The 144,179-nt window shown below is 39.6% G+C and overlaps 6 protein-coding genes across 8 annotated transcripts in view; 2 read left to right on the top strand and 4 right to left on the bottom strand.

Moving 5' to 3' along the window:
- The window catches only part of LOC131219378 (protein CHLORORESPIRATORY REDUCTION 7, chloroplastic), a 9,431-nt gene extending 7,857 nt beyond the window's left edge, over window positions 1-1,574 (bottom strand). Inside the window, exon 1 of the mRNA XM_058214480.1 lies at window positions 1,427-1,574. Coding sequence (XP_058070463.1) covers window positions 1,427-1,547 — 121 coding nt within the window. The 5' untranslated portion in view covers window positions 1,548-1,574. The remainder of the gene's footprint in view (window positions 1-1,426) is intronic.
- Window positions 1,575-3,337: 1,763 nt separating this feature from the next.
- Window positions 3,338-12,263, bottom strand: LOC131219376 (uncharacterized). The gene is made up of 7 exons (XM_058214478.1): window positions 12,135-12,263; window positions 5,108-5,263; window positions 4,798-5,036; window positions 4,485-4,694; window positions 4,310-4,402; window positions 4,119-4,226; window positions 3,338-4,033 (listed from the first exon to the last, which is right to left on the bottom strand). The coding sequence occupies exons 2-7, from the start codon at window positions 5,244-5,246 to the stop codon at window positions 3,530-3,532; spliced, it is 1,293 nt and encodes a 430-aa protein (XP_058070461.1). The 5' UTR covers window positions 5,247-5,263; window positions 12,135-12,263; the 3' UTR covers window positions 3,338-3,529.
- A 12,858-nt stretch (window positions 12,264-25,121) lies between these two features.
- Window positions 25,122-68,792, top strand: LOC131219374 (DExH-box ATP-dependent RNA helicase DExH9). 3 transcript variants are annotated; one of them, XR_009158150.1, is made up of 15 exons: window positions 25,122-25,603; window positions 33,455-33,655; window positions 33,736-33,954; window positions 45,401-45,739; window positions 46,794-46,893; window positions 56,487-56,602; window positions 58,654-58,904; window positions 60,348-60,471; window positions 60,573-60,855; window positions 61,003-61,157; window positions 62,043-62,192; window positions 62,268-62,500; window positions 64,960-65,224; window positions 67,552-67,886; window positions 68,299-68,792. XR_009158150.1 is itself a non-coding variant. In XM_058214476.1 (14 exons), exons 1-14 carry the CDS (start codon window positions 25,319-25,321, stop codon window positions 67,828-67,830), a joined length of 3,000 nt encoding a protein of 999 aa, XP_058070459.1. In that variant the 5' UTR covers window positions 25,123-25,318; the 3' UTR covers window positions 67,831-68,792. The 3 variants fall into 3 exon arrangements, 1 of the variants encoding a protein (XP_058070459.1); XR_009158149.1 differs by having other exon boundaries at window positions 25,123-25,603; window positions 67,552-68,238; window positions 68,330-68,792; XM_058214476.1 differs by having other exon boundaries at window positions 25,123-25,603; window positions 67,552-68,792.
- A 3,950-nt stretch (window positions 68,793-72,742) lies between these two features.
- Window positions 72,743-80,638, top strand: LOC131219375 (replication protein A 70 kDa DNA-binding subunit B). Its single transcript, XM_058214477.1, has 12 exons — window positions 72,743-72,934; window positions 74,550-74,696; window positions 74,795-74,950; window positions 75,708-75,885; window positions 76,028-76,301; window positions 76,428-76,530; window positions 77,917-78,041; window positions 78,462-78,540; window positions 78,623-78,770; window positions 79,255-79,415; window positions 79,495-79,615; window positions 80,279-80,638. Exons 1-12 carry the CDS (start codon window positions 72,795-72,797, stop codon window positions 80,468-80,470), a joined length of 1,824 nt encoding a protein of 607 aa, XP_058070460.1. The 5' UTR covers window positions 72,743-72,794; the 3' UTR covers window positions 80,471-80,638.
- A 3,386-nt stretch (window positions 80,639-84,024) lies between these two features.
- Window positions 84,025-98,092, bottom strand: LOC131219377 (glycerophosphodiester phosphodiesterase GDPD6). Its single transcript, XM_058214479.1, has 8 exons — window positions 98,030-98,092; window positions 94,464-94,651; window positions 91,430-91,613; window positions 89,725-89,799; window positions 88,389-88,498; window positions 87,436-87,654; window positions 86,053-86,208; window positions 84,025-84,363 (listed from the first exon to the last, which is right to left on the bottom strand). The coding sequence occupies exons 1-8, from the start codon at window positions 98,040-98,042 to the stop codon at window positions 84,118-84,120; spliced, it is 1,191 nt and encodes a 396-aa protein (XP_058070462.1). The 5' UTR covers window positions 98,043-98,092; the 3' UTR covers window positions 84,025-84,117.
- A 13,903-nt stretch (window positions 98,093-111,995) lies between these two features.
- LOC131219380 (mitochondrial import receptor subunit TOM5 homolog) lies at window positions 111,996-124,088 on the bottom strand. Its single transcript, XM_058214481.1, has 2 exons — window positions 123,952-124,088; window positions 111,996-112,269 (listed from the first exon to the last, which is right to left on the bottom strand). The coding sequence occupies exons 1-2, from the start codon at window positions 124,036-124,038 to the stop codon at window positions 112,192-112,194; spliced, it is 165 nt and encodes a 54-aa protein (XP_058070464.1). The 5' UTR covers window positions 124,039-124,088; the 3' UTR covers window positions 111,996-112,191.
- Window positions 124,089-144,179: the final 20,091 nt, after the last annotated feature.

Here is a 144,179-nt window from a genome sequence, read left to right on the forward strand (position 1 = left end):
ATTTCGAATTTATTAGGAATTATTTCTGCTTTTATCCCTCGTGGATTCAAGGAAGTTCTGTGAGGAGTCCAGAGAGCTTTGTGGATTTAGAGTAGTTGTTCCCTGAGGAAGACGGTGATCGACCTCATCGCATCCCTTCTTGCGCCACTTTTCTTCACAATGTTATCATTTCCACAACAATTTCTCATCTTCTTCACAAGCAGCCCAAATATCCGGAGAACCCAGTTCAGGCAGACAAAAAAGGGCCATCTACTGCGAAAACCCAAATTGTGACATTTAGCACTATTTTCATAGATGGGAATCTACTATTTAGACTCACCCTTTTACTCACATGCACGTACCCATTTCTCTTTCGGGAATCAAAATAGTACACTTATATATCATTTCAAATCCTAGAAGAGAGAGTTGGGTGGATGCAATCAATCAGGATGCAGGTTGTTCATAGCCAACCCAAAATATCTAGAGAACCCAATTCACTATAGACAGAAAATAAGCCATACATGGATTGAAAATCGATCCCGGTGCTCTGTATCAGTCGCCACCAAAACCGGACCATATCGCCCATTTTGAGACCATATGGAGGCGACATGTACCATGGAACCCCAAATTGTAACATTTACCTCCCATCCACAGATGAAAGCTACTATTTAGACCCACCCTTTTGATTTGCATGCACCCATTTTCCTTCTTTTTTTTTTTGGGAATTGAAATACTGCACTTTTGTACCATTTCAATCAAGGCACATATTCTTCACAACTCACAAAATCAAGAGACCCAATTGAATATGGATCGAAAAGGAGCTATGTGTACCATGGAAACTCAAATTTGTAGTATTTTACATCTCTTTTCGTAGAGGGGAACTGCTATTTAGACCCACTCCTTTGACTTGCACACACCCATTTTCTCCATTTTGGGAATTGAAATGGCAGACTGTGGAACAATTCCAATTTCCAAAATGGTACATGGGTGCATGAAAAGCAATCTGGGTGGATGTAGATATCAATTCCCTTCATAAATTACACCAACAACTCCCTTTTTCTCCTCTCCTTTTCTTCTTCAAATACTAATTTTTATTTTAATCTCTTCTTTTTTTTTGTAATTTTATGATAAGAAAAACCAAAAAAAAAAAAACCTAAAATTGTTCTCTAGGAGATGTAGGGAATATGTCAGGAATATAGCCGTTGGATCTAGGATCATGTTCGGCGATCCAAACCGTTGATCTGGCAAGATACGCAACCCATGGTAGGTGCCTCGAAAATCTTCAAAATTTCGATCAATGCAAAAGAGTTAATGATCCAAGGGTTGAAGTGTTTCAATCAGTTTCCTTTCTTTGGGTGTTGCCATCGACTGTAAGGCCTATCATATGAACGGTTTGGATCATTGAAAAATGACCCAGATCTTTAGCAAACTTCTTTAAATCACTTACATTGGAAGCTTTGAATTCCGTAGTTGAGTAGCTGCTGCTTCACAGCTCCTTCCATTAAATCACGTATTTTCTCTTCTTCTTTTTTGTTGCGCCAAAATTCGTTTGGTGGAGGTGAGAGCATTATCTTTCTATATAGAGAAAACCTCCAGTACAGCCAATTGAACCATAAGTAACTGTCCACTCACAGATACCCTCCAAATTTTCATATGTCTGAAAAATCTAACCTGTCCAATGGGTTGTCTGCATCTTGAGGATCATCCTATACGAGAATCAACCACGTTCAGGGCCATGATTGTATTTTATTGTATATCAACGTATAGAAATTGTTTTCTTTGGTATGTCCCACTTGATGAGTGCATAGGAAAGATGTTTGCATAATGTGATCCTTATATTGGGTAAAATGTATTGGAAAGATTGGATTTTTAATAGGGATGAAAGGTTAGAAGTTATTTGCTGGGTGGACCATAAGCTATGCTCCAATGGGTTAGACTTTGGGAATTCTCTTCCATGTCTACGTATTGCATTGCATGTGGGACAAAGCTAGAGTGATAGTTCACTGGCAGCTTTTTAGATTGTGGTGACCAATCAATCTTCAAAGTAGCCACGTCCACTTGAATCCTAATCGTCGAAGTTGTGAGACTGTTCGTGGATGGAGTTCATCTCCCCAAATTCGCATTGATCGGACAATTCTAACCTTTCATTTGGTGGCAGCAAATGGATGGCCAGAAATAAAATGGCCACACTCATTGGTGGGAAATGGGTCGTTAAATAATCTGATCAGGGCCGTAATTTGGACAGTCTTTGTTGCCATACATGTGTACGGTGGATGATCACACAGCTTTAAAATGGTGGTGAACTATCACCGTAGTCTACAGCTAGCATGTGTAAATAGAAACCGAGATGAACGAGCGTACCATGCCCGCTAGTAGCCTTTTTCATTTTCAAGTTCCGGCGTCGGATCCACCGTACAAGTAAATCTGAACCGTCTAAAATTCAGGAACCAAAGTGAATTGGATACAAGTCGAAACTCACACATTGAAGGTAACGGCCCAGATTTCGAGTACCCGGCGTTCAATGGGCGAGGCTCGTATCTGCATAATCAGAACTTTCAATAGGCCCGGCCAAAAATATACATATAATCTAATTTTTAGTGGCAAACACAAAAATTAGTAGCAAGACTAACTCATACACATTGGATACAGATCTAAATCCGGGCCAAGACTAACCTCAGGCCTAGCTAACATATATACATAATCTAATTTTTAGTGGCAAACACAACCACATTTGTATCTTCGAAGTAAACTATCCATTCCAATCAATTATTATTAATCCTAATAAGGCTCTCCCATTTGGAGTTTTAAACAACTAAACGTAAAACGATGAATTTAATTAACGAAATAAATCATGTTCAATAAAATTCAAAGAATCAAATAATATTTTAATACATGATATAAAATTATAAATAATAATCATGATTGGTCCAAAGCGCATCCTCGTGTTTTTTAGCTAATGGCTAGTTCTCGATCACATTTGTATAGTTTTATGTCAATACAGAGTAAGTTGGCCAAGTCTAATGAGAAGTATTAACATGATTCTTGGCATCGATTTAAAATAAAGCAACAAGCAATCATGTAATAATATAAATGCAAAATATGAATGATATGCAATTGAATGACAGCGTGAGTGCATCTAGTGGGAATCTGTCCACTTACTTGAGTTGCAAACTCATTAACTTGCATCTGACCCTTAGCAAGCTTATATCAGTTCGGTATGCATGGGCAAGGCCCACATCTACTCCTTGAGTAAGCTTCCACCAATATGGCGAGAATGCAATAACAATTCTACTAAGTATACCATTCAGAGAGATACCGCAAAAGTTCAACACATATTGTGCATGCAATGATGGATGCATAGTCATAACAAAAGCAGTTGTGAATCATATATTGTATATATCATTCTGATTCTCATATTTGAATCAACAGGGTCCCATACTATCTAATAACATCAGTATATCGCCCATTTCATGTCCAATTAGTAAATCAACATATAAGTTACATCAACACAGTAACTTAGGTCATTGACTATCACTACAAGAAATAGGACTCACCGACGATTTTTTTTTCGTCGGTAAAGAGGACTTTTACCTGCGAATTTTTTTTTTGAATTACTTTTACGTAAAGGCGGAGGTGGTGGGGCATCAAATGAAGGCGGAGGTGGTGAGGCATCAATGGGTAAGCGTGCAGCGAAAGACTGAAACATCTCCGCCATCTGTCGCTCATGCTCCACCCGCATCACCTCAATCCTCCTCTCATGCTCCTCCCTCTGCCTCTCCTGCTCCTCCCTCTGCCTCTCCAACTGCTCTCTGATGTCATCGACGACGACCTGTAGCTGTTGAACCTCTCTCTCTGCGATATCAGCTCGGCGTACAGCGCTCTTGCCAACGACGGATTGGCTGGAGGCAGCTCTAGCAGGTGCCATGAGCTTGGCACCATGGCCAAACCCACGCACATATCCAGAACGGGTGCCAAGTACCTCACTCAGGATTTCTGGCTCACTCCGCTGAGTACCATCAGGAGTGGGCTGACTGCGTAAGGTGTCCATCGTCGCCTGTAATGAAAACATATGAATTTTCATAACAAATGACATTATTATAATTCAATGCAATTCAATTTTACAATGTAAAAATTTTTACCCAATTCTCGTTGGCTCTAGGATGTACCCAAGATCCTGTCGCCTGCCGACAGTGAGTCCCTTTGTAGAGGTCTACTGGTCCAGGCTCCTGGCCGGTGATAGAATCTCGCTGCGCAATCGAAAAGACAATAGAGTTAATATAAATGCATGGAAAGAATATATCCAACTTAATAATCCCCAGTAATTTCTTACCATGTCGTGACGAAGTTGTAAAAATGACTTTGAACCAGCAACGTGGTTCACTTCCAGCTTTCCCCTGTTGTCAGAATTTATTTTGCTCCTCTTCTGAACACATTATTCATAATACATTATTATTAATTGCGAATTTAATTGTTAACTTAAGATATCGTAAATATATAAATATTACCTGAAAAGAATCAGACGAAAATCTGTCACAGAGTATCCGCCAGTCGTCATGAGTCATGTGCGGTGGTGCAGACAGTACGCCCTCCTCGTGACTCATGCACCGCTTGTACCGCTGATGTAAGTAACTGCGGTACTCCCTAAACCGCTCCTTAACCATGTCGTCGACGGCATGGGAAATATACGGAATACTCAAATCCAAGACAAATTTATCCTGCAATTTTGTAAATAATAGATTAAGGCAATAAATTTATTAAGAAAATAACTTAACTGTAAATGAACTTTTGCAAATTAAATTTTAATTTACTAAAATTTACCTGAAGGCGCTGACGAATAAGCTGTCGCACATCATCCGTCACATCTGCCCAACGAGGGGTGGTGGGGGGGATCAGAGATCGACATAAGACACCGACCTCCGACGTAAACAACCTGGCATTGTCCCCAACAGGTCTAATGCAGTCCTGTGGAAACTCTACCATCACCCTACCCTCACGCGTAAGTCGCTCTAAAAGTAACCCACGCGTGGGTCCACGTCCTCGTCGACTGGTCGACGATGCTATTGCAAAAAAAATATATAAGTCTAAACATAAACAGAAGTCATTAAAATAAATGTATATCTAGACTTACAAGCAGTGCCCAGTGTATGCGCAACTGAGAGATCAGACGCCTGCGATGCAACATGTGACGGCGATGCTGTCTCCGTCGCATCACGGGTAGAAGGGGTAGATCCAGTGCGCGAACGACGTGATCTCCTACTTGGTGCCATCACTGAATATGTGCAAGCTACAAACTTATAAATTTAAACAATGTCAATACAAGTAGAATATACTAAAACATTATACAAATAGTGTTGATGGTAGAATGCATTTGTGCTTATGCGTAGAGAGATGATTAAAATATGATTAGACCATTACACTATAATGCAAACAGAATATAATAAAATTGTAAACTTTAATCTATAACCTTTGAAAATTCCATTACACATTATCATTCTATATTAAATACACATATTTCGTTGTAATACGAAACAACTTTGAGATAAACTATCCGAAGTAGTCCCTGCGTAAGTTATCGTACACTTCACACAGCTTGACATATACTTCTGCATCATACGATAACTTACACAGGGAGTACTTCGAATAGTTGATCCGAAGTTGTTTCGTATTACAATGAAATACATGTATTTAATATAAAATGACAATGTATAATGGAATTTCCAAATTTTATTAGAATGTTTACGGTTTTATTATATTCTGCTTGCATTATAGTGTAATGGTCTAATCATATTTTAATCATCTCTTTATGCATAAGCACAAATTCATTCTACCATCAACACTACTTGTATAATGTTTTAGTATATTCCACTTGCAGCTGGAGAGATGATTAAAATATGATTAGACCATTACACTATAATGCAAACAAAATATAATAAAACCGTAAACATTCTAGTAAAATTTAAAAATTCCATTACATATTATCATTTTATATTAAATACATGTATTTCATTGTAATACGAAACACCTTCGGATTAATTATCCGAAGTACTCCCTATGTAAGTTATCGTACGCTGCAGAAGTATATGTCAAGTTGCGTGAAGCACTCGACATTACTACAGCCAACATGCCAGTCACACCCCGGATAAAGTGGACGTTGCGCATCCCTCAACATATCGAACGATTTATTACTCCAACGATTCATTGTCTTCAAATGAAGTAACCTTATAAAAAAATTCAACTTGGAGAAGTTCTCACCCCCCGGATAAAGTGGACGTTGCGCATCCCTCAACAACCTACTAAACTTTTCTTATTCGACAACACCCATAGGAGGAATATCTTGGCTACTACTTGTCGCTGCAAAATCAATATCCGCAATTGTTCCCCTGAACACATCCCCTATGATATCTTGCATTTCGTCAACATCTCCATCCACGTCATCCGGCACAATTGGGTCAGCAAAGACTTCAATGGCCTCAACTTCTTGATGGATATCTTCACCGTGATGGATTCACCAAGTATAACCTTAGTCAATCCCAACTATGAACAAATTGTCTTCTACTTTGTCTAAAGTCTTATAAATCATGTTTTTGCATTTTCGACGTGGACACCTAATCCTAATCCCTAAATCTGCCCAATTTCACGCAAATTCCATGAACTCTTGAACCCCTTGTTTATACTTTGGGTCAAACCTGTTCTTAGCTCGCATCCAACTCTTATCCATCGCTACAATGAAAAGACTAGAGTCAGTTTACGAAAATAGGTTTAAGATTAGGCTAGGATTATAGGTTTATGATTAGAAAATGGACAGCTTCATCAGGTTATAGGTTAAGGTTTAGGTTTAGGTTATAGGCTTTGGGATTTGAGAATAGGTTTAGGTTATAGGTATAGGTTTAGGTTAATGTTGTAGGTTATAGGTTTATGTTAATGTTGTAGGTTATAGGTTTAGGTTATAAGTTTAGGTTTAGGTTTATGTTATAGGTTATATGTTATAGGTTATAACTTTAGGGAATTGAGAATATGTTAAAGTTTAGGTTTAGGAAATCGGGTTCGGGTTCAGGATCGGGTTTAGGATCGGGTTTTCAAGTTTAGGTTTAGGTTAGGGAGTTGAGATTAGGATTAGGTGCAGGTTTAGGTTTAGGGATTTGATTAGGTGCAGGTTTAGGTTTAGGGATTTGAGAATGCATTTAGGTTTTAGGTTTAGGTTTAAGTTAAGGTTATAGGTTTAGGTTTAGGTTATAAGTGTAGGTTATAGGTATAGGTTTAGGTTAGGTTATGGGTTAAGGTTTAGGTTATAAGTTTAGGTTATAGGTTATAGGTTATAGGTTAAGGTTTAGGTTTAGGTAAAGGTTATAGGTTTAGGTTTAGGTTATTATAGGTTTAGGTTTAGGTTTAGGTTAGGTTATAGGTTAAGGTTTAGGTTATAAGTTTAGGTTATAGGTTATAGGTTAAAGTTTAGGTTATAGGTTTATGTTAAGGTTAAGGTTACAGTTTGTAGGTTATAGGTTTAGGTTTAAGTTTAGGTTAAGGTTTAGGTTATAAGTTTATGTTTGGGTTTAGGTGTAGGTTTAAGTTAAGTGAATTAAGTTTAGGTTATAGGTTTAGGTTTAGGGATTCAAATTCAGGTTCGAGATCAGGTTTAGGTTTGGGTTTTCAAGTTTAGGTTTAAGTTTAGGTTAGAGAGTTGAGATTAGGATTAGGTGTAGGTTTAGGTTTAGGGATTTGAGAATACGTTTAGGTTTTAGGTTTAGGTTTAGGTTTTAAGTTATAAGTTATAGGTTTCGGTTATAGGTTATAGGTTTAGGTTTAGGTTTAGGTTATAGGTAATAGTTTTAGGTTATAGGTTTAGGTTTAGGTTAATGGTATAAGTTATAGGTTTAGGTTAAGGTTATAGGTTTAGGTTTAGTTTTAGGTTATAGATTATGGGAATTTAGGGTTTAGGGTTTAGGTTTAGGTTATAGGTAATATTGTTCATAGGAAATAGACAACTTCATCATAGTTATAACAGCGGTTCCAACCTTCCAGGGACCCTCGCTCAACATCCGGATAACTCCGACCCACATCCGAGTCTGCTTCATCAATTCTGAGCTAATACATAAACACGACCCTGTCCAAATGGCCACGCCACTCCAATGTTGTACATAGGAAATGGACAACTTCATCATGATCATAACAGCGGTTCCCACCTTACAAGGACCCCCGCTTAACATCCGAATAGCTCCGACGCACATCCGGGTCTCCTCCATCAATTCTAAGCCAATACAATTAAATCCTAAATTAGTTACCCATTCAAGGTTGGATAGATTATAATACTTTTATATTCTCATTTAAACGTCCACGCCGAAAATCTGACAGCATCTCCCCATCCCTCTCCAAATAAATTGATCTTACGTTACATTCCGATACCAAATATCTAAAACAATGTAAAGATATTTGGCATTGGATACGAAACGGAAGAAACATATCCAGAGAGAAACGAGGAGATGGACCACGGATCAAGCATGAACATTTAAATAGACTATATGAAAGCATACTATCAATCTAACTTTGAACTGTCCAAAATGGGACAATTTGAACGATTTCTATGCCACCAAAAACACACAATATCTATGTATGGCCACATAGCAATCCTCAAACGGGTAACTAATTATCTAACTTACAAATCACAATTATAAGTCACAACTATAAACTAACTAATCAGAATAATAGTTTAAGACAAAAAAATGTAATATACAAGCTCATTAAGGTTTGCAGGGACAATTTTAGGCAACAGAAGGCAAAGGAACAATATACACATTTTATCTTCATACTGAGAACAGAAATACAATGCTAAGTAAGCAAACATTTCTAACAAACTTTTACGTGAAAGAAAAGCTCTAGAATGTAATGTGTTAAAGTCAAATAAAAGACTTCAATTGATATTTTTTTTATCCCGGTACTTTGATGGGCGTAGGACAACTTTTGCTGAAGCAAGCCTTACACAGGCCTTGTCCATAATACTGGTAGATATCATTTTGTAAGATGAATTAAGTGCTAGTACTTAGGATGAGGTCCCTTAGTTAATGTTATTTGCCAATGATCAAGCAATGAGAATAGAGAGGGGTTCATACTAAATAGGAGGTTTGGTGGATAGGTATCTATAAGTTTAAAAATTGATAGAATTGGGACAAACTACTTGTAGGACAACTATAGTGGTAATAGTCGTGGATATGGGTCTTCTAGAAAATTGATGGCCATGGGTTTTGTGAAAGTGATAATGATCTTGGCTCTTTTATTCAAAAAGATTAAGATATATCAATCAAACTTGTGTTTTTTTTTTTTACAAGAAAGCTATTAGAACAGTTTGCTCTATATGTGCTAAGTGTTGGGCAATTAAGTAGAAATATGAAAAAAGATTGAAGGTGGCACACATGATGATGCTAGATGAGTGTGTGAGAAGGACTAGAAGGATATTCTAAGAATGAGGCGATTCAAAGTAAACTAGGATCAATCTCTCTCAAAATAATAATAATAATAATAATAATAACAAAAAGAGAACTATGATCAATTCTTATTGGAGATAAAATGATGGAAAATTGACTGAGATGTTTTGGCTGTGTGCTAAGAAAGTCGAGAGTAGCCTTGAGTAGAAAGGTTGATTAGGGTTGAAGGGCCTAAAAAAGAGAATGAGAGAAAGACCTTAAAGGACTTGCCTACACGTCATGAGAAGGGATTTGAAGGCCTTTTGCTTATCGAAGATAGCACTTTGGGAATTTTTTTACTGAACATTACAATTTGTAAAATTGATCCCAAATACCTTGGACAAGGCTATGATAATGGTGATACAATGACAATGATAATGAATGTGAATCTCTATAATATTTTTCTTTCGAGATCATCTAGTGTATATTTGGAAGAGTACATAGATCACTATAGTTTTAACTAATCCAAACCCTTTATATAGTTGGCCGTTTTAGTGATCTAACCATTAAGGCCCACGTTCAACAATCCGAAAAATCAATGTTTTACAGCCCTTGTTGGCCACATAAATATATATATATATAGTCATAAAAGTTTATACAAATATCCACCAATATGTACATGACTCTCATAAAAATTTTAAATATTTTTGAGTAACAACCTTATTGTGTTTGATAAAGGATACTAAAATGGTCCAGATTTTCAATCAACAATGTAAACAAATTGTCAAAATTTAGAAATCCTTACCCCGGACCTTAAAATTTGGGGAAAACATTCTTATAGGCCTAAAGATAAGTCTAGTAAATTTAAGATTAAATTTTCCCTCTTTAAAAAAAAAATCGCTAAGTATGGGCTTATGATCTTATAAGAAAGAATTTTAAATTTAGTATATATATATAATGAGTGGAGGAATTTGGCGGAGTGCATGGATCACTATAGTTTTGATTGATTCAAACCCTTTATATAGTTGGTCGTTTTAGTGATCTAAAAATTAAGGCCCATGTTCAAGAATCCAAGAAATTGATGTTTTACAGCCCTTGTTGGCTGCCACATGAATTTTTTTTATTTTTTTTTTGAGTGGAGGAATTTGGCCAAAGAATACTTCGACTTACGCTTGAATGTGGTCCTTTTAGATTGGTGAACTATCAATTCATGGTTGTCACATGGAAAAAAAATATTATGAGTGGAGGAATTTGGCCAAAGAATACTTTGACCTTTTTGGAAGACTTAGTGCATGGGGCATCAATACTATATGCCCTTTCGAGGTGATCCATACCTTTTCTTATGACTAGCCCCATATTCATTGATCCAACCTATTGATATAGTTGGGTTGATCCAAACAATTCATGTGATTAGGTCCTTATCCAATGTCCCAAAACACTCATGTTTGGGATTATGTTTAGTGACTCAAACCCTCACATGATTCATGATGTTTTCCTTGAAAACGAATTGAAATTCAAAGGCCAATGTTTTAGCAATCCAATAGGTTGTTTACCAATCTTTTCACGGTTGAATGTGATCTTTTTAGGAATGGTGAACTATCAATTCATGGTTGCTTACCATACAATTGGGATTTTTCCTCTTTGGCCGACTTGGTACATGGGTCATCCAAAGTTTGCTCGTTTTCAATCATCCTAACGTTTCAGATGGCTGATGACACAGTAATCCAAATCTTTGGTTGAATTGGCCAATATTCCATAATCCCAACCGCTCATTGAAATTGGTCCTTACTAAGTGGTTTAGGATTATTGCGCTTGCTGTGAGTAGTTCATGCAAAACTCCTAAAACTTTCAATAACTTTGGTTTAAGAATGAGAAGTAGAAGAAACCTTTAAACCTGACGTTTTAAAATTTGGGGCTAGTTTAGGTCGGTCGAAATCAAAAGTAGCTGACCCATAATTTTAATGAGTCGATACTAGCAAAAATGATGCAGATATTTATCAAAGTTTCAGCAAGAATCCATTTTAAAGAATTTATATTTCTCGCAGCAGGAACATAAAATAAAAAACCCATGTAGTAAAAACTCAAGAAATGCTGCAAAGTTCAGAGCTTTCAGCAAAAACCCAATTTAAAAAATCTACTTTTATTGCAAGAGGAGAGAATATCAAAATGGTGTGTGCTACTGGAAAAGCTGTGGGCCCACCATGATGTATGTGTTTTATCCACACAGGCCATCCAAGCCCAAAACTGAGGCAGACCACACCATAGGAAACAGTGCTGATTGAATGCCCACCATTAAAAGCTTATCGAGGCTACAGGAGTTTTGGATCAAGTTGATATTTGTGTTTTCCCTTCATCCAGGTCTGTGTGACTAATCAACAGGCTGGATGGCAAACGAACATTACAGTGGGCCTTAGGAAGTTTTTAATGGTCAGCGTTCAATCGCTACTGTCTCCTGTGGTGTGGTCTACCTGAGATTTTTATATCACTATTTTGGGGCTCATGCCCTAAGGTGAGCTGGTAAAATGGATGCACGGCATGGATAAAACATATGCATCATGGTGGGCCCACAGATTTTCCAGTAGCAGACGTCTGGATCTCCCTCAACGTGATGGAGGGAGGAAGAGAGAGAGGGAGAGAGAGACAGAGAGAGAGGGAGGGAGAGGGTGCGAGAGAGACAGACAGACAGAGAGAGAGGGAGAGGGTGCGAGAGAGAGAGAGAGAGAGAGAGAGAGAGAGAGAGAGAGGGTGCGAATCGCATACCTTCCGATGCGAAATCTGAGAAACAAAAGCCTCTGAAACGAGCAGCCGATAGAAACGGAATCTCGCCCGAAATGGAGATCGGGTTTTGGGGTTTCTTGATTCCAAAAATGAGAGCAAGAGATGGGTGGGGGGGGGGGGGGGGGTGAATGAGAGCGAGAATCGGGTTTTAGGGTTTCTTGAATCCGAAAAAATGAGAGCGCGAGGGGGAAATGGAATTCGAAAGAGGGTTTCAGAAATCCTTCTTCGAAAATGAATTTTGCTTTTCAAATCCGCACAATGTGCGTTTTACGTCGTTTATATGACACGGACGGGTTTCGCCAGTGATGCGGGTCGGTGCTCTGTGGGCCCCACTATGATGTATGTGTTATATCCACATCGTCCATCCATTCTGAGATATCATTTTAAGTAATGAGCCAAAGAATGAGGGAGATAAAAATCTGTAGTGGACCCCACCGTAGAAAACAGCGGGGAGAGTGATTCCCACCGTTGAAACTATCCTGAGGCCCATTGTAATGTTTGTTATTTGAAATCTCCACAGCGGGGAGAGTTGTGTGAGCCCCACCATGATGCCTGTTAAACATCTACCCCATCAGTCAGATGCACCATGGTGGGCCCAGGATTAAAAATCAAGTCAAACCTGTGACTTGTGGGGGCCACACCACATACAAAAGTTGAGAGGGGTGACCCTCTATTAAAACATTCATAATTATTTTTTGAGCCCACCGAAATGTGGTTCACAAATCCAGCCCATTCATTATGTGTGTGCCACTTGGATGAGAGGTCATACCAGTTTTAGACACAAGTGCTTTTATATGTTTTAGGCATGTCTTAATATGATTTTAGATGGTATAGCTCATCGAAGTTCCGTATACGGCTGATTTTTAGAATATCCCATAATTTAAAAGGTACCCATCAAATGCACAGTGTTGATGTTTGACATGCATCATGGTGGGGCCCACACAGCTTGACCTCATGGGGAGTCCTCATGAGCTCGACCGTATAGAACATTTTCCATATATATTATATTATAATATATATATATATGTGGGAAAAGGTATTATACGATCGACCATATGTTACCTTCCATACGGTTGAGAGTTGGCAACACACAAGCAGTCGAATGTTGAAAATTCTAACCCAACGGTAAGATTTTAGAGGATAAGTGGAGAAACAAAATCGATAAAATTGATAAACCGATTTTAAAGTATTTCCTGCAAAAGCCTTTAGCGTGAAATAGTGCAGTGGAATCCGGGGTGGGGGGGGGCATACCATGGGATTTTTTGAGAAATCCACCCCGTCCATCCGTTTTTCCATATCATTTAAGGGGTTGAGCCTAAAATTGAACCAAATCCAAGTCTCAAGTTGATCATATCACAGGAAACAATGGGAATAATGATTTCAACCATTGAAATCATGTTAGGCCCCACATTGATGTTTATTTGTCATCCAATCTATTCATAAGATCATACAGACATGGATGAAGAGAAAAAACAAATAAAAGCTTGATCCAAAACTTTCGTGGGCCCCAATGATTTTTTTAACAATAGATGTTCAATTCTATTGTTTCATGTGGTGTGGTCCATTTGAACATTTTCTATGATTAATTATTGGGCTCAAGCCCTAAAATCATATGGAAAAATGGATGGAAGGAGTGGATCAGATACATAAATCATGGTGGACTTCACAGTGTCTACTCAGTACGCTAAGGGTAGTGAGTTACTCCGCAATCTGCTTCCGTCGAACAGGGGCGCGGATTAGATAATGACACGCTGAGTAGCGAGACTCATTACTGGAGTTACATCACCAAGTTCTGTGGGCCCCATTATAATGTGTGTTTTGCATCCACTCCTTCCATCCACTTGGAGAGATCATTTTAGGGCAATATCCAAAGAACGAGTTAAATCCAAAGCTCCAGTGGACCCCAGCATAGAAAACAGTGGGACTGTGACGCCCACTATTAAAAACTTCTAAATGCCACAGAAGTTTTAGATCAAGCTGATATTTGTGTTTTCCCTTATTTCATGTCCTTTTTAACTTTTAAACTAGTTGGATTTCAAATAAACATTATGGTGGGCCTTAGGATAGTTTCAATTGTGGGAATCACTCTCCCCACTGTTTTCTGTGGTGGGGTCCATTACAGATTTTTATCCACCTCACTATTTTGCTCATGCCATAAAATGATATCTCAAATAGATGGACGGTGTGGATACAACACATACATCATATTGGGGCCTACAAAACTTAGTAACGTCACTTTAGCAAAGGAATCGCTGCTCAACCTTTCGGTATCTAACCCGCGTCCGTCAAACCCGCTTGTTCCAGAAATGGATTGGCTACTCCCTACCACCGGAAGCCAATTGCGTAGTGAGTGCAAATTGCGTGCTTAGCGTACTGAGTAAACTCTGTGGGGTCCATTGTGATTTATTTATTATATCCACTTTGTCCATTCATTTTACCAAATAATTTCAGGGGTATAGCCTAAAAATGAAATATATAAAATGTTTAAATGGACCACACAAAAAAAAAATAGTTGAATTGAACGTCTACAGTTGAAATTTCTTGGGGGCCACAGAAGTTTTGGATCAAGCTTATATATTTTTTCCCCATTCATCTGTCTGTATAATCTTATGAATAGGTTGGATGAAAATTAAACATCACTGTGGGGCCTAGTAAGGTTTCAACGATGGACATCATTATCTCTGTTGCTTCCTGTAATATGGTCCACTTGATTTTGGATATGCTTCAATTTTCGTCTCAACCCCTTAAATTAGATGGAAAAACAAATGGACGGTGTGGATAGATCACATACATTCAAGGTGGGCCCAAGTAACTCAGTACGCAATCTGATTTCCCTGCCACCCGCCAATGGCGGGTGGTCAGTGCTCCGTGGGCCCCACAGTGATGTATGTGTTTCATTCATGCCGTTCATCTATTTTTCTAGATCATTTTCAAGTATGAGACCAAAAATAAGGTATATCCCAATCTCAAGTGGACCACATTACAGAAAATGGTGTTGATTGAACGTCGACCATTAAAAACTTTTTGGGATCCGAAATAGTTTTGGATCAAGATGATATTTGTTTTTTCACCTCATCTATGTCTGTATGAGCTAATTAACATATTGGATGTCAAATAAATAGTATAGTGGGCCTTAGGAGGATCTTAATGGTGGACATACAATCACTATTGTGTTTCCCATGGTGTGGTCCACCTGAGATCTATATCCCATTCATTTGTTGGATAAAGCCACGACATGATATGTAAAAATGAATAAACGACGTGGATGAAACACATATATTATGGTGGGGCCCGTAGTGTATCGACCATCACCACCCGGCTAGTGGCAAGGGAATAGCTAGTTTGTTACCGCCCGTTCCACACCGAGGCAAAAGAAAGAGTATAGGGATTGCGTCCTACCCGGTAATCTGTTTGGCAGGGCTCTATAAGGCCCAATGTGATGTAATTGTTTTATCCACATTGTTAAATGCTTTTCTCATATTATTTTAAGTTATGATCCTAAAAATGAAGCAGGTCCACAGCTCCAATGGACCACACCAAATGAAGCTGCAATGATAATGACACCCACAATTGAAACCTTTTTAAGGGTCACCGTGATGTTTTTTTTACCATCCAACCTATTCAAAAGGTCATGTAGACGTGGATGAAGTGAAAACACAAATATCAGATTGATTCGAAAATTCTTCATCTCCTAAGAAGTTTTTAAGGGTGAATGTTCAATCCTCAACTTGTGGTCCACTTGATCCCTGGACCTGACTCATTTTTTGGATCATAACTTAGAAAGATATGAGAAAAATGGATGGACGGAGTGGATTTCTCAAAAAACCCCACGGTAAGCCCTATCTAGGTTTCTAGGGCAGGACCTTCATGCGGAGGCTTTTCGTGGGAAATATACGTGAGAGAGAGAGAGCCGATTTCACCGATTTTGTTTCTCCACTCACCTATAAAATCTCACCTTTCTCCCTACAAAATCTCACCGTTCCTTTAAAACTTTTGCCATCCGACTGCTAGCATAGTGCCAGCTCTCGACCGTATGGAAGGTAACATACGGTCGAGTGTATAGGACATTTTCCCTATATATATAATATTTAAAAAAATATAAAAACCTATTTCCGCCGTTGATACCTTCCTTGGGCCCACAGTAATGTTTATTTCCCATCCAAAATGTTCATAATATCAAAAAGACACGTGAAAACATACATCATGGTGGCGCCCAAAAATGAGAGGTATATAAATATCAGGTGGACCACACTACATGAAAACAACAGTGATTGGATATCCATCATTAAAATCCTCGTAAGGCCCAGTGTACCGTTTATTTGGCATCTAGTCTGTTTATTAGGTCACATAGGCCTAGATGAAAACAAAAATCATCTCGATCTAAAACTTTTATGGCCCCCCAAAATGTTTTAAATGGTTGCGCTCATTCAACATTGTTTCCTACAATGTGGTCTATTTGAGATTGGGATATGTCTCATTTTTGGTCTCATGGCATAAGATGATCTTTAAAAATAGATGGATGGCATGGATTAAACACAAACATCATGATGTGGCCCACAGAGCACCGACCACCAGCCATTGGATGGTGTCAGGGGGAGTAGCCAATTTGTTCCCCCTATTTGTGATGTGGTCCATTTAATCTCTGGATATGATTCATTTTTTGGATAATTCTCTAAAATGATCTCAAAGAATGGATGAACGTTGTGGGTTGATCCCAAATTTATAGATAAATCCAAAACTCAAGTGTACCATGCCACGCGAAATAGTGTGGACTAATGATTTCCACCGTTGATATATACTTTTCTTAGGCCCACAGTAATGTTCATTTGACATCCAACATGTTCAGAATATCAAAAAGACATGAATGAAGAGAAAACACAAATATCAGCTTGATCTAAAACTTTTATTAATGTTATTTTTAATGGTGGACATTTAATACCCACTTTGTCGGGACTCTTTTTTATCCATCTTGGCTTTGAAAGTGTCCACGACCCATGATCCATTCGGTCTATCAGACAATAAATCATATTTTCACCATGTATCTTAAATTTCATTCAAATATAATAGTTAAGTAGATCACATCACAGTGAAAAGTGTGAAATCACATATAAAACATTTTAATTCACATTTTTGCACACATGAACATTTGAATACAATTGATTTCAGGAAACTCAATCTTCGCTTTGTCTAGGATCGGATGAATAGATTGGATTGCGTGTATATAGTAAGGTGATCCTACACACAATTAAGAAGATTTTAACAGATTTGTGATCTCATTTTTTCCCACTGTGTAGAGAATCGGAACGTTGGATCCCTCTGATTTTTAATTCTCGATATAAATACATGGCGGGCCACCTTATAGACGAGTTAGATCTTATCCATATGAATCCATCCTGAACAAACCAGCAAATGTCACGTGTTCATCCATACGAAAGTAACGCTGGAAAATTTTGTATATTTAATTACTATTGATTGATCCATCATCAGCGAATGCAGGCTTTTTAAGCGAGCGGATTATATGTTGCCTCACTCTCATCCAACATGATGTCATCCTGACTGTGGGGCCCATATTGATAAATGTATTTTGTATCCACGTCGTCCATCCGTGTTTTCAGCTCATTAATTATAGAGCTAGATCTCAAAACTAAAGCATATCCAAATCTCAAGTGGACCACATCACAGGAAAAGTGGGAATTTGAATCAAGCTGATATCTTCATTTTTCCTTCATCAACATCTTTTTGTCCTTATTAACAGGTTGGATGAAAAACAAACATCATTGCAGGCCCTAGTAAGGTTTCAACTGTGAACATTGTTATTCCCACAGTTTTCTGTTGCGTCGTCTATTACAAGCTTGGATATACTTCATTTTTTTCATTTAACCTAAAACGAGCTGAAAAAATAGATGAACGATATCAATTAAACACATAAATTAAATTGGGCTACAAATTATCCATACGTGTGGTGAGAAAGGAAACATTAACCATTGAAATCTTCCCGCGGATCACCATGATGTTTTATTATAAAATATTTCAAAAAAAAATTTAAAATACAAATTCTGAATTTATTTATTTTTAAATCTCAAAAAATTTCTCTTATTTTAATTTTTTTCGGATATTTTTTTTTCCAAAGCATCATTTTGTTTTCAAAATTTTTCTTAAACATTGTTAAAATTTTTGAACTTCTCAATATTATTTTTCATGTGATATTACAAATCATTTAAATATTACTGTTTAATTATATATAAAAAAATTCCACTCATATAATATAAAAACAATATATATAGAAAAACAAAGGATTATTACCGATGGTTTTTTATCATCGGTAAAAACCATTAGCGACGGTTTTCAGCCGTCGGGGAAAAAAAATTCATATTAATTTTTAGCGACAGAAGTAATCATCAATAAAAACACTTCTACTCGGTAAAAGTGAGTTTTCAGATGAGGCAGGAGTTTTTGGTCCATGGCGGGAACCTTTTCCCGATGGTTTTAGTTCATCGGGAAAACACTTACCGACGAAGATAAGTTTTGTCGCTAAAAACATTGTACCAGATTTTTGCTGAAGATTTATGTTTGTCGGGAAAATAGTTTTACCTACGAAATAAATTTTTCATTGATAAAAGTAAATTTTTTAATTCTTTTTTTCAAAAAATCAAAACAACCATTGCCGACAAACATTTTCGTCGATAAAAAGGGCTCAGTAAAAGTAAATTTTTCGATTTGTTTTACAAAAATTCAAAACAACCATTATCGACAAAAATTTTCGTCAGTAAAAAGGGTTTTTACCTATGAAATTAAAAATTCGTCGGTAAAAGTACATTTTTCGATTTTTTTTTTTCAATAATTCAAAACAGCCATTACCAATGAAAATTTTCGTTGGTAAAGATGGCTTTTACCTAAGAAATTTTAATTTCATTGGTAAAAGTAAATTTTTACCGACGAAAGTAATTTTCGTCGGTAAGAGTCCTTTTTACCGACGAAAAAAAATTCGTCGGTAAGTCCTATTTCTTGTAGTGATAGTCAATGACCTGAGTTATTGTGTTGATGTAACTTATATGTTGATTTACTAATTGGACATGAAATGGGCGATATACTAATGTTATTAGATAGTATGGGACCCTGTTGATTCAAATATGAGAATCAGAATGATATATACAATACATGATTCACAACTGGTTTTGTTATGACTATGCATCCATCATTGCATGCACAATACGTGTTGAACTTTTGAGGTATCTCTCTGAATGGTATACTTGGTAGAATTGTTACCGCGTTCTCGCTATATTGGTGGAAACCTACTCAAGGAGTAGATGTAGGACTTGCCCATGCATATCGAACTGGTATAAGCCTGCCAAGGGTCGGATGCGAGTTAATGAGTTTGCAACTCAAGTAAGTGAACGGATTCCCACTAGATGCACTCATGCTGTCATTTAATTGCATATCATTCATATTTTGCATTTATATTATTACATGATTGCTTGTTGCTTTATTTTAAGTTGATGCAAATAACCATGTTAAGACTTTTCATTAGACCTGGTCAACTTACTCTGTATTGATGTAAAACCATGCAAATGTGATCGAGAACGAGCCATTAGCTAAAAAACATGAGGACATAGTTGAGCCAGAAAATAACCCATGAGACACACAGTCCTGCATGACAGCTTTGGACCAATCATGATTATTATTTATAATTTCATATCATGTATTAAAATATTATTTGATTATTTGAATTTTATTGAACATGATTTATTTTGTTAATGAGTTTACAACTCAAGTAAGTGGACGGATTCCCACTAGATGCACTCACGCTGTCATTTAATTGCATATCATTTATATTTTGCATTTATATTATTACATGATTGCTTGTTGCTTTATTTTAAGTTGATGCAAATAACCATGTTAAGACTTTTCATTAGACTTGGCCAACTTACTCTGTATTGATGTAAAACCATGCAAATGTGATCGAGAACGAGCCATTAACTAAAAAACATGAGGACATAGTTGAGCTAGAAAATAACCCATGAGACACACAGTCCTGCATGACAGCTTTGGACCAATCATGATTATTATTTATAATTTCATATCATGTATTAAAATATTATTTGATTATTTGAATTTTATTGAACATGATTTATTTTGTTAATTAAATTCATCGTTTTACGTTTAGTTGTTTAAAACCCCGAATGGGAGAGCCTTATTAGGATTAATAATAATTGATTGGAATAGATAGTTTACTTCGAAGATACAAATGTGGTTGTGTTTGCCAATAAAAATTAGATTACATGTATATGTTGGCTAGGCCTAAGGTTAGTCTTGGCCTGGATTTAGAACTCTTTCGGGCCGGGCTATTGAAAATTCTGATTTTGCAGATACAAGCCTCACCCATTGAACGCCGGGTACTCGAAATCTGGGCCGTTACCTTCAATGAGTGTGAGTTTCGACTTGTATCCAATTCACTTTAGTTCCTGAATTTTAGACCGTTCAGATTTACACGTACAGTGGATCCGACGCCGGAACTTAAACAGAAAAAGAAAAAGGCTATTAACGGGCATGGTACGCTCATGCCCTAGTGGACTAATTTGATTGACCTGGGAGAACTCCAGAACAACCGACATTGGGTGTAAGCATTCCTTGTAGTCCAACTACCATTGGTTGTCTGTGTTCAGCCCGGGTCGATCGAACAAACCTAGGGTGACCAACTTAACTCGGGCCATCCCTTGATTTTGACGATTTACTGACTAACCCAACATCGTAAGTAATTATAAACACCGTCGGGGATTAACAATTCATCAGGGAATCACAGCAATATTTCATATAAAGCTTAAATTTAACAACATAATCACCTAAGCATTTCTTCGAACATGCGAGCATCGATAACATAATACTAACACTCAGGCTTTCCATCGAACACATGAGCATTAATAAAACCACACATTTACCTAAGCATTTCATCAAACACGTGAGCATCAATGGAATAACACATTTAATCACTCGAGCATTTTATCAAACACGGGGCATACATAAACAAGCAATAGCACACTTTGCGATCAAATCAAAATGTGAACATATTACTACACCAACCTATTTATAAATAACAGAATCATTAATGGAGACCACTCAAGGGTTGATAAATGGTAATCTATGAATAATGGTTCACACCTTTAAGAAAGAATCTCCGATTTTAAGCTCATGGGATTAGGGATCTGGGAGGAAATAATCAATTCCTAAATCTAAATCAATAGAACACCATTGACGACTAGAAATCTACACTAAGTTGCTTAATTGAAGGGTAAGATACAATTCTTACCTCCGATTCTTGGCATTGGTGGATTTGACGAAGGTTTGGTAGTAGCAAAATGTTTTATTGAATAAATACCAACCCTACAAGTATCAATATTTCCTTCACACACACACTCACTCTCTTCTCCTTCGCTCAAGCTAGGGCTTGAAATTCGTGTGAGAGAAGGCGATGTCTACATAAGTGCCTTGTATTGTGTCAGAAGTGGTGCAAATAGCCCTAAGGGCTAGGTTTTCATTATAACAGCCATATGGGATGGTGTTTCTAACCTTTGGGGCTACTATAGGGTGTAGGAGTTGACACCCACCGTAGGATAGTTGACTCTAATGATGATCCACGCATGGACACGGTCGGCCAACCATTTGGATGCACCGATCGGCGGGTATGATCGTAAGTTAGTTTGACGGTCATTGCTGGTTGATCAGGGCCACAGTTATACTGATTTGTATATGAATTAATATAGACTATTGTCCTAAATTTGGTAGCGATCTAACGACCTAAATGCCACAACTTGGGCAAAGATCGAATACCTACAAATCACTTAAGTTTCTAATTAATTTCAGGAACATTCAAACATCTCATGCACTGACCTTGAGAGTCCAAGTTGAACAATTTAAGATGCGACCTCGTCTCGATGTCCCGCGATGGACGTCAAGTCCACTAAGATGAACGTTTTTCTATAGTCTCGGGTTTAGTGACCAACTAACGAGCGGTCTATAACTTATTCAGATAATCAGGACATTTTCAAAATAAATTGGGTATCGAGATTTCTTGTGTATAATGATTAGAGTTTAGATTGACTAAGTTCATAGTTTAGCCTATTCGAAATTAGCAAAAAAAGATGATTCGATCATAACCACCATAAATCGCTAGTTCTTAAGTTAAAAGGATAATTGTGTCATTTTGGTTTGTTAATTAAGATTCAGCCCCTATTAGTCTCGGCTTTTGAGAGGTCTTTATTTATTTGCGGTTGTCATGAATAGTCAGTGTCAGGTCGATTAGATTTGGGCTATATATGAACAAATCACAATGCTAAACTCAATGTTTAAGTGATCGGGCGGATTCATTGGCTTCATACGGTTGATTAATAAGATTTGCGTGATTCTTTACCGATACCACCTGCATATAGGCTCACCTCGAGCGTCAAGGGTCAGTTAGTGACAACGTGAGTTAATTATAATAAAAATTTTCAAGGGTTTTTGCAAATCTAAAATAGCGAAAATCCAGAATGTTACAGGTTTTTATATCTCTCAAATGAACAAGAATGTATAGATAAATAAAATAAGGCTAAACAATACCAATTATATTGATATTTAAACGTATGCCTCATTACAATCAACATGGTAGCAATCAACTAGAGAAACAAACAAGAAAGAAAGAAAAATAAATACCTGATATGTTATGTGACCAGATTGTTATGATCGACCAAATTGGAACTTAATCGATCATGATCTTATAACTTAAGGTTGAAGATATTTAGTTTACAACTAAGGTATTGTAGCGGGAGCCGTTATGTAGTAGATATCTATGTAATAACCGGGCTACGTTGAACTGGGGAAAGATAAATGCAAAAATAGATAGATGTGTTTGACGTGGAGTTTTAAGGTATTCTTTGTGTGCTCCTTTTATAGCTTGTCCAAGCGATGAAACCCTCACTGGGTTTCCATGTTGCTTTTTGATCTTTTACGCTCACGTCGCAATTAGGGGTGTACATTGAGTCGAGCTGAGCCAGCTTGACTCGGCTCGGCTCCATCCTTAAGCCTGACTAGCCAACTCAACTCGGTTCGGTCAGCAGCTCGGATCAGTTTGAGCCAAGATCGAGCTGAATTTGTCTATGCAACGTTTTCACAAACACTTGGATTGCACCTTCAAAATCCCACTGTATGGGAAATAGTAGCAATGGTTTTTAAAGTATTTTATCAAACACCTTCTAAGCAACATAAAAACCAATAAAAAAAGGGTATTTATTTCATGTACATACCTTCCTTGCCATCGGCCACACTTTGTTGAGTCATTTCATCAAACACTTGGTGAGCAACATCAATATCAAAGAAACTGAGTCACAGAACTGGTTCGATCCGAGTTCTATTCGAGCTGGATTCGATCCGAGTCGAGTTGAGTTGGGGCCAACTCGAACTCGGCTCAAACTCATTTTCGAGCTTCAAAAATCAGCTCGACTTGGCTCGAACTCATCTTCGAACTGAGTTGAATCGAGCTTTTTTGAGTTGAGCTAACCGAGCTAGCTCGATTCGTGTACACCCCTAGTCGCAATTTTAGATCTGGAGATCTCCTTAATTGATCAAGAAATGTCGGCTTACAATGGGAAGAAAAGGCTCTAGCTAGATTTGAACGTGTTGGCTTCGCAGATATTTTTGTCATAGTTGATTCTTCACGGATATGTTTGTGGCCTATTAAAGATCAAGCTTGAGAATATCAAGATTCATCTAAGGAAGACAACCGTGCCTAACATGTAATATCACCATATGGTGGTTGTTTTCTATTGGACCTGTCAGAGCGTTAATGAAACTACGGGCGCTAATTGGGTACCACCCCCATTAGGTTCATGCTAGAGACGGATGATCCTATCATGTGGGGTTAGAGGTGTACGCGAACCGAGCTAGCCCGGTTAGCTCGCTTGACTCGACTCGAAAAAGCTCGATTCGACTCAGTTCGAAGCTGAGTTCGAGCCGAGTCGAGCTGATTTTTTGAGCTCAAAAATGAGTTCAAGCTAGCCCCAGATCGACTTGACTTGGATCGAATCCAGCTCGAATCGAACTCGGATCAAACCAATTCGGTGACTTGGTTACTTTGATATTGATGTTGCTCACCAAGTGTTTGATAAAATGACTCAACGAAGTATGGTTGGTGGCAAGGAAGGTATATATATGAAATAAATACTAATTTTTCTTGGTTTTTATGTTGCTTAGAAGGTGTTTAATAAAATACCTTAAAAACCACAGCTGCTATTACCCACACAGTGAGATTTTGAAGGTGCAGCCCAGGTGATTGAGGAAATGCTGCACAGGCAAACTCAGATCGTTCTTGGCTCGAACTCAGCTTGAACTGGTCTGAGCCACTGACTAAACCAAGCTGAGCTGGCCAGCCAAGCTCGAGGACCGAGCTGAGCCGAGTTTGAGCTGAGGTAAGCTAGTGGCTGAGCCTAAGTCGAGCTGAGGCCTACTCGACTCCATTTGGCTAGAGGTACACCGCTATGCGGGGCCACCATGATGTATGTGTTTTATTTAATCCGTCCATCCATTTTTGAAAGATCATTTTGGGTATGTGCCTAGAAAGGAGGTAAATCGAAGGTTCAAATGGACCACAACACGGGAAGCAATGGTGACAATGATCCACACCACAACACGGGAAGCAATGGTGACAATGATCCACACCGTTGAAACCTTACTAGTGCCCACCGTGATGTTTATTCCCATCCAACCTATTCATAAGGTCACATAGACCCGGACGAAGGGAATACAGTACTATCAGCTTGATCCAAAACTTCTGTGGTCCCCGGGTGGTTTTCAGTGGCAGGCATTCATTCCCCGCTATTTCACATGGTGTGGTCCACTCGAGCCTTGGATCTGCCTCCTTTTCGAGCAGAAGACCAAGCATCGCTTCCGGCAAGGGCGAGAGCTCAGATCTCGCACAGGCGGTACCATATTAGCACGTGCGTAGCGTGTCACGCGTGTGGAATTCAGTTGAATCCGCGCGAAAATACGAATTCCCGTTGCGGAATTAGGCCTCTCTCTCTCTCCGAAACTATAGAAATTAGGGTTTTGGAAGTACTCTCTCTCTGTCTCACAGAAACGTTAGAAATTAGGGTTTTTGGGGTTTTGGGATTAGGCTCTCTCTCTATCTCTATCCTGCAATGGAGTCTCTGAAGAGGAAAACCTTAGAAAATCACTCTTCTCCAGAATCCCATTCTCCACACAAGCTTCAGAAAGAGAACAACGGCTCGTCAATCCGCACCAGCGATGAGCCCGTTGCTTGCCTGCACGACGTCTCTTATCCGGACAGGTACGTCCCACGCCCGAAATCTGCTGTGAAAATCAACGGCCCAGATGCATCACGGCCTGCGAAGGAATTCGAGTTCGAGCTTGACCCGTTCCAGTCTGAATCCATAAAGTGCCTTGATAATGGTGAATCTGTCATGGTAACTGTCGATCTTCCACAACTCCAATTACTTCTTCTTCTTCTTCTTCTTCTCGTGTTTGGTTCTATCCAGATCTTATTGGGAAACTATCAGGCTATTATTGGGGCTATCGAGGTATTTTGAAAATATTGGGATATTATTGGTTAAGGGCTATCGAGGTACTTTGAAAATATTGGGATATTATTGGTTAAGTATCATTTCCTGAAAAAACCGTTAGAATATCACTATGTTTTCAAAATTTCGGAGGTACTTGAATTTTAAGGGGTGCCCAATGAGGTGGGATAGCAAAGGTGTCTCCAAGGATTCCCTTCGAAGAGTGTAGTTGGAGGTTATTGGAGACCAGGGCAGTTGGTACATTACATGTAGGAATTGGTCTCCGCCACTTTGCAGGACTGAACTTTGACAGCAGTTCCAAGGGTAACCCAGGTCTGGCTGGTATCGGGGATGTCATTGGAGATAATCATGGAGAATTCCACAATGTTTTTGCTGGCCATACTAATAGGGAACCATGGCATGCACATTGCATTTGGCAGGTGAAGCCCACCTGAGTTTTAAATCATGCTCCCCTCCCCTTTTTTCTAGTGAGGTTCACTTGGTGAACATGTTGGATGGAACCTAAACACCATGGAGGGCCCACACAACCATAAGATCTCCTCTCCTTGTTGTTCCCTGTCGTGTAGCCCACCTGAGTTGTTGATTAGTTAAATCTTGGACCGCATGGCCTAACAAGTGGATCACCTAATGAATGGAGTGGATGTGTCACACAGCACTGGGCCCACATATTTCATGTTTTATGTGTTAGCCACACTGGTAGAAAGTGGACCGATAAAAGGATGGATTACATACCTCTTAGTATCCTCATCTTCACGTTTGTTTAGGTTGCTAGATAGACTTAAGACCATTATATGTAGATTTGGAGAGTTTTTGAGATAAGTTGGCCGTTAGATAACCGTTGAATAAGAGGGATATTGGTTTAATATAGTTGTGCATTACTGTAAGCTAGTGTTCGAAGTATTGGTATCGCTACGAGTTTCGTTGGTCAGGGATATGAAAACAATATCGATATCGCCGATAATCGGAAATGCAGGGAAACATGGGGAAAATGGTAGAATTTTTTAGTAAACCTTCATGAAATATTAAAATACACATTTAGGAATTAAAAAAATTGCAAAAAGAATCCACGCATAATAAGTTTCCATTTTAATAGGGTCTAAAAGCACGTGTTGTCATGAGAAACTAGTTTAACCATCCCATCCATCCCATCTATACATCCAACCATCCACTAGCCATCCAATCTTCCATCCAAACATCCATCAATATTTCAAAAATATTGACAACATGATATTTCGCCGAGAAATCATCAACCACTAGACAGGAAATGAAGGACCGTGGTCTCAATATTGCCAATATTCCGATAACAATAATATTGCAACATGATCGATATTATCGTTGACAATTTGAACACCGCATATAACCATGTGCTCATAAAAAATTAAAATAGAAAATTTTTTATAAGCAAAATTTCGGTGATATTATCGAAATATCACTGATACACTGGTCATACAAGTGACACCTAGAATTCACACAGTCGAAAATATTGGCAAAATCAATACATTGGCAATACTTAGTGATACATCGCCATGCTTGGAAATTTTGAGACCACCGGTGTTATTGGTATCGTCGAGCTAGAGATACAGATTATATTGGGGATACTTTGAACAATGCTGTAACTTCCTGGTGGTGTGATAGAGAGGGTGAGAGGAAGAAAGTAAAAAATTCCCCAAAACCAATTTCTCTTAAGGTCTGTTTGGATTTGCTGAAATGAAAATTAGAGAAACGATGTTTCCAAGAAATCCCATTTCAATTGATTGTTTTTATCAATTTTTGGAAACATCTTTTCCACTTTCTTGAATTTTCATGGAAATTAGCCCTTTTCGTTTCCAATTTCCATGCGCTCACTTAAGAGATGGTATTTCCCCAAAATGAAGGATATAAAGGAAACATGCTAATAAAGGAGTTTCCCTCTTGATGGATTTGCAAGCTGCACATGCACACGTGATTGTAGCCACCAATCGTTGCCCCTTTTCCCATAGAATGTAAACCATATCTGCCCACCCGCCCCCCAAGGGCCACAAGTTGAGATTAGAGCTGGGCAACCGGTCGAATCCAATCCGACCCGAACCGATGGCCATGATCAGGTTGGATCGAGTAGGTAGCCAATCCGAACCAATCCGGGATCCGATCCGATCTGCACAACGTTCATTCAACACTATTTCCTGTAATGTTGTCCACATGAGATTTGGATATACTCATTTTTGGTTTAATACCATAGAATGATCTAGAAAAATAAATGGACGGCATGAATGAAATAAATATATCATGGTGGGGTCCACAGAGCACCGACCACAGCCATTGGCTGGTGGCAGGGGGATTAGCCAATCCGTCCTCTCAGAGCTCATGGCTCAAGGTGCATCGAGCACCGAGCTCTGACACAAGAAAAGGGAAGCGGATTGCGAGTGAGTAACTCACTACGCTTAACGTATTGAGTAAACCCACCATGATATATGTATTTTATTCGTTCCGTCCATCCATTTTATCAGATAATTTTATGGCTTAAGCCAAAAAATGAAGCATATCCAATGTTCGAATGGACCACACCATAGGAAACAGTTGAATTCAACTTTTACCGTTAAAAATTTCTTAGGGGCCACAAAAGTTTTGGATCAAGCCTATATTTGTGTTTTCCATTCATCCATGTTTGTATGATCTTATGAACAGGTTGGATGACAAATAAACATCACTGTTGGGCCTACCATGGTTTCAACGGTGGAAATCATTATCCCCACTATTTCCTGTGGTATGATCCACTTGATCTTTGGATATGCTTTAATTTTGGGTTGAACCCCTTAAATTAGATGGAAAAAACAGATGGATGGAGTGGATAGACCACATATATTCTAGGTGGGCCCAACCGAGTTTACTTAGTATGATAAGAGTGTACTGAGTAACTTACTATGCAATCCGATTTCTAAGAAAAGAAAGAAGATAATAAAGGAAGTGGATTGACGGGTGTACCACGCACCAGGCCAGCTGGTGCATTGACGTCAGTAGGTTCTGTGGGTCCCATCATGAGGTATGTGTTATATCCAAACTGTCCATCCATTTGGCGAGCTCATCTTAAGGCTTGAGCCGAAAAATAAGATAGATCTAAAGATCGAGTGGACCACACTGCAAAAAGTAGGTTGAACGTCTACCATTGAAACTCTTTTAGGGATCACAAAAGTTTCGGATCAATATGAAATTTATTTTTCCTCTTCATCCATGTAGTTGTGATCTTATTAACAGATTGGATGGAAAATAAATGTTATGGTGGGCCCTACGAATTTTTTAATGGTGAGAATCATATATTTTTTTATTTTTTTTAAATTTTTCAAAAAAATAAAAAAATAAAACAGAAGACTCGATCCGAACCGTACCCAACTTGATCCAACTCGGTTTCCCTGACCGAGTCGGACTTGGTTCGGGTCAGGCCAGCAGTGTAACGGATCGGATCAAGTCAAATGACCCGGACTCTGTCCCGGATTGAATCGAGTTCGGGTTAGTTCATTGAAGATTTTGGACCGAGTCGAGTTCGACCCAATCCAGTCCGACTCTACTCGATGCCCACCTCTAGTTGAGATGTTATGATTGTCCTCCCAATGAGATTTTTTGGACATAGTCCATCCATGGTGGGGCCAAGCAAAAATATTCCCCACTCGTCAAAAATGAAATCCTACAGTGGAGGATCCTATGCTCCTTGTAACAATGAATTTGGAGTTGTTGCCTTTGTGGGTCTCTTTAGTAGTGGCTTATAACATGCTCACCTTTACAAGTGACCACCTATAAGCTAATGTTTGAGGCACCGAGTTTGCATCGCTAAAACATCTTTCCCTTAGCTCACTTGCATGGAAAAGTTATCCAATGTTCGTGACCGTTCATGTAAGAGTTTCCAATGTGGATCAATCATGCCCTAAGGTAATTCAATCCAAACCTTTTAATTGTCAACTTGCTAATGGAACATTTAAAAACTATTAGTCAACGTTGGACATTTGTGGAGAAACATCCATCTATTACACAACTGTTGTTGTTTGGTGAGGGAGATATTATGAGAGTGACTGGATGATGATGACCACTGAATGATGGGCCTCATTTTTACGTTTTTTTTTTATTAAAAAAAATATTTTAAAATTTAAATGAGAGGTGCCACCTTTTTACATATGTTTAACTATGTTAAAAAGGCTACGCATGCTAGGTGGCATGTGTGAGGTGGGCCTTTTAACAAGATGGGCCGATATAGGAATGTAAATGATGAAAACCGGCCTTGGATCACAGATGCAATTTAGGCCAACATCTACCAAATCATTTAATTTTTCTATGAAAAATATCTTAGCCAGACCAGAAAATTGAAAATTATAACCAATTTCTAGGCCAAACTTTTCCTGTGAAGACAAGCAGCAAAAGTACCATTTCTTTTCCACCCATTTCTTGAAAATATTGTTTCCAAGCAATCACTGCTCTCTCTCTCTCTCTCTCTCTCTCTCTCTCCAATGAATCCAAACAGGTCCTTGGTGTATTTAAGATTGGAATGGCTGATCTATAAATATATTAAATGAAACCCGTTCCTACACGAGCTTACCTACGTGGCAGTGCCCTCTTCTTTTCTTTATATTTTTCTTATTTTGAGTTTTTATTTTTTATTTTTTTCATTATTCACTTTTGCCAATGAGTCATGCTGAGTGGTAATCGTACATAATTGCAAGGTGAATGTTTTCATGCACAACACTACTAATTCTTGAGATCTGAGGGGCCCACCGTTTTCTATGTGTAATCCACTGTCTATCGGTCCAGTTTCTTTTCTATTATGCCATGGGGTAAAAAATTTGTCAGATCAACAACTCAGGTGTTCCACAACACATGGAACAATGGGAAGAGGATGCTGAGCATAAGCTTGTGTGTGGGGCCCTCGTAAGTTGGGCTGTTTTTATTTTTTTCTATGTACGATGAACGTAATGTGCCTCATTTGATGGACGGACCGCACACGCCATAATGGTGGGTCCCACAAGGCTCAGTTCTTATACATGATGTGCTACAGGCTTACAATAGGTGTGGCGCATGGCACACGATGCATATCCTACAGCGTGCGTGTGTACCCCATGTGTCGTGCCGGATCCCTTATAGTTCAAATGATGCGGAGGTCCATGCTCTCTCGCAAGGTATGGGTGAGCTCCATCGGTTGTGCACTCCTACGATCATTGAAGGGGATGTGGCTAATGTCATCTGGAGGCACAATCTTCAGATGTATGACTGTAGGGTCTCTCCTATTGGGTGGATGAAATTGGGGAGATGAAGAGGACTGTCTTTGCATCCATCACTCTTGCTAGTAGGGATGTAAATGATGTTGCGGATGATTTGACTAAGAAGGTGATGCATGACGTGAGACTAGGCTAAAATGATGTCATGAGATTAATTAATGGATTATCATATCAATGAGAAACACAAAAAATATATAATCTACCTCAGATATAAAAGGTACTCAAGTAAGCAACTATGTTTAGATTCAAGACCTAACTACAATCCTGCAATACGGATCCTCAAAATTATAGATCAAAGAGAAATAGGCCCAATGGAAGATGGGACTTCCATTTATAGCATAGGGATTGATCTACATTCAGGGGGAGTCACATATGTCCATCAAGGGTTAAGTATTCTAGGTTTGGATTAATTGAGAATTAGGTTAAGGGTTTGGGATTGGGGATTTTGGGTTTTTAGAATTGGAGATTTAGGAACTTGGGGTTTGAAAGTTAGGAAAATAGGAGGGAATGGGAGTGAGGAATCATTGTTCACGGCACTGTTCACATCACTATTCACAGGTTGGGGAAAAGAGAAGTTGTAGGTTTAGGTTAGGTTTTGATGTGGTATGGATTGGGTTTTGGTGAGGATGAGAATCGATAATGAATATTGTGGAGATGGGTTGAGAAAAGTGGAAAATAAAAGGTAATATGAAAGAAATAGAAATAGAGAGAAGAAAACTCATCTGGATTAAGATTAACGGCTTCACACCATGGCATCACACCGTTCCAATCATAGGAAATTGCAAGGAGAAAAACTCTACTAGAGAAATCTCATTCATAATAATCATAGCATCCTTAAATTAGGGCTCCCATAACCCTTAAATAGTCTCAACTTGAGACTTTTACAAAAAGACGTCTCTCAATAAGGAAAAATCCCGAGTACCTCATACTTTTAAGCCAAAATAAGACAATCCTCTAACTCTCTAACAAGTATAAAATAACTCCTAGCTAAGGTGACAAACGTGGCTCCACGTGTAAAACGTATCTCCATGCTCCCAATAAGTAGCCCACATGCATCTCCCCAATGTAGGGTCTTTAATGATATTGATGCACCAAATATGCATGTAGGGTCTTCCACGCACCTACGATCCAGAGCCGGGCTGATGCAGGATAATTAACCACTTACTCTAAAAGCTCGAACTGTTAAACTATGGCGAATTAATCCCTTTATCTCATAGCCCAGGCCCTACATCTCATAGGTTAGGACCTCAGCCGAACCCCCCTCGTGGGCTCATGGGCCCCAAATCACATGGGTCGCCCACCCCGAGTGTGTCCCTGTATCCCACGGGGCTACCCCACTCGAGCCCGGTGTGAAATGGCCCTGCATTAATCAACCCCAGTGAGGAGTCTCGAACATGAGACCTCCCCCGTGGGCCCTAAATCACATGGGTCACCCTCCCCGAGTGTGTCCTCGCATCCCATAGGCTACCCCATTTGAGCCCGGTGTGAAATGTCCTTGCATTAATTACCCCTGGTGAGGAGTCTCGAACACTAGACCTCCCGCTTTGATACCAATTTGATGCAGGACAATTAACCACTTGCTTTAAAAGCTCGAACTATTAGAGTATGGCGAATTAATCCCTTTATCTCATATCCCAGGCCCCACATCTCATGGGTTAGGACCTCGGCCGAACCCCCCTCGTGGGCTCGTGGGCCCCAAATCACATGGGCCGCCCACCTTGAGCGTGTCCCCACATCCCACGGGCTACCCCACTCGAGCCCGGTGTGAAATGCCCCTGCATTAATCACCCCCGGTGAGGAGTCTCGAACACGAGACCTCCCCTGTGGGCCCCAAATCACATGGGTCACCCACCCCGAGTGTGTCCCCGCATCCCACGGGCTACCCCACTCGAGGCCGTTGTGAAATGCCCCTGCATTACGGGCTCCACGTGATGATCATCTAGCCATTGAAAAACCGGGGTGTGGGTCACAGCTCGTGTTCTCCTTTGATATACTCGATATGGTGCTTGGACGTCCTCATGAAAAGAGTTCTTGTTTCCAAAGGCTTTTGGTTGGAAACTCCCTCCCTCTTTTATAATTTTTCTTTACACTCAATCTATACTCATCGCCCAACACTCTGCCCTTATTGCATAGCTGGTCGAATAGCTTTCTTATAAAAATACTCTCTAAGTTCCATAGGCATGTGGCAATCACACGAGATTCCAGAGGCACATCTCCATTTCATCCACCCAGCTCTATTTCTATTGGAAACATATTCATGAATATTCCCATCCTTTTGAATAGCTGGCATTGATGGTAGTGTTCTTTTTCAAATTATTTGTTGTGCGTTTCAATAATTGGGACATGGCTATGATGATGTTGATGTTTTTTCTTCTTCTTTGTATGGTTCAACATAGTGTTTTGCCTTTGAGCTGGCTATGGTTGCACAAGTTACTTCATATGCCATGCATTTTATTTATGCTGCAACCTAACATGTTCCTTTATTAACTTTTTTTTATAGGTATCAGCCCATACATCAGCAGGAAAGACCGTTGTAGCACTATATGCTATTGCCATGTCATTGCGAGACAAGCAACGGGTGATCTACACATCTCCAATCAAGGCTCTCAGCAACCAAAAATATAGAGAATTCAAAGAAGAGTTCTCAGATGTCGGTCTGATGACGGGAGATGTAACTATTGAGCCCAATGCTTCATGCTTGGTAGGGTTAGAGGTTCATTTGATGCCATTTAAAATAAATTAGTTTGTGAGAAATTTTCTGATGTTATGAACAAATTTCAGGTCATGACAACAGAAATTTGGCGTAGTATGCAATACAAAGGATCCGAAATTATGCGGGAGGTTGCTTGGATTATATTCGATGAGGTACATTACATGCGTGACAGGGAAAGAGGTGTGGTTTGGGAAGAAAGCATTGTTATGGCTCCAAAGAACTCACGTTTTGTATTCCTCTCGGCTACAGTGCCCAATGCCAAGGAGTTTGCAGATTGGGTGGCCAAGGTTTTTCCCTTGTTTGATACTTGATTTTCAGTTTCTTTTATATATTCTTTTTGAGTCTTTTTTTTTTTTTGTTTTGTTTTTGAAAAGTGATGAAGTATTATAGAAACGAGGGAAGGAATACAGAAAAAGGGGAGATGACCCGCTGAGATAGCGGGCCAAAACACCTAAGAAAACGAAAACGAAAGCAAATTACAACAGCTGCTAAGTTGCACTAGGGATGTCCATTCCACAATAAGAAAATGAATTCTTTTGATAAGATGACCAACATCATGACATTCCCCTTTAAAACATCTCCCGTTGTGCTCTTCCCAGACCGCCCACCAAACAGCCTCTAGAGCCATTCTCCAAACAATATTTTTCTGCTTACCAAAATCTGCTCCATGCCAGGCAAAAAGCAGACTATCAGAAGAGAGAGGGTGGACCCAAGAAATGTTGAACCAAGAGAAAACCATGGACCAGATCTAATGGATTAACGGGCAGTGGATGAAGAGATGATTCACTGACTCAGCCTCAGCCATGCTACAGAGGCAGATGTTGGGGATACACATACCTCTTTTCCTTAAATTGTCTACTGTCAACACCTTCTTGATGCTAACCAGCCAACTAAACACCACAAACTTTGGGGGAAGTCTGCATTTCCACAGATGCTTATACTTGGAATCTGCCAAACCGAAGAATTGATGTGTATTTGGTTGTATAGAGATTTGACCGAGAATATGCCCTTTTTGTCGTGAAGCCATATAGGACTGTCTGGAACCTGCTGATCTAGAGAACTGTTGTTGAGAAGGGATAACAGATCCGCGAGCTGATTAATTTCATAATCATGGAGGTTTCTGCGACAAGGAATATTCCACACATGCGTAGATCCGGAGGCCGAGAAGCAATCTGCCACCAAAATACCTCGGTTTGAAGCCAGCCGATAGATGAACGGAAACACTTCTTTAAGAGGGGAATCACCAATCCAAATATCATTCCAAAAGGATATATTCTTACCATTGCCAACCGAGAAACGAATCCCATTTAGAACAGCCTGTTTCATTTCTAGCACACCCTTCCATAACGCTGAGGCTTTATAAGCTGTTGAATCTTTAGTCCACCACCCTCCAACTGAATAACCATATTTACATTTAACCAAGGAATTCCACAGGGAACCAGATTCAGGCCCGAGTCTCCAGGTCCATTTGCCGAGAAGAGCCCTGTTCATCAACTTCTGGTCTTTGACACCAGCGCCACCATCACGAGTCCATAAACACACCGTTTTCCAATTGACCAGATGGAAGTTCTTCTTATCACCCTGACCATGCCAAAGAAAGTCCCATCTTAGGCTTTCGAGCTTGTCCAAGATGGGCTTTGGGCATCATTTGAATAGTGATATATAGTATAGAGGCAAGCTGGATAGGACCGCTTTGATCATGGTAAGCCGACCCCCTATAGATAAGTACTTACATTTCCAAGAGGCTAGATGCTTCTCAAATCTATGTATGACTTTATCCCACATGAATTTTTATTTATTTATATTATTTATTATTTATTTTTATTTTTAAGATAACGATTATATTAGAGAGAGAAGGAAACAAACAAAACAGGCCTGCTAAGATAGCAGAACCGAGCAACCTAGAAGCCTAAGAAAGCAAGATTATAATCTTTTACACCCAGAACATTCACCACCCATTCAATAATCAATTTTTTAGCAAAAGATCCCACTGATTTAGCTGAGGACTGAGAGTTGTTAAGGCATCTTTCATTCCTTTCTTTCTAAACCGCCCACCAAGTAGCAAGAATCGCCATTCTCCAGATGCGGGTTTTAACTTTACCCAACTTGGTACCTTGCCACGCTACTAGCAAAGCCGGAGCAGAGTTAGGGAGACGGCCGCTGACGTTAAAGGAAGAGAAGAGATCCCACCAAATCTGGGTGATAAAGGGACAGTGGACCAAAAGATGATCGATAGTATCCTCGCTTCGCATACAACAGAGGCAGATGTTGACTAATTGCATCCCTCTCTTCCTGAGATTATCGATCGTAAGGATCCGGTTCCTAGCTGCCAGCCATCCAAAGCAGATGATTTTTGGGGGAGCATCATATTTCCAAATGAAAGGGCAGATCATTGCTGAAGAGGTGTAATTGGAGGCGAGAACAGAGTAGAACGATTTAACCGAAAAGATGCCAGACTTATTTCGATTCCAGATCATAGAATCGGAGGTAGATTGGTCCAAGTTCACATTAGATAGGCAATGAAGCAGCTCCACATAGTCGTCCACCTCCCGATCATGCAAATTCCTGAAGCAAGTAACATCCCAAACTCCTCCAATAATTGTGTGGGAGAAGAAGCTAGCAATCATACTCTCTTTTTCCACAGCAATTCGATAAATAACAGGAAATCTTTCTTGTAGGGTGCAATCTCCCATCCATTTATCTTCCTAGAATCTAATTCTTGTTCCATTTCCCACAACAAGATCTATATTGCTAATCACTAACGTTTTAAGACGAAGCATGCCTTTCCAAATATGGGAAACCCTACACAAAGAGTTGTCCTTAGTCCACCATCCACTAGGGGACGACCCATATTTGCCTTTAACGATGGTGCTCCACAGCGCCTCAGGTTCCTTTCCTAGCCTCCAGGTCCACTTCCCCAAAAGAGTCGAATTCATGATCTTTAGATTCTTAATATTAGTGCCCCCACTCCGAAAATGACTGCACACTTCCTTCCAATCCATAAGATGAAGCTCGTTATGGTTCTCCTTAACATTCCAGAGAAAATTACGTCTGAGATGATCAATATGTTCCAAAACTGAAGCTGGGCATCTGTAGAGGGACATGAAATAAACTGGAAGGTTGGACAACGTAGCTTTTATGAGGGTGATCCTGCCTCCAATCGATAGGTAGCGGCATTGCCAAGTAGCAAGCTTCTTTTGAAATCTATCGATGATTTTATCCCACATCGCTACCGGAGGAGGCCCAACAGCGAGAGGGAGACCAACGAAGAAAGTGGGAAACGAGGCGACCGAACAACCAAGAATAACAATAAAGTCGGCGAGATCCTGATCAGAGCCATTCACACCATACACTTTGGACTTGGCCATGTTTATTTTCAAGCCCGACACTGCCTCAAAGCACCTTAAAGTCGTGTGTAAGTTGTCGACAGAATCTGCATCGGCTTCAATCATGATGAGATATCGTTAGCGAATTGGATGTGAGAGATAGGGAGGGTCACGCCAGGAATCGATATACCTCTAAACATGCCTGCATTCTGCCCTCTATCGATCATTTGAGACAAAGCCTCACCAATGAGGAGGAAGAGGAGGGGGGGATAGGGGATCACCTTGGCGTAGGCCTCTCGATCCATGAAACAAGCCTTTGGGAGCACCATTTAGAAGGATAGAATAATGAGCGGACTCAACACACGATCTGATCCATCTTCTCCATCTGTCTCTGAAACCCATACGACGAAGCATATATTGCAGAAACTGCCAGTCAACGTGGTCATAGGCCTTCTCAATATCCAATTTACAGAATATGAAATTCCTTTCAGATCTATGACAGGAGTGAAGGCATTCATTGGCAATCAGCGCACCATCAATAATCCGTCTCCCTTTAACAAAAACATTCTGGTTATTAGATATAATCCTTCCCATGACTGTCGAGAGCCTAGAAGACAGAACTTCAGCCAGGATTTTGTAAGGGGCTCCAATCAATTTTGGAGGTTTACCCACAGAGAGTGGAAGGCCAACAAACGTAGTGGGGAGGGATTCCATTGAGTAGTTGAAGATGGCTGCGAACTCAGCGATCTCCTCCTCTTCCATGTTTACGCCAAAGATAGTGAACTTAGCTAGATTGACTAGGCCCGACACCTCCTCGAAACGGTGAATTATGGTATGGAGGTTGCTTGCCTTATCGAGATTGACTTTGCAGAAGAGAAGAGTATCATCCGCGTATTGACTATGAGAGATGGGAGGCATGCCACTGATATGGCAGCCTCCAATAATACCACCATCTAAACCTTTTTGCAACATCTTGGAAAAGGCTTCTCCCACTATTAAGAAAAGAAAAGGAGACAGAGGGTCTCCCTGATGGAGACCCCTAGAGTTGGCAAAATATCCTTTGGGGGAACCGTTGAGGAGAACCAAAAAGGATGTTGTCCCCACGCATTCCTTGATCCAACCGCACCATTTAGCGCCGAAGCCCATCTTTTGTAACATATATTGAAGAAATTCCTAGTCTACATGATCGTAGGCCTTCTCGATGTCAAGCTTGCATAAGATACTTTTCGACTTGTCTTTGTTGATGGAGTCGAAACATTCGAAGGCAATTAGGGCACTGTCGATGATTTGTTTGCCTGGAATAAAGGCACTTTGATTATTTGAGATAATTTTCCCCATCACCCCTCTTAAACGATTAACAAGGACTTTTGCCAGAATTTTATAAGGCCCTCCTAATAAACTGATTGGTCTGAAATCCTTCGAGGCTGCGGCTCTTGGAGTTTTTGGAATTAGAGTAATGAAGGTCGCACCCAGCTCCTTAGACAGGCAACTTCTATCATGAAACTCAGAGATAAAAGCCATAATGTCACCCTGTAACTCTTCCCAGAAGGAATGGAAGAAGGATATTGGGAACCCATTTGGGCCTTGGGCTTTGTTGCCTGATAAGGAGCAGATCGCCTCCTTAACCTTGGCAACTGAGATCTGAGCTTCGAGACCGTTGGCTTCTTCTACTGAGATTTGGGCGAAATGGAGATTATCAAGCTTTGGTCTGGACCATTCTTCTTTGCGAAGAAGATTCCTGAAGTACCCTATAGCTTCTGTTGAAATTTGATCATGATTTTCAATTCGGACCCCATTGACTTCTAAGGCTATGATTTTATTTATCCTTACTCGCACATTTGCAATATTGTGGAAGAATTTCGTATCCTTATCTCCTTCTGCAACCCAGGAGTTCCGCGATTTCTGCTTCCAGGAAATCTCATCTTCAATAATTCTGGAGGAGGAACTATGAATAAGATTGGTCCACTGAATCCAATCTTCAACTGACATTGGAGCATCTTTAGTTGCTAAGTCAGAGGCTAGAATCTCTTCCAGAATAGCCGAAGTGTTCATATGCCTTTTACAGAGAACCGCTTTCTTCCACTCATTGATCCTACCCTTCAGAAGCTCGAGTTTCTTAAATAATCTGAAACCGGCAAAACCTTCGAGTGAGAAATCCTTCCACCAATCCGAAACGATTTGATGAAAACCCTCGATCTTATGCCAGGAAATATCGAATTTAAATGGTTTAGGACCCCAGTTATCCTCCAACGAACTGAGAATAAGAGGACTATGATCTGACGTGGGCCTAGGAAGCAGAGATTGGGAAATGAGAGGAAACACTTCTAACCAATCTGAAGAGACGAGGAATCTGTCCAATCTCGCACAAATTGGGTTGGCCCTATCATTCGACCAAGTGTATTTGGCTCCAGTAAGGGGGAGATCAATCAAAGCCTGATCATTGATCCATTGCGAGAACCGTCTCATCTCCGGAGAGACTTTTCCCCCACTTGATTTTTCCTCTGCGTAATGAATTATGTTGAAATCCTTGTCGATACACCACGGACCGTTGAAAATTGTCCTGACTTGGTTGAGCTCCTCCCAGAATTCGGATCTTCTGTTTGCTTGATTGGGACCATACACAGAAGTAAAAGGCACAAGAAGTTGGAACTGACATCTTTTAGAAGAATCGAGATAGTGAACTTACCCACCCAACTAAGAACAATAGACCAGACTACGGAATTCCACGCCATCACGACCCCTCCCGAACTGCCGGTTGCATTCAAGGCCACCCATTTCGCGTCTTTCATCTTCCAGAGAGAGCACATCAGAGTGTCGCTGAAATTGGCTACCTTGGTTTCCTGCATACATATGATGTCGGCTTTACTTCTGTAACATATATCTTAGATGATGCTACGCTTCCGACTTGAACCCACCCCTCGCACGTTCCATGATAATATAATCATTAAGGAACAGATCTTCCCCTTCGGCCCACATTGGCCGTACCCAGGTCGATCCTGGAATTAGAGCTAGGATCCAATCTAAGACCTTGCAATTCTCTGTTAGAATTGAGCTTGAGACAACTGTTTCTTGGAGAGGTGGACAGAGATATAGGACGGCCCCGCATCTCTATACAGTGGAATAAGGCGATAAAATCCTTCGAGTTATCGCCAAAAGAGAGCCCGATAGACCTTCCTATGTGACTCAGCGCATCTCTGATCCATCTCTTCTTTTGAATATTTTTTGCTATCTGAATTTTGTAGTTGGCCAGATCTTGATTGACGATTCTATTTCCTTCCATATCCACTATAGGACTGCCTACCCTCACTTGTGACTGTACAGCTTCAATAATGCCTTCGCCGGTTTCTTCTTGAAATAACAAGGCTAGGGTCTGATCCGCTTCTAAGAAAGAACAAGATCGAGGAGAGAGAATGTTCGAGAAATCAGACCTCACGAAGGAAACCGGGGATGACGCAGAGCTTATGTCGTCCTAGTTCGAGATGAGAGGCGGAAGCTGGATGGAAGAGGGATTTCCTGCGGAGTCATATTGAGATAGGTTTAGATTTAACTGACCTTCGTCCGAGGCTGCTTTTTCAGGCTCAAAAAGAGGTTCAGGACTGAAGAGACCCGGCTGAACCTCTCTATTCACGACACGACACTGGTCCAGGCCTACGACTTTACACCTGTCCAAAGCTGGCACTTGCCACGTAGCTGACTCGAGATGCGTAAGAGCTTCTCAACCCGAACGACAGGTCAGGGGCGGTGAGGCTACAGTAGATGAAGGACGCGTGGCTGCTTCTTGGGAGCTCGATTCAATCTCGTGAGTACATGTGGCAGAGGCGTGCTCTAGAAAGGCTACTGGATAGCGACTTGATATCTTAGGCAGCGGAATCATCTCAGAGACGGGCGATCTCGGACACGTGTCTAACACGTAGGAGCTTTCTGCGGTATCGGTCACGTGTCTAACACGCGATAGCGGATGCGTGTCTAACATGCAAGGGCTAGCTGCAATATCGTGCTGCCACTTATCGACTTCGTATGCTGGCGGGACTGAAGGATTGAGACTGGTGAAGTCCGATGATCTAAGTGACTTCGAAGATGGTAGCTCGCAGAGGTTCGGAGATCCGGAGGATCTTTGAGGATGTGCTCCTTCATCCCTACCGCCCGCAGGAGCGGGTTGAAGGGGAGATGGGTCCCTCTCTCTACTTTTCCAGATGTCACTACATCTGGCAATAACGGAGTTAGAAGGTTCTTGTTGAATCGGTAGAAACAAGGTTCTATCATTTGCAACAATTTTGATGGAGGCGGGCAATGGAGCCCCTTTTTTCCTTCTAATGCGTAGTCTGATAACCCCCATCTCTTCTCTCGATTTAGTTTTGGAGTCTATCTCGATCAGATCTCCCAAACGGGAGGATATTAGCAAGAAGAACTCTTTGTTCCATAGCTCTAAAGGGATTGACCAGACCAAGAGCCATACCTCCTCGAATCCGAATGCTGAGAACTGATCCCAACGCACGATTTTTTGCACCAGACCATCCGAATGAAGAGCGCCTGCCATTAAAAGGAAATCCGAGTTAAAACCCAGAGTCATCGTGACCCAAAGTTCATTGAAACCTATAGGTTTAAGATAGTAAGCATCTGCTGCTAGCCCGCCGGTTTCCTCTAACCAGGTTCTAACCGCTGTAATGGAATATCCTTCTTTGGTAAAGACCACCACTGTGTCCTTCAAGCCCTTCCTATATTTGTCTAGCGAGTCTTGATGAATATGAATAATGTCCGCCTCAGCAGATTCCGTCTTCTTCGTCTCTGTTCCTTCCTTCTATGGCTAGGTTGGGCATGCAGATCACTATCCTTGTGACAAATGTTGGTGTTTTGTCTTGAGTTTTGGAGGACCTCCTTAAAGGAGATAGAACCCACCACATTGTTTGAAAGGAATTTCGACTACTGCTGTCGATGCGAAACTCCCCGATGCTGCGTTTGGGAGATTTGGCAATCCTGACCTATGCGTTTGCGTTTGAGTTCTGGGCCATATCTTGCCTTCTGAACTAGCATTTGTTCCCACCAAAACTTTCACCATTAAGGATTTCAATCGCCCTGGGGAGTACTTTCATCGAACCCATTCTTACCAACGCAAAACCACGAAGATCCCCATTTGCTTTGTTTCTGGGGATCACGACGTCCATCACTTCTCTAGCTTTGTCAAAGACTCTTGAAAAGTTGATGGGTCGCCATCCTTCTGGGAACCCCTTTACGTAAAGAGTAGGATAGCTCGCCACATCATTCTTCTTGGTTAGGGACTTGGGAGCTCGTTCCTTTCTACTGGTTACCCGAGGCCAATTTCTATCATCTGCTTCTTCTGCTATTATTTCTCCTTCTTCTGCAACTTGCGGCTCAGCAAGTGATAGATTGGTAGGTCCTTCAAACCTATCTTTTGAAGGAAACACCCTTTGCTCACTTGCACCATCGCTTGATCTGACCCTCGCCGTGCTCGAAATCATCTCGCCGTCAAAATCATCTCGCCGTATCGCCATCTTCAAATACCTGAAAATGACTGCTCATAGTCCAGAACACATTTCATAGGCTACCATGCAAAAATCAGGCTTAGATGATCCAACCCATTGCTGATTGTCTTTTAATAAAAAGCGTGGGTAAAGAGAACATTTGTTAGTTTTCTTGGCTATTTACCACATGGAAATGCAAATATTTGGACTAATTAACCACTTGCTCTAAAAGCTTGAACTGTTAGAGCATGACAAATTAATTCCTTTATCTCATAGCCTAGGCCCCAAGTCCATGGGTTAGGTCCTCAGCTGAACCTTCCTCGTGAGCCCAAAATCCATGGGTTCCGCCTAACACGAGCCACCCGCCTCACACGGCCCCCAAATCCATGGGTTCTGCGGGCCACCCACCCCGAGTGTGCCCTGCATCCCACAGGCCACCCCACTCGAGGTAGTTAGGCGCCGGGCCCGAGGGTGATGGGACTACTTCCTGAAAGATCGTTTCGTTTCGGCCGGCAGGAGGGCCCCTGATCTATCAATAGAGGATGGCACTCAGGCTGTGTGGCAGTTACAAACTCCCCACATGCGAAGACCGTACGGTCTGCGCATGGTGCTAAGCAGAATGCAACTTAGCTACCTGAAGCAGCTATTGCTCGAGTACCTACATGATAGCATTCGCTCAGCAAAGGAAAGAGCTTTGCTGACGCTTCCTACCCACTCTACATCCGATTGCAAAACTACTAAAACCTCTTCCTTCCCAGCGGTCGTCTTTCGATCCCCCGGTCGCGACAGTTTTTTTTTTTTTTTGAAGAATATGGTAGAACCTATAAATTTGGGAACGGATCGACAAGTAATTGAACACTTCATGACATGATTTGCTACTTTGGAAGTACCAACACTAGTGAAAGCAGCGAAGGCAGCACCACATGTAGAAGTAGAGGCAACCCCCCCACCTATGCAAGCATCATTCCTTCCAGTTCGTACTCGGTGTGAAAATGCCCTCGCATTAATCACTCCCGGTGAGGAGTCTCGAACACGAGACCTTTCGCTCTCATACCAATTTGATGTAGGACAATTAACCACTTGCTTTAAAAGCTTGAACTGTTAGAGCAGGGCGAATTAATACCTTTAACTCATAGCCCAGGCCCCAAGTCCATGGGTTAGGTCCTCGGCCGAACCCTCCTCATGAGCTCCAAATCCATGGGTTCCGCCCCCTTGTGGGCCCCAAATCCATGGGTTCCGCCTAACACGAGCCACCTGCCTCACACGGCTCCCAAATCCATGGGTTCTGCGGGCCACCTACCCCGAGTGTGCCCCTGCATCCCACAGGCCACCCCACTTGAGCCCGGTGTGAAAATGCCCCCGCATTAGGTTATGCACTGATGGTCAAGGTGGGTGAAAGTCAACCACCACATAATGTTAAGAGTTCCCATGCATCGAAAGGTCCAACGATCAAACTCTTTCAACGGCTCAGTCCCAGTCCATGATGCAAGCCATCTCAAATTTTCTAGCATTTAGATCCCAACTTGCCTAGAGAAAGCAATATTAGTTTGTGTTTACCATTGACAAAAGCAAGCCATTGGGCGATTCTTCTGTGGGGTCAGATGAATATTGGTTTATTGGTCGATTGGTGAATCATAGATAACTCTGCCCCCAACAGTTCTATAACATGTATCCATATTAAGGTAATGTGAGTAGCGTTTGGCTAATTTTACCCCCTTGTGGGGAGGTGCTTGAAAGAGTAGTATTTAGTGTTGTCATTTGCAATCACATAACGAATTATGTGATGGCATATTTGAAATTGGCCACTGAAATCACATATGCCGTGATGGCATATGCAATCCAGGGTGTATGTGGTGGCATAGTTTTGTACGCGAAAAGTATGTGATGGCTTATGTGCTTGTGCAATGGCGTATACCCTATGCGATGGCATACTTGATGCTTCCCAAGGTTGTGACTTGTGACTTGTAACTTGTAAGTTTAGCTGTTTGCAACTTGTAAGCTGTAACTTGTATTATATTATGTTATGTATACATCAACTCATCAAGATTCAAGTTATCAATAAAATTTCGATATTTGTAGTTTTAAATAATTAATTCTCTCTTAGTGTAACTTGTTGAATGTTTTGTTATATTATATAATATAACTTATAGATGGTCTAATAGTCAAACTACAATGAAATAGGTATAAAAAAAAAAAAACCCAACCCAATCACTTGTAATTAGACAGTTTTTCTTAATTTTTTAAGATTTTTTTTTACGATTTTCCCCATTTTTTCAATTTGTTTTAAAAAGGCCATCAGCCTGAGCGATCACCTATGCAATTATGCGATGGCATAAGTGATCAACCCAGGCTGATGGTTTATGCGATTGTATGTGATTTGACAACATTAGTAGTGTTGGGTTGTGGCTGGCTTGTCAACTGAGGGGTATTTGTCTTTTGAAGTCATTGATGCAAGTAGCCCGCTCCAATTTCTCTTCTTCTCTGCCTGTAGCATGCACGTAAGCATAGAATTGGGAAACCATGCAACAAAGGCTACATGGGGCCCACCGTGATGATTGTGTAACATCCACACAGTGCATCTGTTGTGCCACTCATGTTGGTCCATGGGCCAACATCACCGGAAAAAAGTGGGGATAGGTTGCCCAATGTTGGATGACGGCTGTGGACTTCTGTCTTTCTCTCTCTACATGTAGCTTGCACGTGGGTATATCTGCATTCTTTCTCTCCGGCTCTCTCTCCCCCGCTGTCTGTCTCCCACATGTGTTGCATGTGCCATACCCCCTAGTTGAATACATGCACTAGTGACTGTTGATGTCATTATACAAGAAGTTGCACGCCTTATGATCGATTAGTAATTAAAATCTGATTAATGGATAAACCAATGCTTCGTTAGTATAAAAGTATTAATATTTTCATCCAATATGCAGGTTCACCAGCAGCCCTGCCATATTGTTTATACCGATTATCGACCTACGCCACTTCAGCATTATATTTTTCCTTCAGGAGGAGATGGTCTATACTTGGTGGTGGATGAAAATGGAATATTTCGGGAGGATAGCTTTCAGAAGTCTTTGAATGCACTTGTTCCGGCTGGTGAAGGAGACAAAAAGCGGGAGAACGGAAAGTGGCAAAAAGGATTATTTGCTGGTAAATCGGGTGAAGAGAGTGATATCTTCAAGATGGTGAAAATGATAATTCAGCGACAATATGATCCAGTGATACTTTTCAGCTTTAGCAAAAGGGAATGTGAATTTCTTGCAATGCAGGTATAGTTTCTTTTGATGTTCAAAATATTTGGTAATCTGGTTTTGAAGTCACATAACCTAGAAGGAACCATGGCATTTAATGCTTTTCTTTGATTTCAAGGAAGCTTTTGTTGATTGTCTAAATCTAAAAACTGAGAGTTGTACATCTTTTTATCTGTAAGCTAACATTTCTTGGCAGAAATATGGCTACCCAACCCAAAAAGGAAAAAAAATCCTCAGCTTGTTCCCTGGGAAACCATGGAAGGATCTGAGCCCCATAGCGAACTTACAATTCTTCCCCTAACCCTGGAAATGTATCCTACATTGAATTAAAATTTGTTACAAAAAGTTCTATTGACGTCTTCTTTCCAAATTGTCCAAAGACTGGCAATAATTGCTAGGCACCAAAGCTCCCTTCTTCATTTCCCCCAACAGATCCCTTGCCACGTCTGGAAGAATTCCTAAATCTGCACTGGCATCACCAAATCTTACTCTGAAGTACCTCTAAATAGCCTCAATGAAGAAATAAGTGATCAACCCTTTCCTCGTTGAGTAGGTACCGAATACAATCATTGGGAATCACCATATGTCTTCTCCTTAGGTTATTGATGGTAACGACCTTGTCCTTAATGCTAACTAACTAAACGGTGTTGCCCTCAGAGGACCCAAGGTAATGCTATATATGAGCCCTTAGACCCATATGTGGACTCATGATTTTTCTTTTCTTTTGGCCTGTTTGGCTTGAATAAAGTCAGTATCTTTCTTTTCTTTTCATTTCTTTTTATTTGAAGATTTATTCAGTATCTTTCAAGAAAAAAAAAGACCTTATAATATCCTGATTAGATGCGTACTCTCTGTGACATTCTTGGCACCTCTATTCTTTTTTGGGGTGACTGCGAAACATGAAGAGCTACTGCATCTGTCGAGTCTTTTTTTCTTCTGATGCCTTGCATATTATCACAGAGACATTAGCTTTTATTTTAAAGAATTTTTCTTTCTGTTGATTGCTAAGAAATTTGCTTGGCTTCGATCGTTTCTGGCTGTTGAGGATGATGATCTTCTCTTCGCAATGCAGATGGCAAAGATGGATCTAAATGACGACGATGAAAAAGTTAACATAGAAAGTATCTTTTGGAGTGCAATGGATCTCCTCTCAGATGATGACAAGAAGCTCCCTCAGGCAAGACCCATTTTCCTTATTCACTATTGATATTTACATTCTAGTGGTGATGATATGCCATGATTTGCTTCTTGCTGCTGTTCTGAGTATTGAATTCAGAAGTGGTACTTGTCAAATTGCTCCTTTGTCTAGTGGTTGCTCTTCTCTGTGTGGTCCATTTGCAGCCATTTTCATTTTCATAGGCTTAAGCCTTGTCGTCAGTTGCAAATATGTTTGATCAAGGTTCGTATGATTGGGACATGTTGGTGAAGTGTTTTTCATTTGGGATCAATTAAGCTTAATTTTATTTTTCAATAAATTATGAGGCCCCTCATAGTCAGCTGTCTAAATGTATACTGTGCTTTTTTAAAAGGTCACTTAAATTTATTGAAAGAAAGAAGGAAAAAGACAAAAAGGCAAATGGCCAAGACTTCCAAAGGGGGTGACTATGAATCATCTCAATACAAGGCCTAGGCCAAGCTCCACCAAACCTCAAAAAAGATCCTTGGAAAGCCCACAAGAGAATTGATCTCCCCTGTTCAACTTACAATTCTACCCTGAACCCTCCCAAAAGTGTTATTACTTGAGGAAGCTCTATTTTTAAAAAATGGGCAATTCAAAATTCATTAACAAAAAGAAGAAAAGAAGCTCTATTTTTTAAAATGGGCAATTCAAAATTTAATGGAACATTCATCATGTGGGGCCCCACCTCCAATATGGCTTGTTCATCATGTGGGCCTACCTTTGATGTCAACTGTCCATCAGGTGGGGCCCACTTGATGTCGACTGCCCATCACGTGGGGCCACACTTTGATGTGGGCCATCCATCATGTGGGGCTCACCTTTGATGTGAACCGTGCATTATGTAGGCCCACCTTGATGTGGACCATTCATCATGTGGGGCCCCACCTTCAAGTGGGAGAGATTGCAAAGATGTTTTAAAGGGGGGGGGGGGGCGCAATTTTGGTATGTTTGAAAATACTTAAAAGCCCTAAACCTCCACCTGCTTAAGCTAGTTAAGTTAGAAAAAAGGTTCTCTCCATTACTTAAAATTTAAGAGTTTATTTGCTACTTTCTAAAAAATTAAGATGTAAAATTAGCGCATCTTTGATTGCGCTAATTCCTAAGAAAGTAGGTGCAAATGCTCTTTCTGATGTCTGATTTAGTAGTTTGATAGGTAGTACTTACAAAATCATTGCTCTAGTTTTGACAGGTAGATTACATAAAGTAACTAGCATGGTAATTTCTTTGACGAGGACATCCGAGCACCATTCAGAGTGTACCAGAGCAAGAGGAGAGCTTTGGCCCAATTTCCAGCATCTCTATGGTTGGATGATCACTCTACGGGCCCCAGATCGAGTACATAGCCATATTGGAAGACCCCAGATGCATGTTTATGTTATCTTTGAAGGCCCCACATTGGGAAGATGCATGTGAGTTGCATATCGGAGCTTATTGGACACATCTAAACTGTTGGATTAAGTGAACGCTTTCGTCGTATTGTTGTCCCATCTTGGCCGTGGACATCATGGGACATTAGTTTAGACATCATGAGACATTAGTTATTCTATTTATTATGTTGGCCGTTTTATGTTTAAATTGATTTAGGGGATATTTTGGATATTTTAGAATAATAAAGATGTTTATTTATTTTTATATTTTTATATTTTTATTTTTGTAAAAACACCTAAAATAATCTATGAAGGGTTGGGTTGTGTGGGGATCCAGGAATGGGCTTGGGTCATACCAAATATAGTTGAAGAATTATTATGGGCATGGCATGACGGAGGAGCGGGAAAAGACTGCAATTGTTTTAGCGGTTGCTTATTTTTGCAGTCTTATGGGTTGTGTGAGGATTCAGGAATGGGTGTTGTTTCCGGAATGCGGAAGCAGGGGTGAATGTAGCGATTTCTAATGTTGCAAGGCTTGTCAAGGAATGGGTAGTTTATGTTAAGGCAACCCCGACTGCTTTTCCCCTCTAGCTGTTCGCTTTCTCCTGTCCCTTCGGGTGTTGTATTCTTTCTCGCTCTGTGAGTCTTCTCAATAAATTTCTGTTCTCTCTCAAAAAAAAATAATAATAATCTATAAAGGGGTGGGCATGTGAACCCTAGAGTATTGTTGTGCATTGAACGGATGATGCAGGATGTGAAATTTTAAACATGATATGCGAGATTCCTGGCTTTAGATCATACTAGTTCAAAACAATCACACAAAATTCCACATCCCACATAAAGTCAAGCACTCAATCAAGGGGAATCTATGCGGGTCCAGGCCTACACATGCTAGGGCTGAATCAATTAAAATTATAGATCAAACAATACTCAAAGAAGAGTAGATTCCGCCACACATGCACAGGAATAATTTCTCCAATCCAAGGTATTCACAATTTCAATTCGGGAAATCCTAGGGTTGAAAAAAGGGCAAAGAAATTGGGAGTTTAAGACAATCTAGGGCTGGGGTTAGGGAAATCAGGTAAGAGAGGAGAGAGTGAACCTGAAGACTGCCTGCGCGTGTGGACAGCAGGCCACGCGTGCATTGAGGGCAGTCCGCACGTGCGTGGGGCCCACGAACCCAAAAACCCCCTCCTTGGGGCTGGTTGGCTAAGGTTGGACTACAAACCCCCCAAGTTTCGGTCTGATCCAATGTACGATTCGTGCGTGGTGCTCCGCCGAAGTTTCAGCCCTCCTTCAGGGCTAGATTCCAGAAATCTGCTATAGAGAAGGAACGGATGCAAAATAACGATGGATTTGCAGGTAGAATGACTGTAGGAGAAGAGGAATATGGATGGTAGAAGGTGGAGCGAATCGGGATGGGTGTGGCTTCACACCGCGGTAGTTAGCCCTTCGAAGAAGGGAGGGTTTCACACGCAATTGGATTTTCACAACTCGGAGAGGAGCGAAAAAACGCAGAAATTTTATTCAATCATCAATGAGGAAAAAGGCTACAAGGCGTGCCTATTTATAATAAAATCCTATACCCCAAAACTCACACCATGTGCGTAACCTATTACTTAGAGATGGAGTAACCACAATTAACAACTAATTAAACTAATCTAAACCGTCCATGATGTTCCTAATAACAATAATAACCAAAACTCAAAGTACTAGATCGTTTGGAATAGTGGGCCACGATCATGAGAACCCATGGTGGGGATTCACATGACGATCGGGTCCACTCCAAGGAACCAAAACGCAGTCTTCTAACTAGGGGGTTCTCCCTGGACGTCGTCATCGATTCAGATCGATGGCGGGGCCCTCTTCCTCCTTGCGTACGTACCGGGGGGGGGGGGGCATGTGCGCAAGATGTCCCCGTCAATGGAATTTCTCTCTTTTGCCTTTTAGCAACAAGAAAACCTTAAGTGAATGGAGATAATGTGAAGCTGTGGAGTGATTCCACTTATCATACTCTCTTATTCTCTTCTTTTTCAGGGTATTATCTTCCTTTTCTTTTCTTCTCTCTCTAATTCTCTCAATCTCTCTCTATTTCTTTCTCTTATTTTATTTTCCTTTGTCTTCTTTAAAACCATGCTCCACTCAAACCCTAATCCACCGAAACCTCCTCAACCCAATTAAGCCCTAACCCATCCAACCCCAACCTAACCTACCTCGACCCAAACCCGTGTTTGTATGGTCATATAGACACATGTGTACAGTTGTTCGTACGGACGCCCCCTTGTTCCGTGGTCCTCTTGTTTCATCTCCCTCATTCTCCTTTATCCCTTGTCCTTTACTTCAAAACCCTAAATCCTTAAATTCCTAAACCTAAATCCCCAAATTCCTAAACCTAAATCCTCAAATTCCTAAACCCTAAACCCTAATTCCTGAAATCTAAACCCAAAACCTAAACCTAGTTTAGCTAAAACTCTAAACTAAGTGAATCCCTTTGAATTAAGGATAATCCCTATGCTAGATGGAAGTTCTACCTTCCATAGGTCCTAATGGATTCATATTTTGTTAGAATTGCATTGCAAGATTGTTTACGACTTTGAATTGGAATACGCTTTGTTACGTGGATTCCTTAACTTTGTGATAGAGTAGTTCTATTTTGTGTTTTGATTGCTTTAATTAATCCGTTATTTAGTTTCAACACACCATTCTAGGTCAGACCATCCGTCCTGTATCATTCTCATTAGAGCACTTTTGTTCTGGGAAGATGCATTTTGGATGGTCCATTGATGACAGAGTTAAGAGATACTCTATAAACAAACAATCACCCAGGATTTCTCTTTAAGGTAGATCTGGAAAGAGCTTGTGATTGCATTGATTGGGAATTCTTCTTGTTTCTAATAAAGCGCGTGGGATTTGGGGATAGATGGGGCAAGGTCGGGAAGTGGTTGTGGTCAGTGATTTTATTTGTAGTGTTTTGGGCTATTTGGTTGGAAAGGAACAAGTGCATATTTCAAGGGAAAATGTCATCCATTCAGAATATCCTCAAAAGAATTAGCACTATGTTTTTAGACTAGACTAGGGCTAATCAGAAGACAAAGGGTTCTTTCCAAGGCTGTGCTATTACAAAATTGGGAGGAAATATTGTATCCAAGTAAAATGGAGGGTCTTAGCCTAAGTGTGTCTATGTTGGGAGAGTCCTAAGTGTTTTAAGGATTTTCTGTGTTCTCTGGTCTCAGGCAGTGCTTGTTTTGTTGCATTTTAGTTTTCCTTGCTTGAATAAAATCACATTACCTATAAAAAAAACCAGCTTCCAACAATAGTGCTTTCACTATGTTCGAACCATTAGAGCTGACTAGGCCTGTAAAGGACACGAGAACATTCCTGGTCCAACAACACCAACGGGACCTAGTTACCAAAGGAACACCTGTCAAGATTGATTTCAAAGCTTCCCATCGGGCAGATCTATCTATTGCTAGTAACTTAAATATCGAAAGTATCGATTGATAGACTCAATACCATTGATATTGCATGTGGCTGATATGATACACGGGAGGTTATTAAATTCCTGTGTATCAAAAAAAAATATCACAATGTATGGATGATATAGATATGTTACAATATTTTGCTAAAACCCTTCATAAAATTATCCCTCTTCATTGATGTATGCGATACATTGTGATATTCTCCCACCAGAAATTTGAAAAAAAAAATCACAAGAAATCGAACAAAAATCCATTTTTCTCTCAAATTTGTTTGCATACTTGTATCGTATGATTTATGAATTACATGAACCCATTTTCGATATGGTTGCATTGATTCTATCAAACAATGCATAGTTTAGGACCATGTACAAAGGAAACTTGTTACGTAGACTTGTTTTTGTCATCTTTTTTCTTTTTGCAAGATGATGACATGTTATTGAATAGAGTGAGGAACTCTTATGAGATCTTTCAAAAAAAAGAAAAGAAAAAGAAAAAAGAAGGCAGTTATAGAGATCTTTCAAAAAAAGAAAAAAAAGGAAAAAAAGAAGGCAGTTATGTAGGATATAACCTTTTGTATCCTACCATAAGCTTGTTGGACTTGCTTGACCCTTTCACATTTCGGATGGTTGTGGAGTAATCTAGTTTGGGTGGTGTTGGGATTCCTTTGTGTTGGGGCCATGTAGTATGAGTTATGCTATGAGAAGATTTTCAGTATGTCAGTTTTCTGGAAAGTTTGAGCGAGTATATTTCATTATGGATTAGCAATGTGTTGGTTGTATTTCAATCTGGTACTTAAAAATCTCTTCTTTTTGAGCTTAAGAGTTGACTAGTCGATTGGACGTGACATGGTTTCTGTTGGCCACACCTGAAGTGGTCTTTCATGGATAGTTGATGTTCGACCGAACATTGTTGGCAGAAGTTCATCAGAGTCAGACTAAGACTTCTAAAAAATGATGATTTTTGTTCTTTGCAGCCTTTATGAACAAAACATCTGCAAACACACTAACCCTAACATTGTTGAATTTGAGGATCTTCATTTGTCTGAATCAGCACCAATGTTTTTAAAGTATTGTCCGAAACCGATTTGTACTGCCTGATATATGCCAGGTATTTTCATGAACAATACAGCCCATATTGGCCTGAAACAGCCCGATACAGGGCAATCGGGGTGATACCAACCTGTATTGGTGGTGAATGATATGATACACTGAAGCCCATTTTTAAACCATGGTCGGCACCATGTGAAATACATTCCATTCCCTGCTCTTGAAGCCTAACTAACATTGTAGAGTTCCAATATGTCTTGTGAACCATCTTACCATTCTTTGGCATTCAAACAACTTATCTAGAATATTGTATCAGAAAGATTTCAAAATTTTCCTGACTTTTTCTCTTCAATCAGAGTTCCATTCTCACATTTGGTTCTCATTCTCTATCAGAGTTTCAGTTCTTGTGTATGGTGCCCATTATGCATATTGCTTGGTAATATAGCTTGCAAGTTACACGCATTATGTTCTAGAAACAATTGTGCCACAACATATTCCCCTTGTATTAGTGAGATGTTAGAGGTGCAACTGAAATCTCTTAGCAACAAAACCAATTGATTTTACACAGTTCACTCTCCTGCTTCAAATTCTCCATTGTGAAAGATGAATTTATTGCTTGGATGATAGCAGGCTATTGGTCCTTTTGTCAATACTTATCTTTTCATTAATATAACAATTTGTGAGTTCTAGCACTGAATCTTCCTTGCAAAAAATTCCTATTAAATCTTTGAAGGAAAGTGGTAAGGGCTTGGCAGCTCTGTTTAGGCTAAGAAGGTGGACTAACTGACATCTCTTGCCAACAAAATCAATTGATTTTACACAAGAGTTCATGCTACTTGCTTCAAATTCTCCACTGTGAAGGATGAATTTATCTATTGTATGATATACGGGCTTTTTTTGTCCTTTTGTCAATACATGCTTTTTTCATTAATATCTGACAATTTGTGAATTCTAGCACTGAATCTTTCTTGCAAAAAACTCCTTTTGAATCATCCAAGAAAAGTGGCAATTGCTTGACAACTGACTGAAAAACCAAACTAAGGATCCGTTCAGGCCAAGAATTTGATCTCTTTCAGGAGAAAATGTTGAATTAGCTTTTTTGTTCTCCTCATGGAAAGGTGGATTTGCGATATTATACAGGCTCTACCTAAGGAAATCCTATCCAATAAATAGAAGAGTGCTAATGATGCAGGACGGAATGATCTAACTTGATATGATGCCATGAAATTAAAAGACAGATTAACTAGAGTAATGGAACCACAGAATAAAGTTAATTTACCATAAATCCCGAAATTTCAGATTCATGTAAGCCTATGACAGTCCCGCAATTCGAATCTCATAAAAATCTTATTAACCAGGACCTATGGGAGAGAGAACCCCCATCATAGCATTGTGTTAAATCTGAATTCAATGGAAATCATGTGCATTGTATGAGTTTTGACATGTTGGGGTGGTTTATAGGCTAGGGGATGTGGGAAATGGGTTTGGGGTATCTAGGTGATGCAGGACAACTAACCACTTGCTCTAAAAGTTTGAACTGATAGAGTGTGGCGAATCAATCCCTTTATCTAATAGCCCAGGCCCCACATCCCAGGGGTTAGGTAATTGGCCGAACTCCCCTCGTGGGCCCACATCACATGGGTTCTACCTCACATGAGCCATTCGCGTCACACGGGCCGCCCATTCCGAGTGTGCCCCTGCATCCCACAGGCTACCCCACTTGAGCCCGGTGTGAAAATGCTCCTGCATTAATCACCCTCGGTAAGGAATCTCGAACATGAGACCTCCCGCTCTAATACCACTTTGATGTAGGACAACTAACCACTTGCTCTAAAAGCTCAAATTGATAGAGCATGGTGAATCAATTCCTTTATCTCATAGCCCAAGCCCCACATCACATGGGTTAGATCATCGGCCGAACCCCCCTCGTGTGGCCCACATCACATGGGCTCCGCCTCACATGAGCCACCTGCATCACACGGGTGGGGCCCACCTCACACGAGCCACCCGCCTCACACGGGCCGCCCACCCTGAGTGTGCCCCTGCATCTCACAGTTAGCCCACTCGAGCTCGGTGTGAAAACACTCCTGCATTACTAGGCTTAGAGGAATTAAAGTTGAAAATTATGGTTGAGGTTTTGGGAGGTTTTTGGGTTGGGATTTCAGATTTTGGGTCAAGGGTTTTAGGACTAAGGGTTTATAGAATTGGGAATATGGGTTTCAGGTTGTGGGAATTAGGATTTATAATTTGGACAAGGGATTTTCAGATTTTGGGGATTTGGCTTTGGAAAAAGTGGAGATTTTGGAAATTAGGTATGTTGGGCTTTGATAATCAAGGGGTGGAGAATTAGGATTTTGTGGATTAGGATTTGGGATTTGAGAGTCTCAAGTTAGGGTTTTAGGGATTTAGGGTTTTGAGAACTAGGTTTGGATGGAATAGGGGTTGTGGAAAGAAGAAGAATGGAGGTTTAAAAGAAGATGAAAGAAGGAAAAAAAGAGAAGAAGAAGAAGAGATGAAGAAGGAAGAAAAGAAGAAGATGAAAGAAGATAATATCTTATTGAGAGGAGAGAAAAGTAGAAAAGATAACTAGGGAATCGCTTCCCGTGGTTTCACACCACCAGTCCAATCACATGATTTTTTATTTTTATTTTTGCTCAATATCAAAATAAAACTAGAGAAATCCCTTTCATTCATAAACTGCATATTGGCTAGGGTGGGGACGTCTAACCCTTTATAGTTTCAGAAAAGACCTTTTATAAAAAAGTGCTCTTAGATAAGATTCTCAATATAAAGATGCTTAATAAATTAAAAGTTGTTCATAACTCTCTAATCTCAACACAAATATGAGCCATAAAAAAAATAACGAAACATATAAACAAACTAAACAATTAAACTATTTCATGACCCATGGGGCACGTTCAAGATGTCTGATGATGATGATCCAATCGTTAGAATGGTTCATGGTCAAAATCTAGCGGACCGATCATCATGTCCTCTCGATCCAATGGTCCGATGTGTCCATAAAGCTCCTATACAACTTAACGTGCATCTTCCCAGTGCGGGGTCTTCAAAGATGCACGGACATGCATGTGGGGTCTTTCAACATGGCTAGGAATGTGAATTGGGCCAAGTGTGCCCCATCTAATGGTTTCTAGCCATAAGAAGACTGGCTCAACCCTCCTCTGGTATGGTGCTCGGATGTCCTCATCAGGTGACCTTTGATTTGAGGATAAGGGCAATGGACAATATTGTCTCCTTCTCCATTTTTAAGTATATTAAAATATAGACAATGTTCCTTTTTTTGTTTTTAAAAAGGCGTTTTCTAGTTAGCTCTTGAAGTGGGAGTCCATTCCCTCTAATTCAGTTTTCTTGGTATGCTTACATTTATTTTATTTTATTATTATTATTATTTTTTCTTTCTAAGAGATGAAAGTACGGTGTTTCTATTCTCAGTAGAGAACTCTGAGGTGTATGAGATTTGATCATAGAACTTGGGTTGGGTAGCATGGTGTTGAAATATTGTTCATTATACCGATAAAAGATGTTTATGATATCCCATTTGAGAATTTTGTTCCATTTACATGTTTAACTTCATTCTTGTTCATCATTATTTGGTTTTCCTGTGGACCACACTGGTGTCTATAGCTGTGAGCTCACTTCCATTATATCTCATGTATTGATATTTTGATAAACCACAGGTGTCAAATATGTTACCCTTGTTGAGACGTGGGATAGGTGTCCACCACTCTGGCCTGCTTCCTATTTTGAAGGAAGTGATCGAGATACTCTTTCAAGAAGGTCTCATCAAGGTTGGCTACAAACACTGTTTTATCTTTTTTTGTGTTAGTGCTAATGGTTCATACGGAAATTGAATTTACTGATTAGTGGTGTCTCTATCATTTCATTTACCTAAGCAATCCTAATTTGTCATCCAATCCCTTTAGCATGCCATCATCATATGGACTGCATACTTATTCCTCGAGTGTCTCATCACATCTCAAGGTTGGCCACAAACAATGTTTATTTTATTTTTATTGTTAGTGCTAATGGTTCCTTGTGGAAATTGAGTTTTACTGTTAGTGATGTCTCCATCGTATCATTTAACCTAATCAAATCCTAATTTGTCATCCAATTCTTTTAGCATGCCATCATCATATGGACTTATCCTCATTCCTTGAGAGTCTTATCACAGATTCACAATAGCTAAGGAACTTGGACATTTGAATAAGACACATTCTTTACCTTCACATTTAAAATGAGAGACCTTTCTGTGGTGTCTTTTTGATGTCTCTCCCATTTATTATGTCACTTTCGGACTAGGAGTTGTGTCCTTATGGTTCTCACTGTTGGTGGTCAGAGTGATGTGTTTCTTCTTTAACACGGTATTCTCACCTGAAGCGAGGTGTTACTCGATGTGATACAGCCGTACAGGATGGATGATACCCCTCAGCTTGGATTGTGTTGCAACTGGTTGCTATCCACTTGCATTGTTCCTATGCTTGTAATGCGATCTGATACACTTCATCCACACTGTTGATTCTAAGCACTGTTTCCTGCTGGTTATATAGTTTAAGCCCTCAACGATATTGTGCTACCTGCTGCACTTCAATTTCCACCAAATTACATCACGCTGCCAGGCTCAGACCATAGTACTTTTGAATGTTCACTTCGACGGCCAGATTTTCTTTCACAGATCCAAAGGATATTTGAACTAGTTGAGCAGATAACCCAAGGACAGGAATCTCTGTTTCATCCCAGCCTTCATTTATTACCTAGTCTGTGCAGTAGATGCCACGCTACTAAGTGACACCAGTTCAGGTCTGGTCCCTTTAGTTTCCCACTACAAAATGCAGCTTGACATCCTTGGATATCTGGAACTATGTGAAATAATTTTCTGTCAATCTCAGCCAGTCGTGGAAAGTATTGTGTTCTAGGTTCCTTGCGTAATCATCAATCTCTAGCTTAACACACTTGGGTCTTCTGCAAGAGGAGTTTGGGTTACTGCATTGTAATTAGGATAATCATGATAGGTGCCATGGGTGCTCGTGGTCCCCAACATGGGTATTGTGATTGCTGATACTGTAAATTAGTCCTCTGCTCATATCCATAATTCATATCACAGCTGCCTGAAGTTTGAAACCAAGTTGCCTAGGGAAGTTATTCCCAACTCCATACATCATATAGAAGAAGTCAGTTCCTTTTCAAGATCCCACCTCCACTTTTCTCCTTCGTCAACCTCAAATTACACCTATTCAAGCACTCCATTAGGCTTATAAATTCCTTAATTTCTTCATCATACAGAGCCTTATTGAATCATACACCCACACTAACTGATCTCCATTTAGATGGGGTTGGCTTTACTAGTCCTGTTTTGCAATCCCAAAGGCTTATCTGTGGTAAGTGCACAAGCCTTTGTATGCTTTTTCACCACCTAAATCCTAGTCCGATTAGGTCTTCCTCTCATTCACTTTTTGTGCCCTTCAACTTTAATCATGTTCCCTCCTTATTAGAGCTTGCTCATCTTTACTGCACCACATGATCAAACCATGTCAATCTGTGTTCAAAATATCATACATGTATCGGAGACCTGGGTACTGCTGATCGATACAGTGATAGTTTATTTTTTTATATCAACCAATACGGTGTATTTATTTTTATTTTTGATATTACACCATGCATCTGTATTACTGACCTGTGATACAGATAATATCAACCGACATTATCGATTATGTTGTTGACACCAGGAACACTGATCAATCTCTCTCTCTTTCTGTGTGTGTGTGTGTGTGTGTGTGTGTGTGTGTACATACAGATGTCTCTGATTTTTAAATGTGGTTTCTATTAAAACTGTCTGCTTTAGTGCTTGTTTGCCACAGAAACCTTCAGCATTGGTTTGAACATGCCTGCCAAAACTGTGGTGTTTACAAATGTGCGCAAGTTTGATGGAGATAAGTTCAGATGGTTATCCAGTGGAGAGTATATACAAATGAGTGGTCGTGCTGGCCGTCGAGGTATTGATGCACGTGGAATTTGCATCCTCATGGTTGATGAGAAGCTGGAGCCATCGACAGCCAAAATGATGTTGAAAGGAAGTGCTGACTGTCTGAACAGGTACGGAATTCAATTGTAGATTTGGGATTTATTGGCATTTGTTTGAGCTGAAATGTGCCTTTCTCTGATGTTGAGATGAACCCTTCAGTCATTAGGACTGTAATATAACCCTTATGTTCAACTCCCACACCATTTTCCTGCAGCTGACGATGAACCCCCCCCCCCCCCACCAAAAATAAAATAAAATAAAAAAAAAAAATAAAATTATATCTTCTAAAATATTGGAAGGGTTTTGTGGAATCCATTACATATTAGGGTTTTTGGTTTTTTTTTTTTTTGGGAAGGGTAACTGAAAATTTATTAAGAAGGTGGCAAAACTGCAAAAAATACAACAAGAAAAGAAAATCACAAAGAGGACCAATCAAAGCCTGAAAGATTCCAATCTCTAAGCTTTGCGGACACAGCCACCCACCTGATAATAAGAGATCGTGCAATACAGAAAACTTTCTTCGCCATTAAAACATCTATTATTTCTTCCAATCCAGATGCTCCATAAACCCGCGATACGGAAAACTGTCTTCACGTTTCTTGAAGCATCATTAAAACATCTATTATTTCTTTCAATCCAGATGCTCCATATTAAGGTATTTGTTATGGGCAAGGAAATATAATTGATCTGTCTGGCATGGTTGGAGTTCTTGGGAATGAAAGGGGCGTGGTGGAAAGGGTGTTTCTTGCCAGCACACTTGGCTTCAAAGGATCAAATGTGGCTGAAGCATGGTGCTTACCAAATATCTACTCATTTTCTTGTCTGTACAAGGTTCGATGGTTGAAAGCAACTCAAGCAATGTTATTGACTGGGTGTTATTGTTTGATCCGGGTCCATGAAGGCTTTCTTTCACTTTAACAAAAAATCTGTGACTCGGTGTTGGATTGAAAATTTCATTTTCCTATGTACTAAGGGAGGCAAATGAGATTGTCAGCACTCAAACTAAATGTAGAGTGACTTGTGGGTGGGATCTTCATCTCCCCTCTCTTAGTGTTTCCTTGCCCCCCCCAACCCCCGCGGCAATTTGAAGATGAAGAAGAAGAAGAAACAGAATGGGCATAAATGAGTTCTTTCCTCTGGTTGAATAGGGTAATGAGAACTCATACCCTTGAAAGAAAAAAGTAGTGAGAACTTAAGGACTCTTGGACTCAGAGTTAGAACGGAAGTAGAAAAACAATTGGGATATTGAAAACACTTCCAATTGGATGCAGAGGTCTTCCAAAATGCTTCTACTACTAATATTTCATTTCTGCTTCTGCCAATACTGGTTTCTCATTGCTGCTTGATTTCTTATTTTTGGAACACTTCTTTGTTACAGATTTGTGGTTATTTACCTTTGGACTATTTATTTGTGTCTAGGATGAACTTTGGGTCACAGCTTTTATCTCTTGCTACCGTTATTTCTTATGTGAATGTTGAATTGCCTTGCCTGATACCATTTCTCTTACGTCTAGTGCTTTCCATCTAAGCTACAACATGCTTTTAAATCAAATGCGTTGTGAAGATGGCGACCCAGAGAATTTGCTTAGGCATTCATTTTATCAGTTTCAATCTGACCGTGCCCTTCCTGATCTCGAGGTCAGTTGATATTTACTAAAGATGAAAGTGATTTTACCGATAATATTCAGACTCTGGATTGCTGGTTTCTAATGTGCGGCTTGTTAGAATCTTGATTGCAGAAGCAAGCAAAGGATCTGGAAGAAGAGAGAGAATCTATTGTGATTGAAGAAGAGGATAGCTTGAATGACTATTACAACCTCTTACAGCAGTACAAAAGTCTGAAGAAGGACGTCCGTGATATTGTGTTTTCACCTAGGTACTGTTTACCCTTCTTGCAGCCTGGCAGGTTAGTGTGTATTCAATGCCCAAGGAGTGATGATAAGACCTCATCATTCTCCATGGAGGACCAGGTTACATGGGGAGTTATAATCAATTTTGAAAGGGTGAAAGGCCTTGTTGAAGGTAAGAGAACTCAGATCTTGTGTCTTGCTGTGATTTATCATCTGCATAAACTGTTGGTATATCTGCAATTTTTAAATTCCTTGGGGCTTGTTATAAATTTTTCCCGCTTCAATTCCTTTTGTCTTGTTTCTTGAACATCTCTTTCAGATGATGCAAGTAGGAAACCTGAGGATGCCAATTATACGGTTGATGTTCTTACGAGATGTGTTGTGGACAAAGATACAGTTGGGAGGAAATCAATTAAGATTGTTCCTTTAAGAGAGCCTGGGGAGCCTGTGGTTGTTTCCCTGCCAATATCTCAGGTTAAAAAACTCAATATCTTATATTTATCTTCTGGTATTCGATGAAGTCTGTGTTTATGGTTTTGATTCAGGCTGCACCATGTTTTTTCTAGTGTTTAAAACATTGGTTGCCTAAAAAAAAGAATCATCAATCAGGACTCGGCATTAAGTTTAAGTGATATCTTTGCTTGAAAATGAAGAAGAAACTCGATAGAGTATTCAAGAAACAGAATTATTATTGCTCCTTTTGTGAGTCTTAATAAGGCGATTATTTGAAGTTATTTTCAAGCACTTGCGATTTAGGAAGCACTCAAACATTAATTGCTCGAGACACTTGAAAAATCAGATTACACCTTGATTTTTTTTTTTATTTTTAATTTTCAAAATAAAAACAGTCAAGGTATTCAATAACGGTAATGGTGGCTGTAACGGCCAGCCATACGGCCGTTACAATACGGGCCATAATTGGCGTCATGGTCCTATAACCGTGATTTTTTATTTTTTATTTTCTCCAGAGGAAGAAAATGTATTGTCCCCATATCTGCCTGTTACGGGTCCATAACCGCCGTTAAGGGCCTTTACAGGCCTTTTTTCCCAGAATGGCCATTATGGCTCTGTATTGCATAATGTCTCCCACCGTTACTGTTACAGCCTTTAACCATTTTTTAATACTATGCTCAGTGTCTTAACTCATGGTCAAGTTTTTTAAACTTGTCTTCGGTCCATATGATTAAATTGGTGTTTAGGTTTTCAATTTAGTACGAATTATTAGGTTTTATCTTGTACTGTTTGAGATTTTTGTCAGAGCTTTTTCTCCAAAAAAGGAAAAAGTGGTAACAAAAGCATGGCCATACCCTTTAGGCATTGGAGCAACAAGTTGAATTTGGTAAATTTACTTGTAAACAGATTGATAGCTTGAGCAGTGTCCGCCTGATAATTGCAAAGGATCTTTTGCCTTTGGAAGCTCGAGAAAACACTCTGAAAAAAGTTTCTGAAGTTCTTCATAGATTTGCTAAAGAAGGGATGCCCCTCCTCGATCCTGAAGATGATATGAAGGTGAGCTGAATAAAACTTCTCATCACCTTGTTTTTTTTGCCTTTTATTGTCTTTCACTGTGACATTTTCATTCAGGTCCAAAGCAATTCGTACAAAAAAGCTGTTCGGCGGATGGAGGCTCTGGAGGGCTTGTTCGACAAGCATGAAGTTGCGAAGTCTCCTCTTATCCAGCAAAAGCTCAAAGTTTTACACATGAAGCAAGAGTTGACGGCCAAGATAAAGTCAATTAGAAAAGCAATGCGTTCTTCCACAGCATTAGCTTTCAAAGATGAACTTAAAGCACGGAAACGGGTTCTTAGGAGACTAGGGTAATGCTTCTCAATGTTTTGATCTCTTGATAGTAATTAAAACTTCTGAGGTAGCAGTGGACACAGGCTTAGGAACTTCTCAGGTTCTTAATTCCAATTGGTTGGATTGATTAGAGACTTAGTTACTAAGGTCAAAGGTGTAATGATGACTGATTTAAGAACTCAAAATCAACATAGAAGCCCTTTTGCTGTTTTTCCTTTTTTCTTTTTACTGAACACAGGCTTGGGAACTTCTCAGGTTCTTAGTTCGAACTGGTTGGATAGATTAGAGACTCGGCCACCAAGGTGTAATGAACTAAGTTTTAATGATGACTGATTTAAGAACTCAAAATCAACATAGAAACTCTTTTACTTGTTATTATTATTAAATTTTTTTAAAATATAGTTTGACTACGTATAATGAAAATAAGTTAAAACTCTCAAAAAGGAAAATGAAACAATGCTGAAGAGTTGGAAAAGTACAGCAACACCGCTTGAATTTGATGCGTAAATGGGTGGCTTAGGTAAATGAACATGACCATCGATGAAAAATAGATCAAAACCCTTGAAAAAGGAAAATGAAGCAATGGTGGAGTGGAGACAATGCATCAAATGCTCTTGATTTTGATGTTCAATTGGATGATTTTGGTAAAGAATCATCAGACGGACCAAGATTAGGTTTAGGAAGAGCAAGGAGGAAAGGGTATATTGAAGTTTGGTATTTGGGATAAGATAAGGTCGATTTCCAGGTGATAAAGAGAGGCTTCAATGAAGCCAAGCGCAACTATTAAAAGGACAAAAGAAAGGGAAGAAAACATGGAAAACGGAAGAAATTTACAGTTTATGCATAAACCTGGTGGGGGGTGCCAGTTCAGTAAAAACTTAATCTGATCTAATAAACTCGGCCTTTTGTTCAAAAGGCTGGTTTAATGGGCTATTTCATAACCCTGGAGCATTTTAATTCTTTTCTTTTCTTTTCGTTTTATTTATTTATTATGATTTTCATTTTAGAGAATTCTTTTTGAAGTATTTGGTGGATATCTTCCTTTGCAACGAAACTCTCTGGTTCTCAGTGTACTCATTATTGCATGGAGTAGGGTAGTTACAAAACATCTCATTCTTGGCAATTTCTCTGTAGGGGAATTTCCTGGGGGATTTTCAAAATGTGAGGTTTTTCTTGGGATATTATCAGGAAAATCTCTTTAAAAATAAAAACTTAAAAAATATGTATTATAAATTGATAATAATTTTAAAACTAAAATTATACATGTGTATGTCGAAATACCAAAAATTTAACTAGAAAGTTGTGATACTTTCATGACAAAATTGTGAAAACATCATGATATTTGTTATGGTGCTGAGTAGCAGGGATCTTAGCCTATTTTTCAATTGGTTCCAAGGTATTCCGTAATGGTAATAGTGGCTGTAGCGGCCACCACCGTTACCTTTACGATATGGGTCATAATAGTTGTTATGGCCCTCGTAACAGCCGTTACGGTCTCTATTTTTATTAAAAGAAAAACCTGAAAAACCTGTATCTGCCTTGTGATGTTGAAAACAAATACAAAAAGCCTGTATTTGGCCCGCAATAGAGCATTACAAGTTTGTTATGACCTTTACAAGAGGCGTTACGGGCCATTAATGGCGGTTACAGTCGTTTTTTGCATAACGATTGTTACGGCCGTTACGACCCCGTAATGTGTAACGGTTGCCACCGTTACCTTTACATAACAGCCTTTACGGCACACCATGATTGGTTCTCTTTGTTTGCTTGATGAAAAACCTGAGTATGTTCAAGCTGTCAATGGTACTGTCATTTTCCCATGTTCTGGTACAATTTTCTATCCATGATAAATGTTGGAGCAAATTCATGCACTTGAAGTAAGATTTTGGTGCAAGTTGAGACTCAAGATTGGTCAAACCAATCTAAATTGTTTGTCTTACTCGTTGAATATTGTATCCTTCACTGTCCATTCTCAACAGTCATCTGATTGGGGGTGCTCTCTTAGCTGCTGGATCATGCCTGAGATCTTTTACTCAGTTGGGAGATGGAGACTTATTCTTCTTGCAGTTCTCTGGGTTATTTGGGGAGAGAGAAATAACCGTTGCTTTGACAATAAGAGTCTATCGGCCTTAGGAGTGTTCAACAGAGCATTGTTTCCGTTTAGGGACTGGGCCCCTTGAGCTGTACTCCCATTCTTCTCTCTTCGACCTATCTGGGTCCTGCGTGATCCGGGGGGGTGTTGTTGTATTTTTATTTTTTTAGGTCTAGATTTGCTTCTTCTGTTCCTTCTCCTTTTTTGTTTTTCTTTCAGCTTCTGCCTAATAAAATTGCACCTTCCAATATATATATATATATATATATATATATATATATATTGTAATCACTTGATATTAGAACAGATTTTTGTTCGTGGGGTTGCTTTTGCTTTCGACTTCCATGGGATGTGTTATTAAACCTCGATCTGAATGAATTGCAGATATGTTACGAGTGATGATGTTGTCGAGTTGAAGGGGAAGGTTGCCTGTGAAATCAGTAGTGCTGATGAATTGACATTGACAGAGCTTATGTTTAGTGGGGTGCTGAAGGATGTCAATGTGGAGGAGATGGTGGCTCTTCTTTCATGTTTTGTGTGGCAGGAGAAGCTGCAAGATGCTCAGAAACCTAGGGAAGAGCTTGACTTGCTCTTCTCTCAGCTTCAAGAGACGGCAAGGAGGGTTTCCAAGGTTCAACTTGAGTGCAAGGTACATATACATCTTTTTTCTTCTGATGCTCATTACTCAGTTGAAAGAATGTTATTGCCTTATGTTCCTTAGTATGAGATCGCATCTTCATAGAAAATGTCTTCCACCTGGGTGATGGCTTTATTTCCACTTCCAAACCTCCTTTTGCTTCTACCGCCAAAATCCACTACCATGATTACGGGAAGAAATTCAGTAACAAGTATTCTGTACACATTAATGCACATGCATTGTCAGTGAAATATTTTGATGAGCTTTACTCGGCAAGCCAGAGAAACCATGTTGTAACAAATTTTCTATGAATTCGTGTATTTAAATATCTAGTAAATTGATAAGGGCATGGATTTAATGCATATGGTGCACATTAAGACTTCGTTTTGCATTTATCTCCCACCATCTAAATACAATTGTTGTGGATCTATCTATCAAAACTTCAAGATATATATATATATATATATATATATATATATAAGTCCGTCATGAAATTCGGTGCTTTGACAACAAGTTTTAATCCCCAGATCAGATTGTTTTGTTTTCTCGGAACAATTGTAATTCGGCCCATCTGCTTGACAAGGATAATCCTGAAAATTTGCATTATGTGCCAACACTTCTATTTGGAAAACCTTAATTTGTCTTCTCTTAATGTAGCTTAGTGATATTTATAGGGAAAGGATTGTTCTGTTAGTGCATGCAAATGGATGAGCACATCTCCCACCATATTTATATGGGCATGACTTCAGTGCACAGGGGGAGCACTGGGAGTTTACATTGTCTCACACCATTTAAAGATAGTTGGCAGGAATCTGTAAGCATTTCAAAAATTTGAAGTTTTGAAAGTCCATTTTTAAGTGCGTTAAGAATCCTATCCACAATTACTGGATGGGTGGAGATTTGTGCACACCAATTCTTGGTGCCTGCTGATAATCTTTTGCCTATATACATTTTATTGGTTAGATTTTGTTAGCTGTGTAGGTACCTTTATATATATATATATATATATATATATGCACACATGAAGTAAAATCTATACTATATATAATTCCCGTAAGTTTTGGATAATTTTGCCCACATTAGGAGAGTCTTAAATCTTAAGATTTAAAAGGACATAGAAGGGATTTCCAACGTAGATCAGGGGTATTTCGGCATTTTAAAATTGCGCATGCCTATGACAAACAGCTGTGATAATACCTGCATTCATCGACTGCGAGGATGGCTGGGATTTAACCCGCGCCAAGGGCATTTTTTTCATTTCAATCACTCCATTTGGTAGCCTGCTTTCACTTTGCGTGTAGCTCGCATGGACTACACCCTATTAGGGAGCTCATGCAAAAAAGGCTCCACGGGGCCCACCGTGATTACTTTGTGAAATTCACCCAAGTGTCTATTGTGCCGGCTCATTTTAGGACATCATCCCATAGATGAGCCGGATCCAAAACCCAAGTGGACCAAGGCACAGGAAATAGTGGAGATGGATCGTCCATCATTTTGCTGCCCCACTCCCTCTTTTTTTCTCTCCTACTACCCCATAGTTTGTTTATATAATACATTTTTCAATACCCATCTGTGCCATGTTGGATTTTCAAGATCCCTCTGTCTATATGTACATATGTATGTATGTATTCAAACAGGTGTGGACCTGATACAAGTATTTACAACTACCTATCGCCAGATCTAAGTAGGTGTTTAACTATGTATGCATGTATGCATTCAAATGGGTGTAGATCTGATACAGTTATTTATCTCATATTTAATTGCCTCTCATTGGATTTTTAAGTTGTTTTGCAAATGTTATTATGGTTGCTACTTTCTGTTGTCTATCGTCATATCTGTGGTAACTACAAAGAGGCTTTATGCCATTCTCCTCCCATGCTAGTGACATTTAAGTTTTGGGCCAGCATTCTTACAAGTGGCGTGCCCAATGTTCCTTGATCCAGACTCTTCATCTGGTATGCTGTGCTTGGACAGGGGATGGATAAAAACATCTCCTCTAAATGATTCTAGCCTTCAGTTGATCTTTTGCTATTACACAGAAAGCTGGCTATATTATATTGGTAACCACCTATTTGCAGTCCAATAATGGATGGCTAGCATCATCAGTTGGCCATTTGTTGCCTTTCATGATTGGGTAGATGAAAAGTCTGGATCACTGAAAAGTGGGCACACCCTTGCAGCATGCTGCGCCAAAAAATTTCAGGCAATGTGTGGTGTATTCCAGACTATAAAAACAAGTCCTCTCTTGAGAGTTTGAATGCCATAAATCGTCCTCCATATGCCATATGAGTAATAGATTCTGATGTTTCGTGCTTTCCATGTTTGCCTGAATTACGCAGGTCCAAATCGACGTAGAGAATTTCGTTAATTCTTTTCGGCCCGACATCATGGAAGCTGTGTACGCATGGGCAAAGGGATCTAAATTTTACGAGATCATGGAGATCACACAAGTATTCGAGGGCAGCTTGATCAGGGCCATTAGAAGATTGGAGGAGGTTCTCCAACAGCTTATTCAGGCAACGAAATCCATCGGGGAAACCCAACTTGAATCAAAATTCGAGGAGGCTGTTTCAAGGATCAAGCGTGACATTGTCTTCGCTGCATCTCTATATTTGTAGAGGAGTAAAAAAATAAAAAAGAAGGAAAAATCTTATTGAATCTAGATTGGTGCTGGGTTAGGAGATCCCAATTTTGATGAAAGAGGAGGATATGCTGAGTTGTGTAATGCGAGTACTAGTATTACTATTTAAAATACCATTATCATCATCTAAGCCTTGTGCCAATTAATAGGGGTTGACTACATGAATCCTATTCCACGAGTGCAGTCTATCAAGGGCCCCAGACTTTCAGTTAGACCATAAGTCATCATATCTTTTCTTACTACCTCCTTCCATGCCCTTTTGGGCCTTTTCCCTTGCCCATTTAGAGCCTCAACTTGAACCACCTTCTAACTACTGCAGTTCTTGGTATCCATTGCCGATGACTAAATTATCAAATTCTACTTTCGTTTACCTTATTATCTATTGGTGATACTCCAATCTCCCTGCAAAACTTATTCATTTCTAATTCTATCCTTCCTCGTGTAGGAACTCATCTGCCCAAACATCCTCATTTCAGCTGCAGTTATCTTATGAAGATGCAGGGACTGTTTCTTAGAAGTTCATGGAGTTTCATGGGCAATGCTGGGGTAGGTGCGGGACCTTCTTTGGGCACGGCATGGGGGAGGGGAAAACAATCCCACTCCAGGTGGCTCTTGACCCTGCCTGCGATTTGGTGGTCTGTTTGGGGCGCAAGGACTCAAAGACACTTCCGTAACCAGTCGTGGCCTGTTCAGGCAATGGCGATGATTTAATGTTGTCTGAATGGTCTGCCTTGTAGTACCCCTTTTGGGTGTGTTTGTTTCCAGCTAGGCTTGGGGATTCTGGGATTTTTGTTCTCTTTGTTGTATTCTTTTGCTGGCAGGTCTTTTTAATAAATATTTAGCACTCATTAAAAAAAAGGTAATATAATACTATGCATGTAGGATTTAGAATTACAACATTCATCATTTCGTGTATAAATTACAAATCAGTTTTGATCCTTCCCCTTCCTAAATCTCTCTAGTCAACTCTAGTTTCAACTCCTGCCCCAGTTTTGCATGGTGCATTTTAGGACCTGTTTGGATGCATTGCCTGGCCAAATACCAATCTGGGTGGATTTTAGGCTTTTCTAAATTGGAAACTGAAGGCGAAAAAACCATATGGGGCAGCAGACATTTTTAAAATTAAGGCAGGAAAAGGTGAATATTGTGCCTCAACTTACAAAGTGTCGTTTGTATTCCTACTAGATGAAATGTTGCCTGTGATTTGGGCTGAAAGCACCCATTCTGCTCTTCAATTCAAATCAGGTCAATTGATGGCACGACTGATGTTATGCATACCAATCATTGTTATAATTCGAATGCACCATTGAATCAAAAGGGGTGGGCTCCAGTGGTACCAGTACCACCATAAGTTGCAGTGATAACAGGTAGATGTGGGGCCCAGTGATGTTTTCATGGAATCCAACCTGTCCATTAAATGTGTCACCTTAGGAAACCTACAAGAGCCCAAAAATCAGCCTGATCTGTAACTCAGATAGGCCACAATACAGTGAATATATTGAGTCGAAACATCTAGCGTGGGGGGTCTACCATGTTGTGTATATATAATCAAGGCCGTTCAGACCCCTCATCCAGTCCCGATGAAGGGTCAGGCCAAGATTCAGGCTGTTTTGCGACTCAGGTAGGCCCCTTTGGAATTCAAGGGTATGCTTTCCCTCCCAGATCGTTCCCTTTATTGTGGCCCACCTTAATTTTGAATTGGACTTAGTTTTGGATGTTAGGGGTCGGATAGTCTGAATACATCACGTGGGCCCTTCTTCTACCTGGTGCCACTTGAGCACAGCCCAAAACTTAAAATGCAGTTTTTAGTCTAATAAATGAAATGGAACCAAAAATATAATCCTCTTCTCATTTCTATTGAGTGCTTGGGCTACTAATTGTAAGTATATGCTGCTAATCCAGTTGGACGTGGAAGGAGTTTCGAACACTAGAGACTGCGCTCTAATACCACTTTGATGCAGGACTTGCTCAGCTCGAGCTGATACAGCGGTGAATCAATCCTTTTATCTCATTACATGTCCCACATCCCATGGGTTATATCCTCAGCCAAACCCCTCGTGGGCCCCACATCACATGGGTTCTGCCTCACATGAGCCACTCACCCCAAGTATGCCCCGATATCTCACAAACTACCCCACTTGAACCCAATATGAAAATGCGCCTACATTACAAACATTCTCTCGTCTTTCCTCTTTATTGAATCTAGTCCCTTCTTTTCTTGCTCGGCTTCTCACCTTGTTGTTACTCTGCAGTTTTCAGGTTGTAATCAAGATCTAAACATGTCCTTTTGGCAGGAATCAGCTCTCATTGTTGGGTTCAAGGCCAGAAGCATTTTTGGCTCTGATGAGAACTTCCATAAAATCTCAAACAGACGACAAACAACCATGCGACTCAAATTGTTGTAGGAGACATGGTCTAAATCAAAGTTGCCAAATGAGACAAGGCTACAATGATGGTGGCTGCGGCGGTGATGATAGCTTATATCAGAGATGTTGTAAACTGGCCTAGCTAGCATCAGTTGAAAACCTGAAACCAGAACTGATGGTGGTGAGACGGAAGGAAGCCTGCTGTATCTCTCTCATAACGGCTGTGGCTGCCTCTTGTGTCCATAAAATTGCAACATTATTACGTTTTTCCTCCATATAAGAAATTTGTAAAGAATCAGCAGCTGAAGAGCATGCACATATTGATGGAGAGAATTACAATTTGATCTATGCCGTCTATCTGTTTTATCAGCTGATTTTAGGGTATGAACCAAAAAATGAGGCAGATTGTAAGCTCAAGTGGACCACACCGCAGGAAAGGGGGATAATAATGAAATTTGTGCAGGGCCCACAGTGATTTGTGTTTGTCATTCAACCTTTCATAAGGCCAGAAGAGAGACTTGGATGAACCATAAACACAAATATCAGCTTGATCCAAAACTCTTGTGGCCTTGAAGAAGTTTTCAACGGGTAACCGTCATTTTCCCTCTAACTTGTAGTGTGGTCGACATGCTTTTTGGGTTTGCTTCATTTTTGGGGTGATGCCCTAAAATCATCCTATAAAATGGATGGACGGTCTGGATCAGATGCATACATCATGGTGGGGCCCCATTGATTTTAGGTATTCAAAACCTCAACCTGCATGAATGAAACAAAGTAGCACTAGGTTTTGCTGGATAGGGAATTGGGTAATGGGTACGAACTGAGGTTTTCTAAGCCACAAGCATGTAAGAGAGCCTGTTCACACACCATGTATGTGTCAAAGTGGCACATGTGTGCGTGATCTAATCCATCCATTGGATAGGCCCGGCCATCAAAGTGGACCATACCACAGGAACAGCGATGATAGTGATGCCTACCGTTGAAACCTTCCCAGGGCCCACAATGAAGTTTATATGCCATCCAACCTGTTCATAAGGTTTTAAAAAACTTTGATGAAGGGAAAACACAAATTTCAGCTTGATCCAAAACTTCTGTGGCCTGCAAGAAGTTTTTAATGGTGGGAGATCAATCCCCATTGTGTGGTCCACTTGAGCCTTGGATCTGCCTCATTTTTGGGGTCTACCCTAAAATGATCTGAAAAAAATGAATGAACAGAGTGGATAAAATTCACAAATCACGGTGGGCCCCACAGAACGCCTGCCAGGCAGGGGTAGGACTTAATCTGCTTACCCTAAAATCAGTCCTACCTTGAGATGTACCGTTGTTGGTGAACTCGCATGCACCTAAATTGGATGATTCGTATCGTGCAAAGGGACCATTGGAACTATTTGGTCCGACGGCTAATGTTCAACCAGAAAATTACGCTAGGATAATCTTATTGGTGTTATACATTTTATTTATTAGTCATCCGCAATGAATGAAACCATACTAACGGTTGTGATCACTTTGTGTGGGTCCCAAATACTGAGAAGGTCTTGCGAAATACAACTTTAGGTACACGCCCCCATGCACCTACACTACCGGTCAGTTTCGTAATTCGGAAACGAAACAGTGGTAATTTCGTAGCCGCGCCAAACGTTGGGCGCCATACCTCTAAAAAAATGATCAGCAGCCTCCCGCGTCTTGGCGCGCTACAAGCATGTTTTCAGTTCTGACATGTGGGGCCCACGATCCTGTAATCCAGACCATTGATCTGTTAATTTCATGGATCAAGACCCAAGAATCTCCCAAAATGGAAGTTCTCAACGACCAATTTTAATTGAACATGCACCACGGATGAATTTCTCTTCTTAACCGTCTATCTGTATCTCATAAAACGAAAGGTTAGGATTCTTCCATCAACTCTTCTTTTCGATATACATATCCTGGATTACCAAACCATGGGCCCCACTTGCCAGAACCGAAAACCAGCACCCACTGTCCAAAAGACGTGTGCCACGTATCATATGTAAGTCCCGTGCCGGCACTTCATGCTGAACACGTGTCACACGTGTATGTGATCAAACCCATCAACTTTGTATCTCCAGCAGTAAATAGCCTATGGTCCAAAAATCACACTGTTTGGACGAATCCATCTCTTTAAGAAAATTAATACTAAAAGACAAGATTGATCAACGGTTCTCATTAACTTAAAAAATTGTTCCATTTATCAAACGGTTAAGATGATTCAATCGTATCGAATTTTTTATAATATTCCAATCAATAAATGAAGAAAAACGATGCTTGGATCGGATCATGACAGACATTTTCCACGTGTGTGTTACGAAATATCGATGCACGGAAATTCCATGCATCCCATGCATCCGGATGTAGGTAATCCGCTTCCAAAATTCAAAGCTCTCCCTCGCATGTATCAGCTCTCGCGCGTAAAAAATTAAAAATCTCGGAATGCTTTCGCGCTAAAAATGAAAGTAGAAAAACGGACTTCCCTTCTTTTCTTTCACTACTCTCTCTCTCTCTCTCTCTGCAAAAATCTCCTTGAAAATTCAAGAGAAGAAAAACGAGCGAAAAATCAATGGCTGGATCTGTTACTACAGGGGCCATTGCCACCCTTCTTTCAAATCCATCTCCCGATTCTTCTTCCCCTCAGACGCCGGCGATCGTCATCCAAGTTGTCGATCTCAAACCCGTCGGCAACAGCACTACTCGATTCACGTGAGATCTTCCATCCTTTAGATGAATTGCATTTTTTGCTTTGTGGGTTCTTCTGGATCCGTAGGATTTAGTTATGCGTAGGTGGGCCCCACCGTTCCAGTGACCCAAACCGTTTTCTAGGTGGGGCCCACGTTGCGCGAGCAGGGGAGATTGAGAGCTCTCCATCCCACATTCTGCGATCTTAACCATCTGATAAGATGCGTTTTTTTTTTTTTTTTTTTGCTTTGTGGGTTCTTCTGGATCCGTCGGATTTAGTTATGCGCAGGTGGGTCCCACCGTTCCAGTGACCCAAACCGTTTTCTAGGTGGACCCCACGTTGCGTGGGAAGGAGGGGTTAGGAGCTCCACATACCACATTGGGCAATCTTAACCATATGATATCTAGCTTGGAAATGGATGGCTAGAAAGGGGATTTAGGTGAGGGGAGTGAATGGGCAAGATGTGAATGTGAAAATGTCTGCTGGGTGAATGACTGGGATTGTTTGATGGAGAAGATTGCTTTTGGATCTGAATCTGTTTCCTGAGAATGCATCAGGAGATGGATCGTGTCCTGATGCCCATGGTCTGATGATCCAGACTTTTGATTTGGTGGGATCCACTGTGGATGAGGTCTGCCCCAAGAGTCCTTTTTATTAAGATATCCTAGCCATCCAATCTTTGATCTTTTTCTTGCTGCATTTTTTCTTAACTGTCTATTCATAGGCCAGTGATTGAAGGTTTGGGATATTCAAACCTGGGAAATTTTGGGCCATCCATTGGTGCTGGGGCCATGAGATCAATGGTCTAGATCACTAAACTATTGGCCCCAACTGCATTGACTGGTACATACAGGCATTGTAATTCATCTTCTCTCACAGATACCATTTTTCCTTTGTTTTGGAAAATTCCTCATTTGATATTTTGCCCTATTTTTGAAAAGTTGTGCAATGGATTTTGTAGCTTCTCCTTTCTCCCTTGATTGAGTATCATTTGCTTCATTATGAATTGCATGCCTCTAGCATACACCTTGAGTGGCAGCTGATCAGATCTGGTTTGTTTGGCCTTGATCCCAAAAATCAGGGTGATTCAATACTAAGGTGGGCCATCCCATAAAGTTGTACCTAAAACCTCTAAATTCATGTGGTATGGCCCACTTGAGTTTTGTAATACTGTGATTTTGTGGTTCTTTCATCTTGATAAGGCACATTGGATGAATGATTGGATGGCATGTGAACACCATGGTGGGCCCTATACAAAACTAATGGTGGACATTCCATCCCAACTATTTCCTATGGTGTGGCCTACCTAGTTTTTGGAGTACTGTACTTTTTGGGTAGTTCTTTCATCCTGACAAGGAACATCAGAAGAATGGTTTGGGTGGCATATAAACACCATTGAGGGCTCTACACAAAACTAATGGTGGACATTCCATCCCAAGTGTTTCCTATGGTGTGACCTACCTAAATTTTGGATTATCATGATTTTTGGTTTCTGTGGTTAAAATTAGCCAGTACCTGTTCAATGGGGTGGATCTTATGAAAGTTCCACCAAGGGGCTCTCAGTTTGCTAGCCTGGTTCTTTTTGGATGGTGGGAGATATGTGTGCATTGATGACTAATATTTTAATGTAACCTGCAGGTTTATGGCTAATGATGGGAAGATGACGCTGAAGGCAATGCTTCCAACCCATTTCTCTTCAGAAATACATTCTGGAAAACTTCAGAACCTTGGTCTGATTTCTATTCTTGATTATACCTGCAATGCCATTCCAAATCAGCCTGGAAAGTAAGTCCAATTCTAGAGTCTTGAATTCCTTCTATTTCCAAGCACTTTGATTCAGCTTGACTGAGTTTTTTTTTTTTTTTCCATATATATGGTTTCAGATGTTTGATTGTCACAAAATGTGAAGTGGTTTCTCCTGCACTCGAAATGGAGATCAAAACTGAAATAAAAAGAGAAGAAACAGGAATTGTTTTGAAGCCAAAGCAGGAAACAATTACAAAATCTGCTGCTCAGATTGTGCAAGAACAACATGGAAAGTGAGTCTCCATGCTTCAGTTCCTTTTTCAGCGAGTTTGATTCTTGGTGTTGTACTAATAGATAGTCCAATGCAGAATTTTTCTTGAAAGAATGTTGATATTTATGGGCATGTTAGATCTCTTTTAGTGGGTGATCTACTTTCAATTTTTACAGTATTAATTGGCTTAAATGTAGTTGTAGAGAGATTAGAAGGATTGATGTGCCATATCAAGAATCTATGTACTATTTTTAGGAAGAATGATAGAACACTACTCACAAGTGAACATACATTGTGGAGGGGCAGGATTCCCTACATGTGTGGCCATGGGTTGTTAATCCAAACTGTTTATCTGATAAGCCCCATAATTGATGGGGGTGTAGTAAAAAAAATCTTCATGATTGGAAGATCCTAACCTTTGATCAATGGCCCAATAGGATATGGTTTGTATTCAAAGCAAAATGTTCAATGATCAAAGGGTTGAATTAATCACCTTGGGAGTTTTCTTATGTGTAACCTATCTACAGTGAGGCCATTGTATAAACGGTTTGGATCATGGAGATGTGTCCCCACATGTTTAATAGAAGGTTTTTTTTTGGGGCATTTGCCATCACAATGGGCCCATCAGATAAACTGCCTGGATCACTGCACCAGGGTCCTACTTGCTGTACAATGTTTTTATTTTTAAAATTCTCTCATGTTTTTGGCTGTTTGTACTTGTTAGCCTTTGAGACTGAATCTAATAGATTATGACCTATTTCTTGTCTATTCATGTTCAGTTCTGCTCCTGCTGCACGTATGGCCATGACAAGAAGAGTTCACCCTCTTGTTTCCTTGAATCCTTATCAAGGGAGCTGGACCATAAAGGTTCGGGTCACAAGCAAAGGCAATTTGCGCACGTATAAGAATGCAAGAGGCGAAGGCCAAGTCTTCAATGTAGAGTTAACAGATGAAGATGTAAGCAAATCCAGCTCACATACTATGCTTTTAATAGACTGAAGCCTTCTTGTTTTTACATCAGATGTTACTTCAGTAGCACAAAAGCATACAGTGGCTATTGTAAAATGACATTTAAAAAACATTCAAATCTCTGATGTAGGGTACCCAAATACAAGCAACTATGTTTAATGGAGCTGCAACCAAGTTCTACCCCAAGTTTGAATTGGGAAAGGTTTACTTCATTTCTAGAGGAACCCTTAGAGTTGCAAACAAACAATTCAAAACCGTTCAAAATGATTATGAGATGACCTTAAATGAGAACTCTGAGGTTGAAGAGGTAATTGGAGAAGAATGCACATTTATTCCAGAAACAAAATTCAACTTTGTCCAGATTGATCAGTTAGGTTCATATGTGAATGGAAGGGAACTTGTTGGTAAGACCCACCTCCCAAATCTTGCAGGAATTGATCATTTCTCTTTCAAATGAACTATATCTATTTTTCTTGATTTTTCTGCTATTTATAGCTGATTTTGCTTTATATATCATGATTTGATTGCAGATGTTATTGGAGTTGTTCAGAATGTTTCAAGTACTTTAAGTGTACGAAGGAAGAGTGACAATGAAAGCATTCCAAAGCGTGATATCACAATTGCTGATGAGTCGTGAGTTTTTTTTTTTGTTTTTTTAATTTTCCTTTCATGTGTTTGCACTTGGCTTATAACAAAGTTTTTTCCATTTTACATGGATGGAATGGACTATCCTTGTCAAGCATGCCTGAGCTGGGCCAGGGAAAAAAAAAAAACTTGGAGCATAATGGCAATTTGAGTGGATTGCATTCCTGCTGAATGGGAATTTGGCAGTAACTGAATGCACTTTAAATCACCTGGTCCAGAATGCCAGTTTTTGGAGATTTTTGCAGGGCATTGTATGAAAACTTAGTGAGTCAACTAGGGACTCACCTGAGTTGATTTGCTGAAAAAACTGACTGGTGCATGCTATGGATCATTTCTATACAAGACTCACTGAGTTTTAGTCAACTTGGCCAAGTTTTACATTGACTAGGGCCACTAGGCCAACTTGATTGGATTTTCATTCATTTTATTTCCAAATTAATGTTGGGATTTTTACCACAAAATTCCCCTGGAATTGATGTCTTACCAAATAATGCTTCCATAACTTGAAAGTACAGGGAGGTGGTTTTGGAGAGAGGAAATTACAATAATGCGCTCATCTATTTATTTATTTTTCTTTAAAAAGTAGCATAGGTTGAGAGTTATGGGGCCCACATGGTATGTGTGAAAGTTCCAACTTGTCCAACATATGGACCTTGCCATGGTGGTCACGTAGATAAATGACCAGGCTGATCAAATCATCAAATGGGCCACAGTTAAATTTGGATGTTTTGAGTGGTGTATATTATTTTTCATGGATTGGCCCACTTTTTCATTGGATCCTCCATAATTTTGGCTCATCTAATAATAATGTTGGTTTACATTTGCTGATGGGTTGGATGTTAGACACATACTACATGGGCCCCATGATTCTCAATCCTTGCTTTTTAAAGAAAATATAAACAAGGGCAGCAGTATAAATTCACCACTGCCTGGTAATATTAGTTCCTGTTTGCACTATTTGGTAAAATCCCATTCTAGGAAGAATTTTATGGTAAAAATCCCATTTAGTTTTTGCTCCTTTCCAAATCACATCTTCCCTCTCTCTCTCTCTCTCTCTCTCTCTTGAATAAATGAACAAACAGTGCAGTTGTTTTTTATTCACTCCATTCAAAGACATTCAAAGCTACAAGTTTTGAAAAGTACATATATTTCTAACTTTTTCTTAATTTCAACTAAAAATATAATAGACCTGGTGAAGATTTATGAGACCCAGCTGAGTCACCGGGTTGGCTCGATTCATTGGTTGAATGAACCCAGACTGAGTTCCTAGTTTTCAAATATTGTTGCAGGGCAATAACATTCTGCTTTTTGGTGATCTGTCTTTTCCCTTTTGATTCTTCTCTTTATCTTGAAATATGGTAATTTCAATTGCAGGAAGAAGACAGTTACTGTCTCTTTGTGGAATGATCTGGCCACAAACGTTGGGCAGGAGTTGCTGGATACGGTTGATGCTGCCCCAGTTGTAGCGATAAAATGTCTTAAAGTGGGAGATTTTCAAGGTGCTCTTGATAGTACATAAATACTACCATGATAAGTGCCTCTGCAATGCTGATAAGGACCATTGTCATATGGGTGGCCACATACAAATAGTTGTTAGGCAACACCTACTTCCAATCATTGCAAGCTTTTCATGTTGAGTAGCAGTTCCATTCTAGGCAACTGAGTGGTTGTCTACCATTATCTAATTGCCTTACCTCATAGGATATGGCCCATCTGTGGTTGTCCCATCAATTCGATGGTCTTGCTCAATTGTACAAAAGTTCCATGTGCACAACTGAGGTTTTGCTGTTGACTTCATGAAATTACATGAAATGTGTATGTCATAGCAGACTACCTTTATCATGAAATGCTAGTTTCTCTTATGCTTGTTACTAGGCTTACAGGCCCACCTTATCAATTGGGTTGAATAATTTTCCTAGGACTATCTCTGTCGTCGATCAGCAGAAGCACTGTACTGATAAATCCAGATATGCCAGAATCAAAGAAGCTGAGATCCTGGTAAGAAATCAATCAATGTATTTGTTGGTTTTAAGAAAAAAGGCCATGAGCTCATATTATCTCAATTTTCTTCGTGTAAAAGGTATGATTCTGAAGGCAAAGGAACTTCAATGGCCTCAGTTGGCTCTAGCATGGTCTCTGGTTCATCAAAGGTGGGGGCCAGATCCATGTATTCTGATAGAGTCTTCCTCTCTCATATTGTCAGTGATCCATCCATGGGCCAGGATAAGGTATGGAATCATCAGTTCTACAAGAAAACAATGATTTTCACAGGGCATTTGAGTAGCTTATCTTGGTTTCTACTTGTTAAGCTGAAGTGATTAACTTCAAGTAAAAAAGTTACTTACACTTAATCTTAGACCAAACTTATCTCAAATAAGTTACTTGTCTACTGCTGTAAGTAGAAAAAGTAACCTATTTGGTGGTATCCAAACAGGCCCCTATGGGCTGGGGTATGGTCTTTGGGACATTGCTGATGTCCCCATGAATGTGGGGACATTAGCAAAACCCTTTTGGAAAAATGGTGGTGAGCTTTGTGGCTGCAACTACACAATCCTGCACATCAATTCTTTAATTTTGGGGTGACTTGTGGAATCTAACTGGATCAGACTGGTGAATCTGAGTGGACTCGTCCAAGTTGCACCTGACTCATACTAGGCTTAAAAATGGGCCTTTTACCTGCTTGCCATCTCTAATCTTTGCTGTTATTTCCAGCCTTTGTTTTTCACTGTCAAGGTTTATATAAGCTACATCAAGCCCGAACAGGCAATGTGGTATCGGGCATGTAAGACATGCAATAAGAAAGTGACAGAAGCCGTTGGATCTGGGTATTGGTGCGAAGGATGCCAAAAGAATGATGTGGAATGCAGTTTAAGGCAAGGATCTAATCAATATCACATTGATCGCTGTATTTAAAATTCATGAGTGTTGTGATTCTGATATTTCTTTCTGCAGATACATAATGGTGGTGAAGGTTGCAGATGCAACTGGAGAAGCTTGGTTTTCTGTTTTCAATGAGCAGGCAGAGAAGATTATTGGGTGTTCTGCAGATGAGCTTGATAGGATCAAGTCAGAGGTATTTATGCTCTGCCTCTTCTTATGAAGAAATCATGTATGGATGATTTGAACCATTCTAGGAGTGCGTTCCACCATGCATTATCTATGGGCAAAGTACGATCTACCTCAAGTGATCCTAGCCTTCTGATCTTTGACTGACTCAACTATTTATATTCAAGTCTATAGCTGATTTATGGTGGGCCCTACCTCCTGAAGTGGGTCTTACATTGGTTTGTATAATTTACTGCAAATGATTGTGGCCATTTGATCTTGGACAAAATTATAGAATGATTTAGTCCATGGCCTATCTATGGTGGGTCCCACCTACAATAATCTACAAGTCTCAGCTGGACTGATCACTCACAACATATAGCATATGTATATCACAGTTTTAAAACACAGTGACTCAACTTGAATCTTGGCTGGGTCAGCTTAGCTCAATAGTATTTTGAGCCAAAAGGTCATAAAGCTATTTAGTCAGTGTGACTTGTTGAGTCAACATGATGACTCAGTCAGACTCTACTCTACACGACTCCAATGTGAGAGATTTGAATCTATGGCCTCTGGGAGTCTTTGAGTCAACATGATGTGACTAGATATCGAGTTGACTCGATATCTGTTTTTGAGTATTAATTACATGGATCTGTCTCAAAAGAATAGTATGTTACTGTTCTTTGATCAGGATGACAAAACATTCCAGCTCAAGTTGAAAGAAGCAATGTGGGTCCCACATCTATTCAGAGTCAGTGTGGCACAGACTGAGTACATGAATGAGAAAAGGCAGAGGATCACAGTCAGGAGCCAGGCCCCAGTTGATTGGTCAGCTGAATCAAAGTACCTGTTAGAAGAGGTGTCCAAGATGTCCATCTCTTAAATCATCTCTGTATTTCCTTTTTTTTTTTCAAAAGATTGCTTTGATCCTTTTTGCAAATGTGGAAATGGAAAGAGCCTCTTTAATTAGATATGTAATGTGGTTTTTGGGCTCTTCTCATTTGTGTAATATATCTTCTTCAAATGACCAAATGCATGCAGTCTTCTCTTCTTCTTGCCTTAAGTACTAGATTTTTGTGGTTTTTAGATGAGGTTTTATACTAGATCTTCTTCAAATGACTCAACCAGTCTGAAGGTGAGTTGTACTGGATGGATGTCCTATTTCCAATTTTGACAACTGGGTTCATGGTTTGGTAATCCAGCCATTGGTCTGTTGATTTTAGTGCTGCAAATCAGGCAGATTGGGTCACGTTGAGGGTTAACCCAAGCACCACCACCTCACCTCAAGGACCCAAGCTGCACTGAGACCCAAATTCCTCCATACTAAACCTGACCTGAATTCACTCAACCTGAACTTGGGTTGGATCCATTGGGTTCAGGACCTGAACTCAAGTTGCAACTCTAGTTGATTTCTATCTATAGGATGAAGCATGCCCCAAAAAATTTCCAGCTCAGAACAATATGCTGACCTATATTATTTCTTGACTGTTAGGGTGGTTGTAGGCAACTCATAACATATAAATGGTCTGAATGGCTGAACTGTGGGGCACACTTGCTAGAATTAAAAACCCAATTGACGAGCTGCATGGGTTCTCTGAGTTTGAAATGGGCCATGCTTTATCTCTACTTAACATTGTATTTTGCAGGTGAACAATTGAATGGCTAAGATTTCCATCCATTGTGGGGTCATGATGGAAATGGTTTGGATAACTGAAATCCAAGCATAGTCATGTCCTTGGCTTGAGCATTGAATAATTCCCCCAAGGAATTATTTAAAATTTGTTACCTGATGGGTAAGAACACTGCTTGTTTTGTGATTGGTGCCCCTGGGCCCACCATGTAGACGTCCGTTATAGTCCTTGCTTGCCATATGTTTGAATCATCCAACTGCTATTTTTGCATGGTGGCCCATGGAAAGTGGGCAGGATGGCCCGGATCAATCGATTCGACTGTATGAGTGTCCCAATGGAAGTAGGAGCATGAAATACAAGGCCTTGCTGGGTGCACAACCAATGGTCCAGATCTGATGCTTAAAATATCTTGAAAATTAATGAACTTACTATCAACATCTGCTCTTAAAATTGAGAATGGTAACAGTGATTTCTGATTTTATGTACAATATATGGGCCCCACCAAGAGCATCCTGTGGTAGGCTGGTCTGCTTATACGTTTTTTCTCAACCGCATGGCCTGCTATTGAATGAACCACCATGATGATTGCAATACATTCACCACAAGAGTATTTGTTTGAACCATCCAATTGAATGACTTTGGGGAAGAGGAATTGCACTAGAAGATTCAAGAGCTTGAAATCTATGGCTGGATGGCCCTTGGCCAAAGATGAATGGTCCAACCAGCATGTTGGCTGGGTCCAATTATCAAGTGGTTTGTTACAAGGTCCTGTTTAGGTGCCGCCCATTTTCAATTTTGGTTAATCAGAGAGGGACTTGCATTTGTCAGCCTCCCATATAAATGTAGACCACGTGTTCAAAATCCGAACTACTGAGGATCTGGCCGATCTATTCATCATGTGGGCCATCACATTAATTGGAGGTTTTTGGTTGTTCTCTATTTTTCCTATGGGGTGGCCTGCCGTATTGTTTTTATGCAATGCAACCTTCCATCGTGATGATAATATATGAAGAAAGTGAAGACTATAGTGATAAGGTGGGCCACACCATAGGAAGACAATGGACGACCACACAAAATCCCCAAATTCACACAAAAATATCCAACCTCATCAACAGTGAACCCCATGATGATGATGATGATATATGATAGAAAACAATGGACAACCACTCAAAATCTCTAAATTCAACCAAAAATCTTCGAATTCACTTGGGCCAACATGATAGTTGTATTAGTCTGATTTTTTACAATAGTCCATCAATGTTTTACAAAACCAGGTTGGTGTAGATAATCAGATCGGGTGGAGCTGAGTCAGACATCACTGATGACATTTGTGAAAAGATGGTTTCCCATTTATTTATATTATACATTAGTTTGTCAAAATCGCAATATCCCTTCCAATGCTTGGAGCTGTACACAGGTTGAACCGTGTCCAACTTGGCACGGCTCGGCTCGGCTAGCAGCCAACCCCAGCTCGAACTTGGCTTGGCTCGGTCCTCAAGCCTGACTGGCCAATTCAGCTTGGTTTGATTAGCAGCTCGGGCTAGCTCGAGATAAGTTCAAGCCTATGAAACATTTTCTCAAACACATTGCATATTCAATCTCCCACACTTCGAATGCAAACCAGTAAGAGCATTTCATCAACAACTCAACCAACATCAAGATATATGAGGGCAGTAGTACAATGTAAAGTTTTTTTTTTTCCTTTAATTTTTCCTCAAATGCCCATTTCATCAAACACTTCATTGATATGAGGGCAGTCCAAGAAACAACATTTCGCTGATGCATTTCATCAAACACTCGGCAAGCAGCATCAAGATCAAAATGATCGAGTCACCAAGTCGATTTGATACGAGTCAAGGTTTGAGCCGAGTCGAGTTGAGCTCAGGCAAGCTTGAACTCGGCTCGAATTTTTTTTGAGCTCCAAAAACCAGCTCGACTTGGTCCGAATCTAGTTACAAGCCGAGGCGAATCAAGCCAACTCAACTCGTGTACAGCTCCACCAATGCTAAAGGTACCATCAACTGTTCCAGAGATGTTTCGGACATATTAAGTTGCCTTTGATATCTGTAGCGCAAACTTCTCTCTCTGTTTTTTTTTTGGTCATAGTTTTAAAACTCCGTAACTCGACTTGAAACTCAGCTGAGTCAACTTGATTCAGCGAGATTCTGAGAAACTCAATACCAGGCCTGACTTGGTATTAATAATGCTTACAGTTTATATTAATTTATACAAGATCTAACTATTTTACATATCTATAAACAATCTTAACATTTTGAATTTGTAATTTTGAATTAAATATCTAATCAAGTCAGGTCAAGTTCAACCCAACCCAGTTGAACATCTAGTAGAGTCGAGTTTTAGGATTTTTGAAAATTGTTTTGATCTACATGATCTTTAGTTTTTTGGTCCTTTAATACATGTTATCAGTCTGCAGCACCTCTCTTCTCAAGGAGAACTGATCATTCATAGGCGCTTGTATGTGAATTTTCACATAGAGCCCTTCTTTCTGCAAGTGTGTCCTGCATGAGCTCCACAAGAGAAAGACCACACCATGCCGTGAACATCAGACCGATCCACTCATTAGTTAGGCCATGCCGTTGAAATTAACCAACAGCTGTTTGTTAATTTCAAAAGCGTGGCTTGATCAATGTGTGGACCGGCCTGATTTTTGTTGCAGGCAATCTCCATGGTGTGGCCCACCTTTTGCATGGCTCAAATGTCCTACAATAGTAACACTGGCAGGAAAGATGTTGTATGTGAAAGTTTACACACTGCCTACATGTAATCATTTCAGTGAAAAACGAAGTAGAAGAATGAGATTCATTTTACTTATTGCATAATGTAAGTGCATGTAAATTGACATTTAGAAAACAAAGGGTTTTATGAACAATAGAACCCTTCATATCTTTCTGTAGGAGGTGATCAACGATGCAATCTTTTGTAATAGTTTCAATGCATCTTTATCATTGTCCTTACTAGGGAGTCGTTCGGTCCATTGCTGAAAGTTATGTAGACTTCCTGTAAAATCTGTGAAAAGCCCATCAACTCCAATGGTGTTTAGCCAGTAGTCGTATTCTGCATATGGGTCCTCATGGAAGTCCAGGTGTAAGAAGATATTCTCGTTACGGAAGGTGTATGGGTGGACCTGAAATGATTGATGTGTAAAAGTGATTAAAATGGTAGAGAGAGAGAGAGTGAAGAGAGAGAGAGAGAGAGAGAGAGAGAGAGAGAGAGTTGAAATTGCGGTGGGCCCAATAGAGCCTTTGTTGCATGGGCTCTTTAACACTACATGAAGTGAAGAAGCAGGTGTGGGCTACTCCGAGTGAGTTGAAATGACAGAAATGCCCTCAGGTTGAAGGGCTACAAGGATCAAACAAACAAAGGTTTTGTGTGAACCCATGACTAATTAGAAGGGTAAATTTGGTAAAATGCTGCTCTTATTATATATATCATAGATTTGTGTGCTTTGATGCTAATGCCAAAAAAGTGTGAGCCTGATCATCAAAGATCTACTACAAATTTGGGGTCTAGGGGTGTAGCACCTAGCTTGGAGGGCAAGTTTGTAATTTCACATAGAGTTTTATGTAAACCCTTGTTCGTTTGGGGTAATATATAGTTTGTCGTGAGAGAGAGAGCTGTCATTGTATTGAGAGCTACTTCTTCATTTTTGGCTTTGAGCACAGTGGATCAATGTAAATCTGTGGATGTACCAAAAGGGAACCACATAAATCTGTGTTGTGGTTTGCATATTTTCCTTGTTTTCTTTTGATTTCAATACTGCAGTGTGTGGTCAAGAAGGGATTCATCTCCCACATACTTCTATGATGACCATGTAAAAAAAAAAAAACTAGTAGGCAACTCATCTACCACAATCCAGACGTAAAAATCCAGGCTATCTATGTGATAGAGAACAGTCTGAAAATCACTTTAATTGGGGATCTTAATCGAATTATTCTGCTTGATGAATTTGGATAGTCACTATTTCCTTTTGCATCAACCACTGCACAGCCACCAGTTGGATGGTTAGGATCATCAGATCTGCATGAATTTTTGGGTTATTCTCCATCCCACAAAAGGGAGCCCATGATTAGGATGGTTTGGAATCTGTACTGACATAAACCTATGCCATGTGTACAGTAAATGAATTACAACTGTTAAAAAGCATTGGCAAACTGGCAGTTTAGTTTGTCCAGAGTATGTTACTTGTTATCCATGACATAGAAACATCATCATCATCATATAAGCCTTATCCCAATTGATTGGGGTTGGATACCCAAATCCTATTCCACCATTCCACTCTCTCAAAGGCCATAACTTCAGTTAGACCATGATGTAGAAACATGTAAACTCAAAATTTTTCACAAGAAGATGAATGTATCCCATTGTGCATGAGTTTCACATGTACCCAAAGGGTCCCCTTCTTTTATTGGGGGCTTCTTATCAACGTCCTTATTCTCTGTCTTATGTCTAGCTAATTAATGGTGCATACTCACATGGAGATACCTTCTCGACCATACGTAGATCGGGTTTGGGTTGGGTCCATTTTAGAATGTCCCAAATCAGAACCATTTCAAAATTGCGTCCAGGTTGGGTCAGGTTGATTTTGAAAGGACATGGACACAACCCATTTAGTAATTTGGGTCAAACTCTTGGGCCCAAACTCACCCCATGTGTCTAAATTTTTTACCACAGACCCACTAGTTTTCCAGTCAGGTCTGATGACCCATTGGTTCAACCTGACCCATTTGCACCCCTACATCTACATGATTTGGTATGCTATTCACCAGAAGGAGAGCATATAGGCAAAGTAATCATATATGTTGTGGAGAAATACCTGAAGGTCATGAGCATGTGCTTTGGCAACAAGATCAGTTGGCGTTACCAAGTAATTATTTCTTTGGGGCACTATTGTATCTTTCCATGGTCCAATGCCAACCACGTATTCCTTTATAAATTCTAAGTAACTGTCTGAAGTAATTTCCCAATATGACTGCAAATTACATGAGATTATTCCATAAGCAAATACCAAATAACTAAACTTCGATTACAAAAGGCATAAGAAAACAATTACAAAACAAAAATCACAAAATATTATCTTAAGATGTCACACAGAATAATGCTCTAACGTGAAAATATTTTACAATGGCGAGGTATATGCATATAGGTCTTCAGTAGAAACCTGAAATAATTTATAGTTTATATTTTATTTGAAGTTGTGTGGAAAATGTATATTTAAGACAGCATCATCATCATCAAATACTTATTCTAACTAATTGGGGTCAGCTACACGAGTCCTGTTTGCAATTCCACTCTATCACAGACCATATCCTTAGTTAAACCATAAGCCCTCATGTCTTTTCTTATTACCTCCACCCACATCCTTTGGGCCTTCTTTTGACCTTTTAGAGCCTTTTAACTTGAACCGACTAGACCGCTGCCATTTTAAGACATGATCAAGGATAATATGCAGTGAATAATTTTAGCATCTGGACATATATAAATCCAAGAATTTCAAGTTTTACCAAACCATTCTGTCATGTTCATGTCATATCCTATATCTCTGTACCTTTGCTCAGATAACTTACCACAAAAGATTGACTTCCATCCTATTGGTTTCACAGCTCATTTCTAGCATCCTAACCTTATAAATTGTGGATCAATTTATAAATCTCCCTTCAACATTCAAACCAAGGAACATAGATAGCAAGGGAAGGCTGCTTACTCTTTTGATCTCTTCAGGGTTTGAATGGGTTATGCCTTTGTCGATCAATGACTTCATGCAGGTGTGGCGCAAGCGATGTAAAGGTCTAAAGAGGAAGGTTCTAGGGAGGCTAGCTTTGATGGCTGGTCTCCTGTCTATATGGTTAAATAAGCAACACAATTTTCCAGGGTAAATCAAATTCTTTGGCTGTGTTTTTGTCAGCCAAGTGTAGTGTCATCAATTGCACAAAGTCAAACAATTCTTTTGCTCGTGTTCCTGAGAGGGCTTTTGAGGGCTCTTTGGGTGAGGTTCTTTGTTGTATTGAGTGGATGATTTATCGTCACCTGCTCCTTTTTGCTTCTGTTGTTTTCTGTATTTGTTCGAATAGCAAATAAAAAGATTGTAATGTCTGATTGGCAGTTAGACTTCAGGAGAAGTTATTAAATTGCATGCATTACCTAAGCCTGTTTCGAGCAAGCAAAATAAGCAAAAACAACAGCAGGGGTAAAGAGAAACCTGATTTGTGTCTTGAGTTGGTATCGTCACATCATCAATTAGGAAGATTTTGGGCAAGTCCGTCAAGTTTGAAATATATATAAGTGAAGTTGGAGCAAATGACTGGATAAAGACTGGCTGCTTTAGCCATTCTTTGGACAGATATGAACCTTTATAGCCATATTTCTTAAGCGTCTCTACGAACTTGTCTTCGAACTTCTTTCCATCACTCCATTTTACCTGTCAGAAGTAGAGCATCTTACTTGTATGACTTATATATAATATCAAAAAGCTTCAATATATTTTGAGCAATCCAAACCCATCATATTTTAGTTTTAGGTCATCATCATCATCATCCCTTTCTTTCCCTCTCATACATAGAAGCAAATAAATCTATGCCTACCAAATCAAGGATCCATTATGGGTAGAGCATGTCCTGAAAGTCATGCTAATCTGACAATCATAAGCATCCGGTATCGATCATTGGATTTGGACGCTGGTCAATTCCTTCTAATCATCCATTCAAATGACCATCAGCTAGGTGGTTAGAGAATCGACCGACACACATGATTCTCAGAATATGCTGCATCCACAACAGGCCACATGACTTGGATGATCTGGATTGACATACATGCATGCCATCAAGGAGTCACAACGATTAACAAAATGGTTGAGAATGCAAGTAGTAGTCTAACCCATTGTTCAAAAATATGCTTTTTGGAACGTCTAATTCAATAGATATTCGTGGTTCCATAACTAAAATATTGTAAGATAATAATTTTAGTTATTATCATTGGTGTTTTTTAAAACTTTGATATTTGAGACAACAACATCTACCATTATAACATGAGCCACAATACTCTCCTTGCCTCAAACTTCGCTGACATTGAAGTGGATGTGACATTTTCTTTCAATAAATAGAAGTGGAACTGATGTTAGTAGACATTTCAAGCCATACACGGAAAAATCCTTACATGTTGGTTGATGAGTATGGGGTTTTTAATCTCTGGATAGATCCCAACAACTCTGGGTGCATCTAGTGCAATTGAAATGAATTCTTCAAAAGTAATGATGGAGAACTTCCCTGCACGACAAATTGGAACGAGGGAGGTGTGTCAAATATAATTATCAATCAAGCTATGTAGTGGAAGGGACCAATTTCTATTTTAGTCTAAACAAATGAAAAAAAAAAAAAAAAAGACAAACGATGAAAATGCCTATAAGCAATAGCTACAGTAATCAGATTCAAGGAACAAAGACTCTAAAGCAAAGCCCACGGATTCACCTCCCTATCATTATGGAAAACCTGCAATATTTTCAGCAAATCCTCGTATTCCACTATTACATCCTTATGTTTGAAAATAAGGAAATCCTGAAATCACTTCAAAAGGTCTATTCGTTACAGTAACATTTGTTGGAAAGATCATCACATTTTGTGTGGGTCATTTGCATATATAGCACATGAAGTGCAACACCCATTGCTTTTCAGTCATAAGATATTGAACAGGAGGATTACTTGATTCTGTTATGAACAGTTGTCTCTGTTTGGATGCACAAGTGAATTGAACTGCAGACACTCAGTTTAATCAGAGGAAGTGACAAAAACTAATGACGATTCCTAGAATCAGCCCTCAAGTTGCAGCAACATTTCTTTCGATCCAACTTGACATTAACAAACTTGCAACTTAGAGCCCAAACAGTCAAAATGAATTGTGAGGAAGAAAGTTTCCATTTAGTCATTTCCATTTCTACTTAATTGAGTAATGGCGAATAATGGTTGCAAGGTAGGTATTCTGTAACGGTAACGGTGGCCATAATGGCCACCATCGTTACCTTTTCGATACGTGTCGTAACGGCTGTTACGGCTCCAATAACAGCCGTTACAGTCTCTCTCTCTTTTTTTTTTATTGAAAACAAAAAAAAAAAACCAAAAAACCTGTATCTGCCCCATTACGTTGAAAAAAAAGAGTCTGAAAACCTATATCTGCCTCATAATAGACCATTCTGGGCTATTATAGCCTTTACAAGGGACGTAACGGGCCATTAACAGCAGTTACAGGTCAATTTTTTCCATAACGGTTGTTATGGCTGTTATGACTCTGTAACGTGTAATGGTTATTACCATTACCTTTACGTAACAGCCTTTACGGCACACCATGGTTGCAAGTCAATGCAATAGTGCATTGAAACATACCATAAAAAGTTAGTGCTATCAAAAGATCTAATGAAACACATGACTGTAAAAAGATGAAAGTAGGATTTATTCAAACTAGCAAAGAAATAAAAAAGGTTTGGCAGAAGGAAACTGACCATTATATTGTTGATCTCGGAACTTGTACCTCTGCTTCACTCGCAAGGATTCTAATTCTTCCAGTGTGAAGTCAACTGCAAGTAATAACCATAAGCTTCAATTCATATAACAATTAGGTTTTTAATGGTGCCGTAACTTTGCTTAATAGGAGTTATTTTGTACAAGAGGAATCTGAGTTTTCAACAGGTTCACAAAAGGTAGTTTGCACTTGTAATTCTACCAACAGATCTGATATCCATGAAAAACTGTAGACGTTGTCAACATGAGGATTTCTATATTTTAATACAGTAACTAGAAAAAGATACAATTCGTAAGGCTTGTTTCCAAGGAATTAATTAGCCAAACCTCATGAAGCATGGAATTGCCAATAAGCTTTCCACTGCAATGTATCATTATTGTCTAGGATTGTCAAAGTTAGGTGGGCCATTTTTATAACCATCCATTTTGTTATCCCAAAAAGTTTTATTCTATAACTTTGTTTCCTTAAAAGTCATCCAATAGATTGGTATGGAATGTCCAATAACTGTGATTTTTTGGATACGGCTAAGCGTGTGGGCCAGGTAAACTGCCTGACTCAATGAGCCTGATCTGGCTTTAGGCCGGGCTTGGACCTTCTAGCTTGGCCCATGGGCCAGGCTAGGGCTTCATATGCATGACCCAATCAATTTTCAGGTCAGGCTTGGCCTCCAGTTGTTTTAGCCGGACCAAACCCAACCCAGCCGGCCTGACTTTACATTTACACGTGTTATATTCAACAAATATGCCATTCTAATCCTTAGTTAGCCAACAATCCATCTTGAATGCAGAATGTTGGTTTCATTCCACTAAAATGTTTATTTCTTTGTACATGTGTGCCCACTTAATAAATGGATAGATTAGGTAAATTCAGTTGGAAATAGGGATTTTATCAATTTTCATGCTTGTTCGGGTTGGGCCTGGACCCAACCAAAAGTTTCACATCAGGCTTGGGCCTTAGGTCTTAAGTGTCGGGTCGGCCAGGGCCTAGCCTGGCCTGGCCCGAATTCGGCCCATTGCCACCCCTAGGTATGGCCCACAAGCATGAAGACTGATAAGTTACTGTAGTCACACCTCAGTACAGTAAACTTGATTTAGGCAATAAAGAAATAGACAATTACTAAACCTCAAATTATCTGAGAATGATAAACTCAAACGGAAACCATGACCTAGAGACATGAGGCACCCGGTATAATAGACATTGTTCAAAGTATACCCAATATATTGATAATATCCCCAAAATTATCCATATCTTCAGCTCAGTAATGCCGATAACACTGATAACACCGGTAGTATCAGAAATTCCAGGTATACCACTAGTTGACATATGCTGGAATACAGTTATCCCCGATATATTGATAATATCCTCAAAATTATCCATATCTTCAGCTTAGTAATACCAATAACATTTGTTGTGATACTGATAACACCGGTAGTATCAGAAATTCCAGATATACTTGACATGAGGTGAATGATTCTAGCAAAAAATAAGTAAATGCCTCATAAACAATTTCAACAAGGCTACCTCAGAGACGGCAATGACCGTTTAAACAATAAGAGAAGACCCATATCATAAATGAAGCCACACCCTTAGACTAACAAAGAATGGCAAGCAGCTATGGTTCCAAGCAGGGATAGACAACTCCTAATGGCAGCTTAAAGAGAGAGAAATTACTTTAACTCACATACCAACAAACCATCCGGTGATGTTTTCTCCTTGGACTTCATAAGTTCTTTTACGATCAGCAAATTCTTTATGGTCAGCAACATCAGTTGTATCATCGAGGGTTACATCGTGAAAGCATATAAGTGCACCATCCTTACTGGCAAGGATATCAGTTTCAATGAAGTCTGCACCCTCTTCTATAGCTCTCTGCAAGAACCAACCATAAACCTTAGGGACCTACTTCCCAATCAACAAAAATAGGAAATATGATCCTAGAAAAAATGTAACATATTCATACAAAATAATATATATAGCTTGTATACTTGTATGGAAGAAATAGTCACTTGACAGCATTGATCGGAGTAACCCCGATACTATATGCATCTCCAGCTCGACGATACCGATAACAATGGTAGCGATACCAGTATCACCGGTAGTCTCATAAATTGCAGGTATCAACAATGTATTGATATTGCCAACGTTTTCGACTGTGTAAATTCTAGGTGTCAATGTATCAATATCGCCAATATTTTTTACTATGTAAATTCCCGGTGTCGATTGTATCGCCAGTGTATCAGCGATATTTCGATAATATCACCAATGTATCGATATTGCCAAAAATTTGTTTATTAAAAAGAAATTCCATTTTGAATTTTTTTTTAATGCACATGGTTATATGCATTGTTCAAATTGTCAACAATAATATCAATCATATTGCGATATTATCGTTATCGCAACACGGGCGATATCGAGACTACAGTCTTTTGTTTCCTTTTTAGTTGTCGACGATTTCTCGGTGAAATATTGTGTATTTGATGGATGTTTGGATGGAAGGTTGGATGATTTGATGGATAGATAGGCTGGTCGGATGAATAGATAGGATGGATGGGATGGTTGAACTGGTTTCTTATGACAACACATGATTTTAGGCTCCCATTAAATGGAAACTTATTATGTATGCATTTTTTTAAATTATTAAATATGCAAATATGTGTATTTTAGCATCTCCTGAATTTTCACTGAAAAATTCCACCACTTTCCCCAATGTTTCCTCGCATTTCCAATTATCAGCAATATCAATATTGTTTTCGTATCCTTGGCCAACAAAACTTGTAGCGATACCAATACTTCAAACACTGCTTAACAGTAGGAAGGATGAGCTTAGAAAAGCCAAAGTTCCTTACAAATATGATGGTTTAGATCAGGTCAAAGGAGAGGAGAAACATTCATAAACCATCGTCTTCTATTGTTATCACAGTACAATAACATCCTATAATAAATTTAGCTTTTCAAACATCAACCTGAAACAAGATCTCCAACTTTAGAAGAATACAAGCTAGGGAGATAGATATTGAAAAAAGTTATTGCATCACTTGACAAAATGTACAATTGAATAAAACTTCAATAAAGAATTGAAAAGCTTATTCTATTTGGACAGATCTCATGATTATTCAAATTACACTCATCTCTACCTTTTTCCAGTTATTTGGGGCCAGCTTTAGGAATCCTGCTTCACCAGTCATTCCTATCTAACGCCATATGCTAGGAAAGTGAACGAGCTTTCATATCCCTTCTAACCATGATCCAAGTCCTTATTCATAACATTCTCTTTTTGAGCCCTTCAACTATAATCAATGTTCCCTTTCTTAAATCCTCTGCAACCTGCGTTGCATCTAGCCAAATCATCTCAATCTGCTCTCCAACAGTTCTATCTCTAATCAGGATACCCCTAGGCCACTTCAAGGACCTCAATTATTCAAAACCTTCCTCCAAACCTCAAATTTAGCAGTTGCCCCCTCTAGTCTCATTGCTCAACTCACTGTCATTTGCAAACAACATACATGAGGGGATGAAAACTAGCAATTAATTCATCTACAGCAAGTGCAAAAAGGAAAGGTCTTAATGAAGATCCACTATTGCTTGGAACTCATCTGCCTGGCCACAACCATCTCAGTCTTGTAACAACACACTAACAACATATTTATAGCAATGTCAATGTCTCAGTATCTATTTCCGTCTCGTTACCCACCACATAGATTCGGTGGGTACTCCATCATATGCTTTCTCTAGATATATTAAAACCATGTGTTGGTTCTTCCTTTCTCATTGCACTTCTCCAATTCTCAAAGTAGAAAAATAGCGATGATTGTTGATTTCTCAAGTATGAAGCAAACTCGAGTTTCTGATATACTTGTTTCTTATCTTAGGCTTAGCATTTGTTCCACCACCTTTTCTCGGAGCTTCATAGACTTATAAGTTTGATCTCCCAGTAGTTGATGCAATTTTGTGATCTCCCTTTTTCTTGTAAATAGGCATCTGATGCCTCTCTACCCATTGAGCATCTTCTTTATTTATAAACTTTAGTTGAAAGAACTAGTCCAGTTTCTCAACAATCTCCGACATACTTCTACACAAATTATTAATGTTGGATAAAGAAACCTAATCTGGAAAAGAAATGAAAATTGCTCAATGATTCGAAATATAAACCTTGACAATTCCATGCACTTGTATAATCCAGTCCCTCTACATGCCACCAAATGTGCCAATAGGGCACAAAATGTGAAAGATCCAAGCAGTCCATCAGGTGGTGTTGCATATAGATTTGCTGGCTCAAAAATCAGGGCAGTCAACTAATTAGGTGGGGCATATCTTAGAAAAGAAATGGGGAGCTAAAAAATACAACAACAACAACAACAAAAAAAAAACATACACACTTGGCCAAGGTTTTTTAGCTGTCCTTTTGTTGGTACACAGTAGCCCACCTAATGAGTACACCTAACTGCTTTCTTTTTTTTTTTTTAAATGGAATCCACATGGTATGGCCCACTTGATGGACAATCAGATGTTCCACATATATGCCAGCTCCATACATATGGTGAAGTACGCGAGGGTTAGGCCATACACACTCCTAGAATCAGCAGAATTCTGAAACTATACATCAAAGAAGCATGTTGGATTTATCATATGCACAGCACAACTTCCTTCAGGAATTGTGCGATATTGTGACGTGGGAGCAAATCTAAAATTATATGTCAACTAAAAGCATGTTGGACTTACCATGTATGCAGCAGAAGTTTCTTCAGGAATCTCTCCGTTTGACCCTCGATGTGCAATATTATAAGGACGGAATGTTTGTAGGGGCTGTCTATCTCCATCCTTTATTTTACTTGGAAGAGGGTAGAAAGGCCTTCCATTGCATCCACCAATAAGAACTCCAACGAATGATGTAAGGAGAAAGGAGAACCCTATCAAGATCAAATACTTCCATTAAGAGCCAAATTCAAACAGTAAGAAAACCAATTCAGCGTCTACTATACATTATACCGATATGATTACATGTTGTCAACTACATTATTAGTGGTGTGTCTACCCCATCGGGACACTTGGATAGTCCAATCAATCGATCCAGACTGGCCATTAGGTCCACGAACATTTCATGCATTGCCATGCAAAATACGCCAATTGGTCCATTCTCACCATCTAATAAATAGCCTATAAGAGGGACAATAAACATCATTTATATAACAATAGGTTCAGTGAAAAATTCAAGCAGATTATTTGTTGGGGCGCACAATAGATTACTTATGTTTCTGAAGAATCACTTTTATCAAATAAACCTAACAATCTTATCCATGCTTGGAAAATGGAAGCTTATAAAAAATGGCAACTTATGAATGGATCAGATCATCTGATCGGTGTGATTATTTCATAGTAGCCCACAAATGTATGTGACACCTAACAGGAAGTCTAGATCAATCGTTTGGACATATAAGATGATTATGAATGAAATCGGTCTTCTGTAAAGTTGGTCATCTTCTTTCTCACTTCTCTTTTCTCTTCTTTGTTGTATTCAAAGCCCCAAAATGGCTCTTCCTTGTTGTGGTCTTTTGGAGTCGTATCACCTTTGTAGAGTAAATGACAGTAGAGAATGTGTCTTATAAAAAAAAAATTTAAATTAAAATTGATTCGCCGATTGAAAAAAGAAGAAGAAGAAGAAGAAAACATTCTGCTATGAACATTTAATTTTACAAATTATTGTGATATTTATAGAAGACAAATGCTCCAGTGCTCTCAAGCACTCTTAAGTTATAGGGCTCCTAGTTGCATTGGGGAACTTAGACCATCCAATCAGTCAATCAAGACTGTCCATTGGGCCCAACACAGATTTCATAGGATAGCATGCAAATAACACACCAACCTGACTATCGAAAAAAATCTGATCATTAAACTTCAATATAGATGGTCAATATCATTTACAAAAAATAGGTCCAATCAACAATTTGATCAATCCAGTTATTGGGGCTATCATAGATTGCTTACGATCCTAAAGAGGTACATTTGATGGGAAATCCTAATCATCCAATAAATGGCTCAGAAAAAGGATTGGATTGGCTCATATGATCAATCCAGTTGTTGGGGACTATCGATGTGACTTTTGCACATTAGCCCATAACATGTGTTCTGAACTTTAGACAGTTCAATCAATTGTACTGTCCAAGTCGCCGGATGCAGCTAGGAGAACTATAACTTATAGTGCTCTGAGAGCACTGAAGCATCTCTTTATAGAATGCTTTGACACTTAGTCAGCATAGGGCAGTAAGTAAATACTGCGGTGGTATGGCAGTATTTTTGTCCATAAAAGGGATTATTACCAATCCTTAGGGGTGATTTTCTATCTTCACAAGGGAGGGATACATCTATCCAGGAAAAAAGATTATCTAGTAATCATTTTTTAATTGGATTATCTAGTAATACTTATTGTAATTTCAATCTTGAAAAGGGTTTGTAATGCTCAAATGCTCTCCCAGGAGAGAATCAATTCGCCTTTGGTTTTCTGCATCCAGACGGTGGGTGGGCTCTACGGTTTCCCAGTGGGAGACTGCTGGATTTGAAAAGGAAAAATAAATAAATAAATAAATAAAAAGTCTTTGTTCTAGCCCCTGTAGTTGATATTCAAATCTTCATCACCTTCAAATAGTGTCAAACGAAGAAATGAATAATACTAGTTCATTGTTCATAATCCAACTATTGATCAACTTTGGAAAAAGTACCAAAAACAATCTATTAAACAAATAAATTTACCAACCAAACAAGTTCGAAAAATTCAGTGTACTTCTAGATAATATTGAATTAGACATAAGAACTTGTTTTTTCTAACTTTTGTCCTGAAACCAGTTATTAGCGTCTGTAAATAAATTCCATAATGTCGGGCAGCAGACCAGATTTGGGTGGTGGTGTGAGGAAGCATTTGTTTCAAAACTTTAGAAAGAGTAGAAAAGAGGCACCAGATAGAACATGAGACTGAAGTGGATGCAGCATCTTGGTGGAAGGATCTTGCAACTAAGTTGCATATGCAAACCAACAAACATGTGTGGGGCATTGTGTGCTGCTTGATTGGAAAATTCAGTTCTATGTTTGACTGAGCAATGGATTGACACATGTTGCTCATCTAGTGAGCTAAAATCATGGACTGGCCATGCCTCAATATCCATCAGATGATCCTAACCATCTGATTGATGGTTCGTAAATAGAGAATTATAGGCAAATGGTCCACATAAGGGTGGGGCGCAATCAGATGGTCTGAATTGTCAGATAGGGAAAAGGTTTGGAGTATGTCCATGCACAATGTGGCCCAGTACATGAACAGTTTAGATAACCAGAAGGAAGTCTGCACATGTACAATTTGAAGGTGATAAACTGTGTCTGTCAGCGATCTGAACCGTCTAATGTGAAGCACTGGATGAAACTGTCCTTTTGCAAGCCACTCATCACATGTCCATGATTATCAGGTTAGGAGATAACTTGGGCAACAAGGACATGGGATGGGCCATCCCAAATGAACAGCTCAGATTACAGAAAGGTGGGCCCCACCCACGACATTACTACACTGAGAGAGAGAGAGAGAGAGAGAGAGAGAGAGAGAGAGAGAGAGAGACTGATCAGTGCTCGCTAAATTAAGATCCAAAAAAGGTGGAATATACATATAATTCCCAAATTCAAGCACTTCAGTATCAGTCAAAATCCAATAAGCAGAATTCAATTCAAGCTCTCTCGTCTTCTTCTTTTTTCCCCCTTTTAATGAGAGATGGTCAGATTAGTACTTCAGATACAACTAACAGTGAGAGATCCATACACACCATTCCAAGAGAAATGATCAGATACAAAACCTGTATAACCCAGTCTCTCCCACCAATAACTCACTGTCTAGAATATCCAATCCATTAAAAAGGTGGGCCACACCACGGGATCAACCCAACTGAAAATCAGACGGGTCCATTCATCCACCACCATACAGCATCAAAATCAACAGACAGCCAGTGTAATGACTAGGTGTACTGGTGTGGCCCATCCAATGGGTGGATCACGGCGATTCTCATATCAATCGACAACGATCTCGTGGCCCACCTTTTGGAAGGAAATGAATGGTTGTTCCGTAACTTATGAAACAGCAACTGTATCTGATCATTTCTCACACTCTTAAATGTTAAAAACATCAAATCAAGCATCCAAACGCTCCAATTTCTAGAAATAAAATAAAAGATTCAAAATCTTTGAAAAAAAGAGAGAGAAATTGGAAAATCAAGACTAGAAAGTGAAGAAAAATTCAAGGGTTTTCGTCTTACGGAGAGAGCTCATTCTCTTCTTCTCCTCTTCTGTACTTCTGTACTCTACTCTGTGTAGACGTTTGTTTGGTTTTTATTCTTTTTTTTACGCGCTTAGTATTTATATACATCGGGATTAATTGTCAGAAGATACATCGGCACTACAGCCGTTAGATCTGGGATGATATTTTCTAATCCAATCTGTCTATATGAAAAGTCCTGATGTGGATGGGGATTACAGTAATCCCTTGTAACTCTAGGCTCTGTGGGGCCCACCATGATGCCTATATTATATCAAATCCGTCCATTCGTTTCACCAGCTCATTTTAGGACCATTCAAAAATTGAGGTAGATATGCCACACCACAGGAAATAGTGTTGAATGTCCACCATGGAGACCTTCTCGGGGGTTACAGAAGTTTTATGTTTTCCCGTCTTCTACGTTGGAATCACTTTTTCAACGGCCTGGATGGCATATAAACATCACGATGGCCCCACGAAGGATCCAACATGAGGTTTTCAATTCCCACTGTTTCCCTTAGCGTGGCCCACTTGAATTTTAGATCTGTCTAGTTTTTTAATTCATGGTCTAAAATGAGACGAAGAAAGGGATGGACGGAGTAGATATAAAACAGATTTTTTTTCGAAAAAAAAAAATAAGTGGGCCCCACAGAGCTAGAAGTTGCAGGGGATTAGTGTAACCGGGGTTACATAATATACCGTCTGCGGATCGCCATGATCGGAATATTTGAAAATCAAGAGAAATTTACCACTGCGAACGCCACCTTTTATCCAGCACTTTTTTTGAAACACACAAAACTTAACTTACCAAATTAGACTTGTACGCGTGGATAGCGAATTTGAGGACGAATATATCCCTCCTTTTCAACGTAGACCTATGGCTACGGATTATAACCGTAGCCATAGGTTCCGTTGACTGAATGAAGTATTAGGACCTAGTCGACTGAGTCAGTTGTCTTGCCCACTTATTTTTTAAAATTGTCTCATTTTTTATCTTATATCATAATGAGAATAGTCATTTCATTTTTTTCAGATTTGTCTCATTTTTTGTCTTATATTATAATGAGAGTAATCAATTCATTTTTTTAAACTTGTCTCATTTTTTATCTTATATCATAATAAGAGTAGTCAAAATAAATTGAGGTGAGGCCCACTTAGCTTTCAATAGTAAGGAGTTTCTATCCTAAGTTGTTGTGGGCAATCTGCATCCCTTTTGATTATAGAGATTTCATATAACACTAGGTTACATGTAAGTTGCATAACTTTTAAATAATTTGGTTTGCATATGAATCAATTGAGTTTTATAACTATTTAATTGAGTAACTTATTTAAAGTCGAACAGTCCTACTAGGGGCTTTTATAAAGCCCATTATAATATATGTGTTTTATTTAAGTTGTTCATTCATTTTAAAAATAATTTTAGAACACAAGCTTTAAAAAAAAGCAGATCAACACAAGTAAATCACACCCACATCACAAGAATCAGTAATGATGATGATATTGCTGTTGAAACCTTCTTAGAGCCCATCGTGATATATTTGTCATTAAACCTATTCATTAAATAACGTAAACCTAGTTAAAAGGAAAACATAAAAATATCAACTTAATCCAAAACTCATTGATCCTCTAAAAGAGGTTTTTGGCAAGTTGTGTTCAAGCCCTACCATGTAGCGTGGTCTACTTTAGCACTAGAGCTTCTTCATTTATTTTATTATTAAAACCTTCCTAGTAATTCAGCGAGAGAACCTAGGAATTGAGTGAGAAAACCAAGGAATTGAGCAAGGGAACCTAATAATTGAGCGAGGCAACCTAGGAATTGAGCAAGGGAACCTAGAAATTGAGCGAGGGAACCTTGAAATTCAGCGATGCAACCTAGAACTTACACGAGGCAACGTAGAAATTGAGCGAGGCACCCTATAAATTCAGCGAGGCAATCTAGGAATTGAGCGAGGGAGCCTAGGAATTGAGCGAGACAACCTAAAAATTGAGCGAGGCAAGCTCAAAATTGAGCGAGGCAACCTAAGAATTGAGCAAGGCAACTTAAGAATTAAGCGAGGCAACTTAGAAATTGAGCGAGGAAACCTAGAAATTGAGCGAGGCAAGCTACAAAATGAGCAAGGCAAGCTCATAATTGAGCGAGGCAAGCTCATAATTGAACGAGGTAAATTAAAAGTTGAGCGAGGCGAGGTGATAATTGAGCAAGGCAAGCTGAAAATTCAGCGAGACAACCTAAAAAATTGAGCGAGGCAAGGTGAAATTGAGCGAGGCAACCTAGAAGTTAAGCGAGGCAACCTAGAAATTGAGCGAGGCAAACATGAAATTCAGCGGGGCAAACATCAAATTGAGCGGATCAAGCTTATAATTGTGTTTTCTATTCATCCATGTTTATATGATCTTATGAACAGGTTTGATAACAAGCAAACATCACTGTTGGGCCTAGTATGGTTTCTACGGTACAAATCATTATCTCCACTTTTTCCCATGGTATGATCCACTTGATCTTTTGATATGCTTTAATTTTGGGCTCAACCCCTTAAATTAGATGGAAAAATAAATGGACGATGTGGACAGGCTACATACATTCAAGGTGGGCCTAACTGAGTCTACTCAGTACGATAGGAGCGTACTGAGTAACTCAATACGCAATCCGATTTCGCTTACTATGCCCCACAACGATGTTTTATTTGAAATCCATCATGTTCATCGGATGATGTATACATAGATGAACCAAAGGCCCAAATGCAAGCTTCATCCAACAGACAGTGTATTAAAATATACCTGTGATGCGTGCTTTCTTCAGTGGACCGGCCATTTTCAGAAGATGAGAAAATGCTGATGTTTAGAGAGGATGCAATCCAATGGGAGAATGGTGCGATCCAATGGAGGAATTTTTGGGCTAGAGAAAATGTGTCAGTCTCGTGTCCTAGTGTCCATTTTGTTTCGTAGGATCCCGCAGTCATCCCGGTCGAATTCCGGCGACACGCAACCCGTAAATTTCATTTGCGCGTAACCCTAAGTCGCACTCTGTCAACCCGAGTCAACTCAACCCGAGACCTATGCCATTACAACCGCGTTGTCACCTCGATTCCGATGCCGCATCTCGTGCGCCAATCTGACGTCTAGATCATGAGATGTGGGCCACTCATGATCATGGCTGTGGACCGCACGTTGCGGGATCCACCTAACCCATGACACATTTTCCTAAGTCATTATAAGGATGACATCACCCCTACACCTAGCCACCCTACTACCCTACTCCATAGCCACCCTACCTATAGCCTATCTATTACAACTAATAATTACCCTAGCCACCTCTCTTCGCAAAACCAATCATACCTACCTATGAGAGAGAGCCTACCTAGCTACATCTCTCTCTCTCTCTCATCTCTCCCTCTCTCTTTCTCCTTCTTCATTTCCTCCATTAGCAACCTCCAACCATCCCAAACTCCCAAAAAAATTTCAGCCCTTTACAAACTCTCCACCTCCAAATCCAACCTTCAAAAATCAATCTTAACCCTTTAATCTCACCCCTCGAAGCATTGGAAGCCATTGGTGAAAGAAGGAGATCAAGATCCAAGGTGGGTGCTTGATTAGGATTAGATCTCTCCTTCCTTTCATTGATCTTTAGTATTTCTTGCATAAGATCATGTAGGACCCACCAATCAATGGTAAGGATCCTATTTGACCCTTTCGATGTGGCCGATGGCCCATTCTTAATGCATGCATGATCCATGATGGGGTCATTCTGCATGGACCCCACCATAATGTTTTGAGTTAATCCATGCCTTTAAGGGTCATCTAAACCCCTCATTTGCATGTTTGTTATGATGGGCCCATGCATGCATGGGACCCATCTTGATGTATGTATTAGAGGGGCCCATATTGGGGGCCCCTCCATCATGCGTTTCTCCCTCTCTTTCTCTCTCTCTCTCTCTCTCTCCTTCATTTTATGGTAATGATGAGGTGTGTGGCCCACCTAATGTGTTCAGCTAAATCCAGGCTGTTCAAATTTTTCTAGGCATCCAGTTGGTGGAGCCCACCTTGCTGTCCATTGCTGGACAGGTTTGGATAAAGGAAACCACAATATTAGCTTTATCTAAAACTATGGTGGCCCACACGTGGGACCCACCTTGATTTACATCCAGACCGTTCGTCCAAACCAGGGACGATGGGACCCATGCAGCTGGTAGCCGCTGTGATGACGACAACAAGATTTGTGGGTTTGATTGCGTGTGTTATATCCCAACCGTTCATGCAGGAGGTGGGAACCCACCTTAATATATGTGTTCTATATTCAAGCTGTCCACCTGGCTAGACGTGGGGCCCACCCACACGTGCTGCATGTGTGGGATGGGACCCACCATAATGTATTTATTCTATATCCACACCGTCCGTACTTGGACGGTGGTAGGTGTAGCCTACCATGATATATGTATCTTATCCCTGTCGTCGGTCCATTCCTGGACGTGTGGGCCCACCTCACGCGTGGCACATGTGGGGGTGGGACCCACCTTGATGCATTTATTCTGTATCCCCACCATCCAGAGATGTCTGGATGATGCTGAGGGACTCCACCGTGATGTATGGATTTAATCCCCACCGTCCGTCCATTTGAGGACGTGGGGCACACCAAGATGCATGTGTTTCTCCACACAGCCCATCTGTTTTAATGGTGGGCCCACCCCACACATGTGACATGTGTGGGCAGGTGGGACCCACCTTGAGTTATGTGGTTTATATCCACGCCGTCCCTCTGCTGTTGTGGAGCCAGCCGTGATGTATGGATTTGATCCACACCGTCCCTCAGTGCACGCTGTTGAACAGCTGTCCAGCAGCCGTGGGACCCACCATATGTATTTTATCCATGCTGCCCAGCAGCCGTGGGACCCACCATGTGTATTTTATCCATGCTGCCCAACAGTCGTGGGACCCCACATGATGTAGCTGTACACTCACGCTGTCTGTCCATTTGATGGGTGGGGCCCACCTTGAAGTATGAGTTGTATCTGCATCGTCCATCCACATGGCCCCTACGTGATGTACGTGTTTGATCCAAACTGTCAATCTGTCGGGGCCCATTTGGAATGCGCAGGGCCCACCTCGATGTGTTGTATATGTGGCCTATTTGATGAGGCCTGATGTGACATTTGAGGCCCAGGTATGAGGCCCATTATGATGTATTTGGGGCCCAAGCATGAGGCCCATTGAGATGTATTTGAGGCCCATGTGTGAGGCCCATTGTGATGTGTCTGAGGCCTAGATATCAAGCCCGATGTGATGTATATGTGGCTCATATGATGAGGCCCATTGATGTGTATGTGACCCATGAGTGAGGCCCGATATGATATATGTGTGGCCTGTACGTGCGGCCCGATGTGATATATATATATATATATATATATATATATATATATATATATATATATATATATATATATATGGCCCATAGGATGAGGCCCATTATGATGTGTATGAGGCCTTTGTGTGTGAGGCCCAATAGGATGTGCATTGGGCCCTTATGTGAGGCCATGGGCCCACTATATGTTAGGCTCTATATGGGCCACTCCTTAGGAGCAATGTTGGTTAAATGTCTACATTGATCGGCAATAATGGTTAAATATCCACATTGTGACTTTTCCTTAGGCCTTGTTAGGCCCATTCTCATCATTCTCTTAGTGGGTTAACCCAAATCATTGGGTCCCATTGATGTTGCATGGTCCATCATCGCCGTAGACGGATGGCTCCATGCTATCGGATTTGGTACATCCACGGTTGAGGGCCGATCTTTATATTATGGCTTAGATCGGTTGTTCATCTATGGACCCCGCCTTGCATATAGGCCGATTATTGATGCCGGTTATCGATACCGATTATGAGTATATGACAGTATATTATCATGATACATGCTCATACGCATCATCTGCATGACTAATATGAGATGTGATTGATCATTACATATGTCATAGGGCATGTTGTTTATGGGACTCCTTGATAGGCGAAGTCGTCCCACATGAGCGCACGAATACGCAGGATTGATGCATGATTGGACCGTGTGACTCATGCATCTTTCATTGTGTGTTGTGATTGTTGTACGCCTTAGCGACATCAGGGCCATAGCCTCCACAGACATATCGTGGGTGACAGGTTTGGACACCAAAAATCTTTTCTTTACATGGGGTGCGAAGGATGTCTTTGCGTGAAAGTGTCTAAACCTGACAATACTAGAAGATGCTCCAATGCCTAGACCGAGTGGATGCATGAGCGCATGAGGACCGAATACTAGGAGGTCGTGTCTCCCACTATGTTGTGGTCGGTTGGAATAGGGTGTGGCATTACCCGCCCGAGGGGAGAGGGCAATTGCCAAGCTGAGTATGACCAGCTCGTAAATGGGTCCGCTATCGATGTGCCAGATAGATAATGGTTAACTATTGGCCAGGCAGATAGTAAGTTATCTTCCGCTTACACAATTGTGCGTCCAGTATAGGGCGGCAATGTGGTGTATAGTGTATTAGACTCCGGTAATTATCCAGAGAGAATTGTATTGATATATGATGCTTCAGAGATGAGTTGGATTGATATGTAGATTGGTATGGTTGAGCTACATCTTGCACATGACATTGGCTATGTAGGCCTTGCATCACATGGCCTTGATGTGACTGATGACATTCATGCCTTACATCGCATAACCTTGGTATGACTGATTGCATTCATGAACTTACCAATATATTCCACATTACTCTGATATTGTATTCTGAGCACGCTTATATTGCGTATACATCCTCACCACCCTCTAAGCTTTTATAAGCTTATGCACGATTGATGCGTGCAGGTGACACCAGACGTAGCCATAACTTAGCTAGAGCAGGAGCGTGTACTCGAGCTTCAAGAGTTTCCGTTATTATTATCATTGTATTTCCATTTATGCACATTGTATCTTAAAGTTTTTTATTACAGTGGATTTTGTGATGGTGTCTTGGTTATTGTTCGTGGGTTATACTTATGAAAAATGCTTGTTACGGAATAAATTCATGCTGAAAAATCCTCCTTGTAGGATCCCAGATCGGAACCTGATATATGAGTGTCGGGAGCCGAGAACGGGGTACTACGGAGGCTGTCAGCGCTGGATTCGGTGATCAAAAATTTTGCGAGCCTGGTTTCCAAGTTTGGGGCTTGACAAAATGAGTTTTTTGTCTTTCTTAATAGAAATTGAGTGAGGAAATGGGGTGAAAGCAACAATAGTGAAAAGGATGGGTATTTTCGTCCTAAAAATGGTTGCTGTGCTTGTAAGTCTAAGTTGGTGAGTTAAGTTTAGTTCATTTCATAAAAACCGCTGGATAAAAGGTGACGTTCACAGCGGATGCTTTTTACTTTGAATATGGACCGTCCATTTAACTTTTTTTTTTAGCCGTTGATTAAAAGCTTAGGATATTCTAATTTTAAAAGAGCTTTGGAGTAGCCATCTTCCTTACGTGTCCCTCGTCAAATCAACGGTTTAGATCAGTTAAGATCATCCTAGATCCAGTGGCTACGATCCCGAAGTACTCGACTGCAATACGTAATCTAGCCAACCACTTTTATAAGGGAGCGGATTAGGTGTTACTCGGGTAACATGTTAACGGGTGTTTCCCTGAATGTGGGGCCCACTTTCATGTATGTATTGTATATCCACGCCGTCCATAATATTTTCCATCAATTTTTAGGTATCATACTAAAAATGAAGGAAGATCCCACATTCAAGTGGACCACACCACAGGAAATAGTGTTCATTGAACGCCCACCATTAAAAACTTCCTATGGCCCACTGTAATGTTTATTTTCCATCCAAAATAATGATAAGGTCACACAGATCTGGATGAATGGAAAACACAAATATCAGCTTGATCCAAAACTTTTGTAGTCCAAGGAAGCCATTAATGATGGGAATTCAATCTCTACTGTGTGGACCATTGAGATTTCGATATACTTAAATTTTAGAACCATGCCATAAAATGATCTGGGAAAACTGATATACGGAGTGGATATAAATATAATGCAACAAGGTGGGCCCCACGATCAGGACAACACCCAGCAACGACTTACCGGGGTCACACCTAATCCGCTCTACTTTTGTGGGGTCTGCAAAATTCTTGATAGTCTCACCACCGTTTTCAAAAGGGTGGTGACTCGTCATCCTTACACGTGGACAATATCTAAATCTATCCAGACCATCCATGTTGTGGGGCACGTTTTGGATGGGGCATACAAAGAAATCCACATGGATCGGTCAATTCTAACCATCCAATTTGTGTTTATCGAATGGATCGTGGTGATGAAATAGTTAGTCTTCAAAATTCATCGGACTGGGAACCTGGGATTTTAAAAAGGGAATTGAGAACTGCATGTTATTGTTGCATACGTGGCATATTTGGAGTAGATCCGAACGTTCATTTGATGCTTCAGATCGTGGATGGGCAGTGGTCCAAAAATTACAATATCTTGGACAGAAATAGTCACTGTTTATTGGACTCTTTAGGACAGTTCAATAGAATTTTTGTTTTATGGGTGACCATTCAACGGCTGATATTGAAGGATTTATGGTTCAGATCATCGTATACGTGTTCTTCATAGATTGTACATGACCTGAAGCACATGAAAATTCTGTGCATCCGCAGGCACTGGACGAGCTACCATTCTAAACCAGTGGTCAACTCTCATAGGAGAGCGGATTGCCTGTGACACGTCCACAGGAGATATCTTTGTGACCGGGGCTGTGTGGGGTCCACATAGATGTCCTTGTCAAATCCAATCCGTCCATATGTTTTGAAAGATCACAATAGGACCGGATTATAAAATTCAACAGATCCAAAACTAAGATGGAGCCACATCATCAAAACAGTGGAAAAGCAACTTCCACTGTTGAAACCTTCCTGGATCTGACCATAATGTTTATATACCATCCAAACCGTTCATAGAATTACTTCCACTCCGATAAACGGTAGGAACAAATATCATCCCGATACAAAGTTTCTGTCACTGTCAAGTATTCAATCAACACTATTTCATGTGGTGTGGCCCACATAAGTTTTATATCTACACAATTTTTAAAATCCTACACTATTCTACTCTTTCAAAACATATTTACGGAGTGGATTTTTTACTTATATCTCGATGGGCCCCACACAGCCCCAACAATCCGCGAGCGGATCATGTGTTACCTGAGTAACACCGTAGCGTGTGTTTCGCTAACCGTGGGGCCTACCTTGATTTATTTCTTCCATATCCACTCCGTCCATCAGTTTTTTCCAGCTCATGTTAGGGAAATGTTAAAAAATTGAAACAGATCCAAATATTAAGTGGACCACACCACAGGAAACAGTGGTAAATAAACGCTCACCACTAAAAACCTACTAGGGCCCACTGTAATGCTTATTTTCCATCCAACGTGTTGATAGCCATGGATAGGATGGTTAAAATGGCCTATTTTGTGTAATCTGATCTGGAACGTCCGTGTTTAATGTCATTGATCAAACGGTTAATATTCGTCAGATAAGTATTATTTTTTCACGGTGGCCCAACAACTATTTTTTTGAGATAATGAACAGTCACGATCAAAGGATTAGACTGCCTACGTGTCACGATACAACTAGCAGCACTATAACTAGTGCATGTCTCACATGAGTAAACTACCACGTTGATTCTCTTTTCGGGATTCATGCGTCATTTTTCTGAATGGGAATATCTGTTGGATATTCCTTCCAAACCATACAGCAGCTGTATGTGAACTTTCACATACAGCCATTTATTTGCCACCAAGGTATTGATCTTTAGAATATCTGATCCGTTAAAATGGTGGGTCCCACAATTCTGATTTGATTCCATCCCAATGAGTGGCCCACTAAGCATGCGGACCCAATATTGGAAACAGTTGAACGGGTTAGAAAAATTCAGCCAGGTTCTTCAGAGCCGTACATTTTATTTACTAACTATGGCCCACCTGACCATTGGATCATCCTGATTATTTGCATAGAGCATCAATGTAGTAGTGCCGTTATGATGGGTGGATTGGATCTTGCGTGCCATCTAGCACGTGTGGCGTGTACATGAGTTTTCTTGCACACGCGTGTGGGCCTAGCAAAGCTCTTTTTGAAGAGTAAGAAGGTTTGTTGATTCCACACGCTTGTCGGATCAATGCCTAACACATGCCAAAGTTAACACGTGTGAAAGATCTGAGCTTTCCAACAGGTGAGATGCACTTTTCCACCCCTCAGGTTGTCCAAAATGTCAAGATAAACTGGTGTTTAAAAGATTTATTTCTGGCCGTGTAAATGCTATTGCCCAGTTGAGAAGTGAAACGGTCCAAATTCCAGGTAAAACATTCAAAAAGCATACCCAACTGATGGAAAGCACATATCTGATGCACACGAATTCCAAACTAGCACGTGTTCCCACGTGTGGATGTGCTAGAGTCCACACGCGAGTGGAATTAGTAAACCCTTGTGAAGATAAGATACGAACCACACGTTGGACTCTTGTGTTAGTTGTGCACCCTTTCGAAAATTGTTGTGACTCGTCCTCCTCATACGTGGCACTGATTTACAGCTATCCATACCATCCAGATTCTGGGCCGTATTGTAGATGGAGTATATAACTCATATTGATCAAGTGATTCTAACCGTCCAATTAATTGCTATTAAATGACTAGTAAAAATCAGAATAATTTCTGGTCCAAATTAGAAAGGAAAGAGTATATTGGTTAATATTATCTTCTCAGTTACTCTATCCACTGTATGGTCAGAAATTTAGACGGTCTGGATTGAAGAAGAACTATGCCATGTATCCGGTTGAAGAGTCACCACCATTTTTTCGAATGCTGCAAAACTAATAAAACATTCAACTCATGCACCCTACACTTCATAAATGTCTCGCGTACAGCTAGTTGCACGATAATACTACCGTACAAGTAGCACATCACTGCCGAGCTATCTTATGGGACTGAAATCCAACCCGTCCAATAGGTTGGGTACACAACGTTAAGATCATCTATGGTAAAAATCAATTGATGCATTCATCAGGTGGGCCACACACGAACTTTGTATAATATATGCTATTGTTAATTGATTTTTTATGGTGTGAGATTCGTGATAAATAGATCGGCCTGATGTGAGACCAACAATTTAAATGGGTTGGATGTTGCATACACTAGTTGGACGGTGTGGATAACTTCTCATCAGGAATAATCGAAATTTTGCACCGTTTATTTATAAAGAAGTGCTAATTCATCTTCCTCCCTCATGGAACCGATGTAGACCGATCCAAGATCGGTCGCGTGTGTCAGATCCGACACATCTGCTCAAAAGTCATTCTACCGGATCCACTAAGGGGGGTGGGACCCCTGACTGTGGGCCCCACTGTGATGTACGTGACTACATCCACGCCGTCCATCCATATTGAAAGCTCATTTTAAGGTATGATCCAAAGAAGCAGTTCAAAATCCAAGATGGACCATAGTACGGGAAACAGTGGTGAATGACCATTAAAAACTTCTTGTGGGCCATGAAAGCTTTGGATCGAGATGATATTTGGGCTGTCTCTTCATGTTGGTGTTTGTGAACTTATCAACAGGTTGGATGGCAAATAAACACTCTGGTGGAATCCATGAAGGTTTTAAGGGTGGAGATTCAATAACGACTGTTTCCTATGGTGTGGTCCACATAAGATTTGAGTCAGCTTCAATTTTTTTTTATCATGCCCTAAAATGAGTTTTCAAAATGGTTGGACGGTGTGGATTTAAGGTACATACATCACTGTGAGCCCCACAGTCAGGGGTCTCACCCACCTCTGTGGATCCGGGGTCACCCTGGCTAAAAGATGGCGAGTAATATGGATCACTGGTAATCTTATTTTGACCGTACGTACATCTGTGGTCCACCAATCACGATACAGGTTATTTTGTTCCTTGAGTAAGTGATCTACACGGAGAGGACTACCTGATGAGTGGATGTGATCTATCCCACGTGTCCATATTTTCACCTGTGTGATGCGAGTAACAGAGAGAAAATCACTCGCTCCAACTCACATATACTCTTGAATCAGATTCCATTCGCCTTCCTTTCGCCGCACGCATGGGCTTTCAAAAGACAAATATGGGAGTGCCAAATTCAGTCGACTTTCGAAGGAACTTTTAATGAGAAAAATTTTTGATGCTCTGACAGAGCATGATCGATGATACGCAGGCACTAAGAAATTACTTCACGTGGCACGAAAATCATATAAGTTAAACCGTCCAAATCATGTTAACCAATTTAAATGATTCATTAACCAAAAAACTTCCCTTATTTAGTTATCCCATGGAAAAGATGTGTTTTTCTTTTAGGAAACAGTGGTGACTGAATGCACACCGTTCAAAACTTGCTAGGGTGTGATGTTTATTTGCCATTACACGAGTCACAATGGGTTTCATTTGGGATTCGTCTGGATCATAACGATGGTATCCGATTGATTGATTTTCTAAAATTTCCTAGAAATAGATTTTGTAAAGGTGTTGGATAGAAAGGTGTACACCATAAATAACGTAAGACAATCAACGGTACGTAACCATTGGAATTTGATTTTAATGGTGTAAAACACTTCTAAGTGTACCAAGATCACGATGAAAAGTTCAGATTCTTTGATGATTGAGTATAAATGGCTTAAATCACGTTCATTGTCTATTTAATGATGATACAATAATCCATGTCGAAATTCAACGGCTGGTTAAGCTTATACAAGGGTAACGGTTGAGATAAACAGGCTAAATCTTCAAATGTGTGTAAGCAGATATAAAAATCTCATAATTAATTTACTATGATCAGGTGATCCAAAAGTGAAATGGACAATTGGATACTTTAATCTAGTGATGATGAGTTATTCCAACCATTGATTTGATGAATAATCAAATGCATCATAATATATAAAGTTCCAAAGTCCATCATAAGGTGTATGAGCCTAAGGGTCTTAAAAAAATAAATAAATAAATAAATCTAAGTGCTAAATAACACACGTGGAAAAGCACTCGTGCGCCGAAATATTCAAGTTGTTACACATGAACATGACAAAACTGAAGTATAAGAATGAAATATGGGGCCATGAGTCCCCTGAAACGGAACCAGAATTTGAACGTTGATCTCTCAACACAGATCCAAAATCATCTCCTGCCGTTCAGATTTATTTGGGTGAACTAATTTTGAAGTTAGTTACATGCTTGCCAATCCAGACCGTTCAGTAGGGTCAACGCATCGTTATTGGAAGGTGGCCCATCAGGTTGATATCGATCGAGGATTGAAAAACACGTACATGGATCATGCGATTGAGACGGGTCAATAGACACTTCGACAGCATGCTATTATTCCTCAAGAGGGTGAATGAATATCAAATCTGGACTGTCCAATTTGAGCATCCAATGGTCATCTGATCCGTGTGATTTCACTTTCAAGGATTAACCTCATCCCTGTGATTTTTTGAACTTACAAAGAAAATCTGTGGGTGTTTAGGCTCACTTATCAGCCATCTTGTGGGGTCAGCAATGGTTGATCCTTGATAAACCTAACAATGACAGAAGGAGCAAATGCTAGAGTGATGAATGCCATACCAGTCGGCCATGTGTGGGGCAAACATGTATTGTGATTCAGATTGCTGATCTGGTGGACCCTGTGGATGGACTACAGCCAAAAATCACAGTGATTAAATATCTACAACCATCCAGTTCTAAATTCCGCCCATCAACTTCAGGACAGCAATTGGAAGGCCACCACAGTCCAATCCCTTGCCTTGTGGAACATGGCCCATCCAAATGGCCATCCACCAATTCAACAGTCATGATTGCCATACACAAAAGCATCACATCTACGGCGGAGATGTTACATGTGCCATTGTTGCATTCCCCCACAAAGTTTTGAAACCATAACCAAATTCTATATCAGGCCCCCAGTGGCATCTATCACACCAAGAAAAGCCCAAGAAAGCAGTAAAATCCTTGATCCCAAAATATGCAAAATCTTCGGAATTCCACACAAGAAGCTGCTAAAAACTAATATCCGTAAACATTATTTTCTTTTGCCGATTAAAAAAGAAAAAGTAGAATGAAGTAAACTATAGCCCATCAACGTTGAGAAACAGTACTCACTATAAAAAACTGCTCATCTCCCTTCAAATGGCCATGAGGTCGCCAAAATTCCGCATTAGAAAGATGGAGCCAGCAAACAGCCCAACAGCACGCAGCAGCTTCTGGAAAGATGCAAATGTTTATGGATTTAATCGCCAAGTAAGAAACACACAAAGGCAAATGGAGTTTAATAAGTGTTATGTTTGGCAACACATTGCATGCAAGCTCAAAAACCCAGAAAAAAAAAAAAAACCCCCCCGCTGTGAGCTAAAATTGATCTGAGAGTGCAGTTTCTATCTAGTCATGAGCTGAAAAACGAGCTAGAGAGACGAAGAGAGCTTGAAGGTATCTGCTAACTAACAACGACCTGGACAAGAGCCAGTCAAAACTTCCGGTTCCACATTCAGAACATTTGACATGAGATCTGCATGAGCGGCACAACTACACTCTTATGATAGTCCAATTACCTGACTCACCTCGAGTAACTCAGCCTGCAGTTTTTATACTCAGTGTCCCGAGTCAAGACTCGGCCAAATCAACTCAAGTTGCCAAAATTTCAAGGCAAGTCAATAAGAAACTCAATAATGAGCTTGACTCGGCCTCAACTCGGCAAGACTCGTTGAGTCAGCATATGGTCTTGGCCAACTCGATGCGGCAAGCAGTGACTTGAACCGAGTCATGCATGGGGCAAACAGTTAAAATTAAAATGCATATTGTGAGAATCAAACCTACAATCTGCCCTAATAAGACAGGTAAGGCCTCTAACCAGCGACCCAAACAAGGGTTTTGTGCTCATTCACCTGTTTTATCTATTCAACCAAAATAGATTTTTTTCACCGTTATAAATATATTTAATTTGTTTATTTACTGATCACGTCAGTCAAGTAAAGACCTGATTGAGTCTTCGGGTCAACTAGACCCGACTAGATATCAAGTCAAGTTTATTCTCAGGTTTTTGAACCATGACTCGGACAGCAGCCAGATGAGGTTCAAAATGTCAGCATTGGAGCATGGACCAACTGCTGGCTCAAGAACTGCTACTGTTTTTTATGATCATCATCATCATAGTCTTGACCCAGCCATTTGCGGGTCAGCTGGGTCAATATTCTAAATCATGGTATGCATGGTAACAGATTTTCAAAAGTAACCGATGCATACATGCGATACAACACATAGGCTGATATTTTGAACCATGGAATTCAAAGCACAAGTCATGCAACAGGTGAAAATGAAATGATTAAACGCAACACTCGGACTCCATGAAGGAAACATAGCTCAATGCCAAGAATAGGACGGCACAAACAGTAGTGCAAAAAGGTCTACATGGATAGAATCGTCAAGCAAACTATTGCAATTTTATGATCTAGTTGTGTTGACACATGAATTTTGGTACTTTGCTAAAACAGGCCCCCACGCATCCGATCACACGATTGTGTTGCATCAACTTAGCTTTAGCAGCTTTGTGCTACGTCATCACATTGTGATGAGGAAGAAGGAAACCAAAGGAATATTCTGCGACTCACGCAGAACCCTGTGTAGAGACCTTTGTGCCACAAACCAAGGCAAGTGCAGAGACCCACGCCTACAGGCAGCTTTGTGCTACGTCATCACATTGTGACGAGGAAGCAGGAAACCAAAGGAATATTCTGCAACTCACACAGAACCCTGCGTAGAGACCTTCGCGCCACAAAGCAAGGCAAGCGCAGAGACCCACGCCTATAGGCATCAGGAAAATCAGGCCCACAACCCTATGAACCCACCCATGAAATGACACTAGTACACAGTACGACGAGGGTATTATAATGTGCAGTACGTTAAGAGAAGAGAGGACTTGAACTTTGGAACCTCCAAGAACATATGCTCATAAGGTGAGCCTCACTTGCATGAACCTTCTGCCCCCTTACCCTTATTGGGATGGCCCCGTGGAATGTGCTAAGGACCCCAATAAAGGGGGAGGCTTTACACCACGTGTAGGGGTCTCACAATGCAAGCCTTGATGCCAAGTGCCATGTGCTATTGGATTGAGATCTACATCCAAGCACGGACCCACACGCAACATCTACACATAGGCGCAGAGTTCTCCTTTAGCCCACACGATGGCTACAAGCGCAATCAGCCCATAATGGATCTCTCACACAGCCATGCCCCAAATTAGGTGCATTCCCTCCCTTTGAGGTTGATGTCAGGTGCAAAGGGCCTCATTCAAGGTGTCCCGTATCGGTATCGGTTGGCGTAACGATGCCCTCCGAAACCGATACGGACACGGGGGAGTAACGGCCGGTAACGGCGCAATTTTATTTTTTTTGCCAAAAAAATATGAATTAAATCCGGAATATTCTAAGCATTCCAAATATGCATTCATTTATAAATTGGAACATGTTTATGGTAGTGTAACGGTCCACTCTTTGGTGAGAAGTTGTATCGGATTGTCTGATGAATTTATGAACCAGATAACCTGAATTTGACTACAAAATTCATATATTTAATTTTCTAAATATCTAATTTATATACTTAACAATTTGATATCATTTCACCCAATAGTTCTTTTAAAAAATGAAATTAAATTCAGGTAGATCACGTTGCCAATTTGGGGCTGACTTGGAGGACCAATCCATGCTCCAAATCAGCCTCAAATTCATGCAATTTATTGGCATTATCCCACTTATGAATTGGTGAACATTTATTGGATAGTGAATCATGAAAAATAATCAAAAGGCCCTATTTTAAAAAATAAGCATCCACAAATTAACAATTAAAACTATTCAAACAATTTGATTTTGGCATTTTGAGTTAGCAATTACAGTTCATAATTTAATTGATAAATTTTAAGTTAATACGTCCCATGTACAATTTTTTAAGGGCCCAAATTAAGTAGGACTCGGATTGTGAAGTGTAGCACACGAGTGTCAAAGTTTTTTGGACCCCACTCATGATGAATGTGTTATATCCACACCGTCCATCCATTTTGTCAAATAATTTTAGGGCATGAGTCCAAAAATGAGGCAGATCCAAAGCTCAGGTGGACCGCACCATAAGAAACAACAATAATTAAACGACTATCATTAAAAATTTACTGGGGCAACAAAAGTTTTAGATCAAGCTGACATGTGTCTTTTCCCTTAATCCACGTCAGTGTGACCCTATTAACAGGTTAGATGGAAAATAAACATTGCAGTGGACCCTAAGAAATTTTTAATGGTGAGCATTCTATAACCATTGTTTCCTATGTTAAGTTTTGGTCCCACTCTGAGATTTGGATCTTACTAATCTTTTGAATGGCTTTAGGACCTAAAATGATGTGGACAAAATGGATGGACGGCATGGATAAAATACATACAATCATGGTGGGCCCATGTGGCACGTGTACAAATTTATTGGAAAAAATTCTGTACGTACATTGTCTTTTCCCATTACCATTTGACGCATAGCAAGTCCTGTGGGAATAATCATTGAGGTACCTAGAATGTTTAATGATTCTAAACCTGTTTCCATTCATTTAAGAAGCTCGCCTTAATTGGCTTGACTACTTTTTGAATAAACTAATACTGATCTGAATTATCAAGGTGGACCACACCGCAAAAAGCAGGTGGGGCCATTGGCAACGCCTACCATTTATAACCCTTGGGATCACGTAACTTTTGATCAATATTGAAATTTGTTTTGGTCCTCTTCATTAGATGGTCTTTTGAACCGTCATTCATTAAGAATCGTAAGTGCGAAAAATAAATGTTACAAGTGGCCACGAATTTTTAACGGGAAATCATCATCTCCTGGGACACTATTTTGGTGTGGTCCAAAGGATCATTGGATACGATTCATTTTTTGGCTAATGCTCTAAAATGATATTTAAAAATAGATGAACGGTGTAGATATAATAAATACATCACTGTGGAGCCCGTGTAACTTTGATCTCCTTTGAACCATTCGTACAACTCGGAGCTCGAGGAGTGTCAACGCTCGTCTCAGCATGACACGTACCTACAGTAGCTATACTGGTGCATGGTATACCAATCAATCCGCTTCCGATTTCAAAAGAAAAAAACGGGAGAGAGGGAAACCGAAAAGAAAAAGAGGGAAAGAAGAGGGAGAGAGAGAGAGAGAGAGAGAGAGAGAGAGAGAGAGAGAGAGAGAAGAAGAAGAAGAAGAGGAGGAGGGAGAGTGGGTGCAATCTCGGTGCCGCACTGTGTCTAGTTGGGTCCGTTGGGACTAAGTCGACCTATTGTAGACCGACAACATCTCGGTAGAGTGTGAGTGAAAACAATGGACCGTAATCGCCGTTATGAACCCAAAAAACAGAGGTGCCCCGTTTCGGGGCCGAATCGCATAACGGTTGATGCCGTTACCGTTACGTATTGGCCGTTACGGCCGAAACGTAACCGATTTGGGATACCCCGGCCTTATTACCCTGTTGATGAGAGCTAAGTCGTCTCCTATTCATCTCCGACATGTGAACCCCCACGGAATTATACAACCGCTCGTGTACGCCAAGGCCATTACGACCCTCTTGATTCTAGACATTCTGAGGACGAAAAACCAAGGACCAAAATACGTCATAGGTCACACCATAGGACTCTCGCTTTGGTTTTACCTTTTAATCAATGGTTTCCCCCAGGGATGTGGTACAACCGTACTCGGATTGATTGAAATAAGTAGTCCAAATTTGAAGATGGACCAACCCTCCTTGCAACCAAGTAAAAGATTGTTAGGGAAAAACTCTTCTTTTCATTAATGAATGAGAATACATAAATACGTGTAGCATTCCATCAAATTTAAACCAAGACTAATTCATTCTCCTACAATCAAGGCTAACTACTCCCTTGATTGTTGGATTGTTATTTCAAATTGAAGTTCAAAGATAATAATAGACTTACATGGAGCTACTAAGCCCACTCTGTTGACCGGAATAGTTTGACTCACCAATTGAAACATGGACTAAGCCCACTCTGCTGACCCAAATGGTTTGGTCTACTAGTTAACCCATGGACCCTAACATTCTCCATCCCTTGACGAGCAACAATCTTGTCCTTAAGGTTGGTATCAGAAATTTGTTGTGAAAGGCGATCTTGATCAATTCATGGAGCATCTGTCTTTTCCTCTTCGAAAATGGCTTTGGTCTCCTCATTCGCCTATAGGAAAAATAATTACTATGTTTTACATCGGTGTCACAGTGCAAACTTTTCATCACAATTATAACACAAACCCTTTTCACGCCTATCCTGCATTTCGAGCCAATTGAGGTGCCTCATAGGTGGCCTCTCTTGAATTGATAGTCACGAAGGTGGTGGAGGGGTTGCACCTCGATCAAAGGGTTTGGAATTGTGATGCAACTTTCATAATTGGTCTTCCTACATGCGAGCCAAAACCACCATGGGCAGCATCATAGTTGGACGAAAAAGCTTAACGTCCACATGTATCTCCTCCTTCAAGCCCACAATAAAACACCCCAACTAATGCCTTTGCAGGCCATCCTTCCACATGATTTGCCAACCTCTCAAACTGCATTTGATACCCGCAAATCGTCTCCATTTGGGACAGCTTTGAGCCTTTGATAAAGCCTCATCAAAGTCTTCATAATATGACAACCCAAATCGCACAAACAAGACCTCGATGAATGTAGCTTAAGTCGTTGTGGGATTGATGCGTTTGTACCATTGGAACCAATGGTTCACTTTTCCTTCCAAGTGAAAGGACGCAAGAAGTGTCTGATCCTCTTTCGGTGTACCTTGAAATTTGAAGAATTGTTCCGCATGACAAACTCACTAAGTTGGATTTGACCCAACAAATTCTGGAAAATCACTCCGAGCATATCACCCTTGAATTGATCCTTCTTTGCTAAAGTTGTTGCCGATTAAAATCTCCGATTCTTCATGGTCTTTGTAGTTATGGCAGGTTTGATTTCGAAAAAAAAGAAAACTCATTCTAGATTACGAGAGCTTCCATAGACTCTTTGAGTTCTTGCAAGGCTAACTTCACTTCTAGCATATCCTTCTCGATGATTGCCACTCTGTTTTCCATCTTGTGCTTGGGCATACCCAAACCCATCCTTAATACCAAATGGTACGATTCTACTCAGATGATTGAAATAACTAGTCCAAATTTGATGATGAGCAGACCCTCCTTGCAATCAAGCAAAAGATTGTTGGAGAAAATTCTCTTCTTTTCATTAGTAGTTGAGAATACATAAATATTTGTGGTATTCCACCAAATTCAAATTCAAACTAAGACTAATCCACTCTCCTATAATCAATGCCATCTACTTGATTTTTTATTTCAAATTCAAAGATAATAATGGTTCTTAATTGAAGCTACTAGGACCACTTTGCTGACCCAAACGGAGACCAAACCATTTAAGGAAGGGGTCGCCCGTGAGGCACCTCGATTGGCCCAAAATGCAGGCCAGGTGCTAAAAGGGTTTGTGTTATAACTGTGATGAAAAGTTTGCACTGAAAACACAACAATTATTTTTGCTAGAGGCGAATGAGAAAACCAAGTCATTTCCAAAGAGGAAAAGGCTTCATGGATTGACCAAGGTCGTCTTTTATAGAAAATTTCTAATACCGACCTTGAGGATAAGTTTGTTGCTCAAGGAGTGAGGAATGTTAGGCCTCATGGGTCAATGAGTGGGCCAAATCATTCGGGTCAGTAAAGTGGGCCTAGTCCATGAATCAACTGGTGGGTCGAATTATTCGGGTCCACAGAGTGAGCCTAGTATCTCCACTTAAGATCCATTATTATCTTTGAATTTCAATTTGAATTTTGAATTTGAAATAATATTCCAACAGTCAAGGGAGTATTTGGCCTTAATTGTAAGAGAGTGGTTAGACTTAATTTGAATTTAAATTTGAATTTGGTGGAATGCCACGAGTATTTATGTATTCTCAGCCATTAATGAAAACAAGAGAATTTTGTTCCCAACAATCTGTTGCTTGATTTGAAAGAGGGTCAGTCCACCCTCGAATTTGAATTAGTTATCTCAATCGTCCAAGTTCAATTGTACCATTTGATATCAGAGATAACTAGTCCGAATGGCACGACTATAGGTCAACTAGGGGGCCAAACCATTCTGGTCAATGGCGGGGGCCTATCCATTGGTCAACTAGTGAACTAAGCCATTCAGGTCAATAGAGTGGGCCTAGTAACTCCATTTAAGACCTATTATTATCTCTGAATTTCAGTTTGAATTTTGAATTTGAAATAATAATCTAACAATCAAGGGAGTAGTTGGCCTTGATTATATAAGAGTGGATTAGTCTTAGTTTGAAGTTAGTGAAATATCACAACTATTTATGTATTCTCAACCATTAATGAAAAGAAGATAATTTTTCTCCAACAATCGTTTGCTCAATTACAGAGGGGTCAATCCATCCTCGAAATTGAACTAGTTATCTACATCATCCGAATACGGTCGCATCAGGATGTAATTAAGGGTTCGTGCCAGACCACCGCCTGGAATGTAACAACCCCAAACATTAATGAAAGCCATTCAGCCTCACTTTCTTAGGGTGTATAACATGCAAACATTCGCAATTATTCGTAAACAAGGTTCCAAGTAGCCAATAATCTCTCGAGGATAGTAATAACTCTTCGACGCAATCAAGAAACTCCAAAACCCCTTTACTACAAATTATCCCTTTCCCACAACTCGTTAGCTAGTAAGCTATCTGACGTCACTGCCTCTCATGGTCAACACACAATGCCAACTATGACTAAAAAAAGGTCTACACACTACTCTCAAACAACTAAACTCGACAAACACATTTCGTAAGAAACATCATGTCAAATGTTCAACTTGCCCAAACTACTGCACATCCAAACTACAGCTAGCAAAATATGACTACAATACAATCATGTAGACCGCAAGCAAAGTCGCAAACCTTGACCCCCAAAAATTATTGGTACAATAATATTTGGGATTATTATCAAATTTGGGGGGTTCTTGGGATATAGTTCAAAGAATATCACAGAATATAGAAGTTGCTAAGGGCATCTTTAGTTGCACCAAATAGCATGAAATCTCATGATATTTGGTGCAACCAAACACAAACTAAAGAAATAGGAAAAATCAATATGAAATAGGGAAAGAAAGTAAACAAGAGAGAGAGATTGTGAGATAGCAAAAGAGTGAAAGTTAGGCAATAAAAAGAAATGAAAAAGTACTACGAAAATCACAAATTTTGGCACTTTAAACAGATGGTAAAGATGATATTATCAGAAAGATATTGCAACCACTGTTTTGAATAGTGTTCATAGCACAGCACAGGTAAATACCACAAGTACTGTGTAGCAAACGCTATACAATGCGTAGCATGTAGTGTAGGTCACATACAATACTCTTTAGTCCTTTGGTGTGTTTTTGTTAAGCTAGTTCAACGCCTATTTGTAGATGGCAATGACTCATCCTCCTCACACATGGCACTAAAGAACGACTATCTAGACCAATCCAAACTTTGGGTCCCACTGTGGAAGGAGCATATGTCTAGAATCACACCTATAATCACACATGGCAATAAAGTATAGGCATGCCAAGTGTAAAACTGACATTTGAATCTAGCATTCATGAAACAAAAGCTATTCGAAAGAGGGCTTTTGAAAGCCCTAACATTCCACCACAAGACACATCTTGCCCCAAAAATCGGTGATTCAATTCTCTCATTTTAAACATCCATTAAAGATGAAATTACGAGGGAGTAATCAGCCCTATGAGAAGATCCTATGACTAAATTTTTGTGGGCATTGGAGCCCAATCAAAGGAGAAGTTTGAGATTTCAACATCCATTTCACATATGTACAGTTGTGGAGCTCAAGATTCAGATTTTGTTTATTGATTTAAGCTAAAAAGAGGTATTTTTCTTACTCTTACTCTTGGTTAATGAGTTATATTTCATTTTAATTGATTTACAGTATTTTTTTCAATTTTTTTCTTTTTGAGAGGCCGGTTCCCATGTAACGTTGTAGAATAAGCTTGTTCTGCAACTGTTTCCTCTGTAGGACCTACTGTGGTGTGTTTATGACTATATGACATGGCATCAAACCCATCCAAGCCATCATGTGGGCCACCATGTTGCAATGGTGCTTTTTAAGTAGATGTGCATTGTTTTCTATGGTGTGGCCCACATGATGAGAGGTCTGACTTCTTTTTCTAGTGGCTGGCCATCGTTTCTATGTTGTGGCCCAGTATCCAATACGTATAGTCCAACAGGCTTGATCCAAGCATCATGTGGGACACCACTCTACAGTTAAGGGTGACAATCCATTGATTTTGATGGAGTGGCCCACTTGGTGATTGGAGACCCTAATTTTTGCAGCAACCCATCATCACAGTTGTGCTCTCTTGATGGGTAAATTGGATGGCATACATACAATTGCATAACTTCGAAAGTTCTACTACATGCTTAGTCATCTGGTGATACTTGACAACCCGTCCTTTTTTACACTAAAAAAAGGAATTGTTTATAATTGTTTATGTTAATTTCCATTTGTTATTATTTTTCAATAAACTAAACGTAGATAGCTTGGTTTGAACATGGTTTTACCAGAAGAATGAAGCATACTTTTTTTAATGCATTTGTTTTATTTTTGCTGTTTTTTTTTTTTTTAGTTACCATATTTTTCCCATTATTTTAATGAAAAAGTAGAAGTATCAAGTAGCTTACACTACACGTGGCGTAGCTTAAACTCCACAGTTCAGGGTAGATATGAGCTGTTGTCAATTTTTTGAGTACTTCTTGATCAACAATCTTATCTAATTCCTCATTCACACTCCTATTATTATTAAAATTGCATTCCATATACCTTGTTTTAGTCCAACTAAAATTAAAACCTTGGATTCTAAAGCATCACTCCATAGTTCTAGCATTACATTTACCCCCTCCCTCATGTCTTCAATCAAAACTATATCATCTACAAACAACGTGCACCACAAGACCTCCTCTTGTAAATGCCTCAACACCTCATACATTATTAATGCAAAAACATATAGGCTCAATACCAACCCATTGTGTAAGCTTACAGTAACAGTAAAGTCATCCTCCACTAGTGTTCCACATATTTGTTATCACTCCCTCATACATATCCTTAATCATGTCAACATATCCTCTTAAGACTCATTTATTTTCCAACGCCCACCAGATTATCTCTAGGGATCCCATCATATGCTTTCTCCAAATCAAGAAAGACCATGTAGAGATACTTCCTCCTCTCCCCATATTCCTCCCTTAGCTATCTAAGTATAAATCCAAATTAATTTTCTAATACAATAGCCTCATGCCTTAATCTTTGTTCAATCACTCTCTCACAAAGTTTCACAAAAATGATTCATAAATTCAATTCCACAATTGCAGATGCAACTCTGTATGCCACATTTATTTATGTAAATAGGTATCACTATACTTTTCATCCATCCATTTGGCATTTTCTTCGATCCTACAATCTTGTTGAATAATTTTGTCAACCAAAATAAGTCAATGCCTCTCTTGCACTTTCAAACCTCCATTGGTATGCCATCTAATCCTAAGGCCTTCCTATCTTCATCTTTCTCAAAGCTTATTTCACTTCAAATATCTCAACTCTACAAAAGTATCGATGATCTCCAATCTCACTTAAGCTTATGATTCCTTCTATCCTAAGTTGTTAAAGTGAACGTCATTTAACAAGTCCTGAAAATAGCGTCTCCACCTTCCATTGATCCAAGTGAGGGGTCAATTGTCATCTAATTCCTCTTTGCTGAATTGCAGATAAATTATCATATAATTCCTCTTTGCTGAATTGCAGAATGCCCAGAGAATGTGAAGAACGAAAAAGGAATCTAATCATGGTATCCTTGACCCAATGCTTTGCATGCTATACCTGGGTTTTCATTTCTGATAAGTGGGGCCCATGGTTCAGCAACCCAGCTAACCATAATCTAGGCCACATGGATGGAATTCAACCAGAAAAACCTCCCTTACAAGACAATCCAAACCTTTTGATTTGTAGCTTGTAAACACACAGCTAAAAGAGAAATACAAGAAATAAAACTGAGGTCCACAATCGACTGACAAAAAAGCCTGAGATTGTCCGCCAGGATCATCTGATCCGGGACAGCTCAGGGCATGGCCATCCGCACGTCAGACACAATAGACCAATGATCAGGATTACCGAACTGTGGGCTACACGTGTCAGAACAAAAAACACACAAAGGCATACTGTGTAAGGGTACGTTTTGCCTCTGTCACGACTCATGATCAAGTGCCTGTTGCCCACGTGCTGATCGCTCCAATGATCAGAACCGTCCATATTGAGGACTCTGTGCTAGATGCGCAATGCTAAGAAACGCACACTGAACAGATGACTGTTACGATCACCATCTGTTGATATGTTTAAAACAGTGAAAATAAATTCCCAATGTCTCACATTCGACTCTTATAATCAAAGGTAAGGATCTTCATTAAGGCACGACTATGAGAAAAATAGCTTATTTACGGTAGAAAGGAGAACATGGACGGCTCAAATCACAGGGCCATCTCAGCATGTGGGCCCCATTTGGTGGTGACACAAGCTCGGTAGTGCGACGCGACAGAGTAAAAAAACGAAATCTAGTGTGAAAAGCTTGGGATCGAGGATCGTATAATTCCTCAGAAGTAGAAAGGGAAAAATATAAAAAGAAATGAAATCGATCAAGAGTGGAAGATGAAAATCGCAGCTCGAGGATCTCGATCTTTCGTATCGGCATAGGGACAGCAGCGATTTCAAACAGAATGCAAGGGAGATGCGATTGGAGTCGTGAGAAATCGAGAAATCGAGGAAAGGAGGAGCGTAGATCATACCGCGTTTGTGGCCCATTTCTCTTCGTCTTGGAACTGAGAGTAGACGAAATCCTTCAAATTCTCGATTGAAATCGCCGAATCCGCCATGGCAGCAGAGAGAGAAGACGGTTGGGGTTTTGGGAGGGTTAGGGTTTTGGTTTGGAAATCGGATTTCAGTACGCTTTTATCGTACTGAGTAAACTACGTTGGGCCCACAGTGAATGTATGTGGTTTATCCACGCCGTCCATCCGTTTTTTCAGCTTATTTTAGTGGTTGGTACCAAAACTGAAATATATCCAAAGCTAAAGTGGACCACACCATAGGAAACAGTGGGGATAATGATTTCCACCGTTGAAACTTTGCTAGGGCCCACTGATGTTTATTTGTCATCCAACCTTTCGATAAAATCATACAGACAAGGATAAAGGGAAAACAAAAATAACTGCTTGATCCAAAATTTGTGGTCATTTCAATTCACACTTTTCAGGTGGTGTGGTCCACTTGAGCTCTGGATGTATTTCAATTTTTTAAGCTCAACCCCTAAAATTATATGTTTAAATGGATGGACGGAGTGGATGAAATACATAAATCACGGTGGACCCCACAGAGTTTACTCAGTGCGCAATCCGCTTCCCCTTCCCGGTATTATATGATCCTCCTTGTTAAGTACAAACGAGTTTCGGATTCAAACGAGTGGGACCATCGTTCCCGTTATCCAAACCGTTAATCCTGACGCAATAGTACAATCAACGGCGCAAAAGCAGTAAAGAAATCGGATTGTGTACTTAGTTACTTGGTATGCTTTTATCTTACTGAGTAAACTGCGTTGGGCCCACCGTGTACGTGGTTTATTTAGGCTGTCCATACATTTTTTTCAGCTTACTTTTTTGAAGTTGAGACCAAAATTGAAGTATATCCAAAGCTAACGTGGAACATACCACAGGAAATAGTGGGAATAATGATTTCTACTATTGAAACCTTGATAGGGCCAATAGTGATGTTTATTTGTCATCCAATCTGTTCATAAGGTCACACAGCCACGGATGAAGATAAATGGAAAATACAAATATCAATTTGATCTAAAACTTATGTGGCCCTAAGAAGTTTTCAACACTAGATGTTCAATTCACACTGCTTCATATGGTGTGGTCTTTGTGATTTTGATATGCTTAAATTTTTATCTCAAGCATTAAAATTATTTAGAAAAAAGGATGGATGGAGTGTCATTGTTGAGGCAAAAAAATAGAGAATGAATCACTTAAAAATAAGTTTAAGACGCGTTACGATGTCGCTATCTTTAAGGCAATATTTGCACCCTACTGGTGATTAAACTAATTTGCAAGAGGGTTACAACAAATCCGCCTCCAGGATACAATAAGCCTCTTCTCCAAGATCGGAGAAATATGGGTTTCAGCCTGTAAAACTGCAAAAATGCACCCCGAACATACTTTTACAGTGAACAACCCTGACTTCTGTGTTGTTATAATTTATCTCTTGAAAATTGTTTGTAATTTACTGTCTGAAAAACTATTTACAGTTTAGCGCCTAAAAACTGTATTTTTTCAAAAAAAAACCTTCCAAAAACGAAAATGATGAAGAAGAAGAAGAAGATAGAGAAGAGATTGTTGGAAATTGTAAATTCAGATTGACCCAAAGATGGGTTTGTATAGAATTACAAGAGATGCTTAAGGCCCTTTTCATGAAAAGACCTCTTCTTCCATGGTGTCTTTTCATCAATGGTGATGTCTTTCCAACAATAGCATCCCTCCATTTCAAATTCAAAAGATGCTCCCTTTACCAAGAGGCATCACCATTCACACCAACAATCACCAAAGCCATAACCCTTCTTTTCCAATTTTCTTTTCTTCTTATTTTGAAAAAACCCAATAATCCCCCACTATTTTTCAAAATACAGAGGTCAGGGGTATGTAAGGAAAATATGTGCATAGGAGAAGGTGTCTTATGGACTTAAGCCTTCACTTAGCGTAAACAAATCAAAGTTGAATCAGAATCCTTAGTGACTATGGTCTTAAACTAAGTATTCTATATGACATAACCGGACATGTTACACACACATATATTTCAATTGTCATGTGTTCTAAAATTATAGCAGATGAACGGCCTTGTGCTCTGTCTTAGATTCATGATTTCATGAGAGTAGCCAAAAACTCTTAAACATCAGGAAGCGGCCCTACTTCTAATACTCATATAGGCGAGTCCTTATGAATGCCCCTGTAACTATAACACCCTTGAAAGAACTCATTAAGAGCAGCAACTCATCCTCTTTTTTATCATTACAAGTACTCAGCACAATACATACATCCAAGAATGAGACAGATAGAAAACGTACAGTGCTGCTTCAACTACTTCCTGTGAGGTATGTTGCCCATTGAACCTATTAACTTAGGTTGGGTTTCCCTCATCCAGTGTCTGTGAAATTGGCTTAAGTCTCATTCTTCTTGATGTTCTACTGACAACATCCCTTGCCAGTCCCTTGGTGAACGGGTCCATTAGATTCTGGATAAATCTACATATTATATTGTTATAACACCGTCACCAAGTACTTGCCGCACAAAACTATGCCTTAAACTAATATGCCTGAATTTTCCATTACAAGTCTTATTATATGCCTTTGATAGTGTCGCTTTATTATCACAGTAGATAAAGACCAGTGGTAAAAGCCTTATTGATAATGATATTTTTAATAACAGATTTCTTAATCATTCTGTCTCTTTACTACTAACTGTCAAAGTTATGAATTCAGATTCTATAGTAGAGTAAGATATGCAAGTTTGCTTCTTGGATCCCTAGGAAATGGCAACTCCTCCAAGTGTAAAAATTCATCTACTGGTAGACTTGGATTCATTAGAATCAGTGACCTAGCTTGCATCACTTTACCCTTCAAGTACACTAGGGTAATCAGAAATATGTAAACCATAATTAATAGTTTTTCTCAAGTATCTGAGTACTCTGGAAATAGCATTCCAATTATCTAAACTTGGATTACTTGTAAACGTACTCAATTTACCTACTGCAAAAATAATATCAGGTCGAATAGAAATCATGACATACATAAGGCTGCCAATCACCTTGGAATATTTTAACTGAGATATAATACGACATTCATTTTTAATTAACTTGATATTATAATAAAAATGAGTAGAAACTAAGTTCTTATCATACTGATCAAACTTTTTGAGTATCTTTTCAACATAATGTGATTGAGATAGAATTATACCATCATTGTTTCTTAATAGTTTGATACCTAAAATTACATTAGCTTCACCCATATCTTTCATGTCAAAACTAGATGATAAAAATCTTTTAGTGTTATTTATAACTTTTAAACGTGTACCAAAAATTAGCGTATCATCTACATAGAGACATATAATTACTCTTTTATTATCAGAGAATTTTGAATATACACATTTATCAGATTCATTAATCTTAAAGTCATATGAGGTGACTACTTTATCGAATTTTTCATGTCATTGCTTAGGTGCTTGTTTAAGTTCATATAGTGATTTGATCAATTTACACACTTTATTTTCTTGTCCTAGAATTATGAAACCTTCTGGTTGCTCCATATAAACCTCTTCATCGAGGTCACCATTTAGAAAAACTTTCTTTACATCCATCTGATGGATTTCTAACTTATAAATGGATGCTAGAGCAACTAAAACTCAAATAGTAGATATCTTTACTACTGGATCATAGGTATCGAAAAAATCAATGCCTTCTTTTTTATGTAAATCCACTAACTACTAATCTAGCCTTAAACACTTCTTTAGTTCCATCTGGTCTTAATTTTCTTTTAAAATCCATTTACAGCTTATTTGCTTTGATCCTGGGGATAGATCCACAAGTTTCCATATTCCATTTTGCAATATAGAATCCATCTCATCATTTATAGTTTCTTTCGAAAAGGAAGCATCCTGAGATTTAAGTGCATCATCTATTGTTACTGAATCATTTTCTATGTTACAAACCAACATGGTTTCCTTTGTTATGTTATCTTTATCTCCTTCTATTAGCAGAAGGAAGAAGTCGGGTCCAAAAGATGTAAATTCTCTTGGTCCTTCTAGGTTCTATTTCCTATTTATCAAGACTGTTGATATCTTGATTAGGTATTTGAGAACTACTACTTGTACTAGGATCTTGGGGTCTTGTCTCTTTTCTAGTTATAGAAGAGAATGAGTTTTCATAAAACTCGGTATCTCTAGATTTTATTATAGTGTTTATCGGGATCGTATGATTAAATTCTACAACTAGAAACCTATAAGTCTTATTATTTTGTGCATACCATATAAAAATACACTCAAGAGATCTCAACCCTATCCTGGGCCTTTTAGGCTCAGTAAGCCTAACTAAGGCTCTACAACCTCATACCTTGAAGTATGAAATGTTAAAAATCTTATTCTTCCATAGTTCATATGAAGTCTTACAAGTCTTAGAGTGAGGTATCCTATTAAAGATATGACAGGCAGTCAATAGGGTTTCTCCTCAAAATCTTGAACTTAAACCATATTATTGAGCATAGAGTTTACCATGTCTATGAGAGACCTATTTTTTCGTTCTGCTATGCCATTTTGTTAGGGTGAATAGGGAGCTATAATTTGGTGAATTATACCACGAGTTTTACAAAACTCCGAGAATTCTAAAGATAGATATTCTCCTCCCCTGTTCGACGTTAGAATTTTAATCTTTCGATCTAATTGATTCTCAATTTCTGCCTTGTATATCTTGAATTTTTGTAGTGCCTCATATTTATTCTTCAATAGTTATACAAAGGTATAACGGGATAAATCATCTATAAAGGTTATGAAGTACCTCTCTCCCTCACTTGTTATTAAACCACTCATTTCACATATGTCACTGTGAACTAGGTCTAAGAGTTGCGATTCTCGTTCTACCCTTGGAAACGGTTTTCTAGTTATTTTAGATTGTACACAAATACTACATTTGTCATTAGGTTTGGTATACTTAGGAATTAACTGAAAATTAGATATATTATCCATTCTACGATAACTAATATGTCCTAATTTAGCATGCCAAACATCATGTGAATCAAGCATATAAACGGAAGAAGAATTTTCATTTATAAGGTTCAATTTGAACATTCCATTGGATACATACTCCTTCCCTACATATACCCCATTTTTAGACACAATCAATTTATCGGATTCAAATAGGAGTCTAAATCCAAACTTAATTAGTAGACTAGTTGATATAAGATTTCTCCTAATATCCGAGACATGCAGAACATCGTTCAGAGTAAGAACTTTTTCAGAAGTTAGATTAAGACGCACCTTCCCTTTTTCTACAACCTTGCATGTAGAGGCATTCCCCATATATAGTTCTTGATTATCCCCCACTAATTCGTAGGAATTGAACATGTTGTAATTTCTACAAACATGTTTGGTAGCGCTAGAATCAACCCACCATTCAACATCCTCATTCAACATATTAACTTCAGAGACGACATCTGTTAGATTCATGTCTTCCGTCATATTAATTTACCGTTTTTTTCTTGCATTTTCTTTTTGTATTTTCGGCAGTCTTTTTTAAAGTGACTAGAGATTTTGTAAAAAAAGCATGGACCCTTCTTGGATGTGTTCTTTTTTAACCCTTGGTTATTAGGTTTGACCCTATCATCTTTCTTAAAAGGTGGCTTCTCTAATTCCCAATTCACACTATTCTTGACTATATTAGCGTTACTTAGGGCCTCCTGTTGTTCTTTATTTTTATCATGAAACTTACATTCTTCTTCTATTCGAAGAACCATTAGGAGGTCCTCCAAGGACATTTTCTATTTTTTCTGTTTCAATGATTTTCTAATTTCCTTCCATTTAGGTAAAAGTTTAGCAATAATTGTGGATACTTTCATCGGCAATAATCTGTTGGATGATGACCTGTAACTTATGTACTTGATCAAGAACATGTTTTTCATCCAACATTTTGAATTCTAAAAACTGACTTACTAGAAATTTTTTGTTGCCTTCATCCTCTGATGTGTATTTGGTGAGCAATGCCTGCCACAAATCCTTAGCAGGCTTCTTTTGACGGTAAATAGCGTATAACGAATAAGAAAGAGCATTGAAAATATGACCTTTGCATAGGTAGTCATTACGCTCCCAACTTTGTCTCTTTTGAATTTTTGTTCTAACGTATCATTGTCAGATGGTGGTGAAGGAGGATCTTAAGTGAGCACATGATCCAACTTGAGTGATGTGAGGAAGAGATGAACCTTTGATTGTCATCGAAGAAAATTTGAGCCGTCGAACGACATAATTCAAACAAAGTCAGGATGACCCATAAAAGAGGCCATAATATTGCCTTAAAATTGTTATTGTCGAGGTGGACAAATAAAAAAGAAATCACTTAAAGATAGGCTTAAGGCGCGTTACGATGTCGCTATCTTTAAGGTGATATTCGCACCCTACTGGTGATAAAACCAATTTGCAAGAGGGTTACAGCAAATCCACCTCCAGGATACAATAAGCCTCTTCTCCAAGACCGAAGAAATGTGGGTTTCGGCCTGCAAAACCAAAAAATCGCACCCTGAACACACTTTTACAGCATACAAACCTGACTTTTGTGCTGTTACAATTTATCCCCTGAAAACTGTTTGTAATTTACTGCCTGAAAAACTATTTACAGTTTAGCGCCTGAAAACGGTATCTTTTCAAAAAACCTTCCAAAAACGAAAATGGTGAAGAGAAGAAGATGGAGAAGAGATTGTTGGAAATTGTAAATTTGGATTGACCCAAAGATGGGTTTATATAGAATCACAAGAGACACTTAAAGCCCTTTTCATGAAAAGACACCTTCTTCCATGGTGCCTTTTCATCAATGGTGGTGTCTTTCCAACAATGACATCCCTCCATTTCAAATTCAAAAGATGCTCCCTTTACCAAGAGGCATCACCATTCACACCAACAATCATCAAAGCTACAACCCTCCTTTTCCAATTTTCTTTTCTTCTTATTTTGAAAAAACCCAACACAGAGTGTATGAAATAACTAAATCATGGTGTCCCACCAAGTTTACTTGGTATGCAATTCCCTTCCAAAAGTAAAGTATAGATGTGCATTTGCATCTATTCTTTTACACCTGGATTCATAGCTCAAGTGGTAGACTAGTGAAAATATTTTGTTTCAACACTAAGGTCTTGGTATCAATCCCCTGAGAAAGAAAGATAAATAAATAAATAAAAAGTCGACCAACCTCTAGCCAGGTGGACCAGTACTGTGCAAGCCTCACCATAATGTATTTGTTTGATCCACGTCGTCCATCCATTCTTTGAGATCGATCCCAAAAATGAGGCAGATCTAAATCATAGGTGGACCACGCCACAAGAAAATAGTAGTGATTGAATGTTCATCGTTAAGAACCTCCTAAGGCCCACAGTAATGTTTATTTGACATCCACTTGTTAAGTAGGTCATACAAACCTAGATTAAGATAAAACTCAAATATCAGCTTAGTCCAAAACTTTTGTGGCTCTAATAAGTTTTTAATGGTGGCCATTCAATCAACACCATTTCCTGTGATGTGGTCCACTTGAGATATAGATCTATGTCAATTTTGGTCTCATACCATAAAGTGATATGGAAAAATGGATGGACAGCATAGATGGAACACACGTCATGGTGGGGCCCAAACAGCACCCACTACTAACTAATGTGGCAGGGTCATGGCCAAACCGGCATGAGCTCATGCCCTAAACCTTTGTAGAGCAGCCTAACTTTGTAAGGCCATATTTGGGCCCTAAACCTAGCCTGTGGGGGCCGAAGCCAATGATGAATGGGTTAGCCTAGTCCAATCATCAAATTGACACAATTCTAGAATAAATGCTGGGTGTCATAGTTTATCCTTGTGCTTGTGGCCCACTTAACTGGAGTGATGTATTTTCCCATTACGTGACAAATATAGTGTTTGGCTCATGCCTTGAGTAATGTTGACAAGTGTGTAGAGGTAAGTATATTGTAGATTACTAGTTTTAGAATCGTAGTGTGTTTTGGGGAAGCGCAGAAGCAACTCCAAAGTCGAATCAAACAATAAGAGATTCAATAAACCAAGCACAAAGAGAACACAAGGTTTCTATGTGGAAAAATCTTCATGGGAAAAAACCACGTCACAAAGACAACGACAAATCCACCATGATAAACAACATCACAAGAGAATAAATAGAATAACTTACCAATCTAGGAATTAACCCCATAAAACATATAAAACCCTAGCTTTATTCTCCCCTTGCTCACAAGAGCCCTAAACATGTTCTCAAATCTTCCTAATCCCCTATTATAGAACACTTAAATAGATTTAAAACCAAATTAAGAAATAAAAACCCTAATTCTGTGAAATTGCACAAGTTGTTCAATGGGAGGTTTAATTAAATCGAGTACCATCGACGACCCATCGATGAGATTGAAGCCATCTTCGATTGGATTGATTTAGATATAAAATTTTCCAACGAGCAAAAGCCCCAAAAAAATGGGAGTTTATCGATGGGATGGAGTGGACCGTCGATGGGATCGACAACTACTCGATGGGATCAAGTGGTCTGTCGATGTCATGGACAAACCCAGTTAGGCAATTACAGACAAGTTGAAGACATTAGACAATAATCTCCACCACGTCTTCAATTATTACGAACCACAACTCCAAGCACCATCTTTAGTTGCCTTCGTCATAGCTCCACCATCGTAGTTGCTTCTTGTGCACATTTCGCCTTCATCAAGTATTTGCCAAACCCATAAAAGTTATACAGAGCTTGAACTTTTATATATGAACCACCTTCGTAAGTATATCCATCGAATTCACGCTTGTGTGAATCTTCTCAAGAGTCACTCTGCTTCCTCAAGCACATGTCGGATGGAATGATGACAAACATCAATATGTTTAGTACGAGAATGGTAAACCAAGTTCTTTACTAAATTGATCACACTTTCACTATCACGATTTACTGGCACGACTTTTTACTGAAGCCTAAGATGATTTATCATCCCTCTCAACCAAACACTGTCTTTGAATTCTTCCGTTATCACTATATACTATACTTCAGTTGTAGAAAGAGTCACCACAGACTGAAGCTTTGGCATCCGATTGATCGTTCCACCCGCTAGCACAAATGAGTAGCCACAAGTCGATCTTCTGTTATACACATTACCTACGTAATAAGCATCCACACAGCATACCAACTTGTTCCTAAACTTTTTAAATGTCAATACGTAATTTAACGTACCTCAAATATACCGAAGTAACCATTTCACTACCTCCCAGTGTTGCTTGATTGGGTTAGCCATGTATATGCTCATGTAACAACTCATATCTGTAATTCCTGAACTCTAACTTACCAATGGAATCAACAAAACTAACGTTTACAAATAATAAATCAAACTAATCAGCCCATCTAAACCATAGATCAGGCCGATCTTAAACCAGTGATAGATAGACAGCTTACTAAGACAGATGTACGTCCCAGATCATTCTCTCATCTCCATGGTTAGCGGCTAGATTGAGTTGACTCAGTGTTAACTCATTGAAATGGTGCATCCAGGAATGCCTCTAACTAACTACCCTGGAGGATAATCATACCTCATCCACTCTTCGACAGTCGAGAACAATCACCATTTAGGTATAAAACCAACACCTGCTATCTAGTTTAAAAACCTCTCTCAACTCAGTTGTGAATTGACTCGTCCAGTTTCCCAACTGAGTTGAACTAAAATTGATGCCAGGGTCATCTAAGGAGAACTTGGGAAGCATCAGACCTAGGAGATCAGTAATCTGATCCTACAACAAGTAGCCTACCTAAAACTTGACTCAACCAGTTTTCTGTTTGAGAGCTTCAACTGAGTCGACTCAGTTATGACTCACTGATATCTTGTAACCTTCTATCCAGGTACTACCTGCAATTGTCTACCTTGAAGGACACTCTTTCCTTCAACAAGTCCCAACAAGTGAGTAGAAGTTAAGATTTATATAAATATTATGCTATATGTGAGTTGGGATTAGAAGTCTAAACTTATACTTGGATTTTAGGATTCCTGCATTCACCTCATAAGAACATTCCAAATCAGAAAAAATACCCACCCAAGGTGAGGAACATCCCCCATTACTTCTTTCATTCACTAATTTCCATGTTAGCTTAAACCTCAAATGTAGTTAATTTTAGAGAATCATAAGTATTAATTTCATTCCTCTTATTCCTAGTTTGTATTGATATTCATGAAGTAACTTTTAATCTCTATTGTTCAAATTCTATATTTATTAATCATGTGTATAGAATGTTGTTTTATAATTTCCATGCCACATTTATGATTGTTTGTCTATAGGTACACCTGTACTAGTCATGATATGAAATAGAAATTTTCATACTAATTCATCTATAAATTGCGTAGTGAAGAATTGCCTTCATTGTTTTCAACATTATTTAATTTCCAATTTAGTTGACTCTAATATATGGCTAGAACTTTGAATATGGTGAATAAAAGTTAATTTCTAAGTAGTGAACAAAGTAATGCTTTGAATCCCATCATTCATATTCAATATTGATTAACCATGGGATTAAAAATACTCTTGTCACTTCTACATTATAGATATATTTCTAATGGTATGACTTGAGCCTTATAAATCTCATTTCATTTTATATTATGAGTTGGGATGTCTCTTTTATAAGGAAAATAGAAGGGGCTCTTAGATAATTTAAATGATACAATTCCACTCGGGATTTAAATGTCACTTTGGTGAGCCCTCCTTTGAGTTTGAAGAAATTATAAAAGTCTATATTGAATTCATGGATAAATGCTTAAAATTTTATTAAGAACCTTAAGACATGATCACGTCCACAATTTGAGAAGCATTCTTGTCCAATCGAAGAAATGTACATGAATGTCATGTTGCATAACATCCACGCATGACATGTGAGCTTTACCGAGTGTTCAATGCAAGTCACATTCTGTTGGGTTTGCTAAAGGTTCTATTACCTAAGTTTGACCATCAGGATATGTGCATTTGCACCACCATGGGCCGCTCACCCTTCACATGAGGCTTTTCCGGGTTTAAAACCTCCTTGGGTTGTAATATCCTGGATTTTCACTGTTTTGGATTTCCAAAAATCCATTATTTTTTTTAATTTAATTAACCTAAATATTACTTAATAACCATTAGCACTCAATGTTAGTGTATACAGAGGTGGTACCAGCAAAGAACCGCAGCAATCTGATTAATCAGCCGTAGGAAGCCAATGAATCCGCCCGATCACTTGAACATCAGGTGTAGTGTAACGTCCCGCCCAACCAGAACAGTGTCCTAGGGCGTCCACGTAGGATTTGCCACAGGACCGTTCGTTTAAGCCACTCGTAGTGAGATCTCATAAATAAATTAGACCAAGATTAGCCCAATTGAATAGACCAGATGAGTCCTGATAGAACCTGGTACGGGTCTCCAAGCCAGATGACCGTTTACACCTAGTGACAGCCCGTGCAGGCTATACCGTGACATGAGAACGTCAGAAAATTATAAAAATTTAGGGGAGCATAGATCTCATTGGGCTTGGGGACCATCGCGGACCACGGACCCAGTGGACACCCAGAAGTGGAATCTGGCTCTTACCAGATGCGCCCCACCAATGCCAAAATTGAAATCTGACACGTGTAAATAAAACTGAGATGTAAGACATTTCAGCTATCAAATTTCTTTATAATTTACGATGAGGGTCTAATGTATTTTTCTACACCCGTCTACAAACTTTGGGACCCGATAGTGGAACAGTGACCGTTGATCGTAAATCGGACCTGTGTGACCAAACCCTATATCCAATCGTTCTCAAATTTTGCATGGCCCTTCATCGGGCCATGGAGCACCTATCCTATAAGTTTCGTGGCCAGAGGGCCACCAGAACTGCTCCAATCACCGGAATGGACCCCACAAGGTCATTTGAAGATCGGAACCGTTTACTCAAACCCCATATTCGTTCATCCGTTTGTTCCAAATTTTATATGGCCCCTCACCAGGCTATAAAGCACATACACACCAAATTTGGTAGCCAAGGAGGTGTTGGGTCTGCCCCAAAGCCAATGAGGAGTCCTAGAGGGCTATTGTGGAAATTCATTGAAACTTAAGGCCAGAGGGCCCAAATCTAACCGATGCTTCGCTAACTAATCAAGGCAAGCATGACTAAATTAAAGATCTAACTGGGGTAGAGTCAGATAAGGCTTGGATTTTGAATAATAGATAAAATCAACCCCGTTACTCTTTTAGCCTAAAACCGATGGCTTAGAGTAATCATGACTAAATCTCCACTTTCACTAGTTATGAATAGGCCACACTATGAACATAGTTAATCCAAACCCTAATCATCACTAACGAGAAATCTCAATACCTAATTCATTCCAAAAATACCTCGATTTTCCGAACAAGCTCTAGACCGCTTGTTGGTGGCCACTAGTTATAAAATTATAGAGTAATGTCTCTCTTGCTGGGCTTGACATCCATCGCGAGAGTCGGACCTGGGTACTTCCCAAAATTGCTCAACTTGAGCTAAAGGACGAGTGCATGAGAAGTGCAAATACCTTAAAGAAATGAGCTGAAACTTAAGTGAATTGGTTCATCCCCTCTTATGCAAAGTTGAGGATTTTGGACCATTCGTTTGCGACCAAATTTCACACATGGAGTAAGAATATTTCCCTGCTCATATTCGTATATCTGCGGCCCCGATCAACTATTGGTGACCATTGAACAGACTTCTAATCATATCTGTTGATCGACGCATCCAAATGGCGGGCCGATCATATCCATACATAGATCATCATTAGGGCTAACTATCATACGGTGTAAATCAATATGTACACCCCATAGTGGGCCCTAGAGCTTAGAAAGACTCTCCCATAGGTCTAGTATAGTAAAAACCTAGCCTTTGGGGCCATTTACGCCAAATCTGGCATTATAAAAGGGCCTCATTTGGGCACCCCCTCTCCCCATACGATTTTACCTTAGAGGAAAGGAAGAAAGAAGAGAGAAAAGGGAGAAAGAAGAAAGGAGGAAGAGAGGAAAAGAGTGAAGGTGAGCAAGGTGGACCCTAGATCGAGGTGGGGCTCGAGGAAATCAAACCCCACAACTCCCTACCTCATCTCCAAGAAGAAACCCTCCTCCGCGACTGCCATTTCATTCCGTTGATTGCCTAGGTAAGATCTATCACCCATTTTTCTTGAAAACCTTATGATGAGGAGGGGTTTACATGGGATTCTAACATGCAATGCTTTGCTTTAGAGATTTCGGCCAATCGATCCAAAATCCACACTTCTAGGTCGTTTCCAAGTCTTCAACGATCCATAGGTGAGGACTATTATCCTTAGGTGACCTAGCACCGATTATAATAGGAGTTTAATGATTTTGTTCATTTGGTATGATGTATTGAAGAATCTAAATGAAACCTAGGGATGGTATGTTGTTGGAATTGTATGATTTGCATGCTTAGTTCGCATTTGATGTTGACCTTGCCTCTCACATGAATTAGTATATGAATAACTACATGCTCATGTTTGATCGATTTCTTCTCATATGTGTTGTTTTATGTTGTGCTTAACTCATCACTCTTATGTATTTGATTCCTTGAGGTGTAGGAAGTGCGTAACTTCCTCCCTAATCCACACCACTCACATGCACATTGTTCATGTTGTTGTAGCATGCTTGTTAGGAATAATCGAACCATATGTTGTGATGTTTGTAAATATGATATCATTATGCTAGTTGGTAATCTTAATGGTTGGCATATCATTCTCAAATCTTTGGATTGGTTAGGAAACTTGAGGTGAGATGGTAGCCCCATTGGTAGGGCTACCTAAGGCTAAACCCATGGATTTGGGTGGGTGCGCGTGGGCGGTAGTAGTTCGACTACATGGCCCTCTTGTGCTCGATGTCGTCCGTCACGTGCTCGCCTGACTCGTGTGGTCTAGCCTATCGACTGTCCAACCCTGTTTGTTAACCATGTTTGCTCACTTATGTATGAAATCTGGAACACCCTACCACCGTTGTAGCCCATCGATACCAGATGGAATATTGATCCACAGTCTCGTGAGCCGGGAACGGTGGAATGGGACACTATGTCCGAGCTGTCGGCCTACGCTGGGGTGACGTGCCTCCCCGTAGTGACCGCGAGCGATCCATTTCTCTCAGCACTCCCCGTGTGCTTGAAGTCTAGGACGGGGAACCCGAGTCGAGGTCGATCTGAGGAAGTGTTGACATACGCGATCGTTAGACAGAGTCGCTCGAGGGAGAGTTGTGGTGAGGGCATACATCATATCATCCACCATGCATATGCATTAATAAGATTAATTAGGTGTTTATAAATGATTGTTTTTCATTAAATTCTTACTATAACTGATGCTTGTTACAACTTAAGACTAATAACACCCACTGAGTTGATCACTCACTCTCACTCTGGGATGGTGTTTTAAAACACCAACCAGACTCGCTCGTAGATGCAGGTGATGCAGGGTACATAGTGCAGGGTGAGGTGAGCCTCGAGGAGGAGGACAAGTTCTCCTACTTCCAGCTGATGAGCGGGACCTCATCGGATTAGTAGGCGGGACGTTGGATTTCTGAGTAGCAGACTCAGTCCTATTCCTTTAGACATGATATTTTTATGATTTTTATTGGGCAATGCCTTGGGCGACCCATCTGTATTCTTTTGGACTTGTATATATGTATATCTCTTTCATTTCAGTAGACTAGTTGTGGTTGTGTTCATGCTCCAAGTAATTCCAAGTTGCGCAACTAAATTTGATTAACCGCAAAACCATAAAATTTATGATAAGTGACACTCGAGAACTCGGGAGTCGATGTATGCATGACCCCCGATTTTCAGGGCGTTACACGGGCATATTCTGAATATTTTTCCAAGAGGTTAGATATCCTTGGGCGCACTCACCTACATGGTCTTTTCCAGGTAGTCAATTTACCATGGGTGACCTTTTCTTTTGACAGCTGGATGTGCCTCCCCAGATCTGTGACTCGAGCATACATCTATACATCCATGCATATTTACATATGTTGTTTACGGTATTTATGAATTGGATATTTTAGTTTAAACTTCTTTGGAAATAATTGATATGCATGAATCTTTGAAGGAAATTCCCACTGAGTTATCACTCATCTAATTATGCGGTTGCACCAAATAGATGCAGGTTTGATGGCGGATAGAGAACCTTATGATGGGACCCCAGGGATAGCTAAGGAGGAGTTTGACGAGGAGGGCCTTTATGCCAGTGTAGTTGAGCCATTGGAGCTCAATTGATATTATAGGATTTGCATATTTTCATATTTCATACTTTATGTTTTGTTTGAGGATTGTAATTAAAATCTTCTGCTGTGGGATTACCCTTAGCTTTCATTTACATATGTTGAACTTCCTTGATTTTACACATGTGAGTTTATTCAGCAATTTATCTTTCTTGATTACTATGGAAATTTTTACTTGTTAGACATATGTTAAGTGTACTTTATGACGTAACCCTCAAGTTTTTGTACTCGAGCGACCATCTGCGGGTTATGAGAAATAGGGTGTTACAGCTCACAACACCCACTGCATGTGCAGTATCAAGTCTCATAGAGACCATGGCATACATCAAACTGCCAACAACACTCGAACATGGTACAAGAGGCATTACTTGCTTTTATTTATCCGTAGTTAGACATTGTTAATAAGAAAGCCTAAAGTGAGCAACGAGAGGTATGCTAATCAATTTCGCCTTATCTATACCGAACTTAACTAATACCTTCTTAAGATATTATGTCCGTGACAATCATAGCTTGCTCCTCTTTCTGTCTTTGTGAATATATATGTCAAGAATTTTCTTTACAGCCCCCAGATCTTTCATTTCGAATGTCTCGACAATTGAGTTTTTAACATATTGATCTCATCCATGCTATGACTAGTAATAAGCATGTCATCTACATATAGTATTGATACAATAAACTGTTCATCACTCAGTGTCTTATAATATATACAATGATCGTATTTACTTATAGTAAATCGTTGAATAATCATGAAAGTATCAAATCTTTTGTACCATTGCATAAGTGATTGTTTTAAGTCGTACAATGACATCATTGACCTACAAACTTTATTCTTTACACATTTCACTTTGAACCTGCAATGCCCCAAAAATTGGCACATGAGTACATAGACTGATCCTGAGTCCCCGGGTGTTAACCAAATGAAAATGCACATGTAGAAAATCTTTAACCTTAAATAACCTTTCTGGTTGCTTCATATAAATCTGCTCATCCAACTTCCTATGTAGGAAATAGTATTCACATCCATTTGTTCAAATTCCAGGTTGTTGTGGGTAATGAAGGCAACCAATGCTAATACAAATATGATAGACACCTAATTGACCACGGGTGTAAAAATCTTGCTAAAGTCGACACGCTCCTTTTACGCATACCCTTTCGCGACCAATCTTCCCTTATATCTATCCAGCTTCTTCTTATAAATTCACTTGCATCTGATCGCTTTACATCCTAGTAGAAGCTCCACCTGCTATGATGTCTCATTCTTATGTAGAGAATCCATCTCGTCATGCATGACTGTTATCCACTTCTCAACGTCATAACTATCTAATGTTTCCTATAAGATAGACAGATCCCCCTCATTTATAATGAGGCGAATGCAACAATTGAGTCATTTATGTATCTGACCGATGATTTGCAGTCTCTCAACGGATTTTTTTTAGAGGTGGCTACTCTACCTACTTCTGTACTTCTGTTTGCAGCTCGAGCTCAACATGCGTTTCAACTTTTTCAATTTCAACGTCTATCATCACTGATTTTTATGGTTCCTTATGTTCGTCCTTACGGAGCAATGAATCTTCATCAAACCTGATGTCTTAGCTAATTATGATCTTCTATGTGACCTGATCGTACAACCCATACCCTTTTACACCATCACCATAGCCCATAAAAATAAACTTCTTACCCTTTTGGTCTAGCTAATCTCTTTCAATTAACGGCATATGAGAGTAAGCGTCACAACCAAATACATGCAACTGTGAGTAATTTACCTTATAACCACTCCATACCTCTTCATAAATTTTACAATCTATCGACATAGACGATGATCGATTCACCAGGTAACAAGCTGTGTTAATGGCCTTCGTCCATAACTCATTAGCCAATGTAACATTACTCAACATAATTCGAGCTCTTTCTAAGAGAGTCTGATTCATCCGTTTTATCACTCCATTCTACTCAGGAGTGTGCCTTACAATGCCCTTATTTTTGTAAAACTGATTGAATTCCTTTGAAGTGAGTTTACCTCCGTTAGTAATTCTTAATACCTTTAATTTCTGTCATGTCTATCTTTCAACCATTGCGCTTCCATACTTTAAATGTGACGAATACATCAAATTTATTTTTTAGAAAATAAACTCACACTTTCCTAGAGTAGTCATCGATAAATGAGATAAAATACGATGCCCCCCCCCCCCCAAGGAGAAATAATGGGCGGCGAGCCCTATACATCTGAATTCACGTACTCTAACACACATTCACAAACATCCGTTACAATCTTAAAAGTTAGCCTTAACTGTTTGCCATATATATAATGATTGTATATGCTAAGTTCAATACTTTTTAAATAATGAATCAAGCAATGATAAAAAAAAGTACCTTCATACCATGGTCGCTCACGTGGCCTAGGCGTGCATGTCACAATCGTGCCAACGTGGACTTTAATATAAACATTGTAACTCCACCTATTTTAGTATCTCTAATTAACCTATATAGATTACTACTCTATTGTGCTTTCATTACAATAAATGTCCCTTTCGAAACTTTAAGGACCCTATCATAACCAGTGAACTTATAACCAAGTGCCTCAAGAGCCCCCAGATATATCAAATTCTTCATAAGGTTTGAAATGTGTTAAACATCTGTTGAAATATGCTCCACCCCATCAAATATTTTAATGCATACTGAACTGATTCTAACAACTTTATAGGCAATATCATTGTCCATAAAAACTTGTCCACTGGTATACTCGTTTTATATGGTGAACCTATCCCTATAAGAAGTCATGTGATATGAGGCCCTTGAATCCAAATCCAGTTGTTACTAAGGTAACCATAATTGGATGTGGTCAAGAAATCACTACCATCCAACTCCTCGAATGATTGCGATGTGTTGGCCTTTTTTGGCGCATTACCTGATTTTTCTCCCTTTTGAGCCTTATGGTTCCTACATTCTTTCATATACTATATTATCTCACAATTCTAGCACTTCATTTTGCCATTCCCTTTCAATTTGAATCGCGATCGAGAATTGCCCTTCTCCCTTCCAGTATTCATTTCCATGGCAACCAACGCATCCGTAGAGGTATATTCGTCACTTTCCTTATTTCTCAAATGTTTCTCATGAAAGGCTTATATGATAGTCTTAACATCGATGTATCCTTACCGTGGATCAGCGTATCTACTAGATTCTTGAAATATGGTGGAAGCGAATTCAAAAGAATTAAGGTTTGATCTTCCTCTCCGATCTTAACATCTGCATTCGTTAGTTTATATAAAAATTCGTTGAAAGTGCTCATATGTTCATTAATGTCAAACCATTTTGCCATCTTAAGATTATAGAATTGTTTTTTAAGATATAGACAACTACCCAAAGATTTATTCATGTACAAAATATCCAGTTTCATCCATATTCTTGTGGCGGTCTTTTGATCCATGACATTATATATAATCTGCCGCTAGACACAATTGTATCGAGCTTGTAGCCCTCTTGTCTAGTTCATCTTACTCTTCATCAGTCATAAATGCAGAACGCTTTACCTTATCAAGGAGAACGTGTTGCAATCCTTGTTGAACTAAGATGGCTCTAATCTTAACCTTCAATAGTTCAAATTTATTCCTCCTCGTGAACTTATCCGTTTCATACTTAATATTAGATCTATTAGACGACTTGTTTTCAGATTTAAATAACTCAAAACCCTAACGTTCGCTCTGATATCACTAGTTGAGGGGACACGCGGAAGTAACCCTGAATTAGAATCAAACAATAAGAGATCAAATAAACCAAGCACATAGAGAACATAAGTTTTTTACGTGAAAAAACCCTCATGAGAAAAAAATCATGCCGTAAGGTGACAATGAATTCACCATGATAAACAACGTTACAAGATATGGGAAAACTTACCGATTCGAGATTTAACCTTGAAAAACATACAAAACATAGGGTTGTTCATAAGTCGAGTCAACTTGAAAAACTGGATATCCAACTTGAAAAACTCGCCGAACTCAGCTCGAATTGACTCAGCTTGAATGGCCGATTCGGGCCGAGTTAAGGTAATTTTTGAAAGCTCGAGTTGAGTTCGAGCCGAGTTCGAACATGAGGCATTTCAACTCGACTCGAAGCTCGAACTCAAGCTTGACTCTGCTCGATTAATAAGTATATTAATAAATATCATATATATATTAAATATTATATATATATATAATACGCTTAAAAAAAAAACAAAACAGCAACTCGACCCAACCCTAGCCTTCCTTTTTTTACCGAGACTTAGATTTTTCGGTATGTCAATTAGATTCCCGATTTTTGCTTTTTGCAGTTGAGTGGCCTAAAATGTGTACCTTTTGAGCTAAAAGTCAAAAGGCTATTTGATTCGGCGAATCTACTTTGCTTACTTTCGGGCCACTGAAATGTAGATCCCGCGATCTGCATTCCCTTGTTTTTGAGTCCTGAAACTCAAATATGCTTTTGTATTTTCTAACAATGCATAAGAAAATCAACATCTTGTTCGGCGTTTTTCAACCATTCATACAAAACCCATATTAGGCACTGCATTTTTCAGCCATTTATTCAATAACCATCTAAATCTCTGCCTTTTTCAACCATTCATGAAGAACCCATCGCACCCTAAGCATTTTTCACATACATTTGCGGAGGTGCCCTGTTTTTCTACATTTTTATATAGAACATACAAAATCCACTATCTGCATTTTCAAATCATTCGTACAAAACCTGACTCGAGGGAACAAGCTCAAGCTCGACTCGAGGTAAACTCAACTCGACTCGAACCACTAGCTCGACTCGAAATCGACTCAACAGCTTTGGCAAACAAGCCAAGCTTCAATGTTGAGCTCGAGGCCGAGCTCGAGCTCGAGCACAGCATGGACAAGCCGAGCCGAGCTTGGCCCACCTCGACTCAACTCGGCTCGATGTCCACCTCTAACAAAACCCTA

This window comes from Magnolia sinica, chromosome 11, assembly GCF_029962835.1.
Source record: "Magnolia sinica isolate HGM2019 chromosome 11, MsV1, whole genome shotgun sequence".
Taxonomy (NCBI): domain Eukaryota; kingdom Viridiplantae; phylum Streptophyta; class Magnoliopsida; order Magnoliales; family Magnoliaceae; genus Magnolia; species Magnolia sinica.

Coding starts and splice junctions, on each gene's coding strand:
- LOC131219376 (XM_058214478.1), bottom strand. CDS start 5,246: ATGGCACCAAGTAGGAGATCACGTCGTTCGCGCACTGGATCTACCCCT. Junction 4,695..4,797: donor TTATTCGTCAGCGCCTTCAG/GTAAATTTTAGT, acceptor ACAAAATTGCAG/GATAAATTTGTCTTGGATTT. Junction 4,034..4,118: donor CTAGAGCCAACGAGAATTGG/GTAAAAATTTTT, acceptor TTTTCATTACAG/GCGACGATGGACACCTTACG.
- LOC131219374 (XM_058214476.1), top strand. CDS start 25,319: ATGGAGTCTCTGAAGAGGAAAACCTTAGAAAATCACTCTTCTCCAGAA. Junction 33,656..33,735: donor AGCCCAATGCTTCATGCTTG/GTAGGGTTAGAG, acceptor AACAAATTTCAG/GTCATGACAACAGAAATTTG. Junction 46,894..56,486: donor AGATGATGACAAGAAGCTCC/CTCAGGCAAGAC, acceptor ATTTTGATAAAC/CACAGGTGTCAAATATGTTA.
- LOC131219375 (XM_058214477.1), top strand. CDS start 72,795: ATGGCTGGATCTGTTACTACAGGGGCCATTGCCACCCTTCTTTCAAAT. Junction 78,541..78,622: donor TCAAAGAAGCTGAGATCCTG/GTAAGAAATCAA, acceptor TTCGTGTAAAAG/GTATGATTCTGAAGGCAAAG. Junction 79,416..79,494: donor GATGTGGAATGCAGTTTAAG/GCAAGGATCTAA, acceptor TTCTTTCTGCAG/ATACATAATGGTGGTGAAGG.
- LOC131219377 (XM_058214479.1), bottom strand. Junction 89,800..91,429: donor CATCACCGGATGGTTTGTTG/GTATGTGAGTTA, acceptor TATTACTTGCAG/TTGACTTCACACTGGAAGAA. Junction 87,655..88,388: donor CCATACTCATCAACCAACAT/GTAAGGATTTTT, acceptor TACTTCTGACAG/GTAAAATGGAGTGATGGAAA.
- LOC131219380 (XM_058214481.1), bottom strand. CDS start 124,038: ATGGCGGATTCGGCGATTTCAATCGAGAATTTGAAGGATTTCGTCTAC. Junction 112,270..123,951: donor AGAAATGGGCCACAAACGCG/GTATGATCTACG, acceptor GCATCTTTCCAG/AAGCTGCTGCGTGCTGTTGG.